The sequence below is a fragment of the Mustela lutreola genome, chromosome 9 (genome assembly GCF_030435805.1).
Source record: "Mustela lutreola isolate mMusLut2 chromosome 9, mMusLut2.pri, whole genome shotgun sequence".
Taxonomy (NCBI): Eukaryota; Metazoa; Chordata; class Mammalia; order Carnivora; family Mustelidae; genus Mustela; species Mustela lutreola.
Window position 1 is genome coordinate 28,195,587 of NC_081298.1, and position 144,179 is coordinate 28,339,765.

At 46.7% G+C, this 144,179-nt stretch overlaps 2 protein-coding genes and 1 long non-coding RNA gene across 5 annotated transcripts; 1 reads left to right on the forward strand and 2 right to left on the reverse strand.

Moving 5' to 3' along the window:
• Positions 1–10,030: 10,030 nt before the first annotated feature.
• LOC131807938 (signal-regulatory protein beta-1-like) lies at positions 10,031–50,164 on the reverse strand. Of its 3 annotated transcripts, none has more exons than XM_059133734.1 (6): positions 50,015–50,164; positions 46,178–46,534; positions 43,492–43,812; positions 42,567–42,905; positions 38,659–38,766; positions 10,031–10,275 (listed from the first exon to the last, which is right to left on the reverse strand). In XM_059133734.1, exons 1-6 carry the CDS (start codon positions 50,082–50,084, stop codon positions 10,271–10,273), a joined length of 1,200 nt encoding a protein of 399 aa, XP_058989717.1. In that variant the 5' UTR covers positions 50,085–50,164; the 3' UTR covers positions 10,031–10,270. The 3 variants fall into 3 exon arrangements, with proteins under 3 accessions (XP_058989717.1, XP_058989715.1, XP_058989716.1); XM_059133732.1 differs by lacking the exon at positions 10,031–10,275 and adding an exon at positions 36,105–36,879; XM_059133733.1 differs by lacking the exon at positions 10,031–10,275 and adding an exon at positions 36,977–38,127.
• Positions 50,165–52,658: 2,494 nt separating this feature from the next.
• LOC131808343 (signal-regulatory protein beta-1-like) lies at positions 52,659–70,541 on the reverse strand. Its single transcript, XM_059134338.1, has 7 exons — positions 70,481–70,541; positions 68,327–68,638; positions 66,850–67,170; positions 63,465–63,776; positions 59,426–59,752; positions 59,201–59,310; positions 52,659–52,809 (listed from the first exon to the last, which is right to left on the reverse strand). Exons 1-6 carry the CDS (start codon positions 70,539–70,541, stop codon positions 59,204–59,206), a joined length of 1,440 nt encoding a protein of 479 aa, XP_058990321.1. The 3' UTR covers positions 52,659–52,809; positions 59,201–59,203.
• A 57,852-nt stretch (positions 70,542–128,393) lies between these two features.
• Positions 128,394–132,439, forward strand: LOC131807578 (uncharacterized). The gene is made up of 2 exons (XR_009344546.1): positions 128,394–128,609; positions 130,429–132,439. It is a non-coding gene; the product is annotated as an uncharacterized LOC131807578 (long non-coding RNA).
• The last annotated feature ends 11,740 nt before the right edge of the window (positions 132,440–144,179 follow it).

Here is a 144,179-nt window from a genome sequence, read left to right on the forward strand (position 1 = left end):
AAGTGAAACCATATGATAATTGGCTTTCTCTGACTTATTTCACTCAGTATAATCTCCACATCATCCATGTTGATGCAAAAGTTAGGTATTCCTTTCTGATGGCTGAGTAATATTCCATTGTACATATGAACCATTCTTTATCCATTCATTTGTTGAAGGGCATCTTGGTTCTTCCACAGTTTGGCTATTGTGGATATGGCTGCTACGAACATTGGGGTGTCTGTGGCCCGTCTTTTCACTACATCTGTATCTTTGAGCTAAATGCCCAGTAGAGCGATTGCTGGGCCAAAGGGCAGCTCTATTTTCTACTTTTTGAGGAACCACCACACTGTCTTCCACAGGGGCTGTACCAACTTCTGTTCCCACGAACAGTGTGAGGTGGTTTCCCTTTCTCCACAACCACTCCAGCATTTGTTGTTTCTTCTCTTGTCAGTTTTTGCCATTCTAACTGGGCTAAGGTGGTATCTCACTATTGTTTTGATTTCAATTTTCCTGATGGCTAATGATGATGAGCATCTTTTCGTGTGTCTATTAGCCATTTGTATGTCTTCTTTGGAGAAGTGTCTGTTCATGTCTTGTGACCATTTTTTGACTTGATTATTTGTTCTCTGGGGGTTGAGTTTGAGAAGTTCTTTATAGATCTTGTATACCAGCCCTTTATCTATAGTGTCATTTGCAAATATCTTCTCCAATTCCGTGGGTTGTCTCTTTGTTTGGTGTTGTTGACTGTTACCATTGCTATGCAGAAGTTTTTATCGTGATGAAATCCTAAAAGTTCATTTTTCCTTCTGTTTCCCTTGACTTTGGAGATGTGTCTTGAAAGAAGTGGTTGTGGCCGATGTCAAAGTGGTTACTGCCTATGCTCTCCTCCAGAATTTCGATGGTATCCTGTCACACATTGAGGTCTTTCATCCATTAGATTTTAAGCTAAAGACCGTAGTTAGAGATACAGAAGGACACTATATCATTCTTAAAGGGTCTATCCAACAAGGAGATCTAACTATTGTAAATATCTATGGTCCCAACATGGGAGCAATCAACTATAAAAGGCAACTGCTAACCAAAATAAAGAAACATATTGATAATAAAACATTAATACAGGAGATCTCAACACTCCACTCTCAGCAACAGACAGATCCATCTAAGGAGAAAATCAACAAAGAAACAAGAACTTTGAATGACTCAGTGGAACAGATGGACTTCATAGATACATATAGAACATTCCACCCTAAACCAATGGAATACTCATTCTTCTCAGCGCACATGGAATTTATCCAGAATGGACCACATCCTCGGTCACAAATCAGGTCTCAACCAATACCAAAAGACTGAGATTATTGCCTGCAATGTCTCAGACCACGGGGCTTTGAAACAGGAACTCAATCACAAGAAAAAATTTGGAAGAAGTTCTTCTTATGTTTCAGAGAGAGTGGACAGGCCCAGCAGAAATGATCCTTCCTGGCCGTCTGGGGCTCTGTTTTCTGCACTGGGCCCCTCCCCCCATCTTGAGGTCTTCTTGGTGATTCTCTACTTGGGAGCCCCAGGCCTACAAGGATCTGCAGTTTGGGGCTGCATCCCATCTCCTGAGCTCTGGACATCTGGGGGTGGTTGTCTTGTGGCCTCATTCTGCACCAGCTTCCACTAAAAGCTACTGAGCTGAAGAAAGAAATGGGTTCATCAGGACCCAAGAGATTTTGGGGACAAATGAGGTCAGCTCCAGAAATGACTCCCTCTTCCAGCCTTTTATTGATGGAATAGTAAACTTAGCCCAAATGCACAGTGCAGTGTGGACTTCAGAAGCTGTATTTGCTGAGGGTATATGGTTGGTTCAGTTGGTGAAGCGAGCAACTCTTGATCTTGGGGTTGTGAGTTTGGGTCCCAAGTTCACTGTAGAGATTACTTAAAAAAAAATAATAAAATCCTTTAAAAAAGAAGTTGTATGTGCTTACCTCCAACAAAAAACCACCATTTCTTCCTCTTTCAGGAGAGGAAGTGGGTTTTATGTCCCAGAGATCACTCTCCCAGACATTTATCTGAGCAAAATGAAGACCATAGCTTCACACAGTCTCTGCATGAATGTTTAGAGCAGCTTTTTTAATAATGGAAAAAATTTGGAAACATGCAAAATACCCAGTGATAAGTGAACATTTGAACAAATTGTGGTGTATTCCAGCAGGAAATATTACACAGCAATAATAATGAATAACTTATTTACATGTGCACAATTTGTGAGATTCCAAAGGCATTATGTGGAGTGAACAAAATCACTCTCAAAATGTCCACACTGTGAGACTCTGCTTCCACAATATTCTCGAAGTTATAGAAAACAGATTGGCATGGGCCAGAGGTTTCGGTGGTGGGGTTGGCTGTCACTCAGAGAGGACACCACAAGGGTGAGCTCTGGAGGCATGGAATTGTTCTTTACCCTGAATACAGTGGTGGTTACCCAAAATACACATGAGCAGATCAACACACACAAAATCTGGGAATGTTACACGGCTGAGACACTTGATAAGCACTGGGTGTCATATGTTACTGGTGAATCACTAAATTCTTCCCCTGAAACTAACACTACACTATATGTAAGCTAACTCTAATTTACATAAAATCTTGAAGGAAAAAAAAAGATTGAGTATAAAACACAGTATCATTGCGATTATAATGTGGATACTGACTATGACATTATCTAAAATTAAAATGTTAAGGGGGTAGGGTAGAAATATGCACATGGAGTGTGGTTCCCATAGTAACAGAGCATTGCATCCCCATCATCCAGAGTGGGAAGTCAGTAAATAATGCCTATGGGTGAGAAGTCAAGAAGAGAAAATATATGCACACTCTATGAGATCTGGGTATAGAAACTGGAAGAATCAGTTAAAAATTATCAATTAAAGGAGTGGAAAATGGTTGCCTCTGGGAGGTGGAAAATAGAGGGAGGTCGGGAGACTCCAGTTTTCATACTGGAGAAAGTATAGAACTATTTGCCTGTTGAAGCGTGTGCATGTATAACTTTAATGAAGGTAAAAACTAATCTAGGTGAGATGATTGATGTTGTAAGAGTTGCACAGAAGGGAATGTCCATACATTAGTCTGAGTGTGATAAGCTTGATGAATAGAAGATCAATGTTCAAGGAGGAGTCAAGATGGCGGAGAAGTAGCAGGCTGAGACTACTTCAGCTAGCCGGAGATCAGCTAGATAGCTTATCTAAAGATTGCAAACACCTGCAAATCCATCGGCAGATCGAAGACAAGAAGAACAGCAATTCTGGAAACAGAAAAACAACCACTTTCTGAAAGGTAGGACTGGCGGAGACGTGAATCCAAAGCGACGGGAAGATAGACCCCGGGGGGAGGGGCCGGCTCCCGGCAAGTGGCGGAGAAACAGAGCAAAAATCAGGACTTTAAAAGTCTGTTCCACTGAGGGACATCGGTCCAGAGGCTAAACCGGGGCGAAGCCCACACGGGGTCAGCGTGGCCTCAGGTCCCGCAGGGTCACAGAAGGATCGGGGGTGTCTGAGTGTCGCAGAGCTTGTGGGTATTGGAACGGGAAAGCCGGCTACAGAGACAGAGCTGACAGTAAGCTCACAGCTTGGTGTTACCTTGAACCGGTCTCAGGCTCAGTGAGCTCGGAGCGCGGCTGGAGGTCAGGCAGACGGGAGTAATAGGGCGCTGTTCTCTGAGGGCGCACTGAGGAGTGGGGCCTCGGGCTCTCGGCTCCTCTGGGCCAGAGACCAGGAGGCTGCCATTTGTATTCCTGTCCTCCGGAAATCTATGGAAAGCGCTCAGGGAACAAAAGCTCCTGAAAGCAAACCTGAGCGGATTACTCAGCCCGGCCCCTGGTAAGGGTGGTGCAATTCTGCCTGGGGTAAAGACACTTGAGAATCACTACAACAGGCCCCTCCCCCAGAAGATCCACAAGAAATCCAGCCAAGACCAAGTTCACCTACCAAGGAGTGCGGTTTCAATACCAAGGAGAGCAGCAGAATTGCAGAGGAGGAGAAAGCAAAGCACGGAACTCATGGCTTTCTCCCTGTGATTTTTTTTTAGTCTTGCAGTTAATTTAATTTTTTTCTTTTTCATTTTTTGTTTTTTTTTTCTCGCCTTCTGGTAAAATTTTTTTTAACTTTTACCCTTTTCTTTTTTAACGTTTTTTAACTAGTTTAATATATATATTATCTTTTTTATATTTTTCTTTATTCGTTTTCTTTTTTTTTAATTCTTTTCTTTTCTTTTTTTTCTTTTTTTCTTTTCTTCCTTTTTGAACCTCTTTTTATCCCCTTTCTCCCCCCTCACGATTTGGGATCTCTTCTGATTTGGTTAAAGAATACTTTCCTGGGGTTGTTACCACCCTTTTAGTATTTTACTTGCTCCTTCATATACTCTATTCTGGACAAAATGACAAGGCAGAAAAATTCACCACAAAAAAAATAACAAGAGGAAGTACCGAGGCTAGGGACCTAATCAATACAGACATTGGTAATATGTCAGATCTAGAGTTCAGAATGACAATTCTCAAGGTTCTAGCCGGGCTCGAAAAAGGCATGGAAGATATTAAAGAAACTCTCTCGGGAGATATAAAAGCCCTTTCTGGAGAAATAAAAGAACTAAAATCTAACCAAGTTGAAATTTAAAAAGCTATTAATGAGGTGCAATCAAAAATGGAGGCTCTCACTTCTAAGATAAATGAGGCAGAAGAAAGAATTAGTGATATAGAAGACCAAATGACAGAGAATAAAGAAGCTGAGCAAAAGAGGGACAAACAGCTACTGGACCACGAGGGGAGAATTCGAGAGATAAGTGACACCGTAAGATGAAACAACATTAGAATAATTGGGATTCCAGAAGAAGAAGAAAGAGAGAGGGGAGCAGAAGGTATACTGGAGAGAATTATTAGGGAGAATTTCCCCAATATGGCAAAGGGAACGAGCATCAAAATTCAGGAGGTTCAGAGAACGCCCCTCAAAATCAATAAGAATAGGCCCACACCCCGTCACCTAATAGTAAAATTTACAAGTCTCACTGACAAAGAGAAAATCCTGAAAGCAGCCCGGGAAAAGAAGTCTGTAACATACAATGGTAAAAATATTAGATTGGCAGCTGACTTATCCACAGAGACCTGGCAGGCCAGAAAGTACTGGCATGATATTTTCAGAGCACTAAACGAGAAAAACATGCAGCCAGGAATACTATATCCAGCTAGGCTATCATTGAAAATAGAAGGAGAGATTAAAAGCTTACAGGACAAACAAAAACTGAAAGAATATGCAAACACCAAACCAGCTCTACAGGAAATATTGAAAGGGGTCCTCTAAGCAAAGAGAGAGCCTACAGGTGGTAGATCAGAAAGGAACAGAGACCATATACAGTAACAGTCACCTTACAGGCAATACAATGGCACTAAATTCATATCTCTCAATAGTTACCCTGAATGTTAATGGGCTAAATGCCCCTGTCAAAAGACACAGGGTATCAGAATGGATAAAAAAACAAAACCCAACTATATGTTGCCTCCAAGAAACTCATTTTAAGCCCGAAGACACCTCCAGATTTAAAGTGAGGGGGTGGAAAAGAATTTACCATGCTAATGGACATCAGAAGAAAGCAGGAGTGGCAATCCTTATATCAGATCAATTAGATTTTAAGCCAAAGACTATAATAAGAGATAAGGAAGGACACTATATCATACTCAAAGGGTCTGTCCAACAAGAAGATCTAACAATTTTAAATATCTATCCCCACAATGTGGGAGCAGCCAACTATATAAACCAATTAATAACAAAATCAAAGAAACACATCAACAATAATACCATAATGGTAGGGGACTTTAACACTCCCCTCACTGAAATGGACAGATCATCCAAGCAAAAGATCAGCAAGGAAATAAAGGCCTTAAAGGACACACTGGACCAGATGGACATCACAGACATATTCAGAACATTTCATCCCAAAGCAACAGAATACACATTCTTCTGTAGTGCACATAGAACATTCTCCAGAATAGATCACATCCTTGGTCCTAAATCAGGACTCAACCAGTATCAAAAGATTGGGATCATTCCCTGCATATTTTCAGACCACAATGCTCTGAAGCTAGAACTCAACCACAAGAGGAAGTTTGGAAAGAACCCAAATACATGGAGACTAAACAGCATCCTTCTAAAGAATGAATGGGTCAACCGGGAAATTAAAGAAGAATTGAAAAAAATCATGGAAACAAATGATAATGAAAATACAATGGTTCAAAATCTGTAGGACAAAACAAAGGCAGTCCTGAGAGGAAAATATATAGCGGTACAAGCCTTTCTCAAGAAACAAGAAAGGTCTCAGGTACACAACCTAACCCTACACCTAAAGGAGCTGGAGAAAGAACAAGAAAGAAACCCTAAGCCCAGCAGGAGAAGAGAAATCACAAAGATCAGAGCAGAAATCAATGAAATAGAAACCAAAAAAAACAATAGAACAAATCAATGAAACTAGGAGCTGGTTCTTTGAAAGAATTAATAAAATTGATAAACCCCTGGCCTGACTTATCAAAAAGAAAAGAGAAAGGACCCAAATAAATAAAATCATGAATGAAAGAGGAGAAATCACAACTAACACCAAAGAAATACAAACTATAATATTTATAATAAGAACATACTATGAGCAACTCTACGCCAACAAATTTGACAATCTGGAAGAAATGGATGCATTCCTAGAAACATATAAACTACCACAACTAAACCAGGAAGAAATAGAAAGCCTGAACAGACCCATAACCAGTAAGGAGATTGAAACAGTCATTAAAAATCTCCAAACGAACAAAAGCCCAGGGCCAGACGGCTTCCCAGGGGAATTCTACCAAACATTTAAAGAAGAACTAATTCCTATTCTCCTGAAACTGTTCGAAAAAATAGAAATGGAAGGAAAACTTCCAAACTCATTTTTTGAGGCCAGCATCACCTTGATCCCCAAACCAGACAAGGATCCCATCAAAAAAGAGAGCTATAGACCAATATCCTTGATGAACACAGATGTGAAAATTCTCACCAAAATACTAGCCAATAGGATTCAACAGTACATCAAAAGGATTATTCACCAAGACCAAGTGGGATTTATTCCAGGGCTGCAAGGTTGGTTCAACATCCACTAATCAGTCAATGTGATACAACACATCAATAAAAGAAAGAACAAGAACCTTATGATACTCTGAATAGATGCTGAAAAAGTATTTGAAAAAGTACAGCATCCCTTCCTGATCAAAACTCTTCAAAGTGTAGGGATAGAGGGCACATACCTCAATATCATCAAAGCCATCTATGAAAAACCCACCGCAAATATCATTCTCAATGGAGAAAAACTGAAAGCTTTTCCGCTAAGGTCAGGAACACGGCAGGGATGTCCATTATCACCACTGCTATTCAACATAGTACTAGAGGTCCTAGCCTCAGCAATCAGACAACAAAAGGAAATTAAAGGCATCCAAATTGGCAAAGAAGAAGTCAAATTATCACTCTTCGCAGATGATATGATACTTTATGTGGAAAACGCAAAAGACTCCACTCCAAAACTGCTAGAACTTGTACAGGAATTCAGTAAAATGTCAGGATATAAAATCAATGCACAGAAATCAGTTGCATTTCTCTACACCAACAACAAGACAGAAGAAAGAGAAATTAAGGAATCAATCGCATTTACAATTGCACCCAAAACCATAAGATACCTAGGAATAAACCTAACCAAAGAAGCAAAGAATCTATACTCAGAAAATATAAAGTATTCATGAAAGAAATTGAAGAAGAAATAAAGAAATGGAAAAATCTTCCATGCTCATGGATTGGAAGAACAAATATTGTGAATATTTCTATGCTACCTAAAGCAATCTACACATTTAATGCAATTCTTATCAAAGTACCATCCATCTTTTTCAAAGAAATGGAACAAATAATTCTAAAATTTATATGGAACCAGAAAAGACCTCGAATAGCCAAAGGGATATTGAAAAAGAAAGCCAACGTTGGTGGCATCACAATTCCGGACTTCAAGCTCTATTACAAAGCTGTCATCATCAAGACAGCATGGTACTGGCACAAAAACAGACACATCGATCAATGGAACAGAATAGAGAGCCCAGAAATAGACCCTCAACTCTACAGTCAACTAATCTTTGACAAAGCAGGAAAGAATGTCCAATGGAAAAAAGACAGCCTCTTCAATAAATGGTGCTGGGAAAATTGGACAGCCACATGCAGAAAAATGAAATTGAACCATTTCCTTACACCACACACGAAAATAGACTCCAAATGGATGAAGGACCTCAATGTGCGAAAGGAATCCATCAAAATCCTTGAGGAGAACACAGGCAGCAACCTCTTCGACCTCAGCCGCAGCAACATCTTCCTAGGAACAATGCCAAAGGCAAGGGAAGCAAGGGCAAAAATGAACTATTGGGATTTCATCAAGATCAAAAGCTTTTGCACAGCAAAGGAAACAGTGAACAAAATCAAAATACAACTGACAGAATGGGAGAAGATATTTGCAAACGACATATCAGATAAAGGACTAGTGTCCAGAATCTATAAAGAACTTAGCAAACTCAACACCCAAAGAACAAATAATCCAATCAAGAAATGGGCAGAGGACATGAACAGACATTTCTGCAAAGAAGACATCCAGATGGCCAACAGACACATGAAAAAGTGCTCCATATCACTTGGCATCAGGGAAATACAAATCAAAACCACAATGAGATATCACCTCACACCAGTCAGAATGGCTAAAATCAACAAGTCAGGAAATGACAGATGCTGGCGAGGATGCGGAGAAAGGGGAACCCTTCTACACTGTTAGTGGGAATGCAAGCTGGTGCAGCCACTCTGGAAAACAGCATGGAGGTTCCTCAAAATGTTGAAAATAGAACTGCCCTATGACCCAGCAATTGCACTATTGGGTATTTACCCTAAAGATACAAACGTAGTGATCCAAAGGGGCACGTGCACCCGAATGTTTATAGCAGCAATGTCTACAATAGCCAAACTATGGAAAGAACCTAGATGTCCATCAACAGATGAATGGATCAAGAAGATGTGGTATATATACACAATGGAATACTATGCAGCCATCAAAAGAAATGAAATCTTGCCATTTGTGACAACATGGATGGAACTAGAGCGTATCATGTTTAGCGAAATAAGTCAAGCAGAGAAAGACAACTATCATATGATCTCCCTGATATGAGGAAGTGGTGATGCAACATGGGGGCTTAAGTGGGTAGGAGAAGAATCAATGAAACAAGATGGAATTGGGAGGGAGACAAACCATAAGTGACTCTCAATCTCACAAAACAAACTGAGGGTTGCTGGGGGGAGGGGTTTTGGGAGAAGGGGGTGGGATTATGGACATTGGGGAGGGTATGTGCTTTGGTGAGTGCTGTGAAGTGTGTAAACCTGGTGATTCACAGACCTGTACCCCTGGGGATAAAAATATATGTTTATAAAAAATAAAAAATTAAAAAAAAAAAGATCACTGTTCAAAACTCAATTACATTCTTATAAAGAAGTTGCAAACCCGTAATAATAATTTTTAAAGATCCCATACACCAGAAAGTATTAAAGATCGCTCTATGTAAGGATGCATAAGCACTTCATGGGACTAAAAAACCCTGTAAACTGGTGAGCTGAAATTCGTCAGAGAAAACCTAAAACACCTTATTCCGTGAGTGGCAAAACTCAGTATCAGAAAGATGTCAATTTGCACATATGGATATACAAAGTTAAAGCAATCAAATCATAATTGTTAGAGGGTTTTAATGAAAGTTGACAAAGTGTTTCTAACTTGCATCTGGGCCAAGGAGAGCCATAGCAGTTCTGAACAAGACGAGGTGGGAAGTTTTGCCCAAAAGAGGTATTGAAATGTATTATAAAGCTGTTCTAATTGGGACAGAGCAGTTTTTAAATAAATACACACACACACACACACACACACACACACACACACACACACACACACACATGTATGCTGATACTATATATATATGTATGTATATATGTATGTATATATATAGTATCAGCAAAACTCTCATTGACGCAAATATATGTTCTTCAATGGAGCTCTGATGAAATCTTTTATATGCACATAAAAAATGTGATTGTCCATCTTCTTGCTGCTTTGTTGTTACAGTTCTTTAAATATCCTCTCAGCCATTGCAAACTTCTTTTTAGAGGGCTGGACAGTAAATGCCTTATGGCTGCTGCCCTTCAGGTCTGGGCTGCAATCACTTCTCTCTGACACCTCAGCCTGAAAGAAGCCATCGATTATAAACGTGATTAGTACAAACAGGTAGTTGTCCCCAGTCCAAGTCCTTCATTAGATTTCACATGACAATTATTTTGTCCCAGTCAATAACCTTCCTTTTCTTTTTATTAACAGTATCTTTTGAAGAATAAAAGTTTTAAAGCTTCATGAAGTCAAATGGATCAATGATTTCCTTTATTGACTGTGTTTCCCCTGTCTTATCTATAAACTGTCTGCTAACCCAAGACCAAAAAGATTAAGTTTTGTGCCCCCCCCCCACAGTTTTTTCTAGAAGCTTTCTCATTTCAGATTTTATATTTAGGTATGATCCATCTGACCATTGTTCATAGTATTTTTGTGTTTGTTGTTCAGTAATACTGATATAAGGTAATATTATTTTAGGAAGGAGATTATGTTGAGTGAAATAAGTCAGAGTAGGTCAATATGGCTTCACTTATTTGTGGAACATAAGGAATACCATGGAGGACATTAAGAGAAGGAAGGAAAAATGAAGGGGGCAGAGAATCAGAGGGGAGAGGACTATGGACTCTGGCAAGCAAAGAGAAGGTTATAGAAGGGAGGAGGGTAGGGAGACTAGTGAGCCCAGTGATTGGTATTAAGGAGGGCATGGATTGCATGGAGCACTGGGTGTTATATGCAAACAATGAATCATGGAACACTACATCAAAAACTAATGATGTACTGTATGGTGACTATCATAACACAATAAAAAAGGACAATATTAAATTTTGTGTGTAAAGAAATAGTTAAGAGTCTTCTTCTTTTTTTTTTTTTAACATACAAGCATCTAATTGATTTATGGCCATTTGTTGAAAAGATGATCCTTTCCACTTGAATTGTTTTGGGAAACTTTGTCAAAAATCACTTTGCCAGGACAGAGAAGTAGCAGGCTGAGATGACACCAGGTAGCAGGAGATCAGCTAGATAATTTATCAAACCATTCTGAACACCTACAATTCCAATAGGAGATTGAAGGGAAGAAGAGCAGCAATTCTAGAAACAAAAAATCCACTTTCTGAAAGGTAAGACCTGTGAAGAAGTGAATCCAAAGAGGGAATATAGACCGCAGGGGAGGGGCTGGCTCCCGGCAAGCAGTGGAGCAATGGAGCACAAAATCAGAAATTTTAAGTCTGCTCCACTGAGGGACATTGCTCCAGAGGCTAAGCTGGGGTCAAGCCCACGTGGGGACAGCGTGGTCTCAGTTCCCATGGGGTCACAGAAGGATCACGGCTGTCTGAGTTTCACAGAGCTAATGGGTATTAGAGCAGGAAACCTGGCTACAGTGACAGAGCTGAGGAGTAAGCTCTCAACTCGGGGTCACCTAAACTGTGATCCTTGGCACAGTCAGACCACTGCTCTGTGAGCAGAGACCCCACAAGATCAGAGGGGAACCCCTGGAAGAGTGCAGGGATCTGATGGGTTTGGAGACTCCAGGCAGGGCTGTGTGCCAGAGACAGAGATGCTTGGTCACAGACTGAGTGAGCTCAGAGTGCAGATGTAGCCAGGGAGACGGAAGTGATTGAGCACTTTTCTCTGAGGATGCACTGAGGAGTGGGGCCCTGAGCTCTTGGCTCCTCCAGACCAGATATTGGAAGGCCACCATTTTCATTCATGTCCTCCAGAGCTCTACGGAAAATATTCAGGGAACAAAGCTCCTGAAAGCGAATTACTTAGCCCAGCCCCTGTTAAGGGTGGTGCAATTCCGCCTCAGGCAAAGACACTTGAGAATCACTACTACAGGCTTCTCCCCCAGATCAGCAAGAAATCCAGACACCAGCAAGTTCACTTACCAAAGAGAACAGTGGAATTCCAGAGGAGGAGAAAGCAAAGCATGGAATTCACGTCTTTCTCCCCAAGATTCCTTAGTCTTGCAAAGTTAATTAATTTTTTTAATTTTATTTTTTCTCATGCAAAATTTTTTTAACTTTTACTCTTTCCTCTTTTAACTTTTTTTACCTAGTTTATCTTAACAATACTTTTCATAAAAAAATCTTTTTTGAACCTTCATTATTGTAGTCATATTTTATTCTTCATTGTATCTAACTTTGTTCTTTGTATACACATAGGGTTTTTAAATTTTTTTTATTTTTTATTTATTTTCAGCATAAAAGCATTCATTATTTTTGCACCACACCCAGTGCTCCATGCAATCCGTGCCCTCTATAATACCCACCACCTGGTACCCCGACCTCCCCCCCCCCTTCAAATCCCTCAGATGGTTTTTCAGAGTCCATAGTTTCTCGTGGTTCACCTCCCCTTCCAATTTTCCTAAACTCCCTTCTCCTCTCTATCTGCCCATGTATTTTTGTTCTAAAAAAACCTGGGATAAAACTTCTTCTAATAGATAAAAATATACCTTAAATCTAGCACAGGGTTTTGTTCTAGACTCCAGCCTGAGCAAATTCCCTCCACTTTCTTTTTCTTTATTCTCCCAACCAACTTATTTTATCAACTCCTCTTTTAGAAAATATTTTTAAAAAATTTTCATCTTTATAGTCATATTTCATCCCTGCCTCATGTTTACCCTTATTGTGTGTGTGTGTGTGTGTGTGTGTGTGTGTGTGTGTGTGTGCATGTGTGTATTTCTTTAAAATTTTGGGAGGTAGTTTCTACTAACGGACCAAAATTAAGTGGGTGACTCTGTTCTATTCACCAGTCTAATATATATATTTTCTTTTTTTTTTAATATGATTATTTATTTATTTTCAGCATAACAGTATTCATTATTTTTTCACCACACCCAGTGCTCCATGCAACCCGTGCCCTCTATAATACCCACCACCTGGTACCCGAACCTCCCAGCCCCCCTGCCACTTCAAACCCCTCAGATTGTTTTTCAGAGTCCATAGTCTCTCGTGATTCACCTCCCCTTCCAATTTACCCCAACTCCCTTCTCCTCTCCAACTCCCCATGTCCTCCATGCTATTTGTTATGCTCCACAAATAAGTGAAACCATATGATAATTGACTCTCTCTGCTTGACTTATTTCACTCAGCATAATCTCTTCCAGTCCCATCCATGTCGCTACAAAAGTTGGGTATTCATCTTTTCTGATGGAGGCATAATACTCCATAGTGTATATGGACCACATCTTTCTTATCCATTCATCCATTGAAGGGCATCTTGGTTCTTTCCACAGTTTGGTAACTGTGGCCATTGCTGCTATAAACATTGGGGTACAGATGGCCCTTCTTTTCACGACATCTGTATCTTTGGGGTAAATACCCAGGAGTGCCTATGACCCTGCAGTTGCACTCCTGGGTATATCTTCTTTTTTAGAAGTCCAATGCGCTATCCATTGCCCCACGTCTTTATTTTTTTTTTCCTGAACTTCTTTTTACCCTCTTTCTTCCCCCCAACAATTTGAGGTGTCTTCCAATTTGGTTAAAGCACATTTTCCTGGGGGTCTTTGCCACACTTTTAGTATTTTATTTACTCCTTTGTATATTCTTATCTGGATAAAATGACAAGGCAGAAAAGCTCACCACAAAAAAAAGAAAGAAAGAAAATTAAAAAATGAACAAGAGACAGTACCAAAGGTTCAGGACCTAATCAATACGGACATTGGTAATATGTCAGATCTAGAGTTCAGAATGATGATTCTCAAGTTACTAGCTGGGTTCGGAAAAGGCATGGAAGATATTAGAGAAACACTGTCTGGAGAAACAAAAGTCCTTTCTGGAGAAATAAAAGTACTAAAATCTAACCAAGTTGCAATAAAAAAAAGCTATTATTGAGGTACCAAAAAAATGGAGGCTCTTACTGCTAGGATAAATGAGGCAGAAGACAGAGTTAGTGATATAGAAGACCAAATGACAGAGATTAAAGAAGTTAAGCAAAAGAGAGACAAACAACTACTGGACCACAAGGGGAGAGTTTGAGAGATAAGTGATACCATAAGATGAAGCAAAATTAGAATAATTGGGATTCTAGAAGAAGAAGAGAGAGGAGAGCAGAAGGAATATTGGAGAGAATTATTGTAGGGAATTTCCCTAATATGACAAACGGAACAAGCATCAAAATCCAGGAGGCATAGAGAACCCCCCTCAAAATCAAGAAGAAAAGGTCTACACCCCATCATCTAACAGTAAAATTTACAAGTCTTAGTGAAAAAGAGAAAATCCTGACTGCAGCCTGGGACAAGAAGTCTGTAACATACAATGGTAAAAATAATAGGTTGCAGCAGACTTATCCACAGAGACCTGGCAGGCCAGAAAGAACTGGCATGGTTTATTCAGACATTTAACGAAAAAGACATGCAGCCAAGATTACTATATCCAGCTAGGCTATCATTGAAAATAAAAGGAGAGATAAAAAGCTTCCAGGCAGACAAAAACTAAAAGAATTTGTAAACACCCAAAGAGCTTTACAGAAAATATTGAAACATCAAACATTGGACATCAAAGGAAAGCTGCAGTGGCAATCCTTAGTCTTAGCCAAAGACTAGACTAAGAGATGAGGAAGGACACTATATCATACTCCAAGGGTCTGTCCAATAAGAATATCTAAATATTTTAATTTATTTTTTGTTTTGCATTGCTTTATTTTTTACTGCTTTCTTTTGATTTTCTTTTCATTGCTTTTTTCTTTTTTTTTAATTTAATTTAATTTCAGTGTAAAAAATTTCATTGTTTATGCACCACACCCAGTGCTCCATGCAATATGTGTCCTCCATCATATGCACCACCAGGCTCCCCCAACCTCCCACCCTCCTCCTCTTCAAAACCCTCAGATTGTTTTTCAGAGTCCATAGTCTCTTGAGGTTCATCTCCCCCTCCACAATTTTCCACAACTCCCTCCCCCTCTCCATCCCCCCATGTCCTGTCTTATTTCTTATGCTCCACAAATAAGTGAAACCATATGATAATTGACTCTCTCTGCTTGGCTTATTTCACTCAGCATAATCTCTTCCAGTCCCATCCATGTTGATACAAAAGTTGGGTATTCATCCTTTCTGATGGAGGCATAATACTCCATAGTGTATATGGACCACCTCTTCCTTATCCATTCGTCCGTTGAAGGGCATCTTGGTTCTTTCCACAGTTTGGAGGCCATGGCCATTGATGCTATAAACACTGGGGTACAGATGGCCCTTCTTGTCGCTACATCTGTATCTTGGGTAAATACCCTTGGCAATTGCAGGGTCATAGGGAAGCTCTATTTTTAATTTCTTGAGGAATCTCCACACTGTTCTCCAAATTGGCTGCACCAACTTGCATTCCCACCAACAGTGTAAGATGGTTCCCCGTTCTCCACATCCTCTCCAACATACATTGTTTCCTGTCTTGCTAATTTTGGCCATTCTAACTGGTGTAAGGTGGTATCTTAATGTGGTTTTGATTTGAATCTCCCTGACGGTTAGTGATGATGAACATTTTCTCATGTGTCTGATAGTCATTTGTATGTCTTCATTGCAGAAGTGTCTGTTCATGTCTTCTGCCCATTTTTTTGACACGATTATCTGTTTTGTGTGTGTTGAGTTTGAGAAGTTCTTTATAGATCCTGTATATCAACCTTTTGTTTGTATTTTCAGTTGCAAATATCATCTCCCATGCCATGGGTTGCCTCTTTGTTTTGTTGAGTGTTTCCTTTGCTGTGCAGAAGCTTTTGATCTTGATGAAGTCCCCAAAGTTCATTTTTGCTTTGTTTCCTTTGCCTTTGGAGACATATCTTGAAAGAAGTTTCTGTGGCTGATATCAAAGAGGTTACTGCATATGTTCTCCTCTAGGATTATGGTGGATTCCTCACGTTGAGGTCTTTTATCCATTTCAAGATTACATTGTGTATGGCGTAAGATAATAGTTGAGTTTCATTCTTCTACATATAGCTGTCCAATTTTCCCAGCACCATTTATTGAAGAGACTGTCTTTTTTCCACTGTGTACTTTTTTCCTGCTTTCTCAAAGGTTATTTGACCATAGAGTTGAGGGCCCATAAATGGGCGCTCTACTCTGTTCCACTGTTCTATGTGTCTGTTTTCAATGCCAGTATGAGATTGAAGCAGTCATCAAAAACCTCCCAAAAAACAAGAGCCCAGGACCTATGGATTCCCTGGGGAATTCTGCCAAACTTTCAAAGAAGAAATAACACCTATTCTCCCGAAGCTGTTTCCAAAAATTGAAGCAGAAGGAAAACCTCCAGACTCTTTTTATGAGGCCAGCATTACCCTGATATCCAAACCAGGCAAAGACCCTACCAGAAAAGAGAATTTCAGACCACTATCCCTGATAAATATGATACGAAGATTCTCAGCAAGATCCTAGCAAATAGGATCCAACAGCACATTAAAAAGATTAACCACCATGACCAAGTGGGATTCATCCCTGAGTTGCAAGGATGGTTGATTATATGCAAATCAATCAGTGTGATTGAACAAATCAATAAGAGAAGAGAGAAGAACCACATCGTCCTCTCAATTGATGCAGGAAAAGTATTTGACAAAATCCAGCATGTGTTCCTGATTAAAACGCTTCAAAGTATAGGGATAGAGGGAACATTCCTGAACTTCATCAAATCTGTCTATGAAAGACACACAGCAAATATCATCCTCAATGGGAAAAAGCTTGCAGCCTTCCCATTGAGATCAGGAACATGACAAGGTTGCCCACTCTCAGCACACTTGTCCAATGTACTATTAGAAGTGCTAGCAACAAAGTGGTTACACCAACTTGCATTCGCACCAACAGTGGAAGAGGGTTCCCCTTTCTCCACATCCTCTCCAACACATGTTGTTTCCTGTCTTGCTAAATTTGGCCATTCTAACTGGTGTAAGGGGTATCTCAATGTGGTTTTAATTTGAATCTCCCTGATGGCTAGCGATGATGAACATTTTTCATGTGTCTGATAGCCATTTGTATGTCTTCATTGCAGAAGTGTCTGTTCATATCTTCTGCCCATTTTTTGATATGATTGTTTTGTGTGTGTTGGGTTTCAGGAGTTTTTTATAGATCCTGGATATCAACCTTTTGTCTGTACTGTCATCTTCTCCCATTCCGTGGATTGCCTCTTTGTTTTGTTGACTGTTTCCTTTGCTGTGCAGAAGCTTTTGATCTTAATGAAGTCCCAAATGTTCATCTTCACTTTTGTTTCCTTTGCCTTTGGAGACATATGTTGAAAGCAGTTGCTGTGGCTGATATCAAAGAGGTTACTGCCTATGTTCTCCTCTAGGATTCTGATGGTCTCCTGTCTCATGTTGAGATCTTTTATCCACTTTGAGTTTATCTTTGTGTACGGTGTAAGAGAATGATCGAGTATCATTCTTCTGCATATAGCTGTCCAGTTTTCCCAGCACCATTTATTGAAGAGACTGTCTTTTTTCCACTATATATTTTATCCTGTTTTGTCAAAGATTAATTGACCATAGAGTTGAGGGTCCATATCTGGGCTCTCTACTCTGTTCCACTGGTCTATGTGTCTGTTTTTATGCCAGTACCATGCTGTCTTGGTGATCACGGCTTTGTAGTAAAGCTTGAAATCAGGTAAGGTGATGCCCCCAGCTTTATTTTTGTTTTTCAACATTTCCTTAGCGATTCGGGATCTCTTCTTATTTCATACAAATTTTAGGATTATTTGCTCCAGCTCTTTAAAGAATACCGGTGTAATTTTGATCGGAATGGCATTAAAAGTATAGATTTCTCTAGGCAGTATAGACATTTTAACAATGTTTATTCTTCCGATCCAAGAGCATGGAATGGTCTTCCATCTTTTTGTGTCTTCTTCAATTTCTTTCATGAGTGTTCTGTAGTTCCTTGAGTACAGATCCTTTACCTCTTTGGTTAGGTTTATTCCCAAGTATCTTATGGTTTTGATTTGTATTACCCTGATGTCGAATGACATGGAGCACTATTTCATGTGTCTGTTGGCCATCTGAATGTCTTCTTTGCAGAAATGTCTGTTCATGTCCTTTGCCCATTTCTTGGTTGGATTATATATTCTTTGGGTGTTGAGTTTGCTAAGCTCTTTATAGATTTTGGATACTGGCCCTTTATCTGATATTTGGTTTGCAAATGTCTTCTCCATTCTGTCAGTTGTCTTTTGGTTTTGTGAACTGTTTCCTTTGCTGTGCAAAAGCTTTTGGTCTTGATGGAATCTCAATAGTTCATTTTTGCCCCTGCTTCCCTTGTCTTTGGCAATGTTCCTAGAAAGAAGTTCTTGCGGCTGAGGTCGAAGACGTTGCTGCCTGTGTTCTTCTCAAGAATTTTGATGGATTCCTTTCTAACATTGAGGTCCTTAATCCATTTTGAGTCCATTTTCATGAGTGGTGTAAGGAAATGGTCTGATTTCATTTTTCTGCACGTGGCTATCCAATTTTCCAGCACCATTTGTTGACAAGACAGTCTTTTTTTCATTGGACATTCTTTCCTGCTTTGTCGAAGATTAGTTGACCATAGAGTTGAGGGTCTATTTCTGGGCTCTCTATTCTGTTCCATTGATCTATGTGTCTGTTTTCGTGCCAGGACTATACTGTATTGATGACGACAGCTTTGTAATAAAGCTTAAAGTCTAGAATTGCGATGCTACCCACTTTGTCTTTCTTTTTCAATATTCCTCTGGTTATTCGAGGTCTTTTCTGGTTCCATATAAATTTTAGGATTATTTGTTCTATTTATTTGAAAAAAATGGATGGTATTTTGATAGGGATTGCATTAAATGTGTAGATTGCTTTAGGTAGCATAGACATTTTTGCAATATTTGTTCTTCCAATCCATGAGCATGGAAGATTTTTCCATTTCTTTGTTTCTTCTTCAATTTCTTTCATGAATACTTTATATTTTCTGAGTATAGCTTCTTTGCTTCTTTGGTTAGGTTTATTCCTAGGTATCTTATGGTTTTGGGTGCATTTGTAAATGGGAATGACTCCTTAATTTCTCTTTCTTCTGTCTTGTTGTTGTTGTAAAGAAATGTAACTGATTTCTGTGCATTGACTTCATATCCTGACACTTTACTGAATTCCTGTACAAGTTCTGGCAGTTTTGGAGTGGAGTCTTTTGGGTCTTCCACATATAGTATCATATCATCTGCAAAGAGTGATAATTTGACTTCTTCTTTGCCAATTTGGATGCCTTTAATTTCTTTTTATTGTCTGATTGCTGAGGTTAGGACTTCTAGTACTATGTTGAATAGCAGTGGTGATAATGGACATCCCTGCCATGTTCCTGACCTTAGCAGAAAAGCTCTCAGCTTTTCTCCATTGAGAATGATATTCCCGGTGGGTTTTTCATAGATGGCTTTGATGATATTGAGGTATGTATCCACTATCCCTACACTTTGAAGCGTTTTGCTCAGGAAAAGATGCTGTACTTTGTCAAATGCTTTTTCAGCATCTATTGAGAGTATCATATAGTTCTTGTTCTTTCTTTTATTAATATATTGTATCACATTGATCGGTTTGTGGATGTTGAACCAACCTTGCAGCCCTGGAATAAATCCTACTTGGTCTTGGTGAATAATCCTTTTAATGTACTGTTGGATCCATTCACTACTATTTTGGTGAGAATTTTCACATTTGTGTTCATCAAGGATATGGGTCTGTAATTCTCATTTTTGATGGGATCCTTGTCTGGTTTGGGATCAAGGTGATGCTGGCCTCATAAAATGAGTTTGGAAGTTTTCCTTCCATTTCTAGTGTTTGGAACATTTTCAGGAGAATAGGAATTAATTTTTCTTTAAATGTTTGGTAGAATTCCCTTGGGAAGCCATCTGGCCCTGGGCTCTTATTTGTTGGAAGATTTTTGATGATGACTTCAATCTCCTTACTGGTTATGGATCTGTTCAGGTTTGTATTTCTTCCTGGGTTCATTTTGTGGTAGTTTATATGTCTCTAGGAATGCATCCATTTCTTCCAGATTGTCAAATTTGCTGGCATATAGTTGCTCATAATATGTTCTTATAATTGTTTGTATTCTTTGGTGTTGGTTCTGATCTCTCCTCTTTCATTCATGTTTTTATTTATTTGGGTCCTTTCTATTTTCTTTTTGGTAAGTTTGGTCAGGGGTTTATCAATATTATTAATTCTTTCAAAGAACCATCTCCTAGTTTCTTTAATTTGTTCTAATGTTCTTTTGGTTTCTATTTCATTGATTTCTTTCAATCTTTATCATTTCTCTTCTCCTGCTGGATTTAGGCTTTCTTTGTTGTTCTTTCTCCAGCTCCTATAGTTGTAGTGTTAGGTTGTGTATTTGAAGCCTTTTTTGTTTTTTGACAAAAGGCATGTATCGCTACATATTTTTTTTTTTTCCCTTAGGACTGCCTTTGCTGTGTCCCAGATTTTGAACCATTGTGTTTTTCTTACTTTCTTTCCATGAATTTTTCCAATTCTTTTTAAATTTCCTGGTTGATTCATTCATTCTTTAGAAAGATGATCTTTAGTTTCCGTATATTTGATTCTTTCCAAATTTCCTCTTATGATTGAGTTCTAGCTTCAGAGCATTGTGGTCTAAAAATGTGCAGGGAATGATCCCAATCTTTTGATATCAGTTGAGACCTGATTTTATGACCCAGGATGTGATCTATTCTGGAGAATGTTCCATGTGCACTAGAGAAGAATGTGTATTCTGTTGCTTTGGGATGGAAGGTTCTGAATATATCTGTAATGTCCCTCTGTCCCACTGTGTCATTTAAGGCCTTTCTTTCCTTGCTGATCTTTTGCTTAGATGATCTGTCCATTTCAGTGAGGGAAGTGTTAAAGTCCCCTACTATTATTATATTATTGTCCTTGTGTTTATTTGATTTTGTTATTAATTGGTTTATATAGTTGGCTGCTCCCATATTAGGGGAATCGATATTTTAAATTGTTAGATCTGTTTTAATGCCAGTACCATGCTGTCTTGGTGATCATGTTTTTCTCGTTTAGTGCTCTGAATATATCATGCCAGTTCTTTTTGGTCTGCCAGGTCTCTGTTAATTAGTCTGCTGCCAATCTAATGTTTACCCTTGTATGTTGCAGATTTATTTTCCTGGGCTGCTTTCAGGATTTTCTCTTTGTCGCTAAGACTTGTAAATTTTACTATCAGGTGACGGGGTGTGGACCTATTTTCCCTGATTTTGAGGGGCGTTCTTTGCATCTCCTGGATTTTAATGTTTATTCCCTTTGCCATATTAGGGAAATTCCCTACAATAATTCTCTCCAGTATACCTTCTGCTCCGCTCTCTCTTTCTTCTTCTTCTGGAATCCCAATTATTCTAATGTTGTGTCATCTTATGGTGTCACTTATCTCTCAAATTCTCTCCTCATGTTCTAGTATTTGTTTGTCTTTCTTTTGTTCAGCTTCTTTATTCTCTGTCATTTGGTCTTCTATGTCACCAATTTTTCTTCTGCCTCACTTATCTGAGCAGTAAGAGCTTCCATTTTTTATTGCACCTCATTAATAGCTTTTTAAATTTTAATTTGGTTAGATTTTAGTTCCTTTATTTCTCCAGAAAGGGCTTTTATCTCTCCAGAGAGGGTTTCTCTAATATCTTCCATGCCTTTTTTGAGCCCGGCTAGAACCTTCAAAATTGTCATTCTGAACTCCAGATCTGTCATATTACCAATGCCCATATTGATTAGGTCCCTAGCCTTCAGTACTGCCTCTTGTTCCTCTTTTTGTGGTGAGTTTTTTTGCCTTGTCATTTTGTCCAGATAAGAATATATAAAGGAGCAAATAAAATGTTAAAAGGGTGGCAAAGACCCCAGGGAAATGTGCTTTAACCAAATAAGAAGAGATCCAAAATCATGGGAGGGAGAAAGGGGATAAACAAGAAAAGGAAAAAAAAGAAAGAAATAAAAGAAAAGAAAGGATAACAAATAAGGAAAAAATATTTAAAAAAGAAAAAATATGTATATACAAAAAATAGAGTTAGATACAATGGAGGATAAAGTATGACTATAATAATGAAGGTTCAAAAAATTAATTAATTAATTAATTAATTGGTAAGATATTGTTAAGATAAACTAGTTTTAAAAAAGTTAAAAGAGGAAAGGGTAAAATTAAAAAAAATAGAAGAAAAAAGAAAGATCTATATTAACTGTAAAACTAAAGAATCATGGGGAGAAAGCCATGAATTCCTTGCTTTGCTTCCTCCTCCTCTGGAATTCCGCTGTTCTCCTTGGTAAGTGAAGTTGGTCTTGGTTGCGTCTCTTGTTGATCTTCTGGGGGAGGGGCATGTTGTAGTGATTCTCAAGTGTCTTTGCCCCAGGCAGAATTGCCCTGCCCTTACCAGGGGCCAGGCTAAGTAATCTGCTCGAATTCACTTTCAGGAGCTTTTGTTCCCTGAAAGCTTTCTGTAGAGTTCTGGAGGATGGGAATGAAAATGGTGGCCTCCCAATCTCCGGCCCGGAGGAGCCAAGAGCTCAGGGTCCTGCTCCTCAGTGCGCCCTCAGAGAAAAGCATTCAATTGCTCCCATCTCCCCGGTGTCTGGTCGCGTTTGGAGAAAAGTGCCCAGTCGCTCACACTTGGAGAAAAGCGCCTGGTCACTTCCGTCTCTGTGGCCTCTGGGTGCACTCCAAGCTTACCCAGCCTGTGCCTGGTTCAAGGTAACCCCGAGATGAGAGCTCACTCCTCAGCTTTATCGCTGTAGCCAGCTTCCCTGCTCTAATACCTGTGAGCTCTGTGACACTCAGAAACCCCCAGTCCTTCTGTGATCCCGTGGGACCTGGGGTTATGCTGACCCCATGTAGGCTTCACCTAGGTTTAGCCTCTTGAGCAATGTTCCTCAGTGGAGCAGACTTATAAAAGTCCTGAGTTTACCACGACCAAGTGGGATTTATTCCAGGGCTGCAAGGTTGGTTCAACATCCGCAAATCAGTCAATGTGATACAACACATCAATAAAAGAAAGAACAAGAACCATATGATACTCTCAATAGATGCTGAAAAAGCATTTGACAAAGTACAGCATCCCTTCCTGATCAAAACTCTTCAAAGTGTAGGGATACAGGGCACGTACCTCAATATCATCAAAGCCATCTATGAAAAACCCACCGCAAATATCATTCTCAATGGAGAAAAACTGAAAGCTTTTCCACTAAGGTCAGGAACACGGCAGGTATGTCCATTATCACCACTGCTATTCAACATAGTACTAGAAGTCCTAGCCTCAGCAATCAGACAACAAAAGGAAATTAAAGGCATCCAAATCGGCAAAGAAGAAGTTAAATTATCACTCTTCGCAGATGATATGATATTATAAGTGGAAAACCCAAAAGACTCTACTCCAAAACTGCTAGAACTTATACAGGAATTCAGTAAAGTGTCAGGATATAAAAATCAATGTACAGAAATCAGTTACATTTCTCTACACCAACAACAAGACAGAAGAAAGAGAAATTAAGGAGTCAATCCCATTTACAATTGCACCCAAAACCATAAGATACCTAGGAATAAACCTAACCAAAGAGGCACAGATCTATACTCAGAAAACTATAAAGTACTCATGAAAGAAATTGAGGAAGACACAAAGAAATGGAAAAATGTTCCATGCTCCTGGATTGGAAGAATAAATATTGTGAAAATGTCTATGCTACCTAAAGCAATCTACACATTTAATGCAATTCCTATCAAAGTACCATCCATCTTTTTCAAAGAAATGGAACAAATAATTCTAAAATTTATATGGAACCAGAAAAGACCTCGAATAGCCAAAGGGATATTGAAAAAGAAAGCCAACGTTGGTGGCATCACAATTCCGGACTTCAAGCTCTATTACAAAGCTGTCATCATCAAGACAGCATGGTACTGGCAGAAAAACAGACACATCGATCAATGGAACAGAATAGAGAGCCCAGAAATAGACCCTCAACTCTACAGTCAACTAATCTTTGACAAAGCAGGAAAGAATGTCCAATGGAAAAAAGACAGCCTCTTCAATAAATGGTGCTGGGAAAATTGGACAGCCACATGCAGAAAAATGAAATTGAACCATTTCCTTACACCACACACGAAAATAGACTCCAAATGGATGAAGGACCTCAATGTGCGAAAGGAATCCATCAAAATCCTTGAGGAGAACACAGGCAGCAACCTCTTCGACCTCAGCCGCAGCAACATCTTCCTAGGAACAATGCCAAAGGCAAGGGAAGCAAGGGCAAAAATGAACTATTGGGATTTCATCAAGATCAAAAGCTTTTGCACAGCAAAGGAAACAGTGAACAAAATCAAAATACAACTGACAGAATGGGAGAAGATATTTGCAAACGACATATCAGATAAAGGACTAGTGTCCAGAATCTATAAAGAACTTAGCAAACTCAACACCCAAAGAACAAATAATCCAATCAAGAAATGGGCAGAAGACATGAACAGACATTTCTGCAAAGAAGACATCCAGATGGCCAACAGACACATGAAAAAGTGCTCCATATCACTTGGCATCAGGGAAATACAAATCAAAACCACAATGAGATATCACCTCACACCAGTCAGAATGGCTAAAATCAACAAGTCAGGAAATGACAGATGCTGGCGAGGATGCGGAGAAAGGGGAACCCTCCTACACTGTTGGTGGGAATGCAAGCTGGTGCAGCCACTCTGGAAAACAGCATGGAGGTTCCTCAAAATGTTGAAAATGGAACTGCCCTATGACCCAGCAATTGCACTATTGGGTATTTACCCTAAAGATACAAATGTAGTGATCCAAAGGGACACATGCACCCGAATGTTTATAGCAGCAATGTCCACAATAGCCAAACTATGGAAAGAACCTAGATGTCCATCAACAGATGAATGGATCAAGAAGATGTGGTATATATACACAATGGAATACTATGCAGCCATCAAAAGAAATGAAATCTTGCCATTTGCAACAACATGGATGGAACTAGAGCGTATCATGCTTAGCGAAATAAGTCAAGCAGAGAAAGACAACTATCATATGATCTCCCTGATATGAGGAAGTGGTGATGCAACATGGAGGCTTAAGTGGGTAGAAGAATAAATGAAACAAGATGGGATTGGGAGGGAGACAAACCATAAGTGACTCTTAATCTCACAAAACAAACTGAGGGTTGCCGGGGGGAGGGGGTTGGGGAGAAGGGGGTGGGATTATGGACATTGGGGAGGGTATGTGATTTGGTGAGTGCTGTGAAGTGTGTAAACCTGGTGATTCACAGACCTGGGGATAAAAATATATGTATATAAAAAATATATGTTTATAAAAAATAAAAAATAAAAAAAAAAAAAAAAAAGTGTTAAGTACTTTAGGTACCAAAAATTTTACAATTCAAAATAAAAAATGTATTTTTAAAGCAAATATGATTAAAAATAAAAATATATCCAAACAAAAAAAAAAAAAAAAAAAAAAAAAAAAGAAATGGGCAGAGGACATGAACAGACATTTCTGCAAAGAAGACATCCAGATGGCCAACAGACACATGAAAAAGTGCTCCATATCACTTGGCATCAGGGAAATACAAATCAAAACCACAATGAGATATCACCTCACACCAGTCAGAATGGCTAAAATCAACAAGTCAGGAAATGACAGATGCTGGCGAGGATGCGGAGAAAGGGGAACCCTTCTACACTGTTAGTGGGAATGCAAGCTGGTGCAGCCACTCTGGAAAACAGCATGGAGGTTCCTCAAAATGTTGAAAATAGAACTGCCCTATGACCCAGCAATTGCACTATTGGGTATTTACCCTAAAGATACAAACGTAGTGATCCAAAGGGGCACGTGCACCCGAATGTTTATAGCAGCAATGTCTACAATAGCCAAACTATGGAAAGAACCTAGATGTCCATCAACAGATGAATGGATCAAGAAGATGTGGTATATATACACAATGGAATACTATGCAGCCATCAAAAGAAATGAAATCTTGCCATTTGTGACAACATGGATGGAACTAGAGCGTATCATGTTTAGCGAAATAAGTCAAGCAGAGAAAGACAACTATCATATGATCTCCCTGATATGAGGAAGTGGTGATGCAACATGGGGGCTTAAGTGGGTAGGAGAAGAATCAATGAAACAAGATGGAATTGGGAGGGAGACAAACCATAAGTGACTCTCAATCTCACAAAACAAACTGAGGGTTGCTGGGGGGAGGGGTTTTGGGAGAAGGGGGTGGGATTATGGACATTGGGGAGGGTATGTGCTTTGGTGAGTGCTGTGAAGTGTGTAAACCTGGTGATTCACAGACCTGTACCCCTGGGGATAAAAATATATGTTTATAAAAAATAAAAAAATTAAAAAAAAAAAAAAGTCCTGAGTTTGTGCTCTGTTGCTCCACCACTTGCCAGGAGCTGGCCCCTCCCCCCGCAGTCCCCTCTTCCCGTCGCTTCAGACTCACTTCTCTGCAGGTCCGACCTTTCAGTAAGTGACGGGTTTTCTTTTTCTAGAATTGTTGCCCTTCTCTTCGATTTCCCATTGGATTTGTAGGTGTTCGCTATGTTGAGATAAGCTATCTAGCTGGTCTCCTGCTACCTGATGTCATCTCAGCCTGCTACTTCTCCATCATCTTGACTCCTCCCCCTATATATAACTTTTTAACCTATTTGCCATCACACTGAGATGTCCAGTACATCAAATTCCATAATAATCTTTTAACCTGAACTTTTTGACATATATGCTTACGTTTTTCATTTGCTTTTCTATTTTTTAATTTTTTAAATATTAATTTATTTTAGTTTATTCTTTTTTAATATTCATAATTCATATTCATATTCATATTCATAGAGTTAAGATTCAAGATAATACCTTTCCCCAATCAATGCTACCCCTGTCGGAGGCAGGCCCCTGGCTAGGGCGGCCTCCGCCATTAAAAGATGGCGCCTGGCTAGTTGCCAGGTTAGGATTGCCTCGTGAGACTAAGCGGAATGCCCAAAGAGGAAGTAAACAGCATTGGTTGCTAGCGAAGTTGTTCGTTTAGGTGCACAGCCTGATTCGCTCCCTCCTGTACCCTGCTCGCTGATTGGTCATGTAAACGTATATAAGTGTGTAGACTTGCGGAAATAGAGAGAAGATACATCTGAACTGGGGCTTCTTGTCCTTGCGGGTCGAGGGCGATAAATGGTGCCGGCACCCGGGAATGCATAAAGGATTCTTGCAAGGTAATCTGCAGGTAAGCGGGGACATTAGCCACGTTCAAAAGTGGGAATTCCGCGGTAAAGCGGGGAGTAAAGGCCATGTTCAAAAGTGGGAATTCCGCGGTAAAGCGGGGAGTAAAGGTTGACTGAAGTATATGTTTGTAAAAAGTTAATGTGTATGTTAGTGTCTTTAACGTCCGCGTCTGTTGTCTGTGTGTTCATAATGGGATCTGAAGTATCTAAAGTGCAGTTGGAAGGGTCTTTAAAAGACCTGCTGAAAGCCAATGGAACTCCACTAAAAGCAAAAACTGCTCGGGCCTTATTGAATACAGTGGAAAAGGCGGCTCCATGGTTCCTAGATGAAGGCTGGCTAAACATACCTCAGTGGGACCACCTATGATCCAGGGTTTGGCCCCTGTGAAACCTATTAATGCCTCAGGGCCATATCAACCTTTTAAGTTGCCCAGGTGCACCAATAACAAGGTATGGCCACCGGAGTGGTCTGGATGTCAGAGTACCTTGCGCTCAGTTTACATCAATGAAATGCATAGGTTTACATTCACTCCACGCTTTCCTACTTATAAAAATAATACCTTTACAGGGTACAATTATTCCTTTCAAAACCCTAAGCAAGGCAATCCCTCCTCTCCCTTTGATGCATGGCAGGTCTGTAACTTGCTAGGAGCATGTACTGATATCTCAGCAGTGTCCATGTTAAATGGTGGCAAATTCCTCAACTGTTCTTATAAACAAAGTGGCTCTAGTACCTTTGAGACAACAGTTAATGTGTCCTGTCCCAATAATATTACTTATCAGCCCACTCCCATATGCGTCTCGCCACCGTTCCTTTTCCTCGTAACAAATGCTAGCGAGCTGAATGATAAGTTGAATTGCACTAAGAATTGCTATCTTTCCCAGTGCTGGACTGTCACGGCCTTCAAGCTGGCTGTGATTATGCGTATCCCTACTCATGTTCCTATCCCAGTTTCCCCATTCCAGAGGACAAGTTACCGGTGGTGCTATCCAGAAAGAAGAGAGATTTTGGTATCACAGCCGCCGTTGTGACAGCATTGGCTATATCTACAGCACCTGCCACGGCAGCAGCAGTCTCGCTTGCTGCAACTATACCCACTGCGGAAGCTGTGAACACTCTTGCAGAAGGAACGGCGGCTGCCCTTCAAACACAGACTCAGATCAATGCACATCTGCAAGCAGGAATCCTGATAGTCAACCAGAGAGTGGATTTGGCTCAAGAACAAGTGGACATATTGGGGGCCTTTTGGAACTGGGATGTATAGCACCCTTCCCGGCAATTTGTGTAACTCCCATAGCCTATACTAATATGAGTGACTTACAGAATGTCTCCCGACAGTTCTCCCAATACTTGTGGGGGAATTAGTCTGCAGAATTCCAAAACTACACTCAGCACCTGCTACTAGGCATAACAAGGATAAATAACACCAGAGTTGAGCTTGCAACCCTCCCAGAGATAATCAAAACATTGCAAGATGTGTTAACCTTTACGAAACAATGGGCTAGCGTAATTGGTCTGATGACAATTCTCGTAGTGGGCTTGATTCTACTTGTAAGAAAACTGCAAATTTGGAGGCGACAGCAACCTAGGCAACAGCAAGCCATGGTACAGGCCTTGTTAGCCATCAAGGCTGGAACATCCCCCCAAGTGTGGCTAAGTATGCTGGATTGGTAGTCAATGACGGGTAAGATTGGTGGGGGAAATATACCAACCTAAGACAGGACGCAGATCATTGATATCTGCCGTCTGATGACGGGTAAGAATATTCCCCGCCACTGACAACCTAAGACAGGCACGATCCCTGCCATAATAGAAAAAAGAGGGAGATGTCAGAGGCAGGCCCCTGGCCAGGGTGGCCACTGCCATTAAAAGATGGCGCCTGGCTAGTTGCCAGGTTAGGATTGCCTCGTGAGACTAAGCGGAACACCCAAAGAGGAAGTAAACAGCATTGGTTGCTAGCAAAGTTGTTCATTTAGGTGCATAGCCTGATTCGCTCCCTCCTCTACCCTGCTCACTGATTGGTCATGTAAACGTATATAAGTGTGTAGACTTGCGGAAATAGAGAGAGAGAAGATACATCTGAACTGGGACTTCTTGTCGTCCTTGCAGGTCGAGGGCGATACCCCTATAGGTAAACCAGTTTTTAATCTCCCTTTATCTTAGGAAAATTGAGTCCTTTAACAAAGATATCAAGATACATCCAGGAAGAATTGAAATAACCTTTCTCGCCCACACTGAGAATTTACAACCACTCTCCCATTTTTTTTCTTCCACCAGTGTTTCTTTGTATTTGCTTTTGTCCTGGTAGTATATAAATCTTATACTTGGGGTTCTTTTTGACGAGGTTCTCTTTTTTGTTTGTTTTTATATATTTATTTTATTTCTCTTGTCATCTACTTTTGTCGGTCTTTTTGTTTGTCTGTTTTTGTTGGTATACTTCATAAATCTTACCTTGGGGCGCATTTGGGCTGGGCCTTCTCTTTTATTTTATCTTTCTTTCTTTCTTTCCTGTTTCTCTCTCTCCCTTTTTTTTTTTTCTTTTTTCTTTCTTTTGGATGGGGACTCTTGATTCCTCAGAAGCATTGCAGGGTGCCCCCTGCCTGCACCATGGTTGATACATTCAGCTACACATCTGTTCAGCCATCTCCCACCAAAATGAGTAGAAGGAGGAATGCCCAACAGAAGAAAAAGTTCAGAGACTGGACCTTCTGCAAGAGAGCTAATGGGTATGGACATAGACAATATGACAGAAAGGGAATTCAGGCTAACAATTATCCAGGCAATAGCTAGGTTGAAGAAAGCCATGGATGACAAAATGGACTGATTAGAGCAGAAGTGAAAGCCACCAGGGATGATGTTCACAATGATCTCAATGAGTTCCAATCTAATCTAAGTTCTCTAAAAGCTAGGGTAACTGAGACAGAAGATAGAATTAGTGATCTAGAGGACAAACAAATAAAGAAAAAGGATCAGGAGGAAGCCTGGAACAAAGAGCTTGGAAGCCACAAAAACAGAATTAGGGAAATAAATGCCATCATGAAACGTTCCAACATCAGAATTATTGGAATCCCTGAGGGGGAGGAGAAAGAGAGAAGAATAGAAGATATAATTGAGCAAATTCTCCATGAAAATTTTCCCAATCTTGCAAATGGAACCAGCATTCCTGTGCTAGAGGCAGAACGATTTCCCCCCAAGATCATAGAATCTAGAAAGACCTCAAGACACCTGCTAGTGAAAATGATGAATCATAATTGTACACAGAAGCTCTTGAAAGCATTTAGGACAAAGAAATTCCTTACGTATAGAGGAAAGCCCATTAGAATAACATCAGACCTGTCCACAGAAACCTGGCAAGCCAGAAAGGGCTGGAAAAATGTATTAAGGGCACTAAATGAGAAGAACATGCAGCCAAGAATACTTAACCCAGCAAGACTGACATTCAAAATGGATGGAGAGATAAAGAGCTTCCAAGACCGGAAAGGTTTAAAAGAGTATGTTACCACCAGGTCAACACCACAGGAAATATTAAGGGGGTACTATAAAAGAGGAAAATTCCTAAGAATATCATTGAACAGAAATATATAGAGACAATCTATAGAAACAAAGACTTCACAGGTAACATGATGTCAATAAAAACGTATATCTCAATAATCACTCTCAATTTGAATGACATAAATGTGCCAATAAAATGACACAGGGTTGCAGATTGGATAAAATGACAGGACTCATCCATACCTTGTCTACAAGAGAGCCATTTCGAACCCAAGAATACACCCAGACTGAAAGTGAAGGGATGGAGAAGCATCTTTCATGGCAATGGGTCTCAGAAGAAGGCTGGGGTAGTGATTCTCATATCAGATAAATTAGATTTTAAACTAAAGACTAGTCAGAGATACAGAAAGACACTACATGATTCTTAAAGGGACTACCCACCAAGAAGATCTAACAATTGTAAATATTTATGCCCCCAATATGGGAGCAGCTAATTACATAAGAAAACTGTTAATCAAGATAAAGAGACCTATTGATATGAATACATTAATAATAAGAAATCTTAACTCACCACTCTCAGTAATAGACACATCATCCAAGCAGAAAAGCAATAAAGAAACAAGAGCATGAATGACACATTGGACCAGATGGACCTCATAGATATATACAGAGCATTCCACCCTAAAACAACAGAATATTCATTCTTCTCGAGTGCATATGGAACCTTCTCCAGAATAGACCACATACTGGGTCAGAAATCAGGGTTCAACAGATACGAAAAGATTGAGATTACTCCCTGCATCTTAAGATCACAGTGCTTTGAAACTGGAGCTCAACCACAAGGAAAAGGTTGGAAGAAACTCAAACACCTGGAAGCTAAAGACCACCTTGCTAAAGAATGCTTGAATCAGCCAGGAGATCAAAGAAGAAATTAAACAATTCATGGAAACAATGAGAATGAAGACACTTCAGTCCAAAACTTATGGGATACAGCAAAGGTGGTCCTATGGGGGAAATACATAGCCATCCAAGGCTCCCTCAAAAAAATTGAAAAATCCAGAATACATCAACTTTCTTTACACCTTAAAGTACTGGAGAATCAACAACAAATTAAGCCAACTCCACACACAAGAAGGGAAATAATATTTATTAGAGCAGAAATCAATGAGATAGAAACTAGAGATACAGTAGAACGCATCGATGAAACTAGAAGCTGAATAGAATCAATAAGATCAATAAACCATTGGCCAAACTAATCCAAAAGAAAAGAGAGAAGGCCCAAATTAATAAAATTATGAATGAAAAGGGAGAGATCACAGCTAACACCAAGGAAATAGAAACAATAATCAGAAATTATTATCAACAGTTATATGCCAAGAGGTTAAGCAACCTAGATGAAATGGATGCATTCCTGGAAAACTATAAGCTTCCAAAACAACCAGGAAGAAACTGACAACCTGAATAGATTAATATCTAGTAACAAGATTGAAGCAGGGATCAAAAACCTCCCAAAGAAACAAGAGCCCAGGACATGATGGATTCCTGGGGGATTTTATCAAATTTTCAAAGAAGAAATAATACCTATTCTCCCAAAGCTGTTTCAAACAATTGAAGCAGAAGGAAAACTTCCAGACTCTTTTTATGAAGCCAGCATTACCCTGATCCCCAAATGAGGCCACGACCCCACCAAAAAAGGAGAATTTCAGACCAATATCCCTGATGAATATGATACAAAGATTCTCAAAAGATCCTAGCAATAGGATCCAACAGCACATTAAAAAGATTATCCACCATGACCAGGTAGGATTCATCCCTGGGCTGCAAGGATGGTTCAACATTTGCAAATCAATCAATGTGATAGAACAAATCAATAAGAGAGGAGAGAAGAACCACATGGTCCTCTCAATTGATGCATTAAAAGCATTTGACAAAATCCAGCATCCGTTCCTGACTAAAACGCTTCAAAGTAGAGGGATAGAACTTCATAAAATATATCTGTGAAAAACCCACAGCAAATATCATCCTCAATGGGAAAAAGCTCACAACCTTCCCGTTGAGATCAGGAACACGACAAGGATGCCCACTCTCACCACTCTTGTTCAACATAGTATTAGAAGTCCTAGAAACAGCAATCAGAAAGCAAAGAGAAATAAAAGGTATCCAAATTGGCAATGAAGAAGTCAAACTCTCTCTCTCCGCAGATGACATGATACTTTATATAGAAAACTCAAAAGACTCCACCCCCAAACTACTAGAACTCATACAACAATTCAATAACGTGACAGGATACAAAATCAATGTACAGAAATCAGTGGCTTTCTTATACACTAACAATGAAAACACAGAAAGGGAAATTAGAGAATCGATTCCATTTACTATAGCACCAAGAACCATAAGATACCTGGGAATAAACCTAACCAAAGAGGTAAAGGATCTGTACTTGAGGAACTACAGAACACTCATGAAAGAAATCGAAGAAGACACAAAAAGATGGAAGACCATTCCATGCTCTTGGATCGGAAGAATAAACATTGTGACAATGTCTATACTGCCTAGAGCAATCTATATGTTTAATGCCATTCTGTTCAAAATTCCACTGGTATTTTTCAAAGAGCTGGAGAAAACAATCCTAAAATTTGTATGGAATCAGAAGAGACCCCGAATTGCTAAGGAAATGTTGAAAAAGAAAAACAAAACTGGTAGCATCACGTTGTCTGATTTCAAGCTTTACTACAAAGCTGTGATCACCCAGACAGCATGGTACTGGCATAAAGACAAACACATAGACCAGTGGAACAGAGTAGAGAGCCCATTTATGGACCCTCAACTCTATGTTCAAATAATCTTCAACAAAGCAGGAAAAAATATACAGTGGAAAAAAGAGAGTCTCTTCAATAAATGGTGCTGAGAAAAATGGACAGCTATATGTGGAAGAATGAAACTCGACCATTATCTTATGCCATACACAAAATAAACTTGAAATGGATAAAAGACTTCAATGTGAGACAGGAATCCACCATAATCCTAGAGGATAACATAGGCAGTAACCTCTTTGATATCAGCCACAGCAACTTCTTTCAAGATATGTCTCCAAAGGCAAAGGAAACAAAAGTGAAAATGAACTTTGGGGACTTCTTAAAGATCAAAAGCAACTGCACAGCAAAGGAAACACTCAACAAAACAAAGAAGTAACCCATGGAATAGGAGATGATAATTGTAACTGACAGTACAGACAAAAGGCTGATATCCAGGATCTATAAAGAACTTCTCAAACTCAACACACAAAAAACAGATAATCATGTCAAAAAAAATGACAGAAGTCATGAACAGACACTTCTCCAATGAAGACATACAAATGGCTATCAGACACATGAAAAAATGTCATCATCACTAGCCATCAGGGAGATTCAAATGAAAACTACATTAAGATACCACCTTACACCAGTTAGAATGGCCAAAATTAGCAAGACAGGAAACAACATGTGTTGGAGAGGATGTGGAGAATGGGGAACCGTCTTACACTGTTGGTGGGAATGCAAGTTGGTGCAGCCAATTTGGAGACCAGTGTAGAAATTTCTCAAGAAATTAAAAATAGAGCTTCCCCATGACCCTGCAATTTCACTGCTGGATATTTACCCCAAAGATACAGATGTAATGAAAAGAAGGGCCATCTGTACCCCAGTGTTTATAGCATCAATGGCCACGGTCGCCAAACTGTGGAAAGAACCAAGATGCCCTTCAACGGATGAATGGATAAGGAAGAGGTGGTCCATATACACTATGGAGTATTATGCCTCCATCAGAAAGGATGAATACCCAACTTTTGTATCAACATGGATAAGACTGGAAGAGATTATGCTGAGTGAAATAAGTCAAGCAGAGAGAGTCAATTATCATATGGTTTCACTTATTTGTGGAGCATAAGAAATAACACAGAGGATATGGGGAGATGGAGAGAAGGGAGTTGAGGGAAATTTGGGGGGAGATGAACCATGAGAGACTATGGATTCTGAAAAACAATCTGAGGGTTTTGAAGGGGAGGAGGGTGGGAGGTTGGGTGAGCCTGGTGGTGGGTATAATGGAGGGCACATATTGCATGGAGCACTGGTTGTGGTGCATAAACAATGAATTCTGTCACACTGACAATAAATTAAATAAAGAAAAAAAAAAGAAGAAGAAGTAGGGTTGGCAGAGATGGGCACAGTGGGGAAGCAGGGACAGGCATTGTGGTGGCCCCTGGAGCCTTCTCTGTCTGAACGCTGTCCTGGGGATGCCCAGGACTCCATGCTCGGAGGAGAGAAGACACTCCCTGCCTCCATGATATCAGAGGAAAGGGATTATGATGAAAGAATGACCATGGGACTTTTATCACTTTTTTTTCAGATTACCAAATGGACATGCAAGGGGGCCACATGCTGAGATGCTACTGGGCCAGTTGCTTGGGATTCCCAGAGCTTATGGAATCCACAAGCATGTGCTCATTCCTGAGGCTCATCCCATCCCAGTCTCACCAAGCTGCACTCTTGCTGATGTAGAGGCTCAAAGACATGGTGTGGAATGAGGTTAGAGTTTTTGATGTGGTGATTATTTTTGTCTTCGAGGATGGAAGGGGCTCCATCACCATGTTGATGAGACACTAGATGTGGCAAGGTCCCAGGCTTGACCTTGGGCATGGGGGATTTCCTCACCTGAGTCCATCTCAAAGCAGGCTGACAGCTGAGGGCTATCTCCTGAGGCCTGGTGTATCACAGAATGCACCACCATCTGCAGAGCCCTATCCACCTCTATTGCTTGGGCACAGGACATGGATTAGCTTCATCCACCACTGAGGTCTTAAAGCTACCCTACCTCAAGCATGCAGAGTTCCCTGACTCCACCTGATCTAACCTGGGCTTCACTAATTGAAAATATATAGAGTGAATATCATGGGGGACTGAGAAGCAGGTTGTTCTGGGATCTCTGAATGCCAGGCATTGGAGTGAGCTCTAGCAAGGACAGAGGACAGAGAAAGGAAGAGGAACCTTAGACCTATGAAGTAACATAAAATCTGGGTATAGAAACGCAGACATCTCCCCACCACACATTTCCTTGAATTGCTCTCCAAGGGGTGCAAGAGGCAGAGATCCAGCTGAGGACAAGATGTTGACATTTATAGAATGTCAACCTTATAGAATGTAGACCTTATAGATGTCAGCCTTATAGAATGTCAACCTTATAGAATAAGGTTACATTTTTGGAACAGTTTTACATTTAGAGAAAAACTGAGACAATCACACAAAGTTCCAATATATAGGTGCATACAGTTTCTCCTCCTTATAGCATTTTACAGTAATTTGTTTCATCTGTTATAATTAGTGAACCAATATTGGAGCATTGTTATTAACCAAAATCCATAGTTTGATCTTGTCTTATCTTCAGCCATTATAATAAAACAGCGTGAGCTGGATGCCTTGAAACAACAGGAACTTATTTCTCATAGTCCTAGAGGCTGGAAGTCTGAGATCAGGGTGCCATGATAGTTGGGTTGTGATGAGATCTCTCTTTGAAGTTGCAGACTGCCAACTACTTGTATTTTCACCTGGTGGATGGAGTGAGGTGGCTGTCTGGTCCCTTTTCATGAGGATTCTACCCTCATGACCTTATTATCTGCAAAGTCCCCACCTCCAAATCCCATGAGCATTGGAGAGGTACAAGTATTCAGTCCAGAAGAGATTTCCTTAGTTTTCACTCTATGTCCCTTTCTGTCCCAGAATTCCATGCAGGATACCACATTACATTTTCTTGTCATGTCTCTCTAGGCTCCTCTCAGCTGTGAGAGCTTCTCGGACTGGTATATGGTGGAATGTCCCTCATTGCAATTTGTCGAATGCTTTTCTCATACACAGACTGGGGCAGTGGTTTGGGGAGGAAGGTCACAAGAGGAAAAGTGTTGTTTTCATCACATTATATCAGGGAGCATACTCTGGCCGTGGTTTATGACTATTGGTGAACTCGTGATGATGTGGCTGGACTGTATTTGTCAGGTGTTGCCTCTGTAGTTTAATTAGGTTATGAGCTGTGGGAACACAGAGTGAGAGAAAGGAATTGATATTTTATACAGGGTGGTTTATGAAAGGTACTTTTTAATAAGGTGATGTTTAAACAGAAAATAAGAGAGGGAGAGAGCGTCATGCAGATCTTTAGGGGAAAGAAGCAGAGGAAAGACACAGTTTGACCCCATTGCCATAGAATCACTGTAGCTGAAACTGGAGAGCTGTAAGAGACAAAGAATGGTCCAGGAAGGAGTGCTGTTGGCCAGGACCAGGGAGCAGGCTTGGGGTAAGCATTGTACAGATTCTGAGTGGAGCTCACTGGTTTTGGGAGGAGGCTTGCACTCACACTTGAGAGCTTCTCAGGAATTTTATAAGACAGTTGATAGACACTGTTAGCTTGTCATTGGTCACATTGGGAGTGTTGACACCACGGAAGTCTACAAGTACTACAAATCAGGATATTTTTCCTTTCCCTGAGTAGACTGCTTCACATTTACCATCAGGCCACTGCACACAGCATTCTGAAGGCAGAATTGAATATGGGATATAAAGTAAGAAAACCAAGGATGGCTCCAGACTTCTGGACTGCCAGCTCATGTACATGAGCCGTGGGGCTGGGAAGAAAGAAGGTGACAGAAGAGCTAGTGTTCCCATCACAAGGAGGAGGGTGTTTTGTCCTTGGGAGTAGGACATGAAGGTAAAGAGGAAAGAGAATCATTTCTCTTCTTCAAACCAGGAGGAGATTCATTTTATTTAAGACCCAGTGAAGAACCTCACAAAGCCTAGAATGTCTGGGGGTTGGCAGAAATAACTCCCAAGAACATGGATGTAAGCATGCAGTCCATGCCCACAGTCCCCAGATGATGAATGAGAGACACCTGGTATGTGTAGGTGGGACTCTTTTCTCATATTTAGGCAGATACCCATGCATCAGTCCCCAGAGCAAGTTCCCACGGCCCCTCTGAGGACTTGGTATTAAGACCGAGCTCTGAGGTCATCAAGGATTGTGAGAAGGAGCAGAAGGGACTGTGGGCAGGTGAGTCTCTGGAAGAAGCAAGGTATTTGGGGCAGAATTGGGAAGTTTCTCAATGTTCCTTGTCCTTGGCTGCACCCCTCAAGGACTGAAGGAGCAGAAACTGAGGGTGACATGTAGTAGGAGAGAAAGGGAGGAGCTGTGGGACCCATGTTCACAGTTGATTATGGGCACAACATTCAAGAAATGTTCCCAACGTGTTTCTTATGTCCTTGGTGCTATTTTCCTCCTGGGACACCTGTTGTGAAAGGACAGGCAGCCCCTGCTAGAGGACTCTGCCACTTAAGCCTCCCTCCCTTAGGGCTTGATCCCCTCTCTCCATCCCCTCCAGTATCTCCCACAAAGGATCAGATTGGAAAAAATCTTCAGAGCAGCCCTATGGTACATGTCAGGATTCTTCTAAACACAGACGTCTTGTGCCCAAAGGAGCCTCAGTTCTCCGTTATCTAGTGATGCTCTCCAAGTGATCCTCCCACCCAGCTGCCTGTCGTTCAGCTTCTCTGCCCACTTCCTTCCCAGAATCCCTAGGACTCTGTCCACACTCTTTGACAGCCATTGACCCTGCCCATATTTTATAGGCTAAATGCCCCCTCCCCCAACACCTCAGGGAGCCTGGACCCCTGAGACTCCCGAAGGTATCAAGGGAGGTGTGTCACATGCTCTTTACTGCAGGTGGGAGCTGACCCTGTGTGACCTGTGGGCTTCCCCTTTTCCTGACGTGGCTCTTTCTGGAACTAACTGTGCCTGCTCTCCCTGACCCATAACTTACAATCGGGTGCTTGCTTCCTGTGGACATAGATAGCAGAGACAGTGATGAGCAGCAACAGCTTCGGGCCCAGGGTGAGAGCCATCAGGAATGGAGTAAATGGCCTTGACTCTGGAAAAGAAGGGATAGGAAGCATCATCAGAGTGGGGCACCCTGGAGTCCATTCCCTGGGTCCTCCACTTACACTATCTGAAGCGACTCAGTCTTATCAACACTCTGAAGCTCATGAATTCTTCCCCTGCTCAAGGCAGAATTCGGGGTTAGACATTCATCACCTCACTCACCCCTTTCTTACTGCCAAGTGTCCTTCTTGAGGGAAGAGGTGGGGAGAACGAGCACTCCACAACAGGTAAGTTTGGTTTACTGACTTGGTCATCACACCCAGTGGGGCAGGTCACACAGCCTCTTTCTGATGAGCCAACAGGCTCCTAGTTTACAGAGGGTGGAGAGATGAAGTGGCTCAGACCCAGGGAACCCCCTCACTGATGGCCTGCAGGATGACTCTGAGACCTTGTCTTTGGACCAGGAAAAAGCCAAACTCTCTGGGCCATAGGGACAAATGTCTGCCCGGCCTCAAAGAGTGAGAACAGATATCACGGTCATTGAGGGGCAAGGCTGTTCTGCTTTGCTCCGTGCACATGGATGACTCCCATGTACAGAGGTGAGGAGGGAGTCCGCAGGATGACCTGACCTCAGGAGACCTGCTGGCTGGACAATATCCTGGGGAATCAAGGAAATGGGGTCTAATGGAGAGTTTCAAACACCATCAGGCCACCTGAACCCCATTGCCACTTTCAGCCGACGTCTGTCTCTTGGACATAGACTGTTGATCTGGAAGGACAGCTTCCGATTTTTTTACTTTATACAATGACCCATTTTGTTTTTATATTTGAATTTTAAAAATCCACATATTTTGGGGAATATATAGAGTAATCTTAAAAGAAGGAGTAGGTCCTCAGCATATTTGCCCTAGCATGTTAGAGGATGTCAGGTCTCTGCTTTGGGGCTGCTGGACTTTTTCTGAGTTGAAAGAAATTGGCCATGTTTGTACCTGTTTCTAGAGGGGAGCTAGCAGTAGAAGGCTTGAGGAAGTGAGGGTACAGAGGGTAAACCATTCCTCTCCATTTAAAACAACTCACAAAGAGCAGGCAGCTTGCTTGCTCTCTGTCTGAGGCTGAGTCTTGCCGTCCTGAAATGTGTCAACATCTCTCTTTGCCAGTCCTACTTCCTTCGCTCTCTCATGCAGGTGAATCGGGCAGCAAACCACAGTGAGCTTTCTCTCTTCTCTTATCATCTGAGAGTCTCCTTCCTGGGTCACCTGATGTGTGGAGTTTATTTGGTTGGGGTCTGGAAAGCCAACTCTAATGGGCCCATTTGGACGGGGGTCTCTTTCTGCAAGCTGGTCATGAGGCCCCCAGCCCTGTGGGAGTTAGAGCAGGGTAGGTGTTGGCTTGCCCTGCCCTTGTCACTGCTGAAACCTCACTGTGGTGACCTGGGCTGGTGTAAGCAGAGGAGGGGAGTATTCTGGCATTCTGATGACGTAATAATTACAAGAACTACGGGTTGGGTGGCTCTTGCTGGGCATTAACCTTCGGAGAAAGACAGTGCAAAGTGAAGACTGATCACATGTGAAAGGTTATGTGTGAATGTCAGGGGACTTCGCAACAGTGCAGACTCTTACCTCCTAGAGCTGGAGGGCAGAAAAAGCTGAGAACACAGTTGCGTCCAACATAAACATAAGAGTATCAGTGCTACAGAGAGCTGAATTCTCAGCTACACTGCACCTACTGTGCTGGAGTAGGGCCCTGATATGGAAATATGGGAGATGGATACTGAGATGTGGGATAGGGTCAATGGGGCTGAACATTTCAAAGCCCTCTGGGCACTTTGTAATGGGCTGCTGAGTACAAGACAGAGGCTTAACTACTCATCTCCAAATATAGCCTCTCAACCCAAAGGAAAAACAACAAAAGGACAGTAGATTCTATGGAAAACTGGCTCTTGGTAGTCCTTGAAGAGCAATGCCCAAACTGCAGAATCTCTGGAGACAAAAGAGAAAAATCTCCACGTCCAAATGCACATCCCCTTATGCCTTTCCCCTCCCACCTCCACCACACACAGGAAAGGGCAGGAGATGGTGCAGACTCATCTATCTCTCCTACCTCTCCTGGCTCAGTAGAAGCCTGCCCCCTGGAATTCATGTGAGGTCCACCCATGGAGGGCTCTGAAAGGTGGAAGAGGAAGGCAACTGGGCTAGTTGCTTCCATTCTGGAGGAGGAACCTACACCAGGTATCCTGGGTCCACACTCCCAATGTCCCAAGCCCAGAGGAGGCCCAGCTGTGGTATTCGAACAAAGAAAAGTCTAGACTTGATAATGTTTTTCTCATTCCAAAAAAAAAAAAAAGAAAGAAAAAAATGAGGAGGAGCAAAATAAGTGCAAAGCAAGAGAAGGAAATAAAAAAAGAGGAGAAAAGGCAAAGAAATTAACAACGAACAATAGAGAATATCACTGAAATGAACGTGGGTTCTTTGAGAAGACTGATAAACTTGAAAAACTTCCATCAGTTGTGATAATGAAAAAAAATGAGGATTGACACATTTCCAATATCAGAGATGAAATGGGATACCCAACAGACACCACAAGGATTACTAGGTAATATTATGAGAAGCTCTATGTGTAGAAATCGGACAACTCAGAGAAAAAGACTGAATTTTTCAAAAGCTCAACCTACCACAAGCATCCAATATGAAATGAAGAATTTGAGTAGACCTAGCTATTCAGATTCTATTCAGAGCAACAAAAGAATCATGGAGACCCAGATGTTTCATAGGAAATATCTTTGAAGCATTTACAGGTTGAATTAAAACCAAGTTAGGTCCACAAAATAAAGTTAATAGAAGCAGCTTTGGAAAAATTGGAATATATACTCCATTTTAGATGATACTAGGAATTATGGCTAATTTTACTAAGAGTGTAATAGTACTGGTTTTATAGAAGGAACCATGTCACTAGTCACATGACCACACAAGCATGGACTCCATTTGGAGCTGGATGTGGATCCATGACTAAGTCATTAGTGGACACAATTAAACAACTTCTGCATACCTCTAGTTTTAAGGGAAATCGTTTCTTTTCCCCTTCCTATCTCTAGTCTCCTGGGCAGCAGTGACATGAACCCTCGGAGGCCCAGTGTTGACCCAGGCAAGAGGACAATGTCATTGGGCATGTTAGAAGGAACATGGACCTTTGAAAGATCTTCTGGAACAAAGACTCCTGGAAAACTGGCTTGATGTTACACGAGAGAGAAATAAGGATTGTTTTAGTTGTAGAAAGGGGCCTCTGTAGTATTTGGGACAATGCTCCCCTGCCATATTTAATCCCCCCCCCTTTTTTAACAGGTTGCTGGTCCATCTTCACAGACTCAGGTTTCCCTGGAATAGCTTAGCTCCTCAGCCAGCCTAAGGGCAGGAAATATTCTCCATCTGTCCCTCATTGCTCCCTGAGTCCCTTCTGTAAAATTCTAAGTCAGAGGGTTGGTTAAGCAGTAAAGGAGACCAAAAATGAATTGGAATTGGCATAAAGTGAATGTGCTTTGAGCGATCATGACTATTGCTAGTCTGCTGTCACAAATAAAGGGAGAGAAGAGACCCCAGGTGTGAAAACACACAGTCACCCAGGAGCCTGGTCAAGATACAAAACTCCAGGTCTTCAGGGTCCCTTCTCGAATTTCAGAGTGGCAAGTGCACACATTTTCCATGGTGATGATGGAAAAGTATAGAAGCAATAGAGACCATGCTAGGTGGGAAATAACAGCGGGAAGGGGGTGTCTGGACAGGCATGGTGACTTAACTGTGGTCAGGTGTGGAAAGAGGGAGCAAGAATCCTTGCGCAGGATCACTGAGGCCTCACCCTGGGTATTATGGGTTTCCTGGTCCTTCTGGTGGGCAGAGGCCACGAGGGTATGGTTTCTGGTGACCGCGGGCTGCCCGTCATGCTGCACCAGGCAGGTGAACACCACGTCTTCCCTGTGGGCAGATGAGTTCACCAGGAGCCAGCTTGTCCAGTTAAAGGTCCCATCCTTGTTCTCTACGAGGTTCGAGGCCCTTGAGGCCATTTCTGTTCGGGACACGTTGCCATTCTCTAACCAGGTCAGCTGGAGGCGTTGGGGGTAGAACTTCTTCACTTGGCAAGTGACCTTCACCTGGTCCCCTAACAGGGTCTTCTGGGAAACCTCCAAGGTGGGCGGAACTGAAACAGCACAGGGCAGAGGCTCTCACATCATGGAACAGATGGGCCATGGGGGAGGGGCTCGAGAAATTAGGTCCCCCCACACAGCAAGGGAGTCACCCAGAATAGAACTAGGCATGCAGCTGGTGCACAAACACTGAGTTTTTGCATGTGAATGAGATCCCTAAGCACAGTGCCCAGCACACAGTAGGTGTGCAAGGATTGATGGCTCCTCATAGGCTAAGAATGAGTGAAATCAAGAGACTCAGCCCCACACATACATTTGGAACAGAATAACTGTAGCAAAACAAATGACCTCACTAAGCACACAGTGGCATGTAGTACAGCAGGTGCTCAATAATTGGAATTGCTACGGTAAAGTAAGAGAAACTACCAAGCGCAGTGCTTGGTACATGGTAGGTGTTCACCCCGTAGCAGCCATGGAAACAGTAGGAGGTGACGGCACATCTAGGTGCAGATGACCTGGAGGGTCTGCCAGGGGTCAGACTCCAGGGAACAGAGGGCCTGGGGCAGGGAGTGGGGGAGGGACAGGCTCAGAGACCTGGGGGCCGGACCTGGGCTGGGGCTGGTGGGGAGTGACATCTACCTCTGAGGACCTCAGACATGTTGGCAGTCCCACGAAGAGGAGGGACGCCCTGCAGGGTCACGTGGGTCACCTCACAGATGACCTGGGAGCGAACATCCCCCGGGGCCAGCACCAGTCTGGTTGTGCTGGAGATGCTGTAGGATATTCTGTTTCCCTCTGGGTCCACGCTGGTCTGGGAGGCTGCCAGCTCATTCCCGTTTCTGAACCATCTCAGGGTGATGTTTCTGGGGGAGAAGCCGCGGGACTTGCAGGTGAAGTTCACTGTCTGCTCCGGCGAGGCCCTGGCCGTGGGGCCAGACACCACGGGGAGAGAGGGTTTGGCTACAAGAGGAACATTTGTGAACAGTGAGCATGACTGTGGTCCTCAGCGCTCAGGAACCTGTAGGGCGCTGTGGAGAACCTGCCACCCTTCTGAGAGTGTGCGGAGGGTGGTGTCTTCTCCTCCTTGCACAGAGGAGGCCCTGACGTTCTAGAGCTGAACTCTGACTCAGGGATAGGGCCCAGATGCAGTTCTAGGCTTGAGTTCAAATCCCCCCCTCACTTCTCTGCCAGGTGACTTCCCACCAATCTGGGCACAGGAAAGACGTTTCTGATGGGTCTGACTGTTGGCATCAACCGTTCCTAGCTGCCTCTCTGCAAACGTCACTGAGGTCAGAGAAGATATGCAACAGACTGTACAGTGAACAGGGACTCCTAAAGAGGCAAGAACTGGGCTGGCCAGCTGACCACAACGGGGCTATGGCACGGCGAGGCTCTTCTTCTGTGACGTGGGAAAAGAGGCACTTCTCCTTACCGGGATTGCAGGAAGGGGCAAGTAAGGGAATGCAACTAGTTCTGCTTATCACTGGAAATGCAGATGGAAAAGAGCAGATGAATCAGAAAGTGGCTGACAGTAACCTCAGTCTCATTATAGTGCTAAAATCCCCCTCTGAATATTCATCGGCATCATGGCTTTGAAAATTATTCCCTGTGATCCTTTACCTGTAAAATAAAGACAACGTTGTGAGGAAACTCCCCCAGGGTGGTCTCTGTCTCTCTCTCACCTAGGAGCCAAGCTCCTTTGGTCCAGTTACAATGGGACTGCTCTTTACCGGGGGGACTTCCTGTGGCCTCCAGCTGTTTCATCCACAACAGAATAAATGTCCCACCTTCTCCAGCCCGAAAGTGACAGCCACCCTCCTTTTCCATCAGACATTCTCACTGAAAACAGTTATGGGGAGGGCTCCCTCCGGGTGTCCAGACATGTTGACTCGACAACAACAGAGGGAAGATGTCGGGTCCTGACAGCTGAGTCTAGAATGTGAACTCTCGCTCATGGAGCCGAACACCCTCCAAGATGTGCCTCAGTCATCCTTAGTGGGCAGAGCCAGGAATGGGGTGCCCAGTGTTGCTGGGATTGCGGGTCCCTTCTGCTCTGTCCAGGCCGGTGTCCCAGGCTGCTCAGTGAAGGAGCAACACCACACAACAGTGGAAAGACTCTGGATCCTGTTACTCGTGAGAAGCCGTGTCCTCCAGGAACAGGCTCGACACTTCACCAGATGTTTGCATACCTGTCTGATCTGGGGGTTCAAAGCTAGCCCACCTCTTCCCATGTTTTCTTAATGTTTACTGCTGACAAAGAGAACCATACAAGATTTACAAGAGTTTCAAGGAGAGGGTGGGCACTTTCACCCACTTTGGCCGGTGCGGAGAGTGTGCAGAGAGCAGGGCTGTGAGTCAGGCTGTGGCTCACTTCCCTCCTCAGGCCGGGTCTTCTGAGCCTCGGTGTCATCTGTAAATGGGCTGAGATGGTCCCTCCAGCTTCATCCATTCTCAACCAGGGCAACCCTGTGTGGGTAGCTTGGGGAAGAGGAAGGAGAGCTCTCCCAGGAGGAACAGATCTGCCCAGTGCTGGAGCCACCTACTAGTTCTGGTGCCCAGGCAAGGAATGTACAACTGGGAACTCCTGTAACACCTGCACAATCAGGATAAAACCACCCGATGCCTATGTCCAGGAGCTGAGGGGAGACTCAGTGTTCTTATGGAAGTCAGTCCCTGAATTACATGATGCTTTTTGGATAGACCCGCCACAAGTGGCAGCCTCTGGCATCTTCTCCATCCTGGGCTCTCAGCATAAACAGTGAGTTTATACCCCTTCTCACTGTGATTCTTCTACGTTGAAAGAGAGACATGTCCCACCTCCCTGCCCTGGGTGCATTCGTCCACAGGAAGGGAAGGGAATGTGAGCTTCATGAGAAAGGAGCCCTTGCCTGTTTTGTTCCCTGTTTCCCCTGCAGGCACACAAGAGACTGCACACAGTAGTAACACAGTAAGTGTTGAGTTAGAGAAGAGTCAGCCACATGGCAGGGACACTCTCTGGAGGCAGGAGTAAGACTGGGTCATGTGATGGGCCAAATCACTCAGAGTGTAAGTCCCTCATCCCTGGATCCAGAGAGCTGGTCAGGATTGAAAAAGGCAAGAATTATGGATCCACGGACTGGGGTTCTAGACTTTCCCACCATTTATCAGGGGCGTTGAGCAAGCATCAGGACCTCTCCAGGCCTCTCCTTCCCTGATTCATGGCAGCGGCTGAATTCAGGGACATCCACCACAACGCCTGATTCTTAGCTGTTGGTCAGACAATGGAGGGCATTCTTATTGTCTTGTTGTCACAACCAAGGGACAAGAAGGCCCAGGCCGTACTCACCACTCACAGTGACCTGGGTGCCTGGTCCAGACTTAAACTCCACATCATCAGGGGTCCCTTTCCAGAACTTCACACAGTAGTAGGTTCCGGTGTCTGCTGGGGTGATGTTACTGATGCGGATGGAAAAGTCCATGTTGTTTCTCCTTGTGGTGTCTGAAGCATTTGTTACTCGGGGAAAGTGGCCTCCTTTGGAACTGAAGATTAACTCCCGGCCTGGCCCTGTCCCCCTGAACCACTGAACAGGCCCTGTGGGGATCAGGGAGGTCAGGGTGCAGCGCAGAGTGGCTGTCTGTCCAGCTACAACAGACACTGACTTGTCAGGCTGGATCACCTGCAGCCCCGCCTCACCGGCCACACCTGGAGGGAAAACAGAGCAGTCGTCTCCTCATCCTGCCGTGATCCTGCGTGTCTCCTCATGTGTTTACACACAACAGCTCCATGACTGAGTGCACACCTGGAGCAACCCTTCCCCCGAGCCTGTAACTGGAGACCCCATCACAATGGAGAAAACAAAGACACAGAGAGGCTCAGTGATGTGGCATAGAGCAGGTTTGACTTTGCAGGTGGATTTCCTGCCTTGGTGACTAGCTCATCTCTGGAGACATTGAGAAACAGTAACCCTTTTCTTCTTACGTGAAGAGTCCTCAAAACCAGGCAGGGACAGAAATCATAGAAGCAGGCTGCTGGTGCATCACACACACACCCAGTGTTCTTTTCCATTTCTTAGCTACTCCTCAGGGAGGAAATTTGTGGTTCACCGTTGCAGAGTGTGAGCTGGTAAAACCCATGCACTTAGCGGTACTTGCAACCAAACATGCCTCCTAAGGAGGGCACGAGCTATTACAGGCACATCCTGTGCATGCCAAGAACATCATGTACTTTGATTTCTAGGTCTGGAGAAGACTGGGGTCAGGAAGCTGAACTGCTAGGAGGAAAATGGAAAGAAACAGGAATGCACCATGGAGGGAGACATGGAGGGAAAATGGGAGGGGAGACGGAAGAGGATTAGGTGGTCTTGAGGAGCCAAGGAAAGGTGAAATACCTACCATTTGTGTATCTATATTCCTCCTATTTCTATTTTTGCCCACACCTTGCCTCTCAGCTATGCTATGTATGTCCAAACACCGTTCGAACTTTTTCTTAGCTAGAAGTAAACCTCTCACAGCTAACATGTCCTAAACTGAACTCAGTTCCCCACATATCCTTGCAAATCTCAGCGGAGACACCTTTATTTTCCCAGATGCTTATGGTCCTGACCCTTGGGTGCCTTTTTTTCCCCACCTCAATTCCTATGCTAATGGCTAAAGACTCCCCTACTGCAGGCACCCGCAGGCTGACCTCTTCCTCTTCCTCTCCTGGCTGCTGTCTTGCTGCAAACCAGTTTACCTTGTTCACATGGAAGCACTGAGCTCTTGAGGGCTCTAGCTACTTCTCTCTGTCCTGTGGTCCTCCATTCTCAACCAAATGCTAGAATGAAACTCGTGTCAAATCGTGTCACTTCTGTCTTCAAAACCTTGCAATAGCTACCATTTCATTCAGAATAAAAGCCTGAATCCAAGGGGTGTTTGTTAGAGAGGAGACTGCAGTTGGGAGAAATTGGAAGGGGAGATGAACCATGAGAGGCTATGGACTCTGAAAAACAATCTGAGGGGTTTGAAGTGGCGGGGGGGTGGGAGGTTGGGGTACCGGGTGGTGGGTATTATGGAGGGCACGGATGGCATGGAGCACTGGGTATGGTGAAAAAATAATGAATACTGTTTTTTTGAAAATAAATAAATTAATTTATTTAAAAAAAAAAAAAAAGCCTGAATCTTTGAACAGAGCAGAGGATTCTGCTCTCATGCTGTTCCCAATGCTGTTCAAGGAGGCTCTCCCCCCAGAAAATCACATGGCTCACTCCATCGCCTTCTTACTATCTTTGCTCCACGCTACCTGTTTAAATATATCCCACCCTGACAGTTCTCCCATTGTCGTAACCAGCTGCACTGTCATGTTTTTTCTGTAATGTTCATCACTCTCTGTACCTCTGTTATTTACTGATCTATTGCGTCTATTGTTTCCTGTCCTTTCCTTCACTATGATACAACTTCTAAAAGGTCAACTATTTTGTGTCTTTTATTCATCAACATGCCCTATGTTAATATAACTGTTCTTGTCGCCTAGTAGGTATATAGTTAATATTTGTATAATGTGTGAATTGCCCAATGAGACCCCTTTTGGAGACCATGAAGTCTATTTTCAGTGGAGAGTTTCTCAGGACATTATATCAGAAGCCGAGTTTTCTACATAGATGACGTGGAGGAAACAAACACTTGCATATACCCAGAACTCAGAATACAGAAGCACTTGAGGGAAGCAAACCACAAATATTCCTTACCACACCACCCCCTTCCCCACACTGATTGGAAGATCTGCAGAAATCTCATGGGATCGACCTAGGGTCATAGGGTTTGAAAAGAGCAATGGTTAGACCTGTGAGATCTAGAATCAGACTGCCTAGGTTCCAATCCTACCTTCCCACTTATACTCAGTGGCCTTGGCCCTTTCTGTGCCTTCTTTTCTTATCTGCAAGGTAGGGGTGACAAGAATGTCTCCCTTGGATACAAAGATTACATGACATAATGGACATAGACATTTCCAGGTGTGTGTGTGGCACATCGTTAGTGTTCAGGAATTTGGAAAGTTATCACTCATGAGGATTTCCTGAGGCACGGAGGCATCAGTGGACACCAGATAACTGGGATTGGGATATGAAAGTGGATATAATTACAGATGCAGATCACACAGGCAAGAATCCCTGAATTTTTGACCCTTCTTTCCTCAGCCACTTGAATCCAGCATGGAGGCATTTCCAAGGTAGCAATGCACAAGGTTCTACTCATTTTACCAAGAGAGAAGTTCGTTTTTAATTTAAGAGCTTGGTGAGGGGTGAGAGGTAGGTTTAGAGTATTAAAGAAGTAGGTGAGTAGCTCAGAGACAGGGATCCAAACATAGTTCTAATGTGCATTTCACGTAGACTGGCTGCATTATGAGGAGAAAAAGCAAAGTGTTTTCCAAAATCCCATGTGTGTGTGCACATGCATGTGTGTACCCCTCCCCTATGCCCATTCCTATGCATGCACGCGCATGCACACACACACAGAGGTAAGTGCATTCCCTGTATATGTACAATGTGGCCCAGCATGCTAGTATAGAGATTTTTTTGAGGATTAAGTGAAATTATAGTACATGTTAAAATTCAGTAACAATTTGGCACCTAGGAAACATGCAGCACGTCATTAACAAGAGTTTGTGAGTACACGCAGCACAGTGGAATTCTGAAGTCCTCTGCGTGTGATACGTGATGGCTCTTCTACTGTTTGCCTCTCTGTGTTTCTGATGTTTCTGCACTTGGCCTCCACTGAGGATCTAGGCAGCATAACATGGTTAACAAGATGAACTGTGGAGCTGAGTGGGCTGGACATGAACCTGAGCTGCACCAGGGACTTAAGTAGGTGACTCCGGGCTGGTTACTCTCTCTGCCTCCCCATCTGCAATCAGGAGTACAGTCAGAGCTATCAGGCACGGATGTTGTGAGGATTAGATCAATGAACATACACAAAGCTGTCATTGTTACCCATTGAAGCATTGATTCTTTGGATGCCAGTGGTAACCAGCTATAAGTGATGGATCCCCAGAGGAAATGCTCGGATTCCTGATTTCAAGCTCAGATGAGACTCAGCCCTTGACTTTCTGTGGAGGGTGTGGGTACCACACACGTGGAGGCCCTAAATGCCCAGGGACAGGGAGTGGTTGAGGAGGCAGGGAAAGGGGAGTCTCCCTCAAAGCAATGCTCACCTGTGAGTCCCAACAGCAGAACCAGCAGCAGGTGAGGAGAAGAGCAGGGTCTGGAGGCAGGGGCCCACATGGTGGAGGCCTGAGGATCCCGCTCTCTGCAAATGTGTGTGCTGGGGTGATGGGGCCTCTGTTCTGTGGGGAGGAACAGCCCGCCCCTCTGGTGCTGGAAGAGGAAGGAAGCATCTATAATGCAGTCACACAGCTGTGAGGCAGCAATTTGCTTCTGGATTGTGAAACAGACGTCAGGCAGAGAGGCCTCACATGGTGTTAGGGATCTCTTCTTCCATTTTGGGTTGTGTGTGTGTTTTCTTTATTTGAATCTATTTATTTATTTATTTATTTATTTATTTATTTATTTATTTATTTTCAGCATAACGGTATTCATTCTTCTTATGTTTTGGGGTTTTTTGTGTGTGTGTGTGTGTTTTTTTTTTTTAAATTCTTATCATGTTATGTTAGTTACCATACAGTACATCATTAGTTTTTGATGTAGTGTTCCATGATTCATCGTTTATGTATACCACCCAGTGCCCCATGCAATCTGTGCCCTCCTTAATACCCATCACTGGGCTCATTCTTCCCCTCACTCCCCTTCCCTCTAAAACCCTCTGTTTATTTCCTGGCGTCTATAGTCTCTCATTGTTAGTTTCCTGCTCTGATTCCCCCCACCTTTATTTTTCCCTTCCTTCTCCTTTTTTCTTAAATTTTATTTATTTATTTGACAGAGAGACAGATCACAAGCAGGCAGGCAGTGAGAGAGGAGGAAGCAGACAGCCCAATGTGGAACTCAATCCCAGGGCCCTGGGATCATGACCTGACCTGAAGGCAGAGGCTTTAACCCACTGAGCCACCCAGGCACCCTCCCTTCCTTTTCCTAATGTCTTCCATGCTATTCCTTATGTTCCACAAATAAGGGAAACCAAATGATAGTTGACTTTTTCTGACTTATTTCATTAAGCATAACCTCCTCCACTCCTGTCCACATTGATACAAAAGTTGGGTATTCATCCTTTCTGACAGTTGAGTAATATTCCATTGTACCATTGTAAAGAACCATATCTTCTTTAAACATTCATCTGTTGAAGGACATCTCAGCTCATTCCACAGTTTGGCTATTGTAGACATTGCTGCTATGAACATTGGGGTGCATGTGGCCCTCCTTTTCACTACTTTTGTATTTTTGATCTAAATGCTCAGTAGAGCAATTGCTGGGCCATAGAGTAGCTCTATTTTCTAATTTTGAGGAACCTCCGCACTGTCTTCTACAGTGGCTGTACCAACTTGTATTCCCACCAACAGTTAAGAGGGTTTCCCTTTTTCCACAGCCACTCCAGCATTTGTTGTTTCTTGTCTTGTCAGTTTTTGCCATTCTAACTGGTGTAAGCTGGTATCTCAATACAGTTTTGATTTGAACCTCCCTGATGGCTGATGATGATGAACATTTTTTCATATGTTTATTACACATTTGTATGTCTTCTTTGGAGAGTGTCTGTTCATGTCTTCTGCCCATTTTTTGATGTGATGATTTGTTCATTGAGAATTGAGTTTGAGAAGTTCTTTTTTTATTTATATTTTATTTCTTTTCAGTGTAACAGTATTCATTGTTTTTGCACTGCACCCAGTGCTCCATGCAATCCGTGCCCTTCTAATACCCACCACCTGGTTCCCCCAACCTCCCACCCCCTGCCCCTTCAAAACCCTCAGATTGTTTTTCAGAGTCCATAGTCTCTCATGGAGAAGTTCTTTATAGATCTTGGATACCAGCCCTTTATCTGTAGTGTGACTGCCAAATATCTTCTCCCATTTCATGGGTTGTCTCTTTCTTTTCTTTTTTCTTTCTTTCTTTCTTTTTTTTATGTTATTGACTGTTCCTTTGCTGTGCAGAAACTTTTATCTTGGTGAAGTCCTAGAAGTTTATTTTTGCTTGTTTTCCCTTGCCTTTGGAGACGTGTCTTGAAAAAAGTTGCTGTGGCTGATGTTGAAGAGGTTACTGCCTATGCTCTCCTCTAGGATTTTGATGGATTCCTGTCTCACATTGAGGTTTCATCCATTAGATTTTAAGCTAAAGACCATAGTTAGAGATACAGAAGGACACTATATCATTCTTAAAGGGTCTATCCAACAAAGGGATCTAACAACTGTAAATATCTATGCTCCCAACACGAGAGCAATCAACTATAAAAGGCAACTCTTAACCAAAATAGAGAGACATATTGATAATAAAACATTAATAATAGGAGACCTCTACACTCCACTTTCAGCAATAGACAGATCCATCTAAGCAGAAAGTCAGCAAAGAAACAAGAGTTTTGAATGACACACTGAACTAGATGGACTTCATAGATACATACAGAACATTCCACCCTAAAACAACAGAATACTCATGCTTCTCAAGTGCACATGGAACTTTCTCAAGGACAGACCAGATTCTGAGTCACAAATTAGGTCTCAACCAATACCAAGAGACTGAGATTATTCCCTGCAATTTCCCAGACCACAGTGCTTTGAAACTGGAATTCAATCACAAGAAAAAATTTGGAAGAAATTCTTTTTATGTTTCAGAGAGAGTGGACAGGCCCAGCAGAAATGATGCTTCCTGCCTGCCTGGAGCCTCTTCTTTCTGTACTGGGCCCCTCCTCCCATCTTGAGGTCTTCATGGTGATTCTCCACTTGGGAGTCCCAGGCCAAGAAGGATCTGCAATTGGTGGCTGTGTCCCATCTCCTGAGCTCTGGACACCTGGGGGTGGTTGGCTTGTGGCCTCATTCTGCACCAGCTTCCACTAATAGCTACTGAGCTGAAAAAAGAAATGGATTAATCAGGACCTAAGAAATTTGGGGATCAAATGAGGTCGGCTCCAGAAATGACTCCCTATTCTAATCTTTATTGATGGAATAGTAAACTTAGCCTAAATGCACAGTGCAGTGTGGACTTCAGAAGTTGTATTTGCTGAGGGTATGTGGTTGGCTCAGTTGGTGAAGTGAGCAACTCTTGATCATGGGGTTGTGAGTTTGGGTCCCAAGTTTGGTGTAGAGATTACTTTAAAAAGAAATAAAATCTTTTTAAAAAAGAAGTTGTGTATGCTTGCTTCCAACAATAAGCATCATTCTTCCTCTTTCCAGAGAGGAAGTGGGTTTTATGTGCCAGAGATCACTCTCCCAGGCATTCATCTGACCAAAATGAAGACCATAGCTTTACACAGTCTCTGTATAAATGTTTAGAGCAGCTTTTTTCATAATGGAAAAAAATTGGAATCATGCAAAATGCCCAGTGATAAGTGAATGGTTGAATGAATTGTGGTTCCTATCAGGAAATACTATATAGCAATAAAAAGGAATAACTTATATACGTGTGCACAACTTGTGAAATTCCAAAGGTATTATGTGGAGTGAAAAAAATCACTTTCAAAATGTCCATACTGTGGGACTCCACTTCCACAACATTCTCAAAGTTATAGAGAATAGACTGGCATAGGCCAGAGGATTGGGTGGTGGGCTGGCTCTCACTAAGAGAGGCTAGCACAAGGATAAGCTCTGCGGTCATGGAATTGCTCTGTATCCTGAATATGGTGATGGTTACCCAAAATAAACATGAGCAGATCAACACACACAAAAGCTGGGAATGTTACAAGGTTGAGACACTTGATGTAACAAGCACTGGGTGTCATATGTTACTGATGAATCACTAAATTCTACCCCTGAAACTAACACTACACTATATGTAAACTAATTTTAATTTAAATAAAATCTTGAAGGAAAAAAAGGATTGAGTATAAAACACAATGTCATTGCCATTATAATGGCATTATAAAAGCAATGTATAATGATAACTGACTATGACATTATCTAAAATTAAAATGTTAAGGGGGTGGGGTAGAAATATGTACATGTGGTGTGGTTTCCATAGTAACAGAGCATTGTATTTCCATCATCCAGAATGGGAAGTCAGTAAATAATGCCTATGGGTGAGAAGTCAAGAAGAGACAATACATGCTCACTCTATGAGATTTGAGTATAGAATCTAGAGAAAAATTATCAATTAAAGGAGTGGAAAATAGTTGTCTCTGGGAGGTGGAAAATAGCAGGAGGTCGGGAGACTCCAGTTTTCATATGTAGAAAGTATAGAACTATTTGCCTGTTGAAGCGTGTGCATCTGTAACCTTAATGAAGGTAAAAACTAACCTAGGTGAGATTATTGATGTTGTAAGAGTTACACAGAAGGGAATGTCCGTGCATTAGCCTGAGTGTGATAAGTTTGATGGTTAGAAGATCAATTTTCAAAACTCAATTACCTTCTTTAACCCAAGTCACCCAGACGCCCCTCAATTACATTCTTATACAGCAGTCCCAAACACATAATAATAATATTTTAAGATTCCATACACTAGAAAGTATTAAAGATAGCTCTAAGTAGGGCTGCATAAGACCATCATGAGACTAAAAAGCCCTGTAAACTGATGAACTGAAAGTCATCAAAGAAAACCTCAAACACCTCATGTCCATGAATGGCAAAACTCAGTATCAGAAAGATGTCAATTTGCCCACATGGATATACAAAGTGAAAGCAATCAAATCATAATTGTAAGAGGGTTTTTAATGAAAGTTGACAAAGTGATTCTAAAATGCATCTGGGTCAAGGAAAGCCATAGTCGTTCTGAACAACAAGATGAGGTGGGAAATTTTGTCCAAAAGAGGGATTGAAACATATTATAAACTGGGACAGAGCAGTCCTTTTTTTTTTTTTTTTAATACATTTTGCATCAGCAAAACTCTCATTGATGCTCATAGATGTTCTTTGGTGGAGCTCTGATGAAATTTTTTTTATGCACATAAAAAATGTGATTGTCCGTCTTCTTGCTGCTTTATTGTTAGAGTTCTCTAAATATTCTCTCAGGCATTGCAAACTTCTTAGAAGACCAGATAGTAAATGCCTTATGGCTGCCAGCCTTCAGGTCCGGGCTGCAATCACCTCTCAGACATTTCAGCCTGAAAGAAGCCACCAATTCTAAAAGTGATTAGTACAAACAGGCAGTTGTCCCCAATCCAAGTCCTTCATTAGATTTCATGTGACAATTATTTTGTCCCAGTCGGTAACCTTCCTTTTCTTTTTATTAACAGTATCTTTTGAAGAATAAAAGTTTTAAAGCTTCATGAAGTCAGATGGATCAATGTTTTCCTTTATAGACTGTTTTTCCCCTGTCTTATCTATGAAGTGTCTGCTAACCCAAGACCAAAAAGATTTAGTTTTGTTGGGTTTTTTCCCCCCAATGGTTTCTTCTAGAAGCTTTATCATTTCAGATTTTATATTTAGGTATGATCCATCTGATCATACTAATTTGTTCTTAGTATTTTTGTGTGTTGTTCAGTAATATTGATATTAGATAGTATTATTTTAGGAAGGAGATTGTGCTGAGTGAAATAAGCCAAACAGAGAATGTCAATTATCATATGGTTTCACTTATTTGTGGAACATAAGGAATAGCATGGAGGACATTAAGAGAAGGAAGGAAAAATAAAGGCAGAGAATCGGAGGGAGAGAGGACTATAGACTCTGGGAAGCAAACTGAGGATGAGTGAGCCCAGTGATGAGTATTAAGGAGGGCACATATCACATGGAGCACTGGGTGCAAACAACGAATCATGGAACACTATATCAGAAACTAATGATGTATTGTAAGGTGACTAACATAACACAATAAAAAAAGAAAATATTGAATTTAGTGTATAAAGAAATAGTTAAGAGTCTTCTTTTTTTTAACATTGGAGTATCTAATTGTTACATGGCCATTTGTTGAAAAGATAATCCTTTCCACATTGAATTGTTTTGAAAACTTTGTCAAAAATCACTTGGCCAAATACGTATTATGTATGGGCCTTTTTCTTTTTCCATGCAAAGGTATATTTTATTTTTAGAATATTTTTGAAGTTTTTATTATTAAAGTTGTCTTACAATGCTGATTAGTTTTAAATACACAACACAGTAATTTGAAAGTTATATGCATTAGGCAATGTTCACCACAGTAAGTGTAATCAACCTCTGTCACCACACAACGTTATTCTATAACTGTTGACTGTATTCCCCTGTACTGTACTCTCATCCCCATGACATACAGGGTGAGGATGTTTTTTTAAATAATTTTTTCTTATATTATGTTAGTCACCATACAGTGTATCATTAGTTTTTGATGTAGTGTTCCATGATTCATTGTTTGCATATAACACCTAGTGCTCCATGCAATCTGTGCCCTCCTTAATACCTATGACCGGGCTCACCTATCCCCCCACCCACCTCTCCTCAGTTTGATTCCCAGAGTCCATAGTCTCTCATTGTTCGTCTCCCCCTCTGATTCTCCAGCCCCTTCATTTTCCCCTTCCTTCTCTTAATGTCCTCCATGCTGTTCCTTATGTTCCACAATTAAATGAAACCATGTGACAATTGTCTTTCTCTGTTTGACTTATTTCACTTAGCCTAAGCTCCTCTAGTTCCATCCATTTTGATGCAAAAGTTGGTTATTCATCCTTTCTGATGGCTGAGTAATATTCCATTGAATATATGGACTACATCTTCTTCACCCATTCATCTGCTGAATGGTATCTTGGCTCCTTCCACAGTTTGCCAAAATTCTCAACAGGATCCTAGCTAATAGGATCCAGCAGTACATTAAAATGATTATCCATCACCACCAGGTGGGATTTATCCCTGGGAAGTAAGGGTGGTTCAACATTTGCAAACCAATCAATGTGACAGAACACAGAAGTAAGAGAAGAGAAAAGAACCACATAGTCCTCTCAATTGATGCAGAAAAAGCATTTGACAAAATACAGCATCTTTTCCTGATTAAAACCTTCAGAATATAGGGATAGAGGGAATATTCTTCAATTATATAAATATCATCTATTTAAAGCCTATAGTGAATATCATTCTCAATGGGAAAAGCTGAGAGCCTTTCCCTTAAGATCAGGATCAGGACAAGATGCCCACTCTCACTACTATTGTTCAACATAGTACTGAAAGTCCTAACAACAGCAATCACTCCATGGTCAAATAATGTTCAACAAAGCAAGAAAAAATATCCAATGGAAAAAAGACAGTCTCTTCAATAAATGGTGCTGGGAAAATTGCACAGCCATATAAAGAAGAATGAAACTCAGCCATTCTCTTACAGCATCAACAAATATAAACTCTAAAAAGATGAAAGACCCAAGTGTGAGACAGGAATCCATCAAAATCATAGAGGAGAACATAGGCAGTCACCTCTCCAACATCAGCCAAAGCAACTTCTTTCAAGACACATCTCCAAAGGCAAGGGAAACAAGAGCAAAAATTAACTTTTAGGACTTCATCAAGATAAAAAGCTTCTGTGCAGCAAAGGAAATAGTCAACAAAAAAAGAGACAATGCATGGAATGGGAGAAGATATTTGTAAATGACACTATAAATAAAGGGCTGGTATCCAAGATCTGTAAGGAACTTCTCAAATTCAACCTCCGAAGAACAAATAATCAAGTCAAAAAATGGGCACAAAACATGAACAGACACTTCTCCAAAAAAGACATACAAATGGCTAACAGACACATGAAAAAATGTTCATCATCATTAGCCATCAGGGAGATTCATATCAAAACCACATTGAGACACTGCCTTACATCAGTTAAAATGGCAAAAACCGACAAGACAAGAAACAACAAATGCTGGAGTGGTTGAGGAGAAAGGGGAACCCTCTTACACCGTTGGTGGGAATCCAAATTGGAGCAACCATTTGGAAAACAGTATGGAGCTTCCTCAAAAAAGTTGAAAATAGAGCTACCCTATGACCCAACAATAGTATTACTGGATATTTACTCCAAAGATACAGATAGAGTGAAAAGAAGGGCCATATGCCCCCCAATGCTCAAGGCAGGGAAGTTTTGACAGAGATAGAGAAGTAGTTCAATGGCAATAAGACCTCCAAAAAGAATCACACATTTATGGAATGGTCTGTTCTATGGCAAAGGCAGCTGTCTGATCAGTAAGTTCTGGACATTTTATCTCAATGGGAGAAAAAAAATAAGATCCGTACCATCTCTAACACACAAGCAAGAGCTCAGAAGAATAAAGCCAGCTCAAAGGTATAAACAGAAAGAGTAAAACTTCATAAAAATTAAAAGCTTTTTTTGTATTACAAAAGCTTCCAAAGGATACTAAAACGGTTGCTTCACAGACCACAGCAGAGGAGCTGGAGGGACACTCCCATGTGAGCCCATGGACACAGAGACAGAAATGCTTGTTGCAAAGCTGTATTACCCAAACAGCAGACAGAGCTTTCATACCATCCTGAGAAGAATTTCTAAGTTGTAGCATATTCTTACAAAAGCGAGCTACAGGGTCATGGAAAATTGACAGAATGGAGCTATGTACAACAACATGAAAAATCCCACAAATTGTGTTGAGCATAAAAGAATGAAAGTTCCAGAATACTGTGTACATATAATAGCATTTACATAAAATCTGAAACATGCAAAGTAACATTGCATATTGCTTAAGGACTTATAGTATGTTATAAAGTTATAAAATCTAATTTGAGAATAATAAGCACCAAATTCAGGATGGTGTTTTTAAAGAAACAGAGGATCCTAACAGCAAAATGTTAATATTTTGCAAAATTTGAGCACATACTATGTGGCAGGCCCTCTCAAGATGAGATTGATGGTGCAAATCAGAAAAATCACCCCTACCCACTGCAGCCCAGCCCCTCTGTCTGAGTTCTGAATTCTCCCCCACACACAATCATCTTTGCCACTAGTTAAAGCCTTCCACTCCTTCGTCAACTCCATTAGTAAAGTTTAGCATTACTTTTCTTATTTATTCCAAAAATAACTCCTATGAAATTTGACATATGAAACAGTATATGGGGGCACTCTCTGGAGTTTGGAGCTGAAAGCTTTGACCTTCATCCTACCTTCACACCTTGGACCCCTGCCCAGGATTCCAAGGGACTTTACTGAAAAACCTTCAAACCCCAGGCCACTACAGGATGTATGACAGCTGGAAGCTTCTGAGATCTTGCTCAGACATTTAGAGAAAACAGCAGTGTTCTCAACCTTTTCTTGAGGCTGTGTGGAATAATGGGCTCACCTTGGACCACTGTGGCCAGCCCATGACCATGTCATGACCTCACTCTCTATGTACTGAGGTCTACCTCCAACTCACCTGTTACAGGTTCCGCCGCCTGCAGATGTATGTGACTATGAAACTCATCACCAGCAACACCTTGAAGCCCAGAAGGAAAGCCACAAAGATAAGGACAGGCATCTGTGGACCTAAGTACCAATGGGCAGAAGGAGACAGCAAATGGTGCTCTGTGAGTTTAAGGACCTCACTCCACTTACTAGACAAAGGTGACCCAGTAGCTTTGAGCTGTAGAGGTGAGCTTACCTAAGCTTTCCATGGGCTTGTATGTGCCGTGGGCTGCTCTGGACAGTATGAGGTTGGCCTGGATGGGAGGTTGTGCCTCATGCTGCACCTTACAGGTGAGGACCCGCTCAGACTCCTGCCCCGACACATTCACTAAATGCGAGCTTTCCAAGGTGTAGGTCCCATCGCTATTCTGCTTGGATGTAAGTTGCTCGGCTCCCTCGAAGGTATGACAGTTCTCTGTCCAGGTGAGATGCACACTCTGTGGATAGAATCTCTGCACGTGGCAGGTAATAGCCACCAAGTCCACGGAGAAAGAAGCCTGGGAAGCTGTCACTGTGGGGGGAACTGACACAGTCCGGAGAATGCAGACAATTACTATAGGAAGTCCACAGTGGGAACCCAGGAGCTCATTGAAGATGGGTCACTTGCCCAGGGCCTGCCCCAGAGGAGGACTCAGGACCCGGTAACAGGTGCATGCATGAGTAAATGCAGGACTGAGAGTGCATTGAGTGAATGCATGTTTGATGCATGGATCCATGCACAGGAATGCATGGATGAAAGAATGATGGGATTGAGGAAAATCATCCAAATCATCTCTCTCTCTCTCTGCTTTTTTTTTCCACTTTCACCACAAAAGATGCAAAGATAAAAATTAAATTCTATTTAAGAACCTACAAGTCAGTTGCCTCATTCTATGGCTTGATAATAATAAGATCTGAAGATGTACAGATTCTATATGGTTATGAGTCTAAGCCACTGAGATTTTAAACAGGAAGGAACTAGGGCGTGGAGAAGTTCAGAAACTTGCCCAGGGTCACAAGGGGGCAAAGCTGGGATTACAACAGATATAGCATATTTTACCATCATTTTCTCAACTTTAAGACCATATGTGTTTGTGATCCTGGCTTCTAAAATTATGATCTAAAAACTTCTGTAATTCTTCTCAACTGATTTCCAGCTGTGCAGTAGAGTGTATTCATAATGAGGAAAATGTGAAAAGTGTTAGATACTATAAAATGTTATGTATTTCAGTAGAATTCATATGAACACACAGCATGGTACTGTCTAACCCTAAACCAAGGGCAGGAAGGTCCAGATTGAGGTCTTGCACTAACACCACAGTCAAATGCAAGAGCTTGTTGAGTCACTTTCCCTCTGTCTCCAAAATTCTTAAGTCATGCAATTGTCCAAGGTCAAATCATGTGTCGCTGGCCTAGTTAAGACATTTCCTTCATTGGTCTTGGGGAGAGAAACTCCTTCTGTTGAGCCATAGAAGAAACAAAGGGCATCTGATCAACCCACCCAGCCTCATAAAATTCTGTCAGTGCTGCTTAATGGATGGGTAGACATGGCAGGCCAACACCAGAAGGTCTTTATCTGTACTCACCATTTCCCCTTCAGCACATAAGCAGGGATTGCTCCCAGGCAAAGGGTACGGGGACCCTGAGGAGGGAATATTCAGGCCTCGGAACTGGGGTGATGTCCAGGCCAGGGTTATGGACCATGAAAGATGCTCAAAGGAGGGAGAGGTTCAGATGTCCCTTCTAGCTGCCAGGGAGTTCTCCTGGCTGTGTGGTGTCCAGGCAGTGCTGGGAGGACAGAGACCCAGGCACAGCGAGTGATCACTGCTCCCACGCACGCAATGGCAGCACATATGACGCCTTGTTGAATCCTCACAAAACCAAATGAGCTAAACACAGAAGGCTACTTGGTATCAGAAAACAACAGGGGCGCCTGAGTGGCTCAGTGGTTAAGCCTCTGCCTTCGGCTCAGGTCATGATCCCAGGGTCCTGGGATTGAGCCCCACATTGGGCCCTCTGCTTAGTGGTGAGCCTGCTTCCTCCTCTCTCTGCCTGCCTCTCTGCCTACTTGTGATCTCTGTCTGTTAAATAAATAAAATCTTAAAAAAAAAAGAAAGAAAACAACAAAAAGCCACTTAGAAGAAACACATACAAAACAGGCCCCAATTTCATAGACACTGTCAAGGAAGAATGGGTTGCAGTTTCATCCTGAAAAACATTTCAGTGATAAAACTAATTTTTTAAATTTATATTTTAATTAAATGTAATAAATAACCACAACTATGCACCAACTCTTAGAAGGAATGAGTGTTGGGAGTATAAGAAGGTAGATATAGTTTTTCCCAAAACCTTACACGACAGTACCAACAAATCCATATGGTACCTACAGATTCCACATTCACAGCACCATTATTAAAAGGTATTGGAAAAATTATTTGAAAGCTTTTGAATATTCTACCAATTTTCACCAGGAGCAGATGACACCTGTCCTCCAATGATGTTAATGGAATCATGAGCATTGTGAATCTTTTTCTACCTTGAAGCACTCAGAGGCTTCGCCTGTGATCCCAGCAGTTCCCCTGCATCACCGGCATCAACTTCTTGCAACACAACTTTGGCAAGATCTCTGATTTCACTTTGCAATGGATGCAGATTCTTCCTCACAGTGTGGTGTCTCACTGGCCACACTTCAATCAAGGCAATGCTGTTCAAGAGCAGAGGGTTTCTGAGCCCTACTTCCCCTCCCCCGCACTACTCCATCTCAGAGCAGCTGAGCTGGGATGTGCCTCTCCCTCCTGCAACTCCCGCAACACTTCCCAGATCTGCTGCCTTGGGATTTCTCCCTAACCACCAAATGCCACCCAGACCGTGTGGGCACATTCCCAGCTCCCTTCCCCACCCAGGGGTTGTTACCTAGTTCTGAGGACGAGCATTCTGAGGAGAAGTCTACCTAGTTCCTGAGGGTGTCCCAGCGGTGCCAAGCCTCAGCTGCCCACCAGGGCACCCGTTCAATAACTCACACTTTCTTAGGTGTCCTGCTTTCCCTGTCCAACATTCCCCATCCCTTATCCCAACCTCCGTGCCTCTGTGGATCATTTCCCAAACACATGCACCCAGTCCTGGTTTGAAGTTCTGCTTTCAGGGGAACCCAGACAGACACACCCACAGGGGCATTTCCGTGATGGAAAGCCCAGCAGAGATGCAGGGATATTAAGCAGGGAGGGATTTGAGTGGGGTTAATTTTATAAGTAATTAATTCATTTGTCAATATTTTTATTTTCTATGATTTTTGCTTTTCTATATGCTTGTCCCAACTCTGGGAAATTATATAATAAATGCTCAGATAAGGGGGACCCCCTAAATGATCATTTTCCTACTTTATACTCAAAGACACCGAAGCAGGTGATCCCACGATGGTAAAAAGCAGTTAGAAGCCTGAATTCATGCAAAAGCTCTCTCACTCACCAGCTTTACAACCTGGGGCAGAGTGCCTCTTCGAATCTCAGTTTCCTTGTGTAAATCACCAGTGGGACAAACAGTATAGGTCAGTGGCACACATTAAATGAATCAGCTCACACACGTGTGCTTTACTGGCTGTGTGCTAAGCTCATTTGAGGTGTTAATATCAGTATTTTTATTCATGTGACATAATGCCTTTATTGCCATGATAATAGAAAAAAATATTGAGGAAACTATTTTATAGGCTTTAAGGTCCTATACATATTTAAGGAATTAATTTTCCTGCTATGCAACCTTGGACTACTCACTTGCCTTTTCTGGGCTTTAGAGTTGTCATAAACAATGGGATGATTGCTATAATTCCTTCTGGTCATGATACATATGACCTCACTGAATTTACAGACCTGTCAAGCATTCATGCAGGCCAGGGAAATCAAACACAACAAAAATATCAGATGATTAAAAAAAAAAAAAAAGACTTTGACATGTTCTTCATATAAAACAATAATAAAAACGCAAAATTCCCAGAAGATACTGTTCCCCATTTTACAGGTGAGGAAACTGAGTCCAGAGAGGGGATGTGGATAGGACAAACAAGAATGAGTAGCTACAGAGCAACTGCCACCCAATTGGTTAGCATGAGCAAGGCCTGTGTTATGTAAATGGCAGTTCTTAGTTTGCTGAATTCTTGCCACAACCAAGTGAGAGCTGTACCATTTTCAGAGGAGGCAACTGAGGCAGAGACACGCACGGCCCAGCTCTGGGCTGACCCACCTGAACAGGGAAAATGTCCTTACCAAGGAGGTACTGGTCCAGGCTGATGTTTTTGTGGAGCACCAGCATGGACTTGTGACTGACGTGGCACTGGACCACAGAGAGCACGTCGTCAGCCAGCAGAGGGACGAGCACTCTGCTGGTCACGTTGTACGTGTCGTCTCCGCTGGCGTGAACGTGGGTCTGCTGCTTGGGGAGCTCGCGGTTCTTCTTCAGCCAGGTCACAGTCACGTGACGTGAGGGGAAGCCAGAGGACATGTAGGTCAGCTGGATGCTTGTGCCCGGCTCTGATCGCTGGAGGGGGCCTTGCAAGGAGGAAGGGTGGATGCTCCGACCTGCAGGGAGAGAGCCCTCCCGTGAGAGGCAGGGAGGTGCCCAGATGCCGGCGGCTCCCTGAGCAGCCCCATGGCTTCCTCCCCCATAAGGTATAAAGGTTACTTCTGATGGAAGTTGGATTCTGAAGCCGACATCAGCGGCCAGGCAATGACAGCATGGTCATTGCCGACTCCCGGCAAACACCCACATCGCCAGACTCTGCTGTCCAGCTCTGACTCACCAGGTTATCACTGCAACCGTAGGAGGTGGGGATGGCTTACTAGCTCCATTTCACAGACGAAGACCCCGAGGCCCAGACCAGGCTAGGTAGTCAGTCAGTGGCAGAGCTGCAGTTCTTAGTTGGACAGTCTGGCCCCAAGGTCTGTGTCTGCAGTCTTGGCTCAGGTCTGTCCTCCATACCCAGAAAGGGAACATCTCCCCCACACTCTAGCCCACGTCTTATAGAAAAGCAGATGGCCCAGAGACGAGGTTAGGAGCACTGGCTTTGGGGTCACCCTCAACTGGAGTTTGCATTCCCGGCCCCTTCCCTGGCTGAGCCCGAGCAACCTAGCTCTCAATGACCCAGCTTCCCCATCTGCAAACTGCAGATGATTCTTAATTCTGAGTTAATAAAGTAAAGGAACTAGAGTAGAATATAGTGATCCCATAATGATCCCTCTTTAAATGATCTACCATCATCCTATACTCACAATAACCATCTGAGAAATTGTTGTTAATTGTATTTCTGATGTTAGGGAAAGAAATGGCTCAGAGAGGGTTGGTAATGTTCCCACGGGCCTCACAGCAAACAGAACCCATGTTCTAAACCAAGGGTTATGACTTCAGGTTAAGGGCTCTTTCTGTTACATCACGGCTGCCTCTACTTTTCTATAGTTGGTCCCATAATGATCAGTGAACTTGAGTTCATTTCTTCCTGCAGCCCAGCTTTGGACTGTGTACCCCGGGGACTGCAAACAGTCATGGCCCAGTGCCCTTTGTGTGCCCCCTTGTTCGGTTCCCAAGCAGGGGTCAAGGAAAGGAATGTGCCATGAGGCAGGTGCCACAGCTGTTAAGACAGAGATGCAGAACTGATCCCAGGACAGGCAGCGCCTTGCCTGAGGGCACAGACGGTTGGTGGCAGCCCTGTGATGGGACACCCACCAACTTAGCTCCAGAGTCTGGCCACCTACACACACAAGATCCAGAGTCTGCTTCAGGGGAGTGAGGATCCCATCTCGGAGGAGATGGGAAAGCAGACAGAGCCTAGCAACAGGAGGCCCCAGGGGCCTAAGTAACACAGCCGGGCCATTCAGGAAGAAGGCAATCCCAGAAATAGAGGGTGTAAGACTGAGATTCCAGAGGAGACATGAGAACACCCCGAGGTCTGTATTCTCCAGAAGAAGGGGGGACAAATATACAAAAGAGCACATTGAATTTCTGGACAGACTTCCAGCTTTCTGACCCCAGCTCAGACCTCTGGCCCTGGGCCCTCCGCGGCGTGTCAGCCGAGCCATGCGAGCACGCCTGGGACACGGTAAGTGCCCTGCAGGTGCCAGCCCAAGGCCAAAGGAGGCCCTAGGTAAGGATGCTGAAGAAGCGGTCTGTGGGCTAGACTGGGGAGGTCTAGCTACGCAGGTCCGCTCACCCAATACAGGAGAGGCCCCGAGCGCCCGAAAAGGAAGGAAAATGAGACAACGAAGAAAGAGCTCGCAGTGAGTCAGCAAAGAAGAGAGTCAGAAAGATTAAAGACACCGTTTCAGAAGAGAAAAGAGTAATTTGAAGTTTTCCACCCCGATCCCTGTAACCCACTGGGTAAACGGTTCTCTTATTTCTGCTGGACAACAAACAAAAAGGAATCCGAGAAACTGAATGGCCAGTGGGATCAGTCCCCCACGATTTCTTAGAGCAGGCAGATCAGGGCCCGATCTGTGGGGGGGAGAGATGGGATGCAGCGTGGAAGCCCCTGCCAGGGAGACGTGCTGTTTCGCCAGCCGCGCCTCCACCCCATCCTTCGCAGGGAGCAGCGTGGGCGCCGGCACCCGCACGCAGACGCAGCGGCTCACACCTGCTGGAGCGAGCGGTCCTTCCCCACTTCGTGCGGCCCCGAGAGCTGTCCGTCCGCGCTGGGCTCACCCAGGCCTGGCCAATCACAATACTCTCTTCTCTTCCCACCCAACATCCCTCCCCCCGCCCCGCCCGCCAGTCACTCGGTCTCGGTTCTGGCTGGACCCAGAAAAGCCGCGCGCGCTCCTGGGTCTGAAGCGCTAGCAGGCAGCTCCCCCTAGTGGACGAAAAGGAGGAGAGCTGGGGAAAGGAGAGGAGGATTAGGATGGGGAGGAGGGAGGGTAGAAAGAGGAATAGGAGGAGGGGGTTGGAGGAGAGAAAGAGAGAGAATACTGAATAGCAGAGAGGAGAATCTTGCTCCAGCACCCACTCCGTTTCCCACCTAAGAGAGTCAAGAATTCTGGCCTCTCTTTAAAACTTACTCCCAGAGGGGTGCCTGGGTGGCTCAGTTCGTGAAGTGTCTGCCTTGGGCCCAGGGCAGGATCCCAAGGGCCTGGGATTGAGTCCCGCATTGGGCTCCCTGTCAGTGGGGAGTCGGCTTCTCCCTCTTTCTCTGCCTCTTCCCTGGCTCGTGTGTTCTCTCGCTCTTACTCACTCTCTCAAATAATTAAAAATCTTTAAAAATAAAATGAAATAAAATGAAATTGACTCCCAGAAACTTCCAGCGGAACCAGTCGTGATTAAAAGCCTTCCTGGAAGAGACTTTGGTACCCAGCCGCTCGTAATCTCTGCCATTTCCTGCAGTCAGGTGTTAAGGCAGAGAACTTTCTACCTGAGGAACACATGGAATTGGGAAAGGGAAGTCCTGCTCCTTCTTCTTGGTGAGGGTGTGGGGGAGGGAGGGAATTTAGGGGTGAATGGCTCAGAGTTTTATCACCAGCCCCGGGTATCCTCCCTTCCTTCACTTTCATCCAGGGCTGCCCTGAGTCTCTGACCTACTGCTGCCTACACCCTACAGGCTAATGGTTGGTGTCTTTATGCCCTCCAAGCCAGGCTGCCCAGAAGGCCCCAGCAAGAGACCACACCCACCTTTCCCTGACCTTGACCCCTGGGCCTGCAGGGTGATGTTGGCCTGGACTGGGGGCTGCTCATCCTGGACCACCCAGCAGGCAAACTCGCTCCCCTCCAGCGTGGCCTCTGCCTGCCAGGTGTGCTCCAAAGAATAGGTCCCATCTGGGTTTCTTGTGACCTGCGGCGACTCCACCGTCTGCACCTTGTGTCTGTTCTCCATCCAGGTGAGACGCAGGTGGGAGGGGTAGAAGTGGCCCGCGTGGCAGGTGAGATTCACTCTCTGATGCACATGGATGTGTATCCCGGAGGTCTTGGTGGTGATCTTCAGGGTGGGGACAACTAGAATAACGAGAAGCATCTGTTGAAGTTACTCCTGCCTGCCCAGACTGTTCCTACTCCCAGGGTCCTGCCACGAGACCTCTCACATTCTCGTTGGTTATGGTTTTTTGTTTGTTTGTTTTTGTTTTTTAGAAATAATGTTTTCTTGTATCCTCAATGTAAGTCAAATAAAGTGAAATGTTAATGTTCTTTAAATATGGTAGGGGTATGGGGCGCCTGGGTGGCTCAGTGGATTAAGCCACTGCCTTCGGCTCGGGTCATGATCTCAGTTTCCTGGGATCGAGCCCCGCATCGGGCTCTTTGCTCAGCGGAAGCCTGCTTCTCTCTCTCTCTGCCTGACTCTCCGCCTACTTGTGATTTCTCTCTCTGTCAAATAAATAATAAATAAAAAATCTTTAAAAAAAAAAAAAAGATTTAAAAAAAAATAAATAAAAAAATAAAATTAAAATAAAAAATAAATATGGTAAGGGTCACTAGGGGTCTGGTATATTAGTCTTTGCATGTTTGAAATATTTCATCTCATGAAATATAATGTTAGGAACGACTAAAATAGGATGCTCACACAGACGGGGATTTCATTTTATTGCTGTATCCACAGCCCCTAGAACAGTGCCTGGCACGCAGTAGCTATTCATTACTGGCTGAATGAATAAGACATTTTTCTAATTTAAAAATAATAACAATGATATTAATAGAGCAAAGATGTTTGCAAAATGGAAGATTGCAGCCAGGTCATAAGATAATAGAAGATTATAAGGATGATAAGTGGAAGGTTGGGACCAAACATTTGTAAACAACTTACTGGGGGCCAGGTACTGTTCTGGGTGCTTAAAACATTCAATACTCACCTGAAACCTACAAGGTGGTTTTATTTCTATTTGCATTGTAAGAGGGGATCTGAGGCACAGAGAGGTTAAGTAACTCACCCAAGGTCACCCATGTAGAGTGATGTGGCCAGGATTCAGTCCCCATGTTCAGCCTATAAAACCTATGCCTTTCCTGGCCACACTGTGTGGTCAGTTATGGCAATGAGGAATTCTGGGCTCCCTGTTGTGAGCTGGGGTTCTGGGCAGAAGACTCTAGAAGCCAGTGTTGTTGGGAAAATAACATCCCCCCAACACACACACACATATACACACACCTACTGCCCACCCACCTTGGAGTACTTGGGACAGGTTCATGGTCTTCCGCAGGGGCTCCTCAAGCTCTCTGTGGGTGACCTCACAGGTGATCCCCAGTAAGATATCTTGGCGAGCCAGTGTCACCCACACCTTGCTGGTGACGGAATAGTTGCCTTTGTCGTTAGTCACTATGTGCTGAGCTGAGGCTGGGTGCTCGTCTCTGCCCTTCATCCAGGTGACATTGAAGTCCCAGGAGCTGAAGGGGCCAGCAGTACAGTTGAAAGGCACCGGATTTCCAGGGGTTGTCCTCTGAGATGGGCCCGTCAGAGAAATGAAGGGCTTTCCAGCTGTGAAAGAGAGCTTGTGACCCCACAGGACAGGACACGTCGCACACTCAACAGCCTGTAAGGGCTGCCTGTGGCACATCAGGTCTTGTGGGCTGACTATGCTCTGTGTCTGGTTCCAAGTTTGGGAACGTAAAACAGATGATAAGTAAACAAGCAAATTTATCATTAAAACTGGGGCTCAACTTCAGGGACACCAGAAGTGCAGAGGTAAAGAAAAAAAAATGTCAGAAGGCTTAGTCTAGAAGAGAATGGAGAAGGTTTCCTGGAGGAGATGACATTTTGAGCTGAACCTGAGGGACAGAGAGGAGCCAGCCATGAGAAGGGGCAAGGGAAGAACATTCTAGAAAGTGGGATAAGCAGGTGAGGATACATTGGGAGTAAGGGCTTGGTGGGCTTGAGAGGCTGAGAAACTTATAGGACTCCAGCCTCATGGACAAAGAGGTCCATTGGGAAGAGCCTGTGGCACAGGGTGATGACCCTGACTCTGTTCTGAGCGTGATGGGAGGCCACTGGAGACTGTGAACACAAGGGCAGGTGACCTCGTGGACGTGGTTTAGAAGGAAATTGGTTCCCGTGTGGGGGATGGGAAGGAGGGTGACGGGACAGGAGCTGGGACACCAGCAAGGAGGCGGTGTAGGCTTGCCTGGCCCAGGAGAGAGAGACCCATGTGGCAGATATGCCTTGCAGCACTTGGTGACAGGCTGAAGAGATGTGGGGGATACAGTGGGTCATAAGGAAATGTCTCCCAGGCTTTTCTCTTGGACATCTATGCGGATGGTCCTGTTTGGAGGGAGAAGTGTGGTAAAGACTCAAGATTACCCTCTTGAACATCAGTGTGAAGTCAAGAGCTACTGTAGATAGGGATGTTTGGGCCTCCTAATCAGATCTTCTGATTGGGAGTCCATCTACCCTCTGCTTGCTCACCTCTGGGGATGGGGAGTTCTCTCCCCCTGAGGCAATTTTGCCCACCCTCTTCTAGCCTAGCCTCTGTGTCCTAGAGTCTTCCCAAGACAACTGCAGGGCTAGATGCCCCTCCCTTCAAATTATTCTGAACACCCCCGGGCGCCTGGGTGGCTCAGTGGGTTAAGCCTCTGCCTTCAGCTCAGGTCATGGTCCCAGGGTCCTGGGATCGAGTCCCGTATCGGGCTCTCTGCTTGGAAGGGAGCCTGCTTCCTCCTCTCTCTCTGCCTGCCTCTCGGCTGCTTGTGATCTCTGTCTGTCAAATAAATGAATAAAATCTTTAAAAAAAAAAAATGTTTAAAAAAAAATTATTCTGAACACCCAAGAAACTGATTAGAAGTTTTAGAGAACGAAGCTGCATGTCTACAAAGCAGAGAAGTGACCCGTGGAAGATGGAATTCACCGCACAAGAGATGGAGACAGAGAAGTTTAGTGACTTGTACAAGGTCACCCAGCCTGTCGGGGGCTCAGGAAGGATGTGAAGCGGGTCTGTCCACCTGAGAGTCCTGTACTTTTCCCACGTTGCCCAAGGTGCCAACATTCGAGGTCCTCTCCCTCTGTCTCTCTGGCCCTCACACCCTCTCGGACCTAGAGCAGCCAGCCACTCAGACCAGAGCTGACATCAGGGAGACTGGGTGGGAGGTGGGCCCCTTCCCACCCCCTGTCCTTCCCCAGTCTCTCACCCTCGAGTCCTCCTGGCCCCCATCACCTCCGTTTCCACACAAGGTCTGCAGTGAGAAAGGGACACAAACTAGCACCCTGGCAGGTGGGCAGAGGGCTCAGCGAGGTACTCGGGGACCCAGACCTCTGCAACACAAGGAAGCTGGGTTTAGTAACCCCCAAGGGCCTCTGTACTCGCTCTGGGCAGCACCCAGGACTTACCTGTGAGTCCCAGCAGAAGGGTGAGGAGGGAGCCCAGGGTCTGGCCACGTGTAGCAGCCATGGTGAGGAGGCTCAGTGTCCCTGATCCACACTCGGTACCCACCCTGGAGGAGGCTCCGCTGGAACCCAGGAGCCACGGCTGGGTTTCCCAGGAGCCCATGCGCTTCCTGGACACATGCCCACTTGGGGCCTGGAGCAGTGGTTTGAGCCACAGGGAGAGAAGTGGTCCATGTGGCCCAGGCTTCTTTCCAAACCCCAAACCCTCAGGCCTGGGGTCTGTGGCTGGGGAGGTGTCTGCTGCCTGTAGCCTGGATGCTGACTATCCCTTAGGCCCCAGAACAGGGGAGTCGGAAATGGCTGGGCTCCACCTGAGCTTGGAGCCACAGAGCTCCTGCGATGGGCTGTCTCCTCCGTGCTGAACAAATGTGAGAGACAGCCTGCTCTGGCCCAGGCCATGGTGGCTCCAGGGCCTGCAGAGCAGGCTAAATGCCACCCAAGAAGGGCTAGTGAAGCAAGCTGGGACATACATGAGCAGATAAAACCAAGACAAAACCAAGGATTGCTGTCTTTGGTTCATTGCTGTGACCCGCACCTCACACTGTGCCGAGCACATAGTAGGTCCTCAATAATAATGAGTGGGACCAGGTAGGTGTTCAGGGCTAAGAAAAAGCAACCAAGTCTGTCTGGGCCCCCAGCCATCCCTCCTCCCCCATGTTCTCTGTTCACCCACCCAGCTGAGGACCAACCTGTTAGCCTGAGGGGGACTGCTTTGGAATCTCTTCTCTTGTCACCTCAGCCAAGCAGGCCCCCACAAATACCTCTTAGGGATAGGGGTGCCTGTGGGAAGAAGTCAGCTCTTGCCCTCCAGGCTTCTCATGAGGCAGACAGTGGACTTGCCGTACTAGCAAGAGAAAAAGGAACTGAAGAGAGAGAAGGTGGTGGAGGTGTGGTCTGGACTTCCCCCGCATGGTATGGCTGGGCGTCAGGTCCTCAGAGAGCCCCTAGGAAGGAGGATGGGTAAGCTTAGAGCAACCTGTCAGCAGCCCCCTCAAGAAGGCTCCAGAAGCGAGAGGTTGCGGCACGGATTCTGGGGGCAGAGCCACAGAGCTGAATCAGATCGTGTGCAGGAGAGTTATGCCCTGGGCACCCCTGCACTACACACATGCATGCCCCTAGGCATGCCCCCAGGCACGCCCACACACAGGTGCGCACCTACAGGGCCCTTGGAAGGACTCACCTGGGACCCGACTCAGGGACAGGAGGAGAAACCACTCCCAGATGCCGATCCCACAGCAGAGACACGGGGGGGGGGGGGGGGGGGGGGCGGGGCGAGGGGCAGCGCTGGCCAAGGTGAGGGGAGGAGCAATGTTGGCCTGACGTTGGATGTGATGGTGGCATCTGGAAACAGCTCTGGTGGGTCTGGGCTTTATACAGGGCCTGACACAGAAGAGCTTTTTCATAAAAGTTTGATAAAGTGATTCATCCGTGGTCATCCATTTGTTTAACTATTCTAGAGCATCTTCCGGGAAGTTTCCAGAAGCATGGGCTCTGCCTAAGAGACAGAGAGGCAGGCAGAAGGAATGTGACAGAGACAGGCTGGAAGCTGGGTTCAGAGACAAATAAAACCAGTGCAGGCCAGGCCCCCCTGCCCTGCCAGACTCGAAGTCATTGCACCAGTCACAGGACCTTGGTCAAAACCCAAGCCTCGATTTCCTAATAGGTAGCAAGATGCTAGTGATATCAACCTGGGACTGAGTTATGTGCATGGAATGTCTAAAGTCCCAAGCACAAAATAAAAGCTAAATAAATGTGAGTTTCCATCCCGAGAAACGTGAGCCCATCTCTGTACCTCTCAGATTTCTTCCACCTGTTATCTCCTTGCACTCACCTTTCTGCTCTTTGCTCGACTCTCTCCACAGAAATACCGGGGGAGCCACAGGGAGCTTCAGATGTCCAGTATCCATGCGGGAAAAGTAAAGAGAAAGATGAAGTTAATTTTAACTAACATATTTTAACCCAACATCTGAAATCATATCATTTCAATAAATAAATGCTATGAAAAGACTGATGTTTTACATCATTCTTTCTTTGTTCTTTGAAAGTTTCAATGAAGTGTAGTCCTACCAAAACAATAAAGCAGTATTTAATAAAATATACATATTTTTACACTGCTTCAGTTTTTGAATTTAAGTTTTAATTAATTAAATTTAAATGCAATTAAAAACTCTGTTCCTCCACCAATATTTTTTCACAGAAATAGAGCAAATATGAAAATTTGCATGAAACCACAAAAGACCCCAGAAAGCTGAGGCAATCTTAAAAAGGAAGAACAAAGCTGGAGGCATCACAATCCCAGATTTCAAAATATACTATGAAGTTCTTGTAATCAAAACAGTATGGTACTGGCACAGAAGCAGACACGTCGATCAGTAAAACAGAATAGAGAGTCCAGAAATAAACCCATGCTTTTATAGTCAATTAATCTACAACAAAGGAGGCAAGAACATACACTGGGGAAAAGTCAGTCTTTCCAATAAATGATGCCGGGAAAACTGAACAGTGCTAAAGAATGAAACAGAACTCCTTTCTCATGCCATACACCAAAAAAAAAAAAAAAAACTCAAAATGGATTAAAGACCTAAATGTGAGACCTGAAATCACAAAACTCCTTAAAGAAAAGATGGGCAGTAATGTCTCGGACATCCTCCTTAGTAACATTTTACTAGACACGTCTCCTGAGGTAAGGGAAACGGAGGAAAAAATAAACTCTTGGTGTTACATCAAAGTAAAAGGCTTTTACACAGAGAAGAACCACTAACAAAATGACAAGGCAACCTCCTGAATGGGAGAAGGTATTTGCAAGTGATATATCCAATAAGGGGTTAATATGCAAAATACATGAATTACTTCTACAACTCAACACCAAAACACTCCCCAACAATGTGATTTAAAAACAGGCAGAGGACCTGAATAAGCATTTTTCCAAAGAAGACATGCAGATGGCCAACAGACTCACTGAAAAGATGCTCAACATCACTCATCATCAGGGAGATGCCAATCAAAACCACAATGAGATATCACCTGTCAGAATGGCTCAAATAAAAAAAATAAGAAACAGTAAGTGTTGGTGAGGGTGGGGAGGAAAAGGAACCCTTGTGCTCTGTTGGTGGGAATGCAAACTGGTGCAGCCCCTGTGGAAAACAGTATGGAGCCTCCCTAGAAAGTGAAAAATAGAACTACTTCAAGATCCAGTCATTCCATTCCTGGGCATTTACCCAAAGAAAATAAAAACACTAATTTGAAAAGATATATGCACCCCTTTATTATTGCATTATTTACAATAGCCAAGATATGGAAATAACCTAAGTATCCATCCACAAATGAATAAAGAAGATGTAATATATGTACACAGAGGAATATTACTCAGCCATAAAAGAGAACAAGATCCAGCCATTTGTGAGAATATGGATGGAACTGGAGAGTATAACACTAAGGAAAGGATTCTGAAAGAGAAAGACAAATACCATATGATCTCACTTACATGTGGAATTTAAGAAAAAAGACAAATGAACAAACTGAGAAGAAGAAACAAATGAACAAAACCCCTTACTCTTGAATACAGAAAATAAACTGGTGGTTACTGGAGTGGAGGTGGGTGGGGGGATGAGTGAGACAGGAGATGGGGGTTAAGAGTACCTTCATCATCATGAGCCCTGAGTAATGTATAGAATCGCTGAATCACTAGATCATATACCCAACTACTATAATACTGTATGTTTACTTTTATTTTAAAATATATGTGTGTTTATATATTATGTTTGTATTAATGTATTAATATAATTAATATTGCATTATATTACATGATAACATAATTAATATAATATAATTAATACTAATATAATGCATAGTGAACATATATATATATATTTTTTTAATTCACTTCCTTTATGGTACTGGCCACATTTCAAGCATTTAGTAGCCACCTGTAGCTAGTGGTCTCCATTTTAAATAGTACTGTCTTGGGTTGAACATTCCTTCTTCAGGAAAGCCATTCCTACCCTAACACACACACATACACACACACACACACACACACACACACACACACACACACACACACACCTGCCCTGTAGATTTGGTACCTCTCTCGCATAGCGTTTATCAAAGCTGTAATTTTTTTCAAGATTTTATTTATTTATTTATTTATTCATTCATTCATTCATTCATTTATTTTACAGACAGAGATCACAAGTAGGCAGAGAAGCAGGCAGAGAGAGAGGAGGAAGCAGGCTCCCCGCTGAGCAGAGACCCTGATGCAGGGCTCAATCCCAGGACTCTGGGATCATGACCTGAGCCAAAGACAAAGACTTGAACCCACTGAGCCAACCAGGCACCACTGTAATTTACTTTTTAATTTGCAATTAGTTGCATAATTTCCTTCCTTAGACTGTAAGCTCTATAAGGGCGAGTGCCATGTTTTAGTTCCCCACTATGAATAAGTGCCAGGGGGAATAGTAAGTGCTCAATGAACATTTGTTGGTTGGATGGATGGAGGTTTAGATAAACAAACAAACAAGAGAGAATGTGTGCTCTGGGGGTAAGGGGAAGGAGGAGGTGCTACCAATGAGAAAGCAAGGAGGCTTCCTGGAGGAAGTGACTTTGTCTTCAAGGGCCCTTTTTGGCCCTTAATCTTCAATCATACCATCTGCAAGAAAGGAAAGGACTGGCCACATCAGGCTGGGGCTGTAGGGGGTGCATAGTCATGGGCAGTCTGCCTTGTGAAGCTGGAAGGCTTAAGAAATGGGTGATTGGAATGGTCTCAGGGGTGGTCTGAAGAGTGCCAAGATAACCACAGGGCTCCCCTAGGCTGGGCATCATGCCCACTGGGTGAAGTTGAGTTTCCTGAGTGGAGCCACGCCAGTCTTCTTCCTGATTCCAGTGGCAGCAGGAAGTGAATCTCAAACAGTTTGCAAGCACAGTGTCGTATGGATGGAGGATCCCAAGAGAGTTCATCGTGGGTATGGACCCCAGCCCTGGCGCAATGCACTGAGGAGCCCAAGAGACAGAGGAGCAACAATAGTCCTTAAAACCCAGCCCCTTCCAGCAAGGACCCATGACTATTCCCCCACCTCATCTCCTTACACTCGGCTTAGACAAGCCACTCCTGTCACCCTATTGCTCCTCCAACAATGTGTGTCTCCCCAAGATGGTGACCTAACTCCCTGAAGGCAGGAACCATTGTCCACTTGCTCCATGTCTGAGTCCTCAGTGCCTAGCACAACGCCCAACACAGAATAGCCTCCCAACACGTTTGCAAAGTGACTTCATTTCATTATGAGTTTGCTTCTTCCAACCACAGCCCTCTACAGGACACCAGTTATGTGCCAGGCCCCAGCAAGTCCCCGAGGAAGTGAGCAGTGAGCAGGACAGTCTCCACCCTCCGGGAAGCTATGTTCTAAAGGGGAGCTTGCAAATAAAGGAACACATATGCCCCATGACTTCAGAGAGGGTTAACTGGGAAGACCTGGCGGGGATGGAGGCACGTGAGCTGAGACCTGAATGAAGGGAAGCCATGGTGCCATCCTGGGGAAGCGTGCTGCAGAGGATGGGTGTTGAGGCAGGATGGGGTGCAGTTGGATGACAGCATGGTCACTGCATGGGAGCAGGGGGAGGGGAGCAGACCGTCGTGGGAGAAACCACAGGGCTTCATCTTGTGGGCTGTGGTAAGGAGGTTGGATTGCAATCTGGGCACAACGCATCAAAAGGCTGAGGGCAGAGGTGTGACGAGATCTCAGTTGCAAATTAAAAACTCACACATAGGTGGCTGGGAGCTGGGTGGGAAGAGGGGCCAGGAGGGGCTCAGCAGGGCGATGGTGTAGGGGGTGGGAGGAGGGAAAGAAAAGCAAGAGGCCACTGCAGCTGTGGAGCCCGGGGGAGACACAGGGATGGTGGGGAGGAGGAGCTAGGCATTTGCAAAGTGTGTGCATGGGGAGGGTTTCCATGCTGCATGGGGTAAGGGCAATTGGGAAACAATGGAGAGGAGAGAGAGGGGGAGGGTCCCAGCGCTGGGGCTGTGATCTGGCTCTGCCATCAATTTGCAGGGTGACCTTGGGCCATCTCTCTGGGCCTCAGATTCCACAACTGGACATGGAGGAGTTTGGATCAGGTGACCACTAAGGACTCTCTTGCCTGACTGTTCACAAGCTGGGTTCGTTTCCTGCAGTCTGGGGTCCCTCCCAGCCCCAGCCCCCTTCACACAATGTCTGCTGAGCCTACTTCCCCAGCAAAGGGCAGGGTCAGCATCAAGGTCGTGAGACCCCTGCAGCTGTGTAGGGACCAAAGGGAGACAGACTCACACTTGATGTCCTGCTCTGCTACTACTGTCTGGAAACATTTAATGATTTTTGAACAAGGGGCCCTGCCTTCTCAGTTCGCACCTGGCCCTGTTAGTTACGTGGTTTGTGTTCCCGAGTGCCCTTGACCTCCTCAGTGAGCAAAGAGGAACTGCCACAGACATGGAAGCATCCTGCAGCAGAGAGGGGAGGAGCCCCTGAGGCCGCTGCACACCAGGACTGAGGACCCCGGCTAGGCCTCTCTGTGGCGTCTGGGTCCTGGCCATCACGGGCACCTCCCCACACCTCCCAGACACTCTGATATCCCCCACGGTCCCAACGACTTCCCCGTTCCAGGACGGAAGACTTTGACCACTTGGATGGACTGACTCCAGTGACCCCACTCCCACAAAGCAAAAGAAAATAAAAGCAAATAACAGGAGATGACAGGTGAAGATCAAGGCTCAAAGAGTGGCTTTGATGATGGACTTACGGGTTCCATGCACTTGGGGAGGGGGGCACATGTGTGGGAATGGGAGGAAGAAAGCGAAGCCAGGGGAGATGAAGTGACTCGTTTGATAGAGACCCGCAGCCGCACGGGAGCCCACGGGGAAGTTCCAGGAAGGTGCCTTTCAGAGAAAGAAGGGCTTTCTAACAATGACCACTCTCCAATAGTGAAACCTCTTACCTTCTAAGAGGGAACTTCCCCTCACCAGGGGCGTGCAAATCACTCATGTCACGAGACAGGACGTGTGTCACGGATGCCAAAGAAAGGGACTAGGGAAGTGTGGGGTTTTTTTTTTTCAAACTATTGGCCAAAATGCAATCCCAGGGTATTAAATCAGTTGAATGGACCTAAAGCAGCATTATTTTTTTTTAAGAATGGAAAAGATAGGAGATGAGACAAGAGAAGACAAGAAGAAATGCCATGGGTTTATCTCACGTAGTAAGGAAAAAAGCTGGATCTTGAAACTTTCCGTGCACGCGCGCGCACGCGTGTGTGTGTGTGTGTGTATGTGTGTGTGTGTTTGCACTGGATGGCAACATAAAGGCCATTACTCACCATGGGTGCTAGTCAGAAAGACTGAAAGCCTCAGGAAGTTCTTCTTCAAGAACCTTCCAACTTTGCAGTCATCGGAAGCAAGGTTTTTAGATTTTATGTGTGAAATTATGAGACTGGAATTCTAAGATTCATTTCTTTCTTTTTCATTCATTTATTTCACATTTATTTAATAGCTCTTGTAAGCCATGCTGTGGTGCTAGGGGTAAGGAGATAGATCAGAATCAGTCCCTGCCCTCAAGTCAAGTGATGGAGACAGATATTTAAGCAGATCACTATATACAGTGTTGCAAGTGCTTCAGTAAGCACTTGGCCAAGATGTGTGCATAGTTTACCCAAACCTGTGAGGGAGGTGCTTTTCTCAGCACCAATCTGCAGGTGAGAAAAAAAAAAAAAAATCAAGACTCAAATGGTCACACAAAGGAGTAATCAAGGACATCCAGCAAAGCCCTGATTTGCACCCAAGTCCACCTGAGGGTACAGGTGGGTAAGTTTGGAGCGTCAAGGAAAAAGGGTCTGTATTGAGCCACTGGGGTTGGTTAGGGAGAGTCAGGGAAAATGTCACCGCAGAAAATGTCACCGTTCACCCTTGAACGGTCATGAAGGAAAAGTCGGAGTCTGATGGGATGCCCAGGAAAGGTGGCAGAGGCATTCCTTTCTTCAAGAGACAGCCAGGAGCCATGCTGAGAATAGAGAAGGGTGGGATTTTAGAGCCGGCAGCCCTGGTTTGAACTTTAGTTCCAGCTTTTACTAGGTGTGTGACCCTGCACAAGTTGCCTACCCTCTCTGGGCCTCCATTTTCTCATGGGAAGTTAGCATTAGATTAGAGACCCCATAAGTAATGTATCTAGCATTAGCACAATAGTGGGAACTTCATGCTGATTACAACCCATTGATGAGGTTTCCCTGAGTTCAAATCCCATCTTTGGCAGTTACCATCTACCCGGGTGACGTAGGGCTAGTTACTCACCTCTCTGTGCCTCATCTTTAAAACCACATAAGGTATGAAAATAAATCAATGCATGTGAAGTGCTTAGAAGAGCATCAGGCACAAATCAGGTGCATGATAGAGCTCGCCCACCGTTAATATTTCCATGTGCTACACGCTGTGTTAAGAGCTTTATAATTTTATTCATTAATTAGATTAACAAATGACTGTTGAGGGGGTCACCATGTTGCAGGCAATGTTCAAGGTTCATCAGAGAGTCTCATTAATTCAGCACATGGCTGGAACGCTGAGTGTGATACTGAGGTCATCTTCTGGGGGGAGCAGCAGTGGGGACAGGATTGGGTGGGAGGTGAGATGGGTGGTGAGAAATGAGGCTGGAGAAAGGAGATGGTTCAGATAATGAAAAACATTTTATGTCACATCACCCTATAAGCAGGGGAGAGCCCCAGGTGATTTTCAATCTGGGGGATTTTTATTCTTAGAATTTATGATTCCCCCGGTGCAAAACTCTAAGTCTAGATGCCGAAGTCTTTATGATCCCAAGATTAGAGTCCTATGATTTTGTGACCCTTAATACTTCTTGCTTGCCATGGTAGATTGATATAAAAAATGGCCATAATAGGAACTTCTGGTTTCAACTCTGACACGTAAAGAGCTTAAAAGCCATTACTTCTGTCGTAACAATAAGAAAAAGTTGGGTGAGCTGAAAAACAATGACTTTTCTTGAAAGAGAACTGAGGCTGCAGGGCAAATGGCCACCCCAGAGTCTGAGGAGTCGGGTGCATCCAAAAAGATATGTCACCCAAAACTGGCTTAGCTGTAGCAATGCCCAGAATTGATGGGAACACCTAGGCAATAATTCTGATGAATTGCTGAAGGGAATTTAGACACCAGCCTAAGATACAGAAGCCCCTGAGGAGCCCTGGTCATAGGCAGTTGGGAAGACCTCTTACTTTTGCAGATTTTTTCCTCTGGGAAAGAGAGCTCTCCAAGAGCGGCCATGGTGAGGCCCTCCTGGAACCTTTCCCCTCAGTTCCAGTGGATAGGACTTTGCCAGAGCGCAGGTCAGAGAATTTAGCCCAGCTAAGGCCAAAGAAATGCTGCACAACTCCAGACTTCGCCAGACTTCCTGTTTCAGTGGCCGGGGCGGAGGGTGGGGGGGCGGATTCCAAGGTTGGAGAGGGGGGTAGAAAACACACACACACACACACACACACACACACACACACACACACACGTCGTAGACCACACAGTAAATAAGCTGGACTGTCGTAGCCAGAGAAGAGACCAGAAGCAGCGGGAGGGGAGCTCTACCTCAGAAGGAGGAACAGAAATACTTCCAAAAGGCCACACCTCTGAGATAAGAGGAACTCTACTAAAAGCCTGAAACTTCATTAGAAGGTTCGGAATGTACACCCTCCACTCAGCTCTACCGGCACATCAGTAAGCCTCCCATATAATAACAGTGGATTACAGCTGAAATGGCTGTAAACCACATACTTTTCTGAGGAAACAAAGGGAAACTCCAGAGCCAAAAAGGAGAGAACAAGGACACAAAGGAACTTGAACACCCCTCACCCCCCCACCCGCGCGCAGCACCCCTCCTTCCCGTGCCTAGAGCTACAAGCATCAAGAGCAGCTCAGTGCGTAGAAAGATTAACAACAATCCTCACACCAAAATTCTATCCCTTAGTATTTACTATCCTATACAACATGTCCAGCTTTCAATGAAAATTTACGAAGTGTGCTTGTATTCGCTTCCCCGAGGCTGCTGTGATGAATAACCACAAGCTCAGTGGCTTAAAACAACAGAAATGGATTTCCTTACTGTTCTGGAAGCCAGAAATCCATAATCCCTATCACTGGGCTGAGATTAAAATGTCAGCAGGGCCACCTCCCCTTGAAGGGACCCTAGGGGGGATTCTCTTCTTTGCACCTTCCAGCTTCTGGCAGCAGCTGCCATTCCTTGACTTGTGATGGAGTCACTCTGTTCTCCCCCTGGTCCCCTCACCTTCTCTTCTGTGGGATTCCTGGATGGATGTGACTGCATGCATCCTGGGTAATCTTCTCCTCTCAAAGACAAGAAAAGAAAAGAAAAGAAAAAAAAATCACAGACTGCAGAGACAAAACAGACATGAGAAGCAGACTCAGATATGACACTGATGCTGGAATGATCAGACAGGGAATTTAAAATAACTACAACTATAATGTGAAAGATTGTAATGGAAAAACTTTCCCCGGGATTCTATATATGTTAGGCCACACACACAAAAAAAGTCTTAATAAATTTTAGAGGATTGAAATTACATGGAGAAAAGATGGCCTTTTAACAATCAGTGCTGGAACAGTTAGATGTCCGTGTGAGTAAAACAAAAAGATCCTTGGTCTAGGCCTTGTACTTTTACTTATGAAAAATAACTAAAGAGAACTCAAATTGATCATAGACCTAAAGGTAAAGCACAAAACAATGAAAGTCCAGAAGAAAACAGGAGAAAATCTGCTTGACTTTGGGTTTATGGATACATACAATACCAAAAATGCAGTCCACAGGAGAGAAAAAAGTGGTAAGTTGGACTTTTTCAAGCTTTTGTTCTGTAAAATGCACTGTTAATAGGATGAAAAGACAGGCCAGAGGTTGGGAGTAAATATTTACAAATCACATCTCCAAGGAAAGATCATATCCAGAATATGCAGAGAAGTTCTAAAACTCGCCAAGAAGAAAACAAACAATGCAGTCTTAAAATGGGCAAAAGAGGGGCACCTGGGTGGTTCAGTGGGTTGAGCCTCCACCTTCAGCTCAGCTCAGGTCATGATCTCAGGGTCCTGGGACCGAGTCCCACATCAGGCTCTCTGCTCAGCAGGAGCTTGCTTCCCCCCCCCCCTGCCTGCCTCCCTGCCTACTTGTGGTCTCTCTCTCTCTCTCTCTCTCTGTCAAATACATAAATAAATAAAATATTTTTTAAAAAATAAAATGGGCAGAGGATAGGAACAGACACCTTCCCAAAGAAGGTACACAGGTGGCATCATTTATCTTCAGGAAAAACAAATGAAAATAAAAATACAAATGAAAACAACAACTACATGCCTGTTAAAATGGCCAAGTTCCACTGCCACCACCCAACCCCCCCACATACACACACACACAAAATTGGTAAAACCAAGTGCAGATGAAGATGTAGAGAGAAGACACTCTTACGGCTGTTGGGAATGCAAGATGTCACAGTTACTTTGGCAAACAGTTTGGCAGTTTCTTATAAAGCTAATCATAGATTTACCATATGACCCAGTAATTTACCCAACTGGTTAGAAATATTATGCTCACACAAAAGTCGCACACAAGACTTCTACTCCTGATAAAGCTGGCAACAGCAAAGATGTCCTTTACTAGGGGAATGGATAATGGTGGTCCATCTATACTATAGAGTGGTCTTCAGTGATCAAAAGGAACCAGCTGCTGAGCCAGACAACAGTATGGATGCATCATAAATGCATATTGCTAAATGAAAGAAGCCAGTCTCAAAAGGTTACATACTATTTGATCCCATTTATATGATTAGCAAAAAGGCAAAACTCTAGAGATCAAAGACAGACCAGTGGCTGCCAGGGATTTGAGGAGAAAGGGATAGTGGACTGGGTGAAGCCCTGTGGATATTTCTGAGCCACGAGACCATTCTGCACAGCACTGGAGTAAAGGATATATGACTCTCCATTTGTGAAAACTCACAGAGCTTGACCGAACGAGAATCAAAGTGAATCCTAATGTAGGCAGATTTTAGAAAAGCGTTTAACTATGTTACAAACATAGGGCATCATCTCACTGAATGTTGGGGGCGGTAGATGCAAGGGCCCGAATAACTTAAGAAATAACTGTAAATAAGACGAAAGACCAAAGAACTGTCCGTAAGCGCTGTACTCTAGTTGGTGAAGTTATTTCTCATGGGAATATGGGTTGACAATTCTGAAACTCCTGTGCATGGGTGCTAGAATTGAACAGTGAAATAAATGAGTACACCAGATGGTAGGAACAGGCATCTCACTGTTGAAGTGGGGGGTTATAGATAAGCGGGGGGAGAATGACAGAATGAATGGCGTGAGTGGATTTGAGTTGGAGGCAACAGCCTGAACTCATGATTAGGTTCATGTGGATACTAATGGATGGATATGGAAAGAGTGAGAGTGATTTGTATACACAGGCTAGTACGTGTGTATGTATGTATGTATACACAGTACCCACTAAGAATGGACCTCAGTTGTCACAAGCACACTCAGGACCTAGATCTTGATTTTTTACTTGCATTTTTTAAAAGATTTTATTTATTGATTTGACAGACAGAGATCACAAGTAGGTAGAGAGGCAGGCAGAGAGAGAGGAGGAAGCAGACTCCCTGCCGAGCAGAAAGTCCGATGCGAGCCTCGATCCCAGGACCCTGAGATCATGACCCTAGCCGAAGGCAGAGGCCTAACCCACTGAGCCACCTAGGCACCCCTGGACCCAGATCTTGATTTTTTAATACAATTTTCCAATAAAAGTAAACAGGCTCCTTGGAGAAATGGCTGATTCTAGAGCTGGAGAAGAAAATAAAGTCAATGAAGTTTGAGGCTTTTATGGTGCCAAAATGTAAGGAAGTGTTCAAAAATAAAAGTAAAAACAAAACAAAAATGATGAGATTATATCACAAGGGCGCAGAAGTCAACACTCATCTTGATAGCCCAAACTGGAAAAATGTGAGCAACAAAACAGACAACACAGTATTAGATGGTGATGCAAAGTATAATTAAATACCAGTGCGTCCACACGGACATAATAAATGATTGAATAAACAAATAACAGGACAATTCCAAATAACTTACGTAGATTCTGCCCCCTTATGGAAGCAGAGAGTAACTTTTCATCTCTTAAATGTGGGCTGTGCACAGTGACTTCCTTTTACATAGATGGAAAGGGGGAGAAAACAGTAACATTCCAGCAAAGAAACCTGGCAACCTCTACCTTAACTAGGTGATTAAGGTTAACATCGTTAATGGTAAATGATGCTGATAGCTTTTTCTCTTGATGTCATGCATTGAAAAGGACACTGGGCTTCTGTGGTCTTCTTCCTCGAAACCCAGAACTCCGTCTAATGGTGAGAAAAACACCTGACAAACCCTAATTGAGGGACAGCCTACAAAAAAATCTGACTAGCATGCCTCAAGACTGTCAAGGAATCAAACACAAGGAAAGTCTGAGAAACTGTCACAGCCCAGAGAAGCCTTGGGAGCTAAGATGATTAAAGGTAATACGGTATTCTGGATGGGATCCTGAAACAGAAACAAGACATTGAGGAAGAATTAATGAAATCTCAATAAAGTATGGAGTTTAGTTGATAGTTAGCCATTGGTTCTTTAGTTGGGACAAATGTACTCCAGTAATATAAGGATTACAAATGGGGGAAACTGGGTACAAGGTAGAGAGGAACTCCCTGAATCACCTTCACAACTTTTTTTTTCTTTTCTGTAAATCTAACTCCTGTAAAATAAAAACATTATTTAAGTATATTTTTTAGTGACCGCAGTAGTTCATGTCCCTGGCCTCATACCTTTGCAATATAACTTTGCCTCTCCTCCCTTGGAGAGCTGGTTTCTATTTCCCCATTGAATCTGGGCTAGCTCATGACTTGCTTGGACTCAAAGAATGTGATACCAGTGGAATGTGAGACCAGTCAAGGAGTCTCAACAGGCCTTTGCAAGTTGCCTGATGATGAGCCATGGCCCAGGCACCCTTCTTACCCCCAGCCAATGGCCAGCCAAACGCCAGCCACATGACAGAGCCGATGCTTCTAAACTAGCACCCCCCACCCCCGCAGACCTGCCCTCTGATCTAGACACAAGAGGGCAAGACAAAAGGAGCCTGGCCTCACCCCGATCCACAGGGCCACAAGTGATTTATATAAATAATAACAAAATCTTTTTGTGATACGGCAATAGCTAAGTGATTCATTCACATCTGAGCATAATGGTGTGTGTACAAGGTTATTTGTTGTAATGATATGATTGTAAAAGATTAAGAGCCTCCTAAAGGCTCATCAGCAGGACACTATCAAATAATGATGAGATCTGTACAATGGAATATTATGCAGCTGTTCAAAAGAATGAGGCCTCTCTGAACCATGAATCACTATAGAAAAAAATCCCACGATGCACTTTCAGAGTGAAGTCGCGAGATGCAGAAGAGCATATAGGGGAAGCTGGGGATCCTTTAAAATATTTATATGTGCATAAACTTTCAGCTGGAGGATACACAAGAAACAGGACAATGGCTGCCTCTAGGAAGGGGAACTAGTCGGCTGGGAACAAGGGGAAGGGACATTTCCTTTTCACTCTACCATCTTTTTTATCTTTTGAATCATGTAAATGTGTTATCTATTCAAAAATAAATAAAAGCAGAATGACAAAAACCCTCCTGTGCCTTTCAATTTCGGTCTATTATTCTCTACTCCCAAGATTTCCCAGATCCACGGGGCTACAAATAGCTGTGGGGGAGCCAAGCTGTATTTTCTCCAAGCAGCCTCCAACGTGCCAAGTGAAGCCAGTTTCCTTGTTAGCGAGCTTTGCCAGGCCCGCACAACCTCGCCTGCCCACTGGGGGGCAGTAGGAGGCTTTCTTTCCGATAAGAAACTGCAGGGAGATCAAGGTCTGCCCTGAAGAGCACAGCAGGCAGGCAGGCTCCTACAGAAAAGACTGGGGCCTTCCCTATTAAAATAATAACAACAACAACAATTAATAATAATTATATTATTATTATTAATAAAATATGTGGTTTCGAGTCAGGACAAAAACATCCCAGAACCCCCTCCAGGCGCTGGATCATCCAGCGATTGACCACAGTGTCCCCAGGGGAAGCCTGAACTTCTGGGGTTGGGTCAGCGGTGGGTTGGGGGGTGGTGGCAGAGCGGATGGGGTGGGGAGAGGAGGGAGATGACCGGAACCTCCTAGTCCCTCGCCTCCCCCGGGGCTCTATAAAGCCTCTGGGAAAACTCGACCTTCAGGCAGCTCAGACTTAGATTTGGAGGGCTTGTCATTGACCGTCTGCTGCGACCTTGAAAAAGCCCCTTTCCACCTTGAACCTGCTCCACATTTGTGAACTGGAAGCGGTGATTGTAAGAAAGAATTAAGCAATTAATTTGGGCCACTGAACTAAGGACCTTCTAGACTGCTTTACCCCCATTCTACAGAAGCTGGGGCCGTGCGGCAGAGTGGCTTGCTCCTAGCTACACAGTCCGCAAGGGGCGGGACAGGATTTGAATCCAGGTTTCCTTGGCTCCTGACGCCCTGTTCTTACCGCTGGACTCATCCAGCCTCTGAGGGCTGCCTAGAGGGAGTGCATAGGAGAGGTGGCCGAGAAAGCGCGTTGGAAAGGGGCTCGAGGCCGCGTTCACGACCTAGTTGCTTCTGTGTGCCCGGCGGGCGCGCATCCCTCAGGGAAGCTGCCTTCCCCTGGAGACAGGCTTCGTGACCTTTGCGCCCCCTTGGGACCCGCGAGCAGGAGGCCTGCGGTTTGCGGGGCTCTGCGCCCCCGCGGATAGTCTAGATGAACGCGCAGCGCCGCCCTCCCCTCCCGCGGCCCGGCACCCCCACAGCCCGGGGTAGGCTGGGCAGGGCACGCAGCTGCGGGGCCGCGGGCACGCTGCGCTCCGCAAACCCCGCGTTTCTGCAAGCGCTGGTAGTGTTTGCGTGCGCAGGCCTCTGTTCGCGCACTGGGGACCGAGGGGACTGAACGGCTGCTTTTCAGCGATCGCTTCTGTCGCGTCTTGAAACACACAGGCGCCCGGAACAAAAACGCGCCACGGCGGAAACCCGCGCTCAGAGCGGTTCCTCTGCAGGTGCAGCGGGACGAGTTCCTCCCAGGCACTCCGCCCCTGCCTCAGTTTGTTCGTCTGCTCGTGGAGTTGGTGGGTAGAAGGGCTCAGCCCAGTGCCAGGTCCGAGCAGGAATGCGTTTTGGTTTCGTGTGTGTGTGTGTGTGTGTGTGTGTGTGTGTGTGTGTGTGTGTGTGCTCCCTCCCCCCACCCCAGGCACGACGGGAGGCAGCGGGGAGGCTGCGGTGGGGAGTTTGTGTTTCCCAGAGGAGTAAAACAATAAACAAGTACAGGAAAAAACAGACAAGATAATTTGAAACAGCAAGTGTTAATATAATAGAAGCACTAGTATACAGCTTGTGCCAAGCTCCGTTCTGAAAGCGGTGGGATGTCTGTTGCTCCCACCCCCACCCCGCAAGCTCCCAGAGAACCTGGGATGGAGTCATTCTCACCCCCTTTCACATATGGGAAAATGGAGGTTGACTCGCCCATTGGAGGGAAATGAGAAGTTGAAGAATCTACTCAAAGCAGTTGAGAAATTTCCTTGAGTGTCCAGGCGATGGTGGAGACCGGATTTGGACGGCTCCCAAGGACTGGGCTCCAAGTGTGGCCTCTTAATGCTCCAGTCTGTCACTTGGGCTGTGCGATGTCAGAAAGAGAGCCCCTGAGGCTAGAGCGGAGAGCTACTCCCAAAGGCGTGTTGTGGACGGTCACTGCTGAGGGAGGCCATCAGCCGAGGCCAGAGCGATGGGAATACCCAGCCATGCAAAAAGCTGGGTGTGCCAGGAGGCGAGAACAGCAAGGGCAACAGCCCTGAGGGGAAACAGTGGGCTGATATACCCATTAAACACAAGCAAGGTCAAGGGTACAGGAAGTGATCCAAAAAACAGCAAGAGGGGTGGGCGAGGAGGCCCCCGGTGGCCAGAGGCCAGGTGGAGCAGGTTTGGCAAGGAGATGGGATTTCTTTCCTGTTATGATGGGAAGTCCTGTTGGGATGTCCGCTGAGGGTGCTGAGATGATGAACAGCTTGGACTAGATGGTCGTCCTCCCGGCTCTGCCAGGCTTCCTTGGAGAAAGAAGTTGGCCCCTTAACTCCCAAACATACCCCCTTGCCTTTGGATCTCCTGGCCTCTATGAGATTCTTGATGACATTCACCAGCCCTTGGCCTCCAACACAAATCTGGAGATGTCAGATCAGTGAAGCCCTCATTTTATAGAAAGGGTGACACCGAGACCCAGACGGAAGGAATGGATCAGGTATCCTGTTGATATGTTTCAGTTACCAGCATAGGCCTGACCTGACCCTTAGACCTAGGCAAGGGGGACCAACCCTTGCTGTCCTCACCAGCTAAAGGGGGCCTCCCCTGCTCTTGTCCTCATGAGTTAAAGGGCCTCTCTCGGGCCGTCTTCTAGCTGTTTTTCCCTACCCCCACCCCAGGGCCAAGGAGACACAGCCAGCCATGCCTTTGTCCCCTTTCTAGATATACTGTGGGTTCCCAGGATCCCTGAAATTCAAAGGTCCCAAGCCTGCTTCAGGGCCTATGGATTCCAGGGCCTCTGATTCTTCCTGCTGTGTTCTCTGAAGGCAGAACAGTGGACTGGGGGAGTCAGGGTCGGCGGAGGCAAAGAGCAGCGTGGCTCGTGGGGGTGGAGGGAGCTTATAAAGGCATGGGATGTCTACACTTAGGCACGTGGGGTCTGCGTGGCGCAGTGTGCAGCTGGGGAGGGAAGGGGGCAGGCTCGGGGCCGGGGGCCAGCTCTCCCCATTCCCACGGTTCTGCATTTCAGGGCAGGCATCTGAGGAGTCTGAGATTTCCAAACTGAACCTGGCTGTTATGAACTTATATTCATCAAGGAAAAGAATAGAGCATTTAAAAAAAACAATATATTAGCCTGATGTGTAATATTTAAATATTTAGATTTTGGGAGGTGTGGATGAGTGGGCCCCAGGCCCTACCAATATCAGGAGCAGGTCTGGCTTAGCACCTAGGAGATATTCAGTATTTATCAACCAGATGGATTAATCTCATTTAATTTAATCCTCACACAGACTCTACAAGGGAAATAGCATCGTCTGTGTTTTATTGATGAGGAAACTAAGCTTGGAGAGATTTAGTGACTGGTCCAATTTGTCACATTAGAAAGTAGCAGAGCTGAGCCTCCAGCTCTAACGTATCTGATTCTAAAAATCCATTGCACTTGGTTCCTGACAAGTTCACCCATTATGAACACATGAAATGTATTATAGCAGCTTGAGCATGTCACTTGGTCTTTTTGGATATGTGCACTGTTTATATTACATGAAAAAGGTCTCTTCTTGATTCTTAGTTTATCCCCTAAGGTACTGTAGGAGGTAACAGCGCAGGCATTAATGCTCTGTTGAATAATTGTGGAAAGACTGAGGCCCGTGAGCAACAGCCCAAGGTATCACCAAAGCTTAAACACATAGGGTTTACTTTTCTTGGATGACAAGAAATCCGGAGGCAGCCAGACATCCAGAGGGTGTAATTGTTGTGCCGTCCTCAGCAAATATCTTCTACCTCATCTGTTCTGGTTATTTATTGCTACACAACAAACAAACCCCAAACAATAATCATTTTATTATTTTCTATAATTTTGTGGGTCATAAATTTGGGCAGGGCTCAGCTCGGTAGTCCATGGGCATTGACTGGTCACTTGGTCATGTTCAGCTGATAGTTGGGTTCTTCTGGAGGATCAAGATGGTTTTACTGGGAAGACTGCAATGCTGAACTCAGCTGGGTCTCCTATTTCTTTCATGAAGTCTCAAGGCCTCTTCAGGTGATCTTTCCAGAAGAATGGTTTGACCTTTTCCATGGCAGTTCATGGATACAAGAGGCCATAATGGAAGCTGCCAGTTTGCTTAAGGGCAAGGCCTAGAATTAGCAAAGCATCATTTCCATATCCTCTGTCCAAGAAGTAACAGGATGGCCCACATTCAGGGGGAAAGGAAGTATACTCTGCCACATAAAGTCTTCCTCTTGAAGGAAGAAGGACCAAAGAATTGGTAGCCATCTTTAATTCATCACATGGTCCAAAATAGCTGCTGAGATCCAGTCATCATATCGTAAATTCCAGCCAGCAGAGAGAAAGAAAGGAGTAAGGTGTATACCCTCCCTTTTAAGACATTTTCTACAAGCCACACAAAACATTTCTCTTCAGTAAGAACTCACCATACCTAGGCCATACCTAGAATATGGAAAGGAAGAAGGGAAGTGTAATCTTCATTCCAGGCTGCTATGTGTCCCACTGAAATTAGGAATTCTATTGACTAAGGAAGAGGAGAGAGTGGATATCGAGGAAAACCTAGAAATGTGTCACGCTGTTGGATTTTTTGCTAACAGCAAAAAAAACACATCTTTTTTTTTTTTTTTAAGGATTTATTTATTTATTTGAGAGAGAAAGAGAGTGCACGAGCCGTGAGGGGTCAGAGGCAGAGGGGAAGAGAGGGAAAGAGAGAGAGAGAATCAATAAGCAAACCTCCCGCCGAGTACAGAGCCTGACACAGGGCTTGATCCCAAGACCTCAAGATGATGACCTGAGCTGAAACCGAGTTGGCCACTTAATGGACTGAGCCACCCAGGCGCCCTGAGCCAAACGCATTCTTAATGGACATGTTTCAATTCCAGTCTTGTCCCCCCTGATACATCCTCCACACTGAACCAAAACAACCTTTCCTTTTTAATTATTTTTTAATGTTCCTAAAAGGTAAATCTTTCAATCATTCCCATGCCAACAGCAAGTTCTGAGGGTTTTTTGTGTGGGGATCATGGGATTTTAATGCCTAAAATAACAAATTCATTGGCCTTACCAAGCACCGTATGAACAAATCTTACTCTGTCCTCACAGTAACAGGATGAGAAAGGATTATACACGAGGAAACAGGAGCCCAGAGAGGCTAAGTGGCTTGCCTCAGGCCACACAGTGAATAGATGCAAGGTGGAGATTCAAACCCTGTCTGTCAGATTCCAGGGATATCCTGAGGCACCCACGTATGTGAACCCCAGGGACCATACATTGGTAACCACCCCGGAGTGTGGACAAGGCCCATGGTTGGAGTGGAAGTGTTAGAAGAGGTGAACACAAGCCACGAACCTGCAGGTCCTCCCCCGCCCCCTCCCTCCGCAATCTTTTGGTGGGAAGTCAGACGGACATATCTCAGGAATTTAAGCTGGCACCAGGAATTCATGTCATTCTATTTCCTTTATACCCTGAATGAACTCCAGACCAGGAGTGGGAAATGGTAGAATTGGCATCTGTCAAATAGGAGGACTAATCCCCGCTCTGCTGACTTATCCAGGTGTGAAGGACCACACGGGACAAGGGATAGGAGTGGCCTTTGCAGAACAGAGCTGGTGAGGCATGCAGAACCCACTTTGGCAGATTGCATTGTCAATCTGGACAGCAGAAGGGTCTGGGATGGGGATAGGAGTAAGCAACGTGCTGCCCCTGCTGGGGGACTCCTACCCACAGCCTCACAGAAGAAGTGGCCCACGGTGGGCAGTTACACACAGACGGCGTCAGGGGACATGGTGATTCAGAGCAGTGGTTCCGGAGCCAGCCAAACCTGTCTTGGAATCCCGGCGCCACCTCTCATTAGGTGAGGGACCCTTGGATAAGTCATAATTACCTCCGTTTTCACATCTAGATGGTGGAATTAAACACAGAAACTGTTGCACTGGCATTATGTGAAGAACGGCGTGAGAACCTGCCTTTAAAACACTTAAATGCAGATGAACTGTCCAGCCAGTAGTAATGACAACAGTGATTATACTTTTAATTACATTTTTCAATGCAGCGCCAATTAAATATGTCCTATAGGTGTTTCATTGGCTAGCTTAGTACTCTTTGCTGCAACGCTAAGATGTAGTTAACATTATTAATTCCCCACTTAGAGATGTAGAGATGGAGGTGCGGTTGGATGGAAAGCTGCCCAAGGTCACCATAAGTGGGGGTTGGGAGCAGGATTTGAACCTAAACCCAAGCTGTCTGATCCAGAACCCACCTTAGCCAATATGCCAGGCTCTTGTACTAAGATTGCCCTCCTAGTGTGGACCTTCTATTTTGTGCCCACCTCCACAACTGCCCCAACAGCTGATTGGAGCATGAGAAGTCACCTGACCCAAAGGTTGCCAAGAGATAGGCTGGCCAGCAGCCAATTGATATAGCCTGGGGCAGAAGCTCCTCCCAGGAGGTCTGAGCACAGTTACCTAATCAGCGCCAATCAGGGCCACCAGTTTGGGTCTGGATCCAAGGGAGTCCGGGCAAATGCACAAAAGCTGGAAGACAGGGCGATTATCAGTCGGTGCAAAGACAGTGTGAAGGTGCAGGGTTAATGAGGAAGCCCAGACTTCTGGAGGGGGAAGGGGGGGTGGGGAAGACCAGCAGACACCTGCTGCTGAGGGGGCATGAGCGAGCTCGGGTCCCAAATGGTCTGGGTCCCGAATGCTCTCCCAGTGGCTAAACTGCATTGTGTGAGGCGTGGTCAGAATTCCTGCCTTCCGATCCCTGAGTGTAGCATTACAATAATCCCCATGGCTCCAGTTAACCTGAGAGTTCCTGCTCTTCGTATCAGCCTTCATCTTTAACCTTAGGGCAAATGCTGATAGTGGGAAGTGGCAAATGAAGAGGGGTAATAACTCGCTCTGTGCAAGACCCAGGCCAGACACGGGCGCGAGGAGGCCAGGAGAGACAGCCGGGTTGGGTTCCTGGTACACGAGAAGCCTAGGTCAGCCCTTGGTCCACTGCCGATCTATGACCAGGCTCTCACACATCATCTGGGGGGATGCCAGGCCTGGCCTCTCTGCTGCACCCCAGGTTCATTTGTCCGGTGGATGGTTCAATATCTGCATTTGGTGTTGCCCACGCATCTCAATTTTAACCTGTTCCAAACAGAACATCCCACCATGCCTCCCAAACCCATCCCTTCTGCAGGATTTCCATTTCAGGAAATGCCAAACTTCCACTTCTAGTTGCTGAGATTAAACATCTTGGCGTCATCTCTGACCCCTCTTCTGGTCTCATACTCCAACATTCCTCCAGCCAGCAAATCCCATTGGCTACCTTCCAAGCATTTCCAGGGACTGACCACCTCTGCCCACGCCCACCAAGACCACCATGGTCTGGGTCACCACCCTCTGTCTCTTGGGATGACTGCAGTAGCCTTCTCCAGCTTCTGTCCTCGCTTTCTGCAATCGTTCTTCACTCAGCAGCCAGAAGGGTCCCGTTAAAACAAAAGCCAATCTGCCCATCCCCTTGCTCAAAACCTACCAAACACTTCCCTTCTCACCCCAGAAAAATAAAGGTCTTTACAAAGGCCTTCAAGGACTTACACTCTGGCCTGACCAGTTTCTCATAAACACCAGCCTCCCTGACCTCACCTGACCATCTTGTCTCCACTCTCCCTCTGCTCCCGCTGCACAAGGAGCTCACTGATCTTGCAAGGAATGTTCTCACCACGGGGTTTTGCATTTGCTGTTCCCTCTGCCTGGAGAGTTCCTGGCTCATGGGTCACCTCACCTTGTTGGGTCACCTTGACAGAGATTCCCTGGGCACTTTACTAACGGCTGTTCCTCCTTACCAACGACTATCACCCACCCCAGTCTACTTTCCTGGTCTATTTTTTTCTGCAGCACGAGCGCTACATGTCACAATCTGACTCACTATCCATCATACTTACTGTTTATTATCATGGCCTGCGCTAGATCGTGCGAACCCAAGACTTAGAACACAGTCCCCGGCACGTAGGAGGTGCTCTGTGAATTTTCGTCTTCGGAGGAACAAAAGAACAACAGAAGAACACAACGAGGAAAATGAGGACTTCCTGGAGACATTCTGACCCAGCTGCCCCTCTCTGGGTGTTCCCAGACTAGTCATTCACCTCCTTGATCCTATCAGGGGGTAAGTCCCAAGGCCCCGCCCCAGACATGAGAACCAAGCAGACCAGTCATGGAGGGATTAGTACAAATAAGTGGCGATTTCTTTTTAAACATGACTTTTGTTTCCCCTTAATACTAAAGTCCTGTGTCACAGCTCTCGGCTGTCCTGTCAAATCACATTTTACCCCAAGAGCTTGGCGCTGCAGCTCTGTGGTCCAGCCAAGGATCTGGTGTCACGGAATCCCTGGTGAACCATGTGGGCCTTACAGGAGGTTCCCAGGGAAGCTGGGGCTCATCGCCTCCCTGCAGCACATATCTCAAACCCCCTCACACATGAGGGACTCCATGCTGCTGACGGAGGAGGCCGGGAACAGGTAATGGGGTCGTTGTGCGAGTCCCCTCACTTTTCTGTAGTTCAAAATTTTCCTTAAAAGAAAAAAAAAAGTGTTTTCTCTGAAGTTCCTGCTCCTGAACACATCCCCATAGGACTTCCGATCACCCTTCCTTCTCTACCATCCCCACCCACAAATTATTTTCCCCTCCCCTCTGCTTTGACCAGAGATCAGTTCAGCTTCCCTTACCAGCAGCCTGTTGGCATCCTGGAGTCATCTGAGGACACTTAGAAACCTTTGGTGCCCTCTTGTTTCCCCATTTCCCGAGATTTGGAACCAGATGGTCTGGTGTGGAGGTGCTGGGCACTGGGTGTAGTGAATGCTACCGTGGGCATGCTGGCATTTTCCCGAGTTGAGCAACCATCTTGTCAACCAAGACCAGTCCCTGATTTTGGGCGGCACCCAGGGGCTTCCTGGTAACAGGGCCCAGCTTTCTTGGAAGGCAGCTTAGCAACACCTTTTGTCACCTGAGCCCCTCCCTGGGGTCTCCCTGGGGTCCCACCAGAACTGACTTAAAGAGTTATTTCTTTCAGACCCAGACAATGTACTTCATTCGCCACCAGGCCGTCTGGTGGATGACGGTCTTTCCATTACCTTATGCAACGTGAGTTCGCGGTCACCGTTTGGAAAGCACAGAGAAGCTCACAGGAGCCGACCACAGCTCTGCTTTGGCCCAGTAATTCCTGAACAGAAAGGATCCGTTGTCACTGAGTTGCTTTAAGGGAACAGCTAAAAAACACATTCAAAGGGCCCTGATGATAATGAGTATGCTAATGTAATTTCCATTGGGTGCCTGTGTTCCCTCCAAAAACGCTGTCTGACCTTCCTCATGGATTCAAAGCTTCCATTGAAGTCGACAGGGGATTTGGGTTAAAATAACATCAAAGTTTTCACTTAAATGGGTGAAACTGGGGAGTCGTGAATTAAGGGTGAGTTTCACAGTGGCCTCGACACTGCTGACCTTGAGAGGAAGATGGGTGCTCAGGTGGGTTATTGAGTGGGGCTTTCCAACCAGGCAGCTGTTGCCTTTGGGTGGGCTGATCCAAGTGGTCAATGGGGGTCCCTTTTACAGGACCCACCAGCTTGGGAGGCCTGAGTTCAAATCTCAGCTCTCTACTCAGTAGCCAGATGACCTTGGGCAAGGCAAATCATTTCTCTGATTGAGCTTCAATGTAATCTGTAAAATGGCACAGATGAAACATCCTTTGCTGAGTTGCTTCCCAGATTAAAGAAGTCTGTCTGGGGGCGCCTGGGTGGCTCAGTGGGTTAAAGTCTCTGCCTTCGGCTCAGGTCATGATCCCAGGGTCCTGGGATCGAGCCCCGCGTTGGACTCTCTGCTTGGCGGAGAGCCTGCTTCCTCCTCTCTCTCTCTCTACCTGCCTCTCTGCCTACTTGTGATCTCTGTCTGTCAAATAAATAAAATAAAATCTAAAAAAAAAAAAAAAAAAGGTCTGTCTGCAGGAGGAAGCTGGGAAGTGGAGGACATTTCGGAGTTCTCCACCCTCTCACCGAGTCGGTGGAACAGCCTCCGGTAGGGAGCCCAGCCTCCTGCCTCCCAGCCCTTCCTTCTTTCACTCAGTCACTGTCTGGGTGCTGGGGAGTCAGTTATGAACAAACCAGATGAGTTCTGCTCTCATTGGGGCCATCCTTCCAGTGGGGGAGACAGACACCAAACCTGGGTGCAGAAATAAATCCCCAAGTGGTGACAAGCGTGACGGAGAAGAAAGAGAAAAGTCCCAGCAAAGGGGGCAGAACTTTAGAATCAGACAGACCCGAATTCAAAACCCAGCTCTCCCCTTGCCGGCTGTGTCATTCTTGGGAGAGTAATTTTATCTCCCTGACAATCTTCTCATATGTTCAGTGAGATCTGCTGATCATTCATCCACCCATTGAACAAATATTTATAGGATTCTGTCTTGAGTCAGGCATTCTTCTGCATGTTGGAAAGCTGGCAATGAATAAAACAGACGAAAATCCTTGCCCTTGGAAGCTTAAGCTCTAGAGGAGAGAAACAGGCATGGAACGAGTGTATGCATTTCGGGTGATGAAGGAAAAGCAAGGTAAGGAGTGGAGAATGATGGAGAAGGCTGCCTTTTCATGTAGGGCGCTGGGGGAAGGGCTCTGCGGGGAGGCAACATCAGAGCTGAGGCCTGAGGTCTCGGGGGAATTAGCCCTGTGGGCATCTGGAAGAAGAGTTTTCCCAGCCAGGGTGGAAAGCAAGGACAAAGGTCCTGAGGTAGGTCTGAGCACTGCTGTTGGGAGGACTGGAGAAGCAGCGACAAGATGGCACGGCACCTGGCTCTGAGCTGGAGCTCAATACATAAGGGTCATTATTTGTGCCCCCTTCATGACAAATGGGGGCTAAGTCACTTGCCACTATCATAAATGTTCTCTGGGTTTCTGTAGACTGGTGACCTGTTCATTTTTCTCTTGTTCTCCAAGTGAGAACCAGCAAGTCACACTCCATGGCCTGTCTCCAGGCCTAGCGGGCAGGGATGGTAGCCATGACTGGGGGACGGGCATGTGTGTTGAATGATGGTCCTTAAACACTAATGCCGCATCCTGAGTCTCTTTTGTCTCTGCAGTCTTGCGAACGAGACGCCCCGGCCACACTGTGCCTGCCGCCAAGACGTGCCTCCATCTGGGGTGGAAGGCAACATCTGCTGAACAGCTGGATCTTAGTTAAGGGTTGGTGCTTAATTAAATTACTCCGCTCGGGTAGGGGCCGGCAGAGCTGAGCAGGAAGGGGCCAGCGGGCACAAGCGTGCATGCGGCCCCTCCCCAAGCTGGCCCAAACTCCCTTCTCCCCACCTCTCCCAGCATCCTAGGCTCCGGGGATCACCTCCCACGAGCTCATGCGTACCTTGTCCTGGAACGTCGCGTACCCTTACATTGCAGTGTCGAGACCGCTGTGAGCTGCTGGTGGTTGTGAACCAAGTTTAATTCATCTTTCTAATCCCAACATTGTGCCTGACTCCCCATAGATGCTTAACAAATGTTTGGTTAGTTAGTAAGTGGATGGATGGGGGGGCTTGGGGGGCTCAATCTGTCCAGTGTCTGCCTTCGACTGGGGTTGTGATCCCAGAGTGCTGGGATTGAACCCCACATGGGGCTCCCTGCTCAGGGAGGACTCTGCTCCTCCCTCTCCCTCTGGCCCTCCAACCCCCTCACTTGTGTTCTCTCTCTCTCTCTCTCTCTCTCAAATAAATAAAATAGAGAAAGGGATGGAGGAAGAGAGGGAAGGAAGAAGGGATCGGTGAACAGATGGAAACATTTTAATGTCACTGCTCCCCTGTGGACCCAAGCCATCACCACTTTTTTTTTTCCCCTAAGATTTTTATTTATGTATGTATGTATTTGAGAGAGAGATAAAGTGGGAGAGAGCTTGAGATGGGAGAAGGTCAGAGGGAGAAATAGACTCCCCATGGAGCTGGGAGCCAGATGTGGGACTCGATCCTGACAGTCCAGGATCATGACCTGAGCAGAAGGCAGTCACTTAACCAACTGAGCCACCCAGGCACCCGCTGCTACCACTTCTTATGGGGACACATGCCTCTGTCTTTTACTGGCCTTCCAGCTTCCACTCATACCACCAATAGTTCATTGTACTTGGAGCACTCAGAATCTTTTAAATATGGAATTATATCCCATCACTCACTGTTTAAAACCTTCCAGTAGCTTCCACATTCCTAACCCTGGCCTATAAACCCCTGAGGGATCCAGGCCCTTCCTACCTGTCTACTCACATTGTCCTGCACTCCTGCTGCCTTGGGAACCAGCCAAGCTCCCTCACCACAGGCCCTTTGAATCTGCTGTTCTCTCTACCTGGGACCGTTCTGCCCTGGCTGTCTGCGAACCTGGCATCTTCTAAGTCCTCAGGTCACAGCTGTCATGCCACCTCCTCAGAGAGGCCTTTATCCTCCTCTTCAAAATATCCACCATCTTGATCCCCAAAGGCAAAGGGGACCTGAGCAAGCCATCCAGAGCATTGGCTGCTGAAATCTGATGGGCTCCCAGAGCGCGAGCCTCACCTGGGGCCAGCCCCCAGCCACCCCTTAACCCAGGGGCTCACTCCTCCTCTCCATCAACTGATGATCCCTCATGAATGGGCTTGTCTGTAGCTGCTGCAATTAAACCATCGGAGCAACATTGGACCATTTGTTTACTATGGCACTTAGAGCTGGAATGGCTTGTTGTTTTGACGGTTTCTATTTTCAGCTCCATTTCCTGGGGGTAGCGGGGAGAGGGTAGGCAATGAATCCTGGTCTATTCAAGCAAAAAGATGCTTCAGTGAATCCTAACGTCTCAGAGTCACAAACTTCTAGAATCCTTCTCATGGAATGTGAGAGCAGTAAAAATCTGTCACTTTAGTTGGAGGTTCTTAGATTCGTGGAATTCTAGAATCTTACACCACGGAGATCAGCATCTTCCTGTCAAACCAGTTTAGTCTCAAAGCCTTAGAGGGATGGACTCCTGGAGGTTCGCTCACTTTGCTGAGTTCTCTGATCCTGAGTCACGAGTGGGGAGACCTTCTCTGATGACCTTCCCCACAACACACGCCCACACCCCTCTCTGTCACTCTATTGTTTCACTTGGCTTCATTGTTCTTCCCAACACGGCTCACCACCTGACATCTGAGGTAGTTCTCTGCTTATTTGCTTATTGCCTGTCTCCCCCACACTTTGGATTGAGGTCAGGAACTCCGCTTTGTTCACAGCCTAGAAAGTACTGTGAAAATAGTGCCTGGCCCGCCATAAAGATTAAAATAAAATAAAAGCCCATTCATCCAACAAATATTTATTGAGTGCCCCCTTCATGTCGGCCCCTCAGAGATCATTGTTTCAGGATAGAAGATGGGCCTGCTTGCAAGCCACATCCCATTGGTGGTGGTCTCCTAGAGCCCGGATTGAGAAGAATCCTTGGGGCTCATCCAAGCTCCGTGGGGAGGGCGCTCCATCAGCGATGTCTGGCAGGATCCGGCGATGGAGAGAGGCCCCCACCTCTACACTGGGCTCTTATCTTATACTTAACAACCCGAGGTCCAGAAAGGGGGTGGAAGGGCACCAGTGTCAGCCAGCGTGGGGGGGGGTGCTGCCTCAGCAGGGGGGTTGGGGAAAACGGGGTGGGGGTGGGGTACAGGTTTAACGCCTGCCCGCTCACCTGGGCTTTCCGCTCTCCCTCTGTCCCGGCCTTCCCAGGAGCGAGAGGCTGCCAAACTGCCTGGCCTTGAACCCCAGCCTGGGAACCCAGTTCTGGAACACTGCCTGAACACACAAGCCGGTTATTTTTAAAAATCCAAAAAGAAAAGGAAGAAAGAGCAAACTCACTGCTTCGGTCTATGCACCAGCCCCAGCTGAGAGAATAGAGGCTTGAAAGGAACAAAGAATTTCCTCAAACACGGCAGATCAAGGGCTTGGCTTATGCGGTAACCGGTGGCCGACCACAGCGCTTTGTGGCTTTGTGACGGAGCCCTCAGAAGGCAGCGGTTCCTGCTGCAATGTGTGGGGGCAGGGGAGCAGGGAACACCCTCCCCACCCCCACCCCACCCAGGGCAGGCCTCTCGCAATGACGGACTTCGAAAACCTGGGGCGTTAGATCCCAAAGGCCCTTTCAGAGCCTGCCATCAGATGCCCTTGGTCAGATGGGCAGGCAGAAACCCTGGAGGGGCTCCAGGTCGCCCTGGGAACCTTGGGCCAACGCATTTCCCTTCTTACCAGCTCCCCTTTCAGGGAGATGGTGACCCATTTCGTAAATCTGACTCCCCTTACCTCGTGTACCCGCCAGGGCTGCCTGGAAAAGCCTTCTGAGAATCTCCCCCAGCCTTGAAAACCTCTGTTTTCCCCCACCCCTCACCTGCCCAGATTTCCCCTTCTGGGGTACCTGTGGATTACGGATTTTATCCCTAGGCATTCAGCACGGATGGGTTCTGAGCTCCAAGGAAGGAGTGTGGTTGAGCCCTAGCCTCCAAGGTGGATGGCGTCCCTGGTTCTCGTGAGGTGGTGACCCAGGCACTGGGCCAAGGCCATTACAGGTGGGTGCCTCATACAAGCGGCACCATCACCCCAGGATTGGGGATCAGCGTCCCCATGATGCAGATGAGAAAACCAAGTTTCCAAAGACTGAATGACGTGCCTCAGGGGACACGACAGTGATTGGCAGAGCTGCTGCCGGAGCTCAAGGTCCCCCTGTCTCCCGAGCCAGGCTCCTGTTGACCTCTGCCCTCTGCCCCCATCCCTCCCTGGGTGTCAAAGGTCAGCAAGTCTTAACGAGAGTCATGGGACTGAGGCAGGTGCTGGTGCTGGAGAGCCCAGGCCAGGGATGAGGAGCTTCCCTCCATCGGGCCCGTGAGCCACTCATGTGTCCCCAACACAAGCCGTCCTTCAGCCTAAGGGTGGCACAGGCCCTTCCGGTTTCCTTGTCACCCCTCCTTGCCGCCCCCCACACCCCTGTGTCACTGTCTCTCTGCGTCTGTCTCTCATGGATCTTTTCTACCCGATCCGTTCATCCGTGTTGACTCCGTTCTGCAGGCCTTTGGCCTCACGGCCTCCGCCGACCCTCCCAGAGTCTCTGCTCCTGTGTCCTCCCTTTCCCCTGCTGCTTCTGTGTGCTGCTTTCTGTCTCCATATTCTGTGTCTTCCCTAATCCTCCGCCCAAGCTCGGGATCTCTCACAGCCCATCGCTGTAGGTATAACATGTCTCTCCCTCTCTCCCCAGAGCTGTTTCTCTCTCTCATTCTCTCCGTCTCTCTGCCTCCATCTCTGCAGTCCTCCTCTCCTCTTCTATTCTCCCCTCCCCTCCGAGCCTGCTCTACCTCTCTCACACCCCAATGCGGATGCAAAATACTCCAGCAAATCCCAGTTTAGCTGTAGGGGGACAAGGAGGGATTGGTCGGGGATACTCCAAAAGGTGGACTTGGGGGCAGGGTCATGCAAAAGAAAACGGAGCCAGCCTCCTCCTCTCTTCCTTGGAAATGACTGGCTGCTTTCCTGGGAGGCAGACAAGAAAGTCCCTGAATAGGGATTTAAAGCACTAAGCTCTGATTCCTTCTTTTTAATATTTATAAAGAGAGAAAGGGGATAATTTCAGGAAGATCATTTCAAGGCGAAAACCCACATATTTTCAATAGAATTATTCCAAAAGCCCCTTTCCGGCTCATTGGAGTGTATAATTTTGTAAGTTAAAGACACGAGGCCTGGTTTCCAAGTTCCCTAAAATGACGCAGCTAAGTGAGGGCCAGAAAGGAAGTGTAAGATGAGAAGGGGGGGGGGGGGTGGCAACCGAGAGGGCCAGACAGACCACATGTGGGCCAAGGGACAGCAGCAGCCAGCATCCTGCCTGAGTCTTCTCTCCTCTGCCTCACTTCTCAACCAGCCAGCCAAACTCAGGGTACAACTATCATCTAATACTTGCTCCCTAAGCCCGAGACCCCTCCCTGGGTCCAGACATGCAGAGCCAACAGCCAGGGCAGAGGGTTCACAGGCTCCTTGAGCAAGTCATGCCCGGAGCTGCCACTCCTCCCCACATCTCTGCTGCCCTTAGCCATCCTCTCCGCTGTCCAGTTGCTTGAGCTGGCAATGCGGGAGTCCTCCCTGGGTCCCCCTTCACCCCTGCCACCTCTATGTAGTTGTCAAGCCTGTTTACCACCTCATACGTCTGGAATCTCCCCCCATCCACACACTCTCACTGGCTGAACTTGGGCTTCAGCATCCCTGGCCTAGACCACTGATCTGGCCCGAGGTAAGATTCAGGGCCACGGTCCGTGCAGAGGCCCAGCTTGAAGGATGGTCCTTCCTTCCTCCGAAAGAATCACAGGCCCCCACCACCTCCAGCGTGCAGACCAAACTCCCCCACTCTGGCCTCCATGATCCAGCCACAATCTAACAACTTGATTTCCTCCTGCTCACCCTCCTGCCACAAACTCTTCACTGTGGCCCAGGTGAGCCGCTCTTTTCTGTCTTCCCAAAAGGAAGAAGAAGAGCCTTGGCAGAGGTTCCTCCTCCTGTGGTGGCCGGTGCAGCTCCCTCCCCACTTCAGGGTCCCTCTCCAATGACATTCTTCTGTGAAGCACAATGTAAAGCAGATTCTTTTTCTTTCTCTTCCTGACATTTCACTTTGAACATGAGACGGGCCATGAGGTCCGAGGGCAGGTCAACTCTCTGGCTAAGACATGTTCTCAAACCAAATCAAGCTGGATTCTGTGGTTCTGGTGGGTTCCTAAAATGGCTGGCAAGGTCCTCAGCTAATAATTACACAGTTATCGCAGTGATCAGCAATGTCATTGACAAGATCAATTACTGAGCACTTACCAGGAGCTGCACATCTACTGAGTGCTTTGTTCACATGATCTCACGTAGTTTGTGATAACCCAGGGTTGTGGGGGCTGTCATTACTGCAATGGTACACACCAGGAAGCTGGGGCTCAGAGAGGGGCAGCAGCCCACACAACTTCTCGCTGTGAGTCAGAGGGTCCATCAGGACTCTGGCTAGGCCAGCCCAACTCTAGAATCTTTGTGTTTAACCTCAGATACTCTGAGAATCCCAACTCCTCGGTGGCAGTAGGAACCAAGGGATGTTGCCTGACTAGGACCCCACTGAAGAAGACCCACCTGCTTGGGGGGCCAGAGCCACACCCCCTCCCTAGGGCTCATGCTTCCGCATCCTCTCAATGGTCAAGTTCCCATTCGAAAAACAGGGATCTCTTCAGCTGCCAGCTCTGCAAACCTCAGCAGGCACAGCTTGTCTTCTTTTCCCTGCAGAAAGGCACAGCTGGGCGAGAGGAGAGCAGAACTTCAAAGGCAGCCCATGGTGGCGGGAAAGGGACAGACACAGCCCCCTTCCACAGCCTGCCCCAGCACTAGACCAGGTCTCTCCCTTGCTCCACCTCTGCAAGCCCTCAGGAATGCGGCCATGTGACTCCTGCCCAGGGCTGCCTCCTACTTTGAAGACTCCAGCTCCATTTCTCACCAGGGCATCCTCCTCACTGACCCTCCGCTTCTACTCTAGGCCTTATCTAAGCAGCAGCCTTGTCGTTTTCAACACAAAGCCCAAGTTCTCTCTAGTTCTTAAAGCCCTCCCATGAGTTTTCATTACAATTAGAATAAAGCCCAAACCGCTCATCCCAGGGGCTGCTCTGTGTGCCTTGGCCACCCAGGCCTCCGTGGGCTTCAGGGACATTAGCCTTCCAACAGGGCCCAGGGCCAACCTGGTTCTTTCCTACCTGGGGGCCTTTGTTCTCACTCTTTTCTCAGTTTCTTTCTTGGATTCTTCCTTTCTTGGATTTCCCTTCCTCAGCTGAAAAATCACCCCTTCCCGAAGGCCTTTCCTGATTCCAATTATCCCGTAGCAGCTTCTTCGGCCCTGCAAGCATTCACATTAGCAATGCGGTTCATTTCCCTGCATCGTGCAGTTAGACATTTGAGCATTTCTAGTGTATGGTCCATCAGAGGCGGCAAAATGGCAGATTGGGAAGCCGGGGAGGCTCTAAGCTCTCATCCCTCACACGCAAGGATCAAAAACAAAAAAACGAAAATCCAGAAACTGCGCTGAACTCATATAAAAGCTCTGGGAAATAGTCAAAGATTTACAGCAACCTGGTGAATAGCCGATCAAGAAAAAGCCACCTTCAAAATAGGAGGAAAGGTTCTGTGGCAGTTTTACCATCCCTTGTCCCCTCCTCTCCCTGGAAAAACAGTGTTCTTGGTCTGGACAAGGCTGCAGCCCAGTTCTCTCTCTCAGATCAAAGGTTGCAAAGCAGACCTCATTTGCAGCATTCTAACTTGGTAAGGGCTGCCTGAAGGGCTGGTCTCTGTTTCCTCTAACTTGGATCTCCCGGAGGAAGAAGCAGCAGGCATTGCTCATGAAAACTGCAAAGAGACCATAGATCCCAGATGCCTGGATCCATAGATGGTCTACTGTAGGTGCCCATTCGTAATATCTTGCCCCAGGCATATTGACTGGATGTTCAGTCGGTTTCTGTAAACCTTTGACTGTTTTCCAGAACCTCTATATTAATTAGTTCAGTGCAGTTTCTGCTTTTTATTTTTGTTTTGTTTTTGTTGAGTCCATGAGGGGAACAAGAGCTTGGAACTCCTAGTCTGCCATTGTGCTACCCAAGATGATGAGTGACACATTTGAGACTGAAGGAAGAAGCTGTGAACTTGAAGATAAGAGAGTTGAAATAGGGGCACCTGTGTGGCTCAGTGAGTTAAAGCCTCTGCCTTCAGCTCAGGTCATGATCCCAGGGTCCTGGGATCAAGCCCCGCATCAGGCTCTCCGCTCCGTGGGGAGCCTGCTTCCTCCTCTCTCTGCCTGCCTCTCTGCCTACTTGTGATCTCTCTCTCTGTTAAATAAATAAATAAAATCTTTAAAAAAAAAAAAAAAAAGAGTTGAAATGACTGAGTCTGAAGAGCAGAAAGAAAAAAAAGAAGAATGAAGAAAAGTGAACAGAGCCGAAAGGACTATGGACAGCATTAACGGAGCAATATCCGTATTATGAGAGTCCTCATAAGATGAGGAAAGGGGCAGAGAGATTATTTAAAGAAATAATGGCTGAAACTTCCTGAATTTGACGCAATATACATACATACATACAAGACCTAGAAGCTAAGCCAATCCCCAAGTGGGATATATTCTGATCCACACTGAGATGCATTATAATCGAACTGCAGAAAGTCAAAGCCAAAGACAAAATCTTGAAAACAGTGTGAGAGAAGGGACTCATCCCATACAAGGGATCCTTAATGTGATTATCAGCCGATTTCTCAGCAGAAAATTTGAAGGTTATAAAGCGAGGGGGTGGGGAGGAAGGGATACATTTATAACATTAAAAGAGGAAAAACAAAACAAAAAACCTTTCAACCAAGAATTCTATATCCAAAAAAAAGGAAGAAAGAAAGAAAGAAAGAAAGAAAGAAAAAATCACCTATATTCAGCAAAGCTGTCCTTCAAAAATGAGTAAGAAATTAAGTCATTTCAAAATAAAAGTTGAGGAAGTCCATTACCATTAGACCCACCCTACAAGGAATGATAAAGGGAATCCTTCCATAGTATAGCTCAAAGCTGTATGAAGTAAAGACCTCTAGTAAAGGTAAATACTTGGGCAAATATAAAGCAAATATTATTATAATTTTGCTTTGTGACTCCATTTTTAGATTTTCTACAAGGTTAAAAGATGAATAAAAAATAATCATAAATCTATGTGAGTGGGTATACAATGTAAAAGATGTCATACAAAGTAGGAGAAAAGGGGCAGAGCTGTATTGGAGTAGAATTTTTGCATGCAATTGAAATTAAGTTGGTATCAATTAAAATTAAATTGTTATAACTTTAGGAGTGTCTATATAGTCTCCATGATAACCATTAGAGGGTCTAGATTTTGTTGCTATTTCTATAGATGTCACAAATATCTAGGGCCTATACACAAAAGGAAATGAAAAGGGAATCAGAACATGTCACAACAACAAAATCGACTGAACACAAGGAAGTAACATAGGGAATAAGGGACAGAAAGACTCTATGACACATAGAGAACAGCCAAATGACAAAAGTTAAGTTCTTCCTTCTCTGTGATTACTTTAAAGAAAAATGTATTAAACTCTCTGATCAAAAGTCATAAATTGACAGAGTAGATTAAAAAAAAAAAAAAAACAACACAGGTCTAACCGTAGGCTGCCTACAAAAGACTCACTTTGGATCCAAAAACACAAATAGGTTGAAAGTGAACGGATGGGTTGAAGACGCCATGCAAATAGTCACCAAAAGAGAGCTGGAGTGGCTGTACTAATATCAGACAAAACAGACTTTAAGCCACACACTGTTACAAGAGAAAAAGAAGGGCATTATAGAGTGATAAAAGTGTTGATTCCACGAGAAAATCTAACAATAATAAACATATATGTAGCAAACAGAGGAGCTCCACAGCATTGTCCCTACAAGTTGGCTCTATGAGAGCAAGAACCAGATCCGTGTTGCTCATGGCTCTTGTTCTAGTGCTGAGCACAGTGCTCGCTGGCACTCATCTGTTCCGTTCCCACTGCTCCCAGCAGGGGATCCCCAGAAAAGCAGACAAGGACTGGGGTATTTGTCACTAACCCTGAGGGAGGGGTGCTGACCACTGACTGACCTCAGCTCTCCCAACAGGCCCCTCCAGGAGTTTAAGAACCTCTCCTTGCCATCTTTGGGCCAATGGTGACGGTGAAAAGGAAGGTGTTTGGGAGAAGGGGGCAACTTGACTCTACCCAGCCAAGCACCTGTAGCAGCATGACAAGGACTCCAAGGGCCCGAGGGAGGATGCACCAGTGGAGGTCACCCAGTCTGGCTGGCTCTTGTTACCTATGAAGACATTGAGCCCCAGAGAGGGCAGGGGACCAGCCAAAGGTCAAGCTAAGGGCAGAGCTGACATTTGGACTCACGTCGGCAGACTGTTTGCCACAAGCTAGTTCTGTAACTTGCCCAGGAGACTGCCCCAGGGACAGCCCATAACAGCAGCCCATAATAGCAGGTCCCCTAAGCTATCCATTTCACGTTCCCTTTCCCCCACTCTTGGCTTCTCCATTTCTGCACCACATTCTGTGCTCCCTATACCTACAACACACCAGGCCACGGAGGGCCTTTTCTAGGTGTGAGAGTTACAATACCTTTTTGACCCTCACTAAGGCGCAAGAAGGAAGTAGGTTTTTAAGCCTCACTTTACAGATAAGATATGCAAAGCTGTGAGATAGGAAGAGGTCAGCCAGTGAAGCAATGTGGGGCTAGAACCTTTCCCAGCTTCTCCAGATTCCAGATTTCAAGGTCAGGTATGCCTTATCAGATGCCCTTGTAGGGACCTAGAGACTTGTTTTCGCAAAACCCATCAGGCTCATTTCCTAGGGAAGCCTTCCTCCCGTTCCTCCTACAGATCTCCCCTGTCATCTCAGGATGGCCATGGCTAGAGATGAGACTCTCCAGACTGGAGCACACAGAGAGGCGGCGGCCCAGACGCCAGACCAGAGGCGCGGGTGAGGGTGTGCCCATGTGTAGATAACCTCCATCTCAAAAGACTCTGTGCACTTGCCCCTTGGTAGGTACTGAGATAAGTGCTCTGCAGATGGGATCTTAAGTTCATGCCCACCATGCTCAATAAGCTCACAGACTCAGTTCCATTCCGCAGTGGAGGACACAGGTTCAGAAGAGGAAGGGGCTTGCCCAAGAGTAGGAATGGCCATTATTAGCCGATCTGTTGGACATGTTCTTAACCCCCTCAGTGTCTTGGATCATGGGCCACTGGAGTCTATGGGAGGGGGTGCGTGAAAAACCCTGGGAATATATGGAACTGAGTCTGCGTGAGCGTGGGGATTTTCCCAGGCCACCTGGCATCATCACATGATTTCTCAGAAGTAAGGAGCAGTGAGGGTTGGGGTTGAAGAAGCCAACCCCAGCATATTTTTTGCTCAAACCATCTGTCGGAGACCTATTTCTAAAGGGGCCTGACCCACACGGGGAAGGGGCAGAACTGCAAGATGGTGGGGGTATGGCTAAGGCCTGGGTTGGATGGCAGGGGGGGGGGGGGTCCTCCCTCCAGCCAGTGGGGGGAACCCAGGACTGTGGCCAGTGGTCTGCAGGGGGCTGGGGGTGTGGGGGAGTGGAGGGTGATTCTTTCTGGTGTGGGGGATGAAGTACCTATTTCATCCCTGATCCTGATTGGAGCGGGGATGGGACCCCTGTGAGCGGTTGGCTGGCTGCCCCAAGTACTCGCTGCCTGGAGTTTCTCTCACCCTCCTCACTTGATTCTCTGACTTTTCCTGTCAGCGAGGAAGCTGTTTACTCCCAGAAAGTCATTCATTCCTGATAAGATCAGCCTCATTGTTAACCAGACTTCTTACTTCCTGCCCGGGAGGAGGGAAAGGGTGAGATTCCAACATTCAGAGCAGCATAAACGGCATAAATGCTCAGTGTGAGGGAGGCTTGAGAGAACACGCAGGTCTCATCCAAAAAATGGGGAAACTGAGGCCCCAGGAGAGGGAGAGTCAGGGAAAGAGCCAGTGTGAGCTGAAGCCCAATCCAGCCTCCTGAGATTCCCAGGCCAGGAGTCACTTCTGCACCCCAGCAAAGCCCCCAACAATTCCAATGAGCTGGCTTTTGATTTTAAGATTCAACATGTTCCCCGAAGAAAACATGCTAACAAAACATTCCGACACAATATTTTATTGTAACGCTCTACTATGCTCTTAGAACAGAACATTCAAATATAACATTCTGACATAGCTTAATATTCTAATTCAACATTTTAGGACAGTTCTAACCCACATTCTAACCCAACACTCCAAAGCAACACACTACTCTAACACATAACATTACGTAACGTCCTGCTACAGTATTATAAGACATTGTAACACAACATTCTAATCGAGGCTGCTAAGATGCTATGACATTTCTATATTGTGTGAACACAATTCTAATGCAACACTCTAATATAACTTTCTAAGTTGTTACTCTAATAGAGGACTCAGATTCTAAGCCTCCAGATCCCACTGGGTAAGGTGACACTGAGAGACCCCAGGCATGCTGACCATGCTCATGGTTCCCCACATCTGGCCACGCCCAGCCTTTCTGATCTGCAAGGCTGGGGCACCTGCCTGTGTTGGGGACCCCCAGGACCCAGGTCAGATGGACTCAGCTTCCCAGCCTCATGGAAGATACACCTTCCTGAGAGATGGGGTGGGGCTCTCTTTACTCTGGTGGCTACCCCCCCCCATCCCCCAAAGCCCCATGCTTCAGAGGGCTGGGCTGGGCTGGTGAGGAAGAAGGAGGAAGAGGCTGGTTCTGATCCCATTGTGAGTACATTGGGACAGGTAAGGACAAGCTCAATATTTGGATCAGGCTCTTCGTGTGGCCTCCTACTAGGGTTACTAGGGTAGAGGGGAAGAAGATATATCAAGGAGACAGAGGCAGGAAGAGGAAGAGCGTTGGGACCTCAGCACAGCATTCTCTCTGTCAGGCCTGGGGAACCAGGCTGCTGGAGCTTACTGATTAGTCAGAGCCATGGCCTCTGAACTTTTTCTTGGCCAAGGGGTCACCTGTTTATCCAGAATCTTAACCTGGCCACCCCCTTCCCTCAGGTTCCCCATGATTCAGTCCCTCACTTTCTTTGGGTTCTTCCTGTGTCCCCTCCCCAGTAGCCCTCTCTGACCAAGTTGTCTTTCTTCAAGATTTTAAAAATTTATTATTTACTTTAGAAAGAGAGAGAAGGAGAGCAGACCAGGGACGGGTAGAGGGAAAGGGAGAGAATCCTGAGGCAGACTTCCTGCTGAGCCCAGAGTGTGATGCTGGGCTCTATCCCGCCACCCTGAGATCATGACCTGAGCCGAAATCAAGAGCTGCACACTTACCAGACTGAGCCACTCAGGCACCCCCCTGACCAAGTTGTCTTGAACAGTGGCCCCATCATGTCTGGGGAATAGTAGGTGCTCAGTAAATATCCATTAAATAAACACATTGATACAATATTTCTATTAAAAAATTTTTTCCACACAGCGATCATTTCATTTTTATTTTTTTTAAGATTTTATTTATTCATTTGACAGAGAGAGAGAAAGTAAGCACAAGCAGGGGGAGCAGCAGAGGGAGAGGGAGAAGCAGGAAGCCCAATGCAGGGCTCAGTCCCAGGACTCGGAGATCATGACCTGAGCCAAAGGCAGAGGCTTAACCAACTGAGCCACCCAGGCGCTGCAGCAAACATTTTAAATAGTACAAAAGACTTCCCAATGAAGAGTGAATTTCCTCCTTCCCTGGGCTAAGTTGAGTCTTAAAAGGCAAGACAGCATGATCCTGCCCTCCACCTCCACCCCACCCCGAAAAGGACATGTGCAGCAGAGCACACAGCATGTACAAAGGCCGGGAGGTGTGAGCCAGAGCTAGTCTCTGTCTCTTGCACTATTTCTGCCTTGGCGACTCTTTCACGATCTCTCAATCTGTCAGCCTGGGCCTTTCCAGAATACCTCAACTCCCCAGGGATTCAGATTCTCAAAATTTCCTTCAAGCCTCAGTTTCTTCTTCAGCCAAAAGAAATGATTACCCTTCCTCCTGAGAGAGGGTTAGAGGGTAGCATTCCGAGCGTGTAACGAGGGTGGATGTAAAGCAATGTATAAACTGTGAAGTCCTGTGCCTCCCAATGCCCAAGGGCCCTCTCTCTGTGCCAGCCACGTGCCTTAGTGTTTAAAGATGCCATCTCATTGAGTCTACACAACTGCCGGGGGTGAATTACTCTCTTGCCATTTTGCAGATGGGTAACAGAGAGGCGGGGTGACTTGTCCAAGGTCATCGGACCTAGAGCCAAACCCCAGAAGGCTGTTCTTCTCCAAAGGTCGTGGAAGCTTCAGGGCCTCTCGGCCCCTCCAGTACAAGGTCGGTGGGATAGCAGACTTCCCAATTCCACGAGCACCAGGTGGCCAAGACAGGGCAGACAGTCTGGTTTCGCGATTTATTTCAACTCCCGCCCGATTGTTTGCCAAAGGGAGGGGTGTGGGGGATGCTGGCGGCTAGGAGCCTGGGCTGTCCAGTCACGGGGTGGACTTGTCTGACCGCCAGCCAATCCCGGCTGTCGGAGCTGGTGTTGGAAAGGCCCTGGCCCCATCTTGCCGGGACACTCTATCTTTGTCCCTAGACACAAAAGGGGCCTTGTTTTGGCCCTCCAATGCTTATTGCACATGCTCCCAACTGCCCCAGCCCCTCGGCCTCAAGAAAGGCCCACTTTGTAGAGTCAAAAGACTAACTTGTTTCTTTTTCATCAAAACGTGTTGACTGACCTGGTTGATTTATCTTGGGAAAGTGGTGGGCGGGGGAGGGGAGTGAGGTGACAGAGACCAATCAAATCCAGAAGGCCATATAGTCTCGCCTGACTTGGGGGGTGGGGTGGGCATCCAGCTCTCACCTGAGCCAGAAGGATAGTTGCATACTGAATCTGATCTCGGGGAGTCAGGACAGTCCCACAACCTCACTAGTAGCAGAGATTCCACCATTAGCTATTCATTTCTTTGGCTTCAACTTTGAAGGGCAGCTGAAAATGAAAACTTCCTTTCAATGGGAGTGCTCTGCTCTCGCACCAGAGTGAATTAGTTTTCCTGAAAATAGGGGTGAGTCAATAGCAAGAGAGAGCAAACATCAGAGAGGGGCCACAAGGAGCCCCGAGGAGAACTAGGAGAGAGAAGGAGGACACTACTCATGGATAAAGTGGGATTAAGTGAGGAAATATAAATAGACTTTTTTCTTTGGTAATTTTTGCCCAAGATTAGTCCTTCTCTGTCCACATCCACCAACGTCTAGTACTTGGTCTTTTCACCCAACCAACCATCCATCCATCCATCCAAGAAGGTACCAGGACCACAATGGAGAATAAGACCCCTGCCTTTGGGAAACATCCACTCTTGTCAGGGCTCCATTGATAAACAAATAAGCAAAGGAACTAACAGAGTCACCAGGACAAAGCTATGGACCGTGAGGAAGTAAGACAAGGTGGCAGAGCAGAGAGTGGCTGAGGCTGGGTGGCAGCTGCCTAAGGGGGATGCTTACCCTGAGGTGGGGAGGATAGAAGGAACCCATCATGGGGACTCTGGGGGACAAGTGTTTGAGTCAGAGGGAACAGCACATAGGAAGGCTCTGAGGTAGGACCAGCATGGAATCTTCCAGATACACTGAGGTGGTCAACATGACTGGAACCAAGTTCACGATGGGGAGAGTGGCTAGAGGAAGGACCAGGGGCAGGGGCCAGATCCATAGGGCGCGCTGGATCCTTAGTATTGCCTTGGACTTGGATTTTGAGTGAGACTGGAAACTGTAGGAGTGTGCAAGGGGGTAGCATGATCTAATTTTTATTTTTATTTTTATTTTTTAAAAAACTCCTCTGGTTGCTCTGGGAAGAATGAGAGGGGCTTCTGCAGCCACCCAGGGGAAAGCTCTCAGGGGCTGGCCCCTCAGGGGTGACCCTATCTGCCCCTCAGGAATGGACAGAATTGAGATAGATATTTTTAGAGGTAGGACATAGAATATGAACAACGAATATGAACGAATGAATGAACAAATGAACGGACCCTTGAGGTGGGAGCCAGCAAACGTGGGCTCTAACTCCTCTTCTGTCACTGAGTATTTGACCCCAGGGGAAACCTTTCCCCTCTTGGGGCCTCAGTTTCCCCATTTGCAAAGTGAGGGCCAAGAAGGCTGGAACAGCTGACACCAAGGTCTCCTGCGGCAGAAGGCAGGGACAGCCAGGGCTAAGTCCCTGAGCTCCTGACATTCTCAGAGGCGGGGACTGTGATCCAGTTACTAATCCAGTCAGGCCCGCTGGCCCGAGGGCAGCTGCGGAAACCTGGTCCTGATGCGGTGACTCACGCTTGGTCCTTCTGCTGTTGGCAGAAACTGGGACAGCCAGGGGCCAGAGACTTACCCGCAGGCTCGGGGAGGCTGGCAGGATGCCACCACACAGCTGGGGGAAGGGAGCAGGCTGCCAACACTGGGCTTCCTGAACGCCTCTGTGGACTGACGTTCCAGCCACTGGAGCTACAACACATCCCCCCTCAACCCAGGCATGGATGGCTCTGCCCAACCTCAGTAGGCTAACAGGAGCTGGTGGTAGAACATGACCCACTGTGTGCCCACTCAATCCTCTCTGCCTGGCACTCGATGAAGCAGAAATTACAAACCCCATTTTATTGATGGAGACACTGAGGCCCAGAGAGTTATAGGTGGCAGAGACAAGGGTCGTTCTAGATTTGACTGATTCCTAGCATTGCTCTCCTATGATTTCCTACGTATGGAGAGAACAGAAGTGAAAGAGAGAAAAAGAGACGTTAAATATCTTTCAGTACGTAGAGAAACTCTAGTTCACACCCTCATGCTTCACCAGGGCTGAGGACTTTCCAACAAAACCTTCTTTTAGCAGCCGAAGTATAGCCTTTTTTTGAAACGTGGCTAAGCCACTTGGCCATTGTTTGCAGCTCCCTTGCTGCTCGTTTACTTATGGGTACGTTCGCCAAATATTTCCTCATAGCGTCCTAGGTGCCAGGGACAACGCAAGGGTCTGAGGAGGGACACGCAACAATGAACGAGGATTGACTTGGCACCCACACTCCCCGGCTTGTCCTGTAAAGGATGAGACAGAGAGTAACAGAAACGTTTGGAGATGCATCATTTTCTGACTGTAGCTTTGAGTAAGTTATTTCCTTCTCAGAGCTTCAGTGCCCTCTGGTCTGAATTCCTCCCTCGTGGGTCACGGGAAGGGTTGGAAAATATTCTGCCTGGTCCATAGTAGGGGCTCCTGAAATAGTTGTAGCTGTGATCGATTGCTGTGAGTGACATAACTTCAACAGCCTACCATTGCTGACTGTGTTAGTGCGGTCCCACTGAGAAGCAGATGTCAAGATTGGATTTGACAGGCAAAAGATTCTGGGAGAGAGAGGGAGACGGAGAGAGAAAGGAGGAGACCGTAATGACACAGTTTGGATGATCAGGGATGGAGAGTGGGGGAGAAGGTAGATCGGGTGGTGGAAAGCGTCTTGGACAGCAGCCCGATTCTAAGGGTTGAGCCATGCTGATGGGGAGCCCTTGAGCCGAAGTCATTACTGGAGGAGTATCATGGCTTTCCAGGGTGGTCTTGCCTTGGTGTCCCCGTCATGCACAGTCGAGGGGCTGAGAGCACCCCCAGGAAATGGGGGCCCATCTTGAGCAAGGTGGTGTAGCCCCAGGAGCAGTAGCTGAGGCTCTGGGTCAAGCATGCCCCCGACAGCAGGAGGGCTGAGTAAGGTGTGTTCATAGCTGCCACAGAAACCAGACTTGGGAGTCCCCAAATCCTCCCCCAGCTTGTCACAGCGAGTTCCCGCAGCCTTCTGTGCCCTCGGTGAGATAAGTCAACTGGCTAGGGGAACTTTGGGGAGGGTATGTGGCCAACGTCAAGAGACACACACTTTCCGGACAAGTTTTTAGATTGTGCAAAGTGGAAAATACTATGGGAACCAAATCAATGAGGGCCCATTTGGACCAGACACCGCTGATTTCAGGAAAGAGAAGTTAAAACCCGTCTTACACCAGTACGACAAATCCAAAAATACACCAAGGAGACAGCTGAGAGAGCCCTTTCTGTTCAGGGGAGATGAACTCTGGGGAGGGAACCAACTCCATGGAAGAGAGACCACTGGAGGGCCTGGGTCCCACCCAGTCACAAGGGTCTGAGATTTCCAGTGAAACATCCCCATCCTGTGTGGGAAGGGACTTTGCTCACTCATCTGGCCCAACTCTCTTATTACAAAGACAGAGAAATGGGAAGCTTAATGGGGGCAACAGCTGCACGAAGTCCTCTAAGAGTTACAAGCTGCTGAGCTGAGTCTTGAGCCAGGATTCCCGACTCCCAGAGCAGGGCCGAGTGCCCCTCAGCCAAGCCTTGCCAACATGGACCAAGGGTCTGCAACGGCAGGTGGGAGGGAGGTAGAGTGGGGGACAGACACCCAGAGAGGGAGACGGGTGGGCTCAGAAAGGGGATGGATGATATCCAGAAAAGGACGTGGAGAGTCAGCAAGGAGGCTGCGGTTCAGAGAGAGGCAGGAGAGCATAAGAAGCGGGTGGATAGTCCGAAGGGGATGTGGCTGAGAAGGCAGGAGCCCTGACGGAGGAATGGGACCAGGACGGGTATGTCCAAGGGCTGGGTGCAGGCTCTGGGGACTCACTGGGGTCCCAGACATGTTGGCAGCTCTTGGAGGTGGCAGGATTCTCTCCCCGCCACTGCACTCTCTCATGGTTCCCTGCCTTACACTTCTGTACTCTCGCCACCCGGAGCAGGAGGGACTGTCACTCTTGGGCATTAGTCAGCTCCTGGTGGTTAAAAAAAGCAGCTTTGGGAACGCTCATGAAGAATGCATCTCCCAGCTTTGGGACCCAAGGGGCTGGGCACCCAGCAGCTGGGCTCTAGCACGGGGAAGAGGTGGGGGAAAGGGGTGCACAGGAGGTGGTGCCTGGAAAGGGCAGAAACCCTCACTCCCCTGAGACTAGCCTTCCTCCCACCCGGAACCTTTGAAATGATACTAAAAAGGACAAAGATGAGTAGACTCATTTGTGAAATCTTTATTCTTGCAGGGGCCCAGGTTGGTGGGGAGCACTCCAGTCCCCACCCTGCCCAAGGGCTGTTCACGTCCAGATGCCCCATCTTCTGGGCCATGTGGAGGGCATGGCGAGTGTGGGCCTGGTTGGAAGAGTGTGGGCCTGTGTGTAGTTGCAAGCTTCAAAGGACCTCAGAGGTCCCCCACTCGACCCCACCTCCCACTGAGCAGATAGGAGAGCCAGGGTGTTGGAGGAGGTAACAGTCCAAGATCACCCTGCAGGTGGCTTGGGGCTCCTGTGTCCTGGCCAGCGGTCATTTCTGCAAGCCCTCTGGTGTTTGAAGAGTCTGTCCCCACCTCCCCAACCCATCCCACCCCCGCACCCCCAAAGAGCAGAGATCGACACCTACCATTTGCTGGTGCTGACTTCACCAGGCTGGCTCGGAGGCAGGCATCGCTGTGGATCTCATCTATGACAGGAGGGAGTTGAAATGAGGTACCAGGGGCCACAGAGCTGGAAACTGGTTGGACCAGGACCTGAATATAGGCAGGCAAGCAGGCAGGCTCCAGGGCCTCTACAGCGACCCAGCAGGCAGCTTGCCTCCAGGGAAGCAGGCACAGACAAGACTCAGGTCATAATAATGGTTGTGTATTGGAAGCTACATTCTTTGACACTTACCGTGGAGGGTGCTGTGCTAGGTGTTCCATGAAAATGCAACATCCACTGACTTGCTTGCAGATCCAATAAACACTGAGTGGCTGCTAGGGGTCAGACACCGGGCATACAGCCGTCCAAAAGAGAGTCAGGATGCCTGCCTTCCTACAGCTTCCATCCTAACCCTCACATGAATAGGTGTTTTTATCTCCATGTTTAGATGAGGCACAGAGACGGGGTGTCACTTGCCTATGATCACATAGCAAGGAGCAGCAAAGCCCACTTTTAAGGCTGAGGACTTGCCCTCTGCTCTCCAGGACCCCTGTCCAGCAGCATCCCCAGAAGGGCCTGAACCAAAGATGTCTCACTGGCATTTGTCTGGAGCTCAGACCCTTTCAGAGTCCCCCCACCCCACCGCCTGCCTTGGCCTTGGTCCCCAGCTGGCAAATGGACTGACGGCTCAGCCCTCTGCAAGCTGTTTCGAGGATTCCTTCCTTCCCCTCCCCTCCCTTCTCTCCCAACACTAATTATGATGCCTCATGACATTGCATAGACATCAGAGTTTGTGAAATCCCCTTTCCCTTTTCTGGAGGCTATTTTTACTCTATTGTACCAAGCAGAAAACCCAGGGGGCTCAGAGAGATGAAATGATCCACCCAACTCAGTGACCCAATCAGAGTTGGAGCCCAGACAAGTGCTTTAAAGTGATCCCAGTCAGGGTCCCGGCAGGAGCAGAAGGAACCATCCAGTTAGGTCTTTTGATTTGAGTTTAATAAAGGGATTATTTATAAGGGATTATGTCTAAGGGAAGCCGCTGTCATCGGGAGACAGAGCGAGCCCCCCGACAGCATCGGTGGCCTTCAGTTGGCCAGCGTGAGATGGCCTTGCAGGGAGGGAGTCGGGGAATAAACATGCCGACCTTACCTTCTGTCCTCGCCTGTCCTGACAGTGCTCTCCACGGGCCAGATCCAGCTGGATGCCCGAGAGGAGTGAAGTCACCTTTCCAGGCAAAGTCACCGACAAGGTCCCTAAAGGCCAATATCCCAGGACAGAGAGCTGGGAGAAGGGTGTGAAGAGGATCCAAGAGGAAAAATCACAAGATCTTCAGACAAAGTCAGATGCATTCCACACACATAGGCAGGTTCCATTACCTAGACAGGCAAGGTCACGAATGGACCTGCCATAGTCAGTGTGGCCAGGTCATGGTGCGAAAACACACAAACCCCCAATCCTCAAGGTTTCGAATGGGGTGAAAAATTTAAGGCCTGCCAGCTGGCCACTTCACTTTATAAATACAGTTTCATCAGAACACAGCCACAAGCATGCCTTCTCTCACACATTGTCTACAGCAGAGTCAAGGGCCTGTGACGAGCCTAAAGTCTTCATTCTCTGCCTGAGAAAGTTGCCAACAAGTGGCTTAAGAACAGAAGGGTGGGTTTCTCACTCCTGTGACATGTCCACCTCTAGCTGGCAGGGCCTCTGTTCCGTATCGGCCTCGGTCAGACACCCAGGGTGGCCAGCTCTCCCTAAAGGAGCCCACTAGTCTCCCCCACAGGGCAGGGATGGCAACCGCTCAGCCCTCTCCAGGCGTCCACTGGCGAGAGGCCTGCCTCACTTGTGCGCCCCGGTCTTTGACTCAACCACGCCCCACAGCCACGCCTGACTTCGGGGGCAGGAAACACCTTCCTTCCATGTGCCCTACACAACGAGAACCAGAAACGGCCAGTGGGCGGCCCTTCTGGGAACTGCCTCCCATGAACTCGGCCAACGGTGTTGACATGAGGGGAGGCGGACACCATGTTTTGCCGCAAACCTCACCAGACTTCCTAGTGAGCACAGGGCTCAGCTAAGCCGGGCCGGCTTAAGCCTCAGGGGTGCAGAAACTGGAGAAAACAGACATGGCACACCCCAGCCTTGCTCTCCGACCTCATCGTGGCTCCTGTGGCGTCAACAAGTGTGAGACCAGAGGATCCCTGGGTCCTTTCATCAGGACACAGCCTCGAATGGGTGTATGTGATGAGACTGGGGCTGGTGAAGGGGGGTCTTGGACACAGACTCCGAGGAGCTCCCTTCTCTCCTCATCAGGGACCTGAAGCTAGCCGAGAGCCCAAGAGGTCTTGGCTCATTTGCTGGTTTTGTGACCGGTCGCCTTCCAGCCATGCCGTCTCAGCAGGAGACTTCCCTCCTCTGAGCCTCCGTTTTCTTGGCTTTAACCACCTAGTGGTTCTCAAGATGAGGTCCCAGGATCAGCAGCCTCAGCACCCCAGGCAACTGATGGGCAATGCACATTCTCAGCCGTACCCACATCTGCTAAACAGAAACCCCGGCCGGCCAGGGGTGCTTAAACCCTGTACTCCAGGTTTTTGTTTTTGTTTTTTTAGATTTTATTTTTATTTATTTGACAGAGAGAGATCACAAGTAGGCAGAGAGGCAGGCAGAGAGAGAGAGAGAGAGAGAGAGGGAAGCAGGCTCCCTGCTGAGCAGAGAGCCCAATGCGGGACTCGATCCCAGGACCCTGAGATCATGACCTGAGCCGAAGGCAGCGGCTTAACCCACTGAGCCACCCAGGTGCCCCTGTACTCCGGGTTTTAACAAGTCTCTCAGGTGACTGACATTCGCTCAAGGGTGACAAGCGCTGGCCCAAAATGAGGTTTCACCAGTAGGTTCCCCGCCTCCCTGATGGCAGCTCCATCCTCCCTGAAGCCCGAAGAGCCCAGAGCCCTCCCGGATCAGGGTTCTCCTAGCCTGCGCCTATGGCTGCAACTTCAGTTTCCACGAGGAGGGACAAACTTCCAGTTACCAAATAAATTCATCACGGGGAGGGGAAGTACAACATCAGGAATGTAGTCAATAATATTGTGATAATGCCGTGCAGGGACAGATGGCGACCCGACTGCCCGAGAGCGTTGCGTGATTTCCATAAATCTTGACTCACGACTCTGTGCACCTGAAGCGAATATAATATGGGAGGTCGGCTATGCTCCAATTAAAACATGTGTGTCGAAGGGTGCCCCTCGCTCACCACCTCCTCCGCTCCCACGGCACTGGCCGCCTTCTTCTGGCACTTACTGTAATAACTTCCCAGCCCACCCCTGCCCTTGCCCCTACAGGACCTCCTCACCCCTGCGTCCAGAGGAACCTCTTAAAAATGAAATCAGATTATTCCACTCCTCCGCTCAGAACCTCCAACGATTCCCATCTCGCTGTGCTCTCTGCCAGGCCTGACTCCCACTGACCTCCCACCGCCACCGCCCCCACCCCGCTCCCCCGCAATAGCCTCCCCTCGTTGGCTCCGCATCTCCTCCAGCCTGCCAGCCACGCTCCCACCCCAGGGCCTGAGCTCCAGCTCTTCCGTCGTCTGCCGTACACCCTTCTCTGGGTGTCCCCTCACGCCTCGCACACTCACCAGCCAGATCCCTTTCAAATGTCACCACCTGCGTGCTAAAGGGTCTCTCTGGAGCCATGGTGTGCTGTCCCCTCCTCTTGCCTTTTTTTTTTTTTTCCTTCCTCCATAGCACTTACCACCACATGACATACATCTTTATTGTTTCTCCTCTTCCCGCTCAGACGCCAGGTCCGTGAGGCCGGGACCGTGGGGTTTTGTCCACTGCCGTCTCTGCCAAGCCTGCAGTATTGCCTGCACAGAACAGGCCCTTTGCAAATGTTTGCCAAGTGGATGAATGCGTAAAGAAATGACTTTTTACAAAACCAAATAGGTAAATGCCCATTGCACCTCCTGCTCCTACTGTCAGTGACTCTGCCCCAGGGCCCTAGCCAGTTCAAGGCCACCCCGTGGGCACCCCGTGGAGTGACACTGCAGAAAGATCCCCGGACTGGAGACCTGGGCTCTGGTGCATTGCTCTGGGATCAGCAGGTCTGGGTCCCCGTCTCGGCTCTCCAACTGTCTAGCCCTGAGATCAGGGGCCGATCACGCCCCTTCTCTGATCCTGTTTTCTCATCTCTAAGACGGGGATGGTGATAACAAAGGGCACCTTACACCTTCTGGGCCAGCTGCAAAGACCTGGTAATGAATACATGTGAAGGGACCTACCAGGCACACAGTATGCAGGAACTACTACCACAGTTATTGCCGTTGTTTTGTTTTCTTCTTAATTTTGCAGCATTTGGATAGCCAGGGGGGTTATTAATAAGATACTTGGCTTCAGGGAAAGGGCACCTGGGTTTGAACCCTAGCAGCTGCTACCTTGCTGTGTGACTTTGCCCAAGTCACTAACCCTCTCTGGGCTGCCAGTTCTCCATCTGAGGAATGGGAGTATGGGGTGTGGAAGGAGACCGGGTCTATGATCCTTGCAGCTTGCCACCGCCCCCTTTCAGAGAACCAGACCCACACTCTCGGATCCCTCTCTGTGTGGCGCACACCCAAGGAGCTCCCTTGCTGCCCTCCCACCTTCTGCACTGGTGTCTCCAGGAGGGCTGGGAGGAGCCCTGCTTGGGCCGAGAGGCAGTATGAAGTTGGCTCTGGGAGCGCCTGAAGTCAAGGTTTAACTTGGAGCTCCACCTCCCAGAGCTTTGCAACCTGCAGGGAACAGTTCAGCCTCTTGTGCCTTGGTGCCCTCATCTGGAAAATGGGAATAATCATAACATGTGAGAACAAAGTGAATCATTATGCACAAAGCATTTAGACAAGTGTCCGACACAGAAGACCGTTATTTATTTGACTATTAGCTGTTGATATTACTGATAGGCCCAGCCAGTCTTTGGGCCAGGCACCATGCTAAATATTTTACTAACTTTGATTTAATTCTCACGAAAACCCTATTTGTCTCTGTTTGAGAGGTGAACAAGTTTGGCTCAGAGACATATGTGCCTTGCCCAAGGTCACACAGCTTGCAGGTAGAGCTGGGTGTTAACCCAGTTCTCTATCAAATCCACTTCCTTCCCTCACTGTGCTGTTTTGCCTCAGTTTTGTTATAGTGATGGGGAAACTGAGGCTTAGAGAGCTCAATCCCGGCCTCCAGTCCTGCTGGGCCTTTCACCAGGGGCTTCTTGGATCCAGGCAACGTGGTCCTCAGAGGCCATACCATAGCGCAGGTTTACTCCCATTCATGGAGAAGAAAGCTAAGCTCCAGAGATACAGGGCCTCTCCCCAAGTGAGCTTGGGGGCAGAGGCAGGAATGGGACGGTGGATGGTGAGGTCTCCAAAGGAAGGGGCCCATCTCTCCGCCCTCTAGCCCCCACTCCACTTCCCATCCCTCTGCTTTATGACCTGTTTTATGAGCACGGCCTGGCGGCTTCCACGTTACCATGGGAACCAGCCTGGTGCGGACTCCCGGCAGCTCCATCTGGGATTGGCAATTTTAAGTCAGGAGCTGATCCTGGGGGGTGGTGGGGATCCAAAGGTTGGGGTCTATGGGGTCCCAGAGATGCATGGTACCTGCCTGTCCCCCTGCTCTACCCCAGATGCCAGGTACCTAGGAGCACTGGGCCTCAGAGCTGGGAGATCGTGGGGCTCCTGGAGTCCTAGGGAGGACTGGAGTTGACTGGGAAATGAGATGGGCCACTGTGTGGGGGCACGGACAGCCAACAGAGCTAGGTGGGTAGACCCACATGCTCAGATACACACACAGACACAAGGACAGCCAACATGGAAGTCCTCCTATGGTATACATAGATATACACACACACACACACACACACACACACACACACACACACACACACAGAAACAGAGATATGCACACAGCAGGCCCCAGGAATGATGCAGAAACCCAGAAGGATGCTCAGGTTTCCAGAGACATACCCTGAGGACACCTGAGCTCCCAGAGACACATGTAGACTCACACAGAGACATACAAAAGGACATACAGACATGCACCCCTCACCAGTTGTGTGATCTAGGTATATTGCCGACCTCTCCAAGACTCAGTTTTGTCACCTGTCAAATGGGCACCATCATACCCCACTCATGAAGACAGGGAAGGAGTAACAAGAAAAATGTCTACAAGTTCTTCGATGCCGTCACTCATCCACTCAACTAATATATGTATGGTTCACCTACTATGTGCCAGGCATCTCTGCTGAGCTGCAAGAAGTGAGCTAACAAGGGCCTGCTCTCAAGAAACTTGCAGTCTAGTTGGGGAGATAAACACGAACAAAACAATTTTGAATTGTGAGACCTGCCATGAAAATAATAAAACAAAATAAGTGATGCGGTAGAGAGAGAGATTGGGATAGTCAGGAGGCTTCTCTGAGAGGAGGTACTATGAGCACAAATTGGATGATGGAGCTGGACATGGAAGGGTGCAGAGAAGAGCATTCCAATCAGCAGGAACAGTGGGTGCAAAGGCCCTGGGGTCAGAGCCAAGTGCCTCTAGAGCACCAAAGAGGACAGTGCAGCTGCAGCCGAGGGTGAGGGGTGCACGATGAGTCCAAAGGTAACCAGGGACCAGATCAGGTAGGACCTTTCAGGCTAAGTTAGGAACTCTGGGTTTCCTTCCACATGAGATGGGACCCATTAAAGGGTTTCCATCAGGAGATAACCTCATCAGAATTGCATTTGAGTAAAATCACTTCAGCTGCTGAGAGGAAACTGCCTTGATGGGGCAGGACTGGACTTGGGAAGACCAGAGTGGATGATGTGGCAGCATCCAGGGGAGAGATGACTATGGGCTGAACCAGGGCACTCACAATGGTGGTGGACTGAGATGGTCCACAAATTCATCCACTCATTGCATTTTTGTTGAGCTCCTACACTGTGGCAGGTACTGTTCCAGGCACTGGAGACACAGCAGCAAACCAAACAGAAATCCCTGCCCTCGTGGGGTGTATGCTCTCGAGGGAAGAGAAAGGCAAATGAGTAAATAAATTATAACAGAATGATTGGCAGGTGATGAATGGTACTGAGTGTATGCAGAGAAACAAAGCAGGGAAGGGAGGAATGGGGGTGGGTGCGGAAAGTCTTCATGGAAAAGGTAACATTGGAGTGAAGATCTTAAGGAAGTGCAGGAGTGACATCAGGGTTCAGAGAGTTCCAGGCGGAGGGAACAGCGAGTGCAAAGTCCCTGAGGCAGGATCATAGCTGGGGAGTTTAAGGAGGTCCATGTGACAATGGTGAAGTAAGATAGGGTGAAGGCAAGAGAGGGAAGGAGAGAGGAGGAAGAAAGGAGAGAGGGAACCGTGGGAGGGACAGAGGGGCCTGGATCTTCATAGGAGGAAGGAGAGTCAGTGGGAGAGGGCAAGAGCTCCAGGTCACCTTGCCCGATCCCCATTTGCCCAGGGAGACCTGACTCAAGGAAGCAGAAATTCTTCCTTTTATCCCCAAATCTTTATCAGCCAAAAACTTATAAAAAGGAGGGGAGGGTCGGGGAGGAGGGAAAAAATGTCCCTTGGAAAGGAAGCCACTATAACTGTGCCCTCACTCAGGACAGATTCCCGGCAGGTCGGAAGGGACTTCTCCTCGCGACTCTGTCACGATTCCTGCTGCCCACAGGTGCAAAGGGGGAGGTGGTGGGGAGGGTGGGGGTGGCCAACAGAGCTTCAGAGTCAGGATGACCTGTATCTAGCACTTTCTCCCAGTGTGACTTGGGCAGGTCACCCTGGAGCACCTGCTGGTGGCCTGGCAATCCCCTTCTCCCTGGGATAGCAGGATGGAATTGGGAGTGTGTAGGACAGAATTCAGGGAAGTCTGGTTCCCCCATTCATTTTCCTGAGCAGGTATCTTAAGGGGGCCTGTGGCCGGGGAAGGGGTGGTGCCTTCAGACAGGTCTCGCAGGGTCTCGGGAGTCACAGAAAGGAGTACAGCAATTGGTGACTGGTTTCAGGGCTCCTAATCCTATTCATAGACACCCCAGCCCTCATGCAAGGGAGAAGATGGTCTGCAGAGTTGAGCCCCCTCAGCTTCCAGGGACAGAACGGATTTCCCAGGCAACAGGCCGTGCATCAGGGCGCTGCCTCCCACATCTCACCAGGCCCTGGGATGCCCTGGAACAGATTTCAGGCTCATAGTGTCTTGACACGGACACAGTGAGCTCTCCTGCTGCCCAGCCTTGCCTGACAGGAGTGGGGAACCCGAGGGGCGATTAACAGTGACATGGTACTATCCCACCTCAAGGCAGGCCTGGGTTCAGACAGCTGGCCGAAGAGTACCCCATCCCTGCCCAAGCCTCAGCTGTCTGTGTCCCAAAGAGATCAGAAGCCCTTTGCCCCGCTGACACCCAGGGCCAAGAGGAGGTAGATTCAAGCACGGAAGTCAGAGTGGCCAGAATCATGAAGGAGACAGGGAGCCCTCCGCATGCCACCCAAGAGGGGGTCTAAGGACAGCATTAGTGAGGAGCAGCCTGCCCCTCTCCCTGCTTCTGCTCTCCCCCGCGGCCCCTCTCCCCACAGCCCTGGGATGCCCATTGCCAAATGTCAGATTGGAGAACAGCCGTGGGATCCAGCAAGGCCACTTCCGGCCATAAATCCGAAACACCGAAAGCAAGGACCGGACCAGATTTTTGCACACCGTGTTCAGAGCAGCGTTTTCACAACAGTGCGGAGCTGGAAGCGATCCAAGTGGCCCTGGATGGATGAAAGGACCGAGACACACCCATACAATGGAGTATTATTCAGCCCTTAAAAGGAAGGACATCGTGACACCTGTTACAACATGGAGGAGACTCAAGGACATTATGCTAAGTGACACGAGGCAGGCGCAAAAGGACAAATACGGTATGATTCCTTGTCTATGAAGTCCCTCGGGTGGTCGAATCCATAGAGACAGACAGTGGAAGGGTGGTTACCAGGCGCTGGGAGAGGGCTGAAAGGGGGAGCTACTGTTTAATGGGGACAGAGTTTCAGATTTTCAAGATGAAAAGAGCTCTGGACGGCGGTGGCCATGGCACAGTGATGTTTAGTACTACTGACCCCATACTTACCGATGGTTCACATGGTATCTTTCATGTTGTGTATGTGTGTTTTATCACAGTAGAAAATCCTGCGTGCGCACACAGACAACACATGAAAAATCCACATTAGACCAAGCCTCTCTTCCGCTCCGTATCTTCCTGTGGCTCTCTTCCCACTTCCGGCTCACTGCAGCCCTCATAGCACCCCCTCCCCTGCGCTGTGCCCCCCAGCCTCCCTGCCCACACTGCCTCCCTCCCCCGCTCACCCCACTCCAGCCCCATTGGCCTCCTTGCTCTTTCCAACCCACTAATTTCATGCCAGCCTTGGGGCCTTGGCACCCGCTGTCCCTTCTGCCGGGAAGGCTCTGCCCCAGATTTCCACAGGGCTGCCTCCTCCTCAGCCGCCAATGCTCGGGTCAGATGTCACCTCCTCAGAGCACTCCCTGACCAACCACCTGCACTCACGGTCTCCAGCCCCGCTCCTGTCATTCCTGCCCCCTTTACCTGAACTTAGGTCTCCTCCGAGCATCTATCACCACCTGAAGCAATACATTATACTTAACTTACTTTTTTAAAATGTCAACTCCGGAAGGCAGGAATCTCGCCTTTCTATGCCCTAGAATAATACCTGGCACATAGTAGGTGCTCACGAAACCATCTTGAGGGGTGGAAAGAGGACCCCATTGATGGACAGTATTTGTTCCATCTGTGCAGATGTGAATATACAGGAAAGACCTAGAAGAGTGCTTCCCAGACCCACAGTGGTGAATTAAGGAGAGTGGGTAGAAGGCGTTACGAGCAGCAGACCTTCTGTGGTTTACTCAGTACGCCCAGGGATTGCCTGAGACCAACAGTGGGGAGCGAGGGCAGTCATGCGGGCCCTCTCTGGTCTGAGTTTGGGATGCCGTATGCCATGGAGTAATATCGCCAGGTGGTTTTCTCATCTCACCTTCCATAGCCCCTAGGGGGGAATGACCACTACCCCCCACCCCTTTCCCAATGCATCTCATGCTCCATCTCTCAGAGAGTCACTATCTGCCAGGAACTGTTCTGGGCTCAGGGACACCAGAGGGAAGAAACAGTCCCACCTTCATGGAGCTTACACTTTAGGTGGGGGGAAGATGAGCAGTTAACAGATAAATAGAAATTGCCTACGGGGGACTAATGTTGCAGATAAATGGAAAACAGTAACAGGGTGGGGGCAGGGGTAGCAGAAGAGGTATATGGAGGAGAGGTTGCAACTGAAGCAGGGAGATCACAAAGACCCTCACCCTGAAGGTCACATATAAGCAAAGACCAGAAAGTGGTAAATGAGGAAGCGAGCCATGTGGATCAGTGCAGGCAAAGGCCAGTGCAAAAGTCCTGAGGCAGCAGCGTCCATGGGGTGCTGGAGCTCTAGTGAGGAAACCACTGTGGCTAGGGAGCTTGCTCTGGGTTGGGGAGTCTCAGAAGGGTGAAGTCACTGGCCTCAGCAGGAGGAGGGCAGCGGAGAGCGGTATGTCAGACCCCACTGGAAAGCCAGCTTTCTTACCCACAAAGGGCCTGACCTGGAATGGGTTGAAAGCAAGTTAGGTGCCTGGCTCTGTACAAGGCACCCTAGGTAAGTGTGGGGGAAGCCCCACTCTTCTGGGGCTGTTGCTCTGAAGGAAGGAGGGGAGGAGCCTGCAAAGAATCAGCTGAGAGTGAGACCAGTTTCTGCAAGAACGCATGTGATGCTGTTTCCATGACTGTGTGTGTGGACGGGGCGGGGGCGGCGGGGACTCCAGGTGCCTGGGCATGCGGCGCACCCTTTCTAAGTGTGAGTCTAAGCGCATATGCTGCTCACGGCCCAGGCGGGGGGCTGGAGTAAAGTGGTGGTCTACTCTGCGCCCCACAGCCAGGGCAGTGTGAGTGAGCACAGGCACCCTGTCTAGCCCCTGGAGCTGTGCATACCAGAAGGGCTCCGGGTCTGTCTTGGGGCACATTATCTGTGTCCACATGTCTACAGCAGAGACTGTGTCATTGCGCGTGTGAGTCACTGGCGTATGCGATGGTGAAACTCTGTCTCAGCAGCACAATTCCCGGGGTTAGAGTCTAGGTTCTGCCACTTACTCAGTATGGCCTCTGACAAATTACCTTAGCCTTCTCGGCCTCGCTTTCCCCATCAGAAAAATGGGGATATTCATAAGGTTGTTGTGAGGATCCGATACATTAATATATGTGAGATGCTGGGACGGTGCCCGACACACACCGAGAGCCATGTGTGAGCCATCGTGACGTTAGAGATCTGTCTGCAGACGTCTGTTTGTCTGTGGGCCCCATCTGTGTACCTGTCTGCACACACAGCCTCATTCTTAGCCCTGCGTTTGGAGAGCTTGGTCTCCTCTCTGGCCACTGAGAGCAATGGCAGGAGGGGGCTCCTTCCCCAGCCTGGCCAGCTGGACTTTTCACAGCCCAGGGCCTCTGTCCCTCAGAATGGCCAAGCAGCTAGACAGGCAGGCACAGGAGGACCCCCTCCCAGGGCTGCCGAGAGCCAGAGCTTGAGCCATCACTAGCCCCAACCCCATGGCTGGGGTCTCCATGTCACATGTTCCCGGATTAGGAGATGCCAGAGGGCAAGGCTGAGTCTGAGCCATCTGAGTCGCCCTGTCACAGCCTTCCATCCGTGACACTGCAAGCTGGCTGACTTACTGAATCCTCACAGGGGCTTGCCAGGATAGGTCCTCCCATTGTCCCCACTTTACAGATGGGGAAACTGAGGCACAGAGCAATGAATTGCTTATGTAAGTAAGTCACACAGCTGGTGAGTAGAAGACCAGAACTCAAAGCTGGTTGTCAGGCTCCAGAAGCCGGCATCTTCTACCCCATCTCTTTTATTGCGATAAATATACTGAATTAAATTTACTGATTAAATATATGTGAGATGAGTGAATCAGTGAAAGAGAGAGACAGAGAGCAAGGTTTGGAGTGGGCCCAGGCGGCTGAGAAAAATGTGAGGAGTGATTCTGGCAGAAGAGGGAACCTGCTTTGTGCCCTGCTGGGAAGCCCTGGGAATGGGACGGGAAGGTGGCTGAGCCCAGGTGGTGGGGGTCTGCAGGGCCAAGCAGAGGGGCTGGGATCCGAGTGGCTCCACTCTTCAGAAACCTGGCCACACTGAGGCGCCACGTGGACAGGCCACCTGGATCCTTCTTACCTAAACTGGTAAGCTGAGTCCAGGCCTCCAGGAGCTCATGGCAGAAGGTGGACTAAGGGAGTGGGATAGGACAAAGGCTCCACAGCCATTGTGGGGCTGGAACCCCTTCACCCTTGCCTCCTGACCAGCGTCCCTTGGGGCAAGTCACCTCCTGTTATCAAACCACAAGTTCCTCATCTGATGAGATAAAAGTCATTAGCACAATGCTTGACAGATACTTCTTAATAAATGACCCTCTGCTTGCAAACAAGGACTTAAAAAAAAAAACTATAAAAATAACAACAACTGGGTGTCTGGGTGGCTCGGTGGGTTAAAGCCTCTGCCTTTGGCTCAGGTCATGATCCCAGGGTCCTGGAATCCAGGCCAGCATCCGGGCTCTCTGCTCAGCAGGGAGCCTACTTCCTCACTCTGCCTGCTGCTCTGCCTACTTGTGATCTCTGTCAAATAAATAAATAAAATCTTAAAAAAAAAAAATGACAACAACAATGAAAAGATCTAGTGGAAAAGGTGAACAGCATGCATAAACAGATGCGAAGTTTAGGGAGGGAACAAGAAACCACAAAAGAACAAAGTCTAACTGGAAATTCCAGAATTGCGCTAAAAAGAAAAATATGGTATCTGAGAGGAAATGTTCTTTTGATGAAGTTATTGGCAGACTGGACCCAGGAGAGGAACGTTAACTCGGTGATGGGGCAAGAGAAATTCCGCAAACCGGAAAGCGAAAATGAGAGTAAAAATTCATCGTGCAGGCTTCCTAGATTTGTTAAGACAGTTGAAGCCCGGTGCCAGACACATGCTGGTCAGAACTATCAGTCCTTCTCGTACCTGACAAAAACGCATTTCACTGCTAAGGTGCACCAGGTGGTGTTCTTAGTGAGGGATTGCCTGGTGAGCCAAAGGACAAAGGTTCCTGCCCTGTGGAGCACACACCTGAGACGTGAGTCAGAAAAAAAATAAATAACTAAAACATAGAGTATGTAGAGATGCTCTAGCTTACGGAGAAAAACTTCAGGAGGGGGTCAGGGAGAGGAGATATGGGGGATGCACTTTATGGGAGAAACCATGTGATTATCTAGAAGAGCATTTGGAGCAGAATAGCAGCTGGTGCAAAGGTCCTGGGGCATGAGTGCTCACAGTATTTGTGGGAAATCTAGAAGGCCAGGGTGGCCAGAGCTGAGTGATCAAGAATGATGGAAAATCAGGCCAGAGAGGTAAGTGGGAAGTGAGGGCACCAAGAGGAAGGCAGATGATCCTGTAAGGATTTTGACTTCAACTGTGAATGAATTTGGGAGCCTTGGGAAGATTTTAACAAGAAGAGTCACATGACCAAACTTCTGTTTAATGGAATCCTGATGGCTGTTATGTGGAGAGCAGACAGTAGGGGACCAGGTGAAGCAGGGATGGTGAAACAGGGAAGTCTCCCAGTGACGTCCAGGGGCAATCATGACACCTGGAACCGAGGAAAGGGCAGTGGAGGCCAAAGCAGGTTTTGGATTCAGGGTGCATCTCCAAGGCCTGGCTGATGTTGGGAGAATCGTAATTGTTGCCGTTGCTGTTGCTAGGGCTAATCAGCAGCTGGGAAGCTTTGTCAGGGAGTCCCCGCCCAGAGAAGCAGGAAGAAGCATCCCATCGGCCCTGTCCTGCAGGGAGGGGGGTGGATTACACTGATCCTGCTGGGGGGTGAGCTGTCAGTGACCTCCCGTAGGTCTCCGGAGCTGGTGGGACAGGTTCCTAGCCCCCAGGCAGCGAGGGCAATGGGGGCAGGCTCAGGTCTGCTCTGCTGGCCCCCACTCCACAGCTGTAAGGCTGAGCTGTTTACTCACAATCAGCAAAGGTCAACAACACATTCATCCGGAGAAGCTGGTCCCTGCAGCACCCGGTGGCCCCACGTCTCCCCTTGAACCTTCGTGGGGAGAGGAAGCAATCTCTCCCAGATAACCCACCTCTTGCATGACTCCCCACCCCTCCCTCTCCTTCACTGTGCACCGCCCAGGCTGGCCCCTGCCCTCCACCTGGCCGGCTCTCACGGGCCTCTTGCTGGGGCTTTGCATTCAATCCACTCTCTTCCATCCGCCCCACTCAGAGCAGCTGAGGGGACTTTCTGAAAAATATGACAATGGTGCTGAGTCTGCTTCCTACATTTCTATACTGGGCAAACGTCCATTCATCCAGCATGTCCAAGATCAATGCTGTCCTCTCCAGGGGGGCCTTCCTTAACCATCTGCAGGCTGGCTTCCCCTTCTGCCTCCCACAGGCCCCGTGTGTCCTTCTCTTCATTGATTCACATTGCACTACAAGGAGGAACTTGCCACACACTCCCCGCCCCACCAGCTGTGGCAGACATCACTAAGCAATCAGGGTGCTCTTCCCCACTGAGCCTAGACCCAGCCTGGGGATTGCGGCATCCTAGGACTAACTGCAATTAGAAAGAGGTGAACAGACAAGTTAAAACCCATTTTTTCATCTGCAGTTCCTGGTTGATATTATACACACATACACACACACACACACACACACTCACATGAGCTCACATGCATGTGAGCACACACATGCCCACACGCACGTACAACCCTGTAGACCATGGCTTCCTTGAGGGCGGGGTGCAGTGTCTCACTCATCAGTCTCTCTGGGTTGTCACCGAGGGGCTGACGTTGCGGAAGTGTTCACCCAGGCTTGTCCTCCGCTCAGCCCCCGCTGTGGCCTACCGACGGCTGAGAAGCGTGTCACTGACGACTGCGCTCTGTCATGTTTCACAGGTGAGACCACTGTGGTCCGGGATCGGGCATCCCCCCGAAGCTACCCTCAAGGTCAAGCAGCACTCCAGGACTGGAGCTCGGTGATCTCTACCTCCCCTGGCCCTCAGAGGCTCTCTAGGCCACACTGAGCTTCCCGTAATGTCCTTTGCACCCAATTCCAATGAGCATTTGTGTCTACCCTGTTCGACATTGGGTGTCCCTCAGGAGGAAACTCACAGACCATTTGAGGAGAAATTTGGGGAACTGAAACCTCTAACCTCTCTGGGCTCTTCCCCCATTCTGTCTACATTGACCGTCTTGTCTCATCACAAGTTAAAAGCCAAGGTTTACGGGGTACGAGTTACAAATGCTTGACAGCATTTCTCAGTAATGTCCCATGTCCACAGATAAAAGAATTCTAGGGACATAGGTTCTGGAAATTCTATGTGAGACCTTCTCCTTGTGAAGCTTTGCACTTCACATAAAAGAATCTAACTCAGGCAAAAAAGAAAAAGTGTATTAAACTTCATCTGATCTGGTTCTTCAGACTTCTTTAACAGCATACCCCCTTTTTTTCAAAGTTCCTGTTTGCATATCTTTCAGTTACCATCCTGTGTGTTACATCAGAATCCTCAGTCGAGCTAGTCTAAACAACTAACATAGTACGCTGGCTTTTGTGACTGATACGTCTTGAAGTCACAAGGGCCTCAGTTATAGTTACATCAAGGCTTAGCTCTGTTGCCAGGGATCACTATTCCCTCCTCTGGGCCTTTGTCAGCTTCCTTGTCTGACTTTCCTCATAGCAACAAAATGGCAGCCATAGTTCTGGGCATCCCATCCGCATACCTGCTTCACAGAGGAAGAGAAGCCTTCTCTCCTCCCCATGATGGACTGCATATTCTGGGCCTGCTTAGTCCAAGTGCTCATCCCTGAGCCAATCCCCAGGCAAGAGGAATGGGTCTTGAAAGCCCACCCCAAGAATGAAGTCATCGTGTTTTCTACAAAGCCTGTGGCAATGTCCTCTCTCTAGAAACACTCATCCCACCTGCCCCTACCCCCTTTCTTCCTGCTAAGATCCTAAGGATGGTTAGGCCTCTTCCTGAATCCTGGATGTATATCATGATTTGTAGAGCCATGTAATTCTCTTCGCTAGCAGTTGGTTCAGAAATAGCTGTGAGACTTGGTTCTAGCTGATTAGATACAAGCAAAACTCTGCTGGGTGGGGCTTCTAGGAAAACCTTTGCCTTTCTGACGAGAAGAACAGACCTGACTGGCCGGCCCCTTTGCCTCATTACCATTCCTTCTTCATCAAACCCAGAAGGAGAATTGATACCTCAGAGGCATGGCAGCCATCTTGGGACCATGAGGCAGCAACTGTGAAGACTAACGCCACCATGCCAGAGATGCTGGAACAGATGGACCGGTCCCAAGGCCTACATAGCATCACCAGGCAGCTGCACACACGCTGGTCTATTTTCAGTACAAAATTAGAAATTCATATTTGTTTAAGCCAAAGGCATTTCTCACTGACACAAGGCCGAGTCTTTTTTTTTTGCAAACTACGACTTGTGTAGGCACAGAGATACAGCCTGGAAGGCACAGTTCAAGTTTCGGTGAATCCCTAAGACTTCTTAAATACATTCCGCCCCCTTATGTTTGTGAGAAAGCAGATTATCCAGCCTTTATCCACTCCAGCAGAGGGCCGAGTACTCCCTGTCTGTGTGGGACGTCAGGAGTCACATGTCGGACGGCAGGCCACAGAATACAGCCACTGGCTTTTCTGCGTCCCAGGGTTGTTCTGGGGCTGGTTTCAGGGGCCAGTAGCAGTGGCAACGTGAAAGCCCATTCTTTACCCCAGATACCAGTTGGGGTTCAGAAAAGTCTCCCTAGAGCCTTCAACTTATTCCCCCTTCCATCCCAGTCACGCTGGGATCTCTCCTGAGAAAAAACGCAAAAATGAGAAAAGGGAAAACCTAAAAACATAAGCTTTATCATCACAGCCAGATAGACCGTAGCCAAAAAAAAAAAAGAACAGATCCAAATGTTCTATCACAAGAGAAGGATTAAGAAAGTGTTTGATGGAATATTACGCGGATGTGAAAATGATGTTTACAAATCTGGTAATACTAAAGGGAAATAGGCACAATATTTGTTACTAAGAAAGCCGACCACAACCTCTTATATATATGGCTTGATCTCAAGTATACAAAAATTTTACCAGGGACGAAAGAAATACACTGAGATGTTAACAGCGGCGGTGCCTGGTTGGAATCGTTACGGGTACTTTCGGGGGTTATTTTTCCTGCTGTTCTATATTTTCCCATTTGCCTGTATGTGCTACTTTTGTAAGCAGAAAGAACAAAACTGGCTTCTCTTTTTAAAGCTTCCAGGACCCTCCACTGCGTGAGATCGCTGCTGTCATCTCCCCTCCTGTAAAGCTGATAATGCAGGGCTTCCTAGACCAGGTGACCCTTCCTGCACTGGGGCCAAAATAAAAACAAGCTTCCCAACCTGGCATACTTGATTAATAGCTTGGAATTCTTTCAACAGGCGAAGGGAGTGGTAGGGAAAGGGGAAAATCAACACCCTATTTTTAAATGCTGACGTAAGCTTACAGGAACTAAAGACAAGAGGAGGTACGCACCATTCCAGGCCTTATGCAAATGTATGCAAATGAGACGCGGTCCCTGGCTTAGTGAGAATTCTGGGCCTGAGCTCCCACCTGGATTCCTGGGTCTCCCTGAGCTGGGAGAGGAAGAGAGGAGGGAGGGGACGGAATAGCGATGACCCCCATTTGTTGAGCACCTACTAAGTGTCCAGCTTGCAAATCAGTTTCACCGCCTAGATTTCCTCTGCCCCTGAGCACATTCTGAGGTGTAAGTGAGATGATTGTCCCCACTTTGCAGTTAAGTCAAATGGGGCTCAGAGAGGGAAGTGATCTGTGTAAGGTCACAGAGGGACCAGCTGAGTCGGAAGCAGGTGGTATCTGTCACCAGACCAGACACCCTGAGGCACAGGATGTGGCATCTCTGGTCCTCACAAGGGAGGGGAGGGGCAATGCCATTAGACATCTGGGTAGGATATGTGCACAAACCTTACCGGGCCTTTGCACCTGCACAGAACTCCCGGCCTTTGCAACTGCTGTGCTCTCTAACCAAAATGCACCCGCCCATAACTAGAGAGCCCTGACATCTTTGCCCTGCCCTGCCATGCCCCACTTGCTTTCTTTTTGTAGCACTTATCTCTTCTGTATGTATTTGCTAATGGCCACATTAGCAAACACTATCTGTGATAGTAGGGAGTTCAGCTCTGGGGTTCACCTGTGTTTCCAACACCTGGTACATACCTGCTGTTCAAGACACAAGTGTCCAATGGATTAACGAGTAAATAAACGAATCCCAACTCCCTCTGGACCTAGCTATCCAAGCTTGCACAATGACCCAATGACAATAATAATAACATAATTACTAATGGTGCACTATTATTATTGTTCTAATGAACATATCTGAGTGCATGTTCTTACAACCCTCATTTAACCCTCACAGCGAATATCTGAGGCAGGAGAGAGACCTGTTTCCATTAGACAGCTGCAGAGGATCCAAAGAACCAGCGACATGGCCCAGAATCCGAGAGCAACACAAGCAGAGCTAAAGCTTGAACCAAGCATGTCTGATTCTAGAACTTACTTCCCTACCCACCATGTGACATTGTGCCAGGTGCATTCCACCCAATAAGAAGGCAGGTGCCACCTCTGCATATTCATAGATGTACTCCCTGTGCCTGGCACTTGCTTGCTCTGGATGAGAATTAGTGAAATAAATCAGTCGTTCCCAAATCTTAGTTCCCGGATCCGCGGCGATGTTAGGAACTTGTTAGAAATGTTGACACTTGGTCCACAGCAGACCAAGCGAGTCATACTGCTGTGCACCTGGACAGTCAGAACCACAAGGATGAATGAATGGAAGCGCCAAGCTGTTGCGCCCTCCCTAGAGTGGGGCTGATCATTCATCGGGGTCTTAGCAATGGCAGGATGAGAATCGCCCCCAGTGCCAGACCTGGCAGGGCTTCAAGTTTTCCTGGTTCTTCCCACAAGCTACTGGAGGAAAAGTTTTCGGTTCACATTTCAGGCCTTTGATTCTGGCCTCATCTGGTGGGGAAGATGCCAGCTTGTCAGAGGGAGTGGAGAGCCGGGAGTGATGGTGCCGAAGCAGGAGGATCTATTATTAATTACCATGTAACATTGATTAAGAGCCCACAGGGCACCGCAGCTGCAGGAGCTTGGGACAGCCTCCACTCCTGCCTGGAGGGGAAAGTGATTAGCCACATTATGAAAGGAAATATTCATCCTGAGCAGGCCTGAGCAAACACCTCCAGGGGTGGGATTTCCTTCTCTTAAAATCTCTCTTCCTGGAGCTGGGCAGCTGCCTCAGTGGCCCCGGGGCAGGTTTGTTGGGGTAGGAGGCTGGACCAGCTGACCTTGAACCTGCCTGCAGTCCTGGGGGTGGGGGTTGACAGATCTGAGAGCACGTGCTCTTCTGCCCAGTTATAGATCTGAGATGCCCAGCTCGGCCTCTTTGAGAAAGCAGTTTAAGACAGCTGGATCTTTCTGATTGTTTGCAAGACGAGGCAAAAATTGGATTGCGATGTCAAATCTCATTTTTAAATATGATTAAAATCTGGGTTTTTAGCTACTTTAGCTACCAATTCTGGGCTTCTAGCTACTCAGCAGCCATTGTCCCATTGAATCTTTTCAACAACCCCATCTAGATGAACTCACTGAGGCTCAGAGTGGTCACTAGCACAGCAAGTTAGTGGGAGGAACCAGGGTTCAAGCCCACGTGTACTTCCTGAGTCCTACTGGAACACACAGGTGTCCTGTCCCTTGTATGCCGAAACCACGTAAACATATTTCTAAAAGTCTATAGTACTGCTCTGTCCACGCTACCTTCCTCCAAACTGTGCCTCACACCCAGGTCTAGGCACAGAAATCCCTGGTCAAACAATACATCCAGATATTTGGATTCGAACACCTGGTCAACCCACCTATGCTGTGCCTCTGGAAGAAACTCCCCGCTGCTTCCAGCACCAAGTGCCCAAGAACCAGCCTCCTCCTCCCCCTGGGCTTGCTTCTGATCTCTGACCTCAGGTTTCCAAGAGAGTCCAAGGCCATGAAAGCACCACAGGATGATGGGGTTTTTTTCTGCCACTGACTAGCCTCAAGCTTTAGGCAAGACCCTACCCTTCTCTGGGTCTTGTTATGTTCTACGTGCCGAAGAGGACTGTTCAGACCCAAACATCAAGTTTCTTGCGTCCTTAGTTTTTGATCAAGTCACTGGCCAAGGTGATTCCTAAATTCCAGAGCAAGAAGACAGACCCTGTAGATGACGGGGGCAATGAGGATGCCAGGATACCAGCTCACAGTTTCCATGCAACCTGCAAGCTAGGCACTTAGGGTAGCTTCTCTTAAGTCTCATGCCTGCCCCCACAGACAAGGCGGTATGGTAAGTGCCATTTAACAAAGACAGAATTCAAGCTCAGAGAGGGAAATTAGTCCCGGCCACACATGCGGAGCTGTCACTCCGCTATCCACCCTACGCCTTCTCCCTTGGCCCCTAAACACGAGGCATGCTGGCTCCTTCTAGATTTCTCCATCTGTAGTCCAGGCCACACCAGATCCCTGGGGGCTGTGCAGGTTGCTCTTGTTTCCCAGGAAACCATGTAGAGCCCTGCGGACTCATTCAGGAGTCCACCAACTTGGGGAAGAGTTTTTAAATTGGTCCAGGCGACTGCTAGTCCCCAGGGAGGTAGTGAGCTCCCTGTCCTTGTAAGTATACAAGCTATAGCCAGGCAATGAATTTGGGGGAATGTTGTAACAGAGTTCCCCACCCCAGAAGCGAAACTAAATAAGCGGCTTTCTGGGGGAGAAAATGGAAATGAGGAGTCAGACTGCCTAGGTTCAAACCCCACTTGTTTTGCCATCTGACCGGGCAGGTTTCTAAGTTTCTCTTTGCTCCATGTCCCAGGCTTTAGAACAGAACTTGTACCAGGACCGATCTCATTGCACGGCTGTAAGATTACACAAATTAATATGTGTGAAGAGATACTTAGTGGAGTGCATGGCACATGGCAAGTTTATAGCATATAAATTTAAAGCATTAGCTATTACTTTCAAACTTCTGATTTTAACTTCGGAGTCCAATCTTCCAAACCCAGTGGCAGTGGATGCTGGTATAAGAAACAGATCAAAGAGAAGCCACTTGCCCGAGGAAGTTGGGGGCAGGGACACGGGAGCCCTGCCAAATGCACCCCCTTCTTGCAATGGTCTCAATCCCACATTGAGGGTCCATGTGACTGATGCGCCACCTGCAGCCTGTGCCACCATGGGCCCTCCACCTCGCAGGCTCAGAAATGCTCCCTGCCATCAAAATTCAGTCTATTTGGGAGCCTCCATATGACGCCATTCAGCTGCCTTTTTTTTTTTTTTTTAAGATTTTATTTATTTGACACAAGTAGGCAGAGAGGCAGGCAGAGCGAGAAGAAGAAGCAGGCTCTGAGAAGAGAGCCTGATGCAGGGCTCGATCCCAGGACCCTGAGATTATGACCTGAGCCGAAGGCAGAGGCCCAACCCACTGAGCCACCCAGGAGCCCCTCAGCTGCCACATTTTACAGGTGGGGAAACTGAGGTCCAGAGGGGAGTGGGACCTTGCTCAGGTCACCAGCCCATGAAGGGACAAGTTCCCCTGACAGGACAGAGGCAGATCTCAGACCTATTCCCAGAAAAAAAACAAACACAAGGTCACAGAGGGTCTTGGGGCCTTCCCCAAAGCAGGGCCTCCCGCTGCAGGAAGCTGGCTTCTGAAAACAGTTGCGGCCTGCTGGAAAGTAGGGAGGGAGAGGAAGTGATATTTAGAGAAGGAAAGAGGGGAAGCAAGAGGGGAGAAGGTTGAGGGGGGGGATGGTGTGGGAAGGCAGTTCAAGGCCTCTCAGAGACAGAGAGAGGTTCTGCCCAGCACCATTTGCCAAGCCTGGGAGGGAGGAACCTGCAGTCAGCATGCCTGGAGCAGTCCTCAGACTCCCCCCACCATCCCCCTGAGGACCCTGCCACCCTCCATACAAGGTCTGGCTCTCGGCGAAGGCATGGCCACAGGCTGCCTGAGTCCCATCGGGAGACACCGATAGGGACCGTCGATTCCAGACCCTCACTACACAGAGGGGACAACCGCCCAGAGAGGAGCAAGAGCCTACCCAAAGACACCCAGTAGGTTGAGGCCAAGGTGGGACCAATCCTCTGATGTTGGGGCCTTACTGCTTTCACTGGCCTCCAAGCTTATCAGAGCAACAATTGAAGAAGCAGGCACAATTCTGTGTCCTCATAAAAAAACCCCATGGGGAAGGACCATGATTCCCATTCCACAGAGATGAGGCACATCAAGATTACAGAACGTGCCTGGCACGCAGCTGGGACTTGGTAGAGTGGGGATTACGCATCCCACATCTTGCTTGCTGCTCTGTCAGTGGGGAGAGGACCTTCTTCTGGAAGTTCAAGCATTAGTGAACATGGGTGAAGGGGACTTTAGGGTATGGGGAACCCCCGGAGAGCTGTTGAAGCCATGTATGGACCGCTGCCATGCACACAACTAACATCCTCTCACACTAGCTACTAGAAAACCAAAAACGTGATTTTCCCAGCTTGCCTTGCAGCCAGGGTAGCAAGAGGCACTGATGTGGTTGGTGAGATTTAGGTAGAAGCCTCAGAGACAGCATCTAGAAAACCCTTTCTTTTTACTTTTTACTTAGTCCTTCGCCTTCTTCCTCCATGGAATGAAGATGCAACGCCTGAGACCTGGCAGTCATCCTGAAACTATGAAGCCCCAGGAAAGAGGACAAAGGGCTACATGTGGAAGACAGCAAAAGCTCTGGTGATTGGAGCCCGGGGCCCGGGGGCATCAGCAGGAGCCACACTGGTTACAAAGAAGCCACCAGAGAAGAAGTTCTCCTTTCTCCAGCAGGACAGACCCCAACAGACCTGGCTTCGTTCTTGGTTCTGGCATTGGCTAGCTGTGTGTCCTTGGACATGTTACTTACCCTTTCTGAGCAGGTACCTCGAATATAAAATGGAGACTCATTCATCCCATAAATGTGTATCGGGTCCCTCGCCTGCTCTGGGCACTTGAGATACGGCAAGGAATAACAAACAAGCCCCCACTCTCAGGATAGGGCCCACCATGGACTTCTTGCCATTTGGACAGTAAGCACCAGCCAGGTTATGGTAGGGTTTCTGCTACTTGTAGCTGAATGTATTAGTAATTCTGCTAATGGTGGGGATGAGATGGGACCCCAAGCCCAAGCTCCATCTGTGGAATCCCCCTGCCTCACAGGGGCCATCCCTCTCCCCCTCCCAATTTCTCCCTAATGCAGTAGCATACGCCTTAGCTTGGATCGAGGTTCTGAAAATGCTCCTGAGCAATTAATCGCCCACTGTCACCAGTCACCAGACGACCTGACACGAACCCACTGGAGAATTGTGAGGAACGGAGTAGGGATCTCGTCTGGAATCTACGGACATGAAAATTTTGGGGTACCAAGTCTGCAGAAACTTGGACCTCCAGGCACCACATTTGACTTGGCCCACGATTACCCAAGGGACCTACCCTTCATTTGATTATGAAGTAAATACTTATTGAGGACATGCAAAGTGCCAGGTGCCCACAGGTGACCAAAGCCAGCCAAGTCCTCACCAGCAGAGCTCACATCCTAGCAGGGAGGCAGACTGTGAGCAAACAGCGGCTGCATTCCTCTTGATAAGACCCCTCACCCCGATAAAGCACTTTACAGTTGACATTATCTAACTCCAAACTCTCAATGACCCTGAGAAACAAGGGCCATCTTCCGGTTTTACAGACGATACAAAGACGTCAAAAGGGGAACTAAGTTCAGACTTCCCTATGATTACCAGCCATGTCCAGGAGGCAGCAAGGTTGGAACCTTGGTCAGGCTGGCTGCCATGCCCCCCACACACACACCCCAGGGTATGTCCTCTGTCTCTAGAATAATCCAAGCAGGCCCCTCGGCCACTGGTATCTGTTGCTCTGGGTGCCATGAATAACTGTCGGAAATTAAAGGCCTCCACCTGAAAGCAGAGTTGGCCTGGACACACAGCCTTGCCAGCTACATGGCACCCCCCTCATCAAGCTGTGGGTGTCTGATGGTTCTTTAATTCTTCATCCCCGCCGAACACAGGCCCAGGGCTTCAGCCATGCTTTGGGAGCTCCCCCGTGGGGGAGACTGAGTAATGAGTCCAGACCAGTCAAGAAGTTTGGGATCCGTCTGCCCACAAGATGTTCCGTTCCTCCCACACCAGCCCCATCAAGCAGAGCAGAGAATGACAAGAAACCAGGAGGCTTCTTCAAAGACACCAGGGCCCTGGGCTGGGTTTGCAGTTTTCAGGGCTCCAACATCTTGGCTCTATTTCCACCCCACCCAGCCCAAGGTCTTTCAGACTTCGTGCTAAGCAGAGGAAGTACATACAGAGGGTGGGGGAGGGACAAGGGTGGGAGAGGCACATCTGTGGGGAAGCAATAGCTCAGGGGTTAGGAAGAAGCCACCAGAGAAGAAGATCTCTTTTTCTCTAGCTGGGCAGAGCCCAACAGACCTAGCTTCCATCTTGGTTCTGGCATTGGCTAGCTATGTGTCCTTGGACACGTCACTCACCCCTTCTGAGCAGGTACCTTGAATATAAAATGGAGATTCATCCATCCTATGAATGGGTATTAGGTCCCTCGCCTGCTCCGGGCACTCGAGATACAGCAGGGAATAACAAACAAGCCTCGCTGTCACGGTGGGGCTTTTGTGAAGATTGGAGCACATATATGGCGTCGTGGCCCATACTGAGAAGGTCTTGATCCCAGAACATTATGACCTTTGTTCTTTTTTTTTTTTTTAATTTTATTTATTTATTTGACACAGAGAGAGAGATCACAAGTAGTCAGAGAGGCAGACGGGGGTAGGGAGCAGGCTACCCGCCAAGGAGAGAGCCCGATGCAGGGCTCGATCCCAGGACCCCGAGATCATGACCTGAGCCAAAGGTAGAGGCTTTTTTTTTTTTTTTTTTAAAGATTTTATTTATTTATTTGTCATAGAGAGAGAAGCGAGAGCAAGCACAGGCAAACAGAGTGGCAGGCAGAGGCAGAGGGAGAAGGAGAAGCAGGCTCCCTGCCAAGCAAGGAGCCCGATGTGGGACTCGATCCCAGGACGCTGGGATCATGACCTGAGCCGAAGGCAGCCACTTAACCAACTGAGCCACCCAGGCGTCCCAAGGCAGAGGCTTTTAACCTACTGAGCCACCCAGGCACCCCATGACTTTTGTTCTTGTAAGAGAATTTAGGCTTTATACAGCCAATTCTTTTCTAGGACGTACCTCGTATGATCATTTCTACCACAGCAGAAAAGGATTTCCCCCTTGCCACTCATATACACGCATGCACTCACACATGTGCATGCCAGCCATGTTGAGGGGATCGATGCCCTCCTCCAGACTTGCCTTTGACACTCATATTTCCTACCCCGCGAGCTTGTGGTCTCGTTCATTTCCCCTGTGCTGCAAAGTCTCTTAATTTGTCCGTTGTCGTCTGGCACTGAGCAGGGACCCATGACTGTTGCCTTCCCTCACTCCCTCATTCATTCGGCCATTCTTTCATTCACTGGACAAACATCCACGGAGTCCCACAGTGTGCCAGGCCCTGCTGCAACCAAGACAGACCAAAGACCTGCCTCGTGGAGTTCCCATCCTCAAAGGGAAGACAGAGGACAGGCAAAAAGTACATGGTACCCACAGGTGTTGGATGCCAGGAGGGGGTGGGGTGGAAGGGCCATTCCGGGTGGGCTGTCATCTTCAGAGGTGACATCTGAGCTCCATCGCGTAGGCTGTTCTGGGTTCCCAGACGGCCACCACAGGTGATCAGGCAGAAACACAAAAACAAGCACAGATAGAGCCTGGCGAATCCCTGTGCTCATTCAGACTCCTAGAATAAGGCCCCAAGAGCTTACCTCAGACTCCAACCCCTCTCTGAAGAATTGGGAGAATAGTTTGAACAGAGAGGGAAGGGGGTTCCCCAAGGTCACAGAGCCAGCAAGGGCCCACCTCCTAACTCCAGCCGGTGCTGTGGTCACAAAACCACTCACTGCCTTTCTGGACGTCACCTTAAGGGGTCAGGAGGCTCCTAGGAGACACAGAGGGTCGCAGACGTTCACGAACCATCTGGAGATGTACAAACACGACGTGTCCCTCCACTTCCAGCAGTGCTTGTCCTTGTGCTTGGAGAACCACAGGAGCCCACAGCAAGCAGCCTCCATCCAGGCTTAGCATCTGGGAACCATGGTTACAGCTGCCTTTTGATGGGCAGGGGATTCGGAACGCCTTCGAGCCACCCCCTGGCTCCTAGAGGCTGTGTCAGAAGCAGGAGCAAGGTCCCAGGGGACAGGCTGGAGGTCACCAATTACCCCGAGACACCACCCAGTGTACCTTCCCCGCCCGAGCCGATCATCCGGGCACCTTGCACCACCGCGAAATCCTTTTTAGAGCCCTGAATTAAAAATAAATTTGCAAGCACATAACCAGATGTTACATGGGGAAAAGATAAATAACTCAGCCTGTCAAGGAACTGCCTCATCTCAGTCAACCCTCTCTCTTTCACAAGGTTTTAATTTTTAATTTCACAGCGGTAACTATAGCAACCTGCAAAAATAATATATTCCAAAGCAAAACAACTTTCTTGGCTCTGGCTTGGCATCTCCATGTTCCCTCCTTCCCTCCTCTCTACCAACTTCACACAGGTCTGTGCCCAGAGTGGATGAATGTTCTCAGCTTTGAACTCCCTTATTCATTAAGCAATTAATCCATTCATAGGCAAGTATCTCTTGCCATCCAAATCCATGCCACTCCAGAGTTCCGGTTGCGGAATATTGGACAATGGGTTCAGAATCGTGAGAGATGCCATGTTACGCAATGTACTGGTTCCTAAGTTTTGCATGGATTGGAGCAAGGGTTTGACTAGCAAGCGACACCTGTATTCCCTGGAAGCTTAATTTGTCCCAGCATCAGTGCTGGGCACCAGGGAGTGAAAGAGCTGAGGAAGACTCAGCCTGATTTACAAGGAGCCCAAAGTCCTTTGAGGAAGACAGACACAGAAACAGATCATTTCAGGGGTGCCTGGGTAGCTCAGTTGGGTTGAGCATCTGACTCCTGATCTTAGCTCAGATCTTAATCTCAGGGACATGAGTTCAAGCCCTGCCTTGGGGCTGCCAGTGTGGAGCCTATTTTTTTAAAAAAATTTTAAAAATTTGAAAACCCAGATTGTTGCAATCCGATAAGACAAGTCCCTGGATAAAAGGGATGAATAATGGCTACCAATGGGGCACAGAAGAAGGAAGAGGTTTCAGTATCTAGTGCAGTCTGGGAAAGCTTCAGAGAGGAGGTGACTTCTGAGATGGATCTTGTTGACGAGCAGAAGTTTTCTGAGTACCGAAATAGGAAAGGGCCTGCCAGGCAGGTGGAACGGAAGTGCAAAGGCAGAGGGGCACGGGAGGCAGGTTGGCGGGGCCTACACGTAGGACGCCGGTTTTGCCTCAGTGGGTGGAATCCTGGTGAGGTTGGTAGAACACAAGCACACCAGCCCAGATCTCGGTGTTGAGGATTTCCACTCGGAGGCAAGGGGAAATCAACAAAGTCATGGGGGTGGACAAAACATATTTTAAGAGGTGACTCTGGGGACAAGTGTGGGGCATGGATTGGTGGGGACAGACTGGAGACAGCCTGTAGGTAATGCAGCGGGTATTGGACTAGGGTGGGTCATGGCTGTAGGGCAAAAAGGAGGGTAGAAGTCTCAGCTTGGGTTCCCTAAGAAGCAGACCCTGAGCCAAGGGTTCAAATGTATGTGGGAGGTGATCCCCAGAAGCACTGATTGCAGGTGAAGAAGTGAAGAGAAAAGAGAGGAAGCCATGGAGTGTTTAGTAAAAATGGAGTAGAGCTGAACTCTGCTAGGAAGCTCTGGGATCCTGTGTCCCGGGTCGTGCCCCCAGATGGCAAAGGACCTGGAACATTTAAATGTCAATTGCTATACTAATTGGCTGAGGGCTGCTCCCAGGAAGCATCCATTCCCTGGCATGTCTGACCTGCCATGCAGGTTTAGGAGCTGAGCAGCTCCGGTGGCCGGAGAGAGTCCCGGCACAGACTCTGGTGCCTACAGCCGGACGCAGGGCCAGATCGCCCTGAAGAAGGAAAGACAGACCGAAGGGATATGAAGTTGTGCTGGATAATACATGGGCATAATGGACCCTGCCATCAGGGCGGGGGGGTGGTGGATGGGCAACATGGCCCAAAGTAGGGATGGACCCAAGGTTATCCGGATGCAGGCAGGTTAAGGTTGGCTAAGTGGAGACTGATCAGACACTAGGCAGGAGGCCCCAGAGCCTCTTTCTCTTCTTGAATAGGGAGCCTCTGGTCTCAGGGACACAGAGTTACCCCCCACCCCAGTCCCTGGTGGAATGTGGAATATGGCAAGAAAATGCGTCAGTGGGGAAAATGCATGTGCGGGGAAGTATCTATGCAGAGATGTAGCACAGATGTGTGACCTTGTACAAGTAACTTCGCCTCTCCCGGCCTCAGTTTCCCCCTCTGTAACGAGATGTGGTTTAGAGAAGTGCCGACTGCATAAGCTTGTTGTGAGGATGTCATTAGATGCTGCTTCGTGATGCCTGGAAGTCACCTAATAAAT

Excerpts from the sequence above, each read along its gene's own strand:
- LOC131807938 (XM_059133732.1), bottom strand. The coding sequence starts at position 50,084 with ATGTGGGCCCCTGCCTCCAGACCCTGCTCTTCTCCTCACCTGCTGCTG. Across the intron at positions 42,906-43,491 it reads CATGTCTGAGGTCCTCAGAG|TTCCGCCCACCTTGGAGGTT; the intron begins GTAGATGTCACT and ends GTGCTGTTTCAG. Across the intron at positions 38,767-42,566 it reads GGAAACCCATAATACCCAGG|AGTCAAGGCCATTTACTCCA; the intron begins GTGAGGCCTCAG and ends CTTCTTTTCCAG.
- LOC131808343 (XM_059134338.1), bottom strand. The coding sequence starts at position 70,541 with ATGGCTGCTACACGTGGCCAGACCCTGGGCTCCCTCCTCACCCTTCTG. Across the intron at positions 67,171-68,326 it reads CCTGTCCCAAGTACTCCAAG|TTGTCCCCACCCTGAAGATC; the intron begins GTGGGTGGGCAG and ends TCGTTATTCTAG. Across the intron at positions 59,753-63,464 it reads CCTGGACCAGTACCTCCTTG|TTCCCCCCACAGTGACAGCT; the intron begins GTAAGGACATTT and ends GGACTGTGTCAG.